Raw genomic sequence first — 144,179 nt, 5'->3', positions numbered from 1 at the left:
GAGTCTCCAAAGAGCCCGTAAGACTGGGAGGATCTCGAAGCAAAGCCCAGAAGCAGCTGTGCAAATTCTTGCCACTGTTGGCTGCTCCTGTTGGCTGTGCTCTGGGGAGTGCAGAGACTGTGCTGGCAGTTGTTTTGTGCATCTGATTTCAGTGTTTGTGCATATAGCTGTCATTAATAGCAGCTTGTCGCTTTATTTTATGGAGTGTCTAGTTGCAGCAAAATGGCAGCCTTTGCTGTGATGTAGGAGAGGTGATGTAGGAGAGGATTTAACAGAACATTGTAAAGGTTGAGGGCATCCCCACTGCTCTCCAGAGGTTTGCAACAAGCCACTGTTCAGTACTAGAATATAATCAGACAATGCTCAACCACACACCTGTGAGGTTTTAGCAAAGTTTGTTCTTTTGTCTTAGAAAATAATTATTCTGAGTACCCCTGTTTTCCATGGCCCACGTCTTCACCCTGCTGCCTGGGAGGGATCCCCTGGACATGGGACAGGGTTGTAGGGGCCTCATCGCTGCTCCCTGCAATGGGGCAGCCTCTTCCGTCTGGTGTTCTCTGCCCCACAGCGGCTGAGGGCTTTGTTGTTTGGAGAGAGGATCACAAGAAGCCAGGACAATTTAGGGACATGATGCCATCAAGACCAGGCTTTGAGGGAAGAGGTGTGGACATGATTGGTTTATGGGGGGAAAAGCTGGGGACCTGACTCTGATCCCATCCCTTCCACACCCAGGCACAGGCAGGTGTGTTGCCTGCTGATAACCGCAACCACTCCTCTCTGCGCTGCTCATCCCTCTCACCACCCAGGAACAGCAGCAATGGGCAAAGAGGTAAACCGTGTCCCTTGCCTATTGCTGGAGATAGATAAAAAAAAATTTACTCAGAATTTTCTTTCTTTATGATTTTCAATGTGTTATATGAAAGTGATGTGAATAAGGCTATTCTTTACTGATAATTCTGAGCTTTCAGTACAGAAAAATATATAATCTCCGGTCAAATATGGAAAATAAAGTCAACATTTTATCTGCAGCCCTCTGCAATTTTAGCTGAGGGAAGATAACGTGCTGTAATTTTGAATCATGGACTGAAAACTTGTTCACCACAAAGTATCATCGCTGTGCTCAATTTTTCCACATTCACATTTGTGCTGACACAGCTCCAATGAAATGTTAATCTTGTCTAATCACTATCACAGAGCAGTTAGGAGTCCTGTGGGTTTTTTGAGTGTATATATTCAGTACACCAATATAGCTGCATCAGTGGAAAGCCCCAGCAAATGTATTTCTTGATTGGTGTAATTCAGCAGGCTCTTGTTAGGGGTCGTAATTAACTACCACCCAGCACACAGACCAAAGGGTTTGTGAGGCTGCTGCTAGACTGGAGATAAATCATTTGGTTGGGAAAAGCAGAACTACAGTGGAGAAAAGGTGATATGGTGTGTAACCGAAATATTACTAGAAAAAATGTTCTAGAGCTCATATAATAGCTTACTAGACAAAGTCCTGTAGGCAGACAATGGAATGTATGTGCCAAAATCAATTAGGACCTTATGAAAATTTAATCAAAGTTTATGGTAAATAATTCCACCCTAGATAAAGCTACATTTCATTAATTTTTTATTGTTACTCATTTAAATTGAAGTGATTACTGCACAGAGCAGAAACTTTGTTGTCATAAATTAATCTAAGCACAGTCTGGGGATCAGTTTGGGGTAAGCTTTTTGCTTTGTGTTAGGATTCCTGGTCCTGCTCCAAGAAGCAGTTTAGCATTTTAACGAATCCCTTCTAGTCTAATGTGTGTATTGCCCTCAGAGCAGGGACTGGACCTCAGGTCTCTCCCTGTAAAAGCAAGTGCCAAATCCTCAGCTAAAATATTAGATTTTGGATTAGCAAATCCCTTGTTCCTCTCTGAAGTGCAGAATAAGTTTAGCTGAAGGACTGGAGGGTCACCTCTGCCCTGGCTAGCCCATACCACGGCAGCTCGGGCACTCTTCATGCCAAGGATGGGGAAGGCTGCAGAGTCTTCCACATAAGCCCTTTTTTATGCATCTGTGACTGTTCTTTCTTCCTCAGACACCTGTGTGAAAACCTGAACGTATCCAGGTATGTTTTCTGCATAAATAGAGCAAAACTTACGAGGGACTCAGGTTTCCAGATGGCAGAGTCCATACAAGTTACTTAAGCTTTTTTGAAACCAAGAAGACGTGTTGTGTTTGTATGAACAAGATAGTCATTGCATTGCTCATATCTGCCTATTTGTATGCTGGCTGTGGACTGACATGCCTAAATTTATGTTTACCTGAAAGAATTCAAAGACCTGACATGCGTGCACGTGGCATGTGTGCCATGTGTATCTGTGCTTAGTCTCCAATATTTGCTTTGGCCGAAAGAGTATTGGTTTTAACACCCAGGTGAGGGTTGGAGGTCCTGGGAATTAATTCTAGAAAGCATTCAGGGAAGTCAGAATGCATGAACTGTGCAGCATTTTGTGACAGAAAGGGTTAATGAAATTCTTGCCAGTGTAAAGAAGAAAGTAATGATTAAGGGTGCAAAGGTGGCTTTTACCTTTATGTACAAAATTGGCTAGACTAGGCCTAGGGTAATGTGCAGTCCTGGTGTACTGATATTAAAAGAATCATGAAAAGTTGCTGAGAGTGCAAAAATACCCTAAAAAATGTGGAGATTGGAGGAAATATAATTCCTTGGGAGATGTAAAGGGCACCATCACTTTAGCTTAACAAAGAAAAGATCAAGGTAACCTCAAGAGGAAAATTAACTGGAAATGGAAGTGCTCCTTAATTCACTTCATAATTATGGACAAAGGCATAACAAGAAATGATGGTTCAAAGCAAAGCTAGACAAATTTAAATGACAAATAAGGTGCAAATATGTTTTAGGGAGGTTATAAACTATTGAAGCAAGCTACTGAAGAAAATGGTTGGTTCTGCATCTCCTGATGTATCCAAATGCCTTTCTGAAGTTTGCTTAGGTCAAACACAAATGATCAGACTCAGCACAGAGATAATTGGATGAAATTAAGCGGTCAATGTTGTGGCTGTTTCTAGTGATGAGGCTCTAGATTTTATCTTTTTATTAGATATAGATGATGTCATTTTACTTTTTAAGTGTAAAGTTTATCAGTATTCTTGCAAAGCTTTCACTGGGTCTGTAAACATAATCAGTCAATTGGGTAGTGATATGGCAGTAAGCGGTTTGATTAGAAATGTAAAATATCAGAATATCCGTGTGATTAATGAAGCAGCTGAGACACAAGTGATTTCACATTAGTGGGGCAGGTGTTTGGTCTAAGAGAGCAAGTGGAATGTTGTTGCAGAGAGAGTAAAATCAATGACATTGCTGGAGCTCCTCCCAGTACAAAGAGCTGCAGGAACATACTCCCATTCCCAAAGGGCGAAGAGCAAATAAAACACCTACTTACAAAAAATAAATAAACAAGTGCTAAACTTAATGCAGTATGAATGAATATTCCAACAAATATCAATGCCTCAGTTGTCTAGGCAGCTAACCAATTATATTTATGTTTATAAAAATGACTACAAAAATCTGAGAAATCTTCAGATTTCACACTGATCTCCCTCCTTCCAGCCACATCATGTACTTGGGACTTGTTAACCTGGACAGGGACAGCCAGAACAGCCCCACAGCAACTGTTCAGTGCTAAATGTCTGAACTAGGGGACCCATCTCTGCTTCCAGATGCCCAAGTTAGGGGGGCATCCTGTCCTTGCCCATGTTAAAGCAAGCCCTGGACAACTGACCACCAGGGAACACATTTGAGTTTCCCCAAAACCTATTATTTGTGCAACCCAAGCTGCCCTACAAGAAGCACAGCACGCCAGCAAAATCGTCCAAAGCCAAGATCCATCCTTTCACCCAGGGACCAGAGGAAAGAAAAAGCATGGGATGGGACTGGCCACCTGCTGCCCAGCCACCTCCAGGAGCAGGAAATGAAGATCCGTGTTAATCTTAAGTAGAGTTGACAACGTGTCTTCAATGAGAGCTTTTGATCCACTGCTCCTTTGGGAGTGAACTAAATTGTATCATCAAAGGCAGCTATAATTCTGCATGCAGGGGTTTGGGCTACTCCATTCAGAAGTAAATTCAGATGAACTTTCCTGGGAATTTAAATAGATGAACCCCTATTCATATCTGTGGGAACAGAACTAGCCTATTTCAGATCTTCTTATATGCACTGACTGGGTGATATCCAATACTCTCTTACTACCTTCAGACATTGCCTCACTGCTATTTATGGCACGTTGATATCATATCGCACCATGGGGATGCCACCCTACCTATTGCCACATTTGCAACATAAAATATCAGGTAGGGGAATTAATATGCAGGAAGTCCAGGCAATGGACTCCCATTGGCATATAGCACATATTTGTCCTTCTGCCAGTGAAAACCTTTGCACAGGAATTTGACTTCCCCTGGGCTGATGATGAATGGCTCTGTGAATTTGGTTTGGTCCCATCCCTTCCTCAGTGCTGATAAAGGTGAAGAGAAGCAAAGGAAGGAAACTAAAACCTTTCTCATCAAGGGATTTGGTTAACCACATCCATCTGGAACATTTTTATTATCAGGGATAATAACAAGAAAAACAGATGAACTGCACAGGAAGATATTAGCAAATTTCTTCGTTTCCATTCCCCTTAGAGAAAGCCCTTTCTGCCCATCCATCTTATATTTATATTTCACATCCCCTTTTCCCCTTCTTTTCTGAATTTCTCCAGGTAACACAACTTAGTTGTCTCCTCTCCTGTTCCCCAAAGTTGTTAATGTTTGATGAATAATCTCCGTTTCTCTCCTTCAAACCAACCTGAGAATGCCCCTCCTTGCCATGAGTCCTCTCCAGCAACACCCCTCCTGACCTGTATTTTCAGTCCCTTCTTGGCATCCCATGGAGGAGTTATTACCCCCATATCTAAGAGGAACATTTCTCACAGTCTCTTTTCATTATTTTGAGAAAGGTCAGGCTGCCTCCCAGCACCAACTCCTTCAGCAGCATCTCAGCATCCCAGAGCTCCTTTCACTTCCCTGCATAGTGAACCAGGGGTCCAACAGCTCTGGAAAATGAGGATCTGACCTGCTTGTTGCTTTCTTGAGTCTCGAAGGTGAAGTCAGCACTTAGGTTTGTCTTTGGTATCCCAGGTGAGGGTCTCAGTGAGCTGAAAGTCTTCAAAAAAGGGGACATTTGTTCTGGTGACACCACCCTTTTGGGGGATGAGGGTTTACCCTCAGTCCTGCTGAGTTTCCTCTACACGTTGTGGTTCCTGAATGTACAGATTTCCTGGAACTGGAACTATATCAGGGAAAATCTAGAAGAAGGCATTGAAGAAATGTCCTTGTTTGTATCAGACCTGCATTCCCATGGTGTCCCATCCTGTACCAGAACAGGGACATACTCGCTACAATCCCATTGGGCTCCATCTTGTTCTCAGCTATTCCAGCTTCTGAGTTCCTTCCCAACAGTGCAGCAATACAGCTACTTTTTGGGAGTGTGGTTTGAATGGTTAAAGCAGCCAAATGGACATCCAGGACTATGCCTCACACTCCTGCCTCTCTCTGCTGTGTCCCTGCTTCTCCCTTTCCATCTGCTGTTAGGCAGGGGAAGGCAGTGCCCCCTGAGAATTTCCTAATATTTGCAGAATGCTTTGGGAACCCTGAATGAGAGGATCCCTAAATACAGGCACAGGCTAATGTCAAGCCAAAGAGGATGAACTGAAACAATCAAAGCCTGGAAATGGCTTGCTTGGACCTTTGCTTCCCTTCTGAAAGTTCAGGAATACTACAGCATCACAAAGCACTTCTGGGGCACTGTGAGGGAGCAAACCTGAAGCCTCAGAGATATGATACTGGCAAAAAAAAAAAGTCTTTTTTTTTTCTTTTTTCTTTTAGGTACAAGCAGATGAAAGGGACTCTCTGACTGCAAATAGGTGCAAACCGTGGTTTCTGGATCTGTGTCCAATGTTGAAGTAGCAGCGGGATGCTAAAGCTTCGGCAAATATTCCTGCAGTATTATTGCACCAATAATTGCCCTTTTCACCTACGTGAGGCCTGGCAAAACTTGCTTTCTGCTAAAATCACCATGTGGTATGCAAATGTATTTATGTGCTGCGCTTGTATTGTCACAGGCTTACTAGGTTTAGTCCTGCAATGATTGATGGGCCTGTTTGTAGAAGGACATTGAAGACACGGGCAGTTGATCTGCCAGTAGAAAACAAGGAAAATCTGATTAAGCAAGTAAAATAAATGCATTGTGTCTGCAAAGGAGCTCTGTTGGCACATTGGCTCTGCAGAGCCCTCTGGCAGCTCCCAGGCTGACTTGGTTTGACTGTCCAACAGTGGGGCCAAATGAGTATGTGGTACTTGGCCCACAGCTCTGGTCTCTTCTACTCTGCAAACTTGAGGTCCTACAGCTCCCAAAGTTGGCAGACCCAATGCAGTTTGCAGCTCAGCCACTCTCTGCTTTGCTACTTTGCCATGCAGGACAGGCTCTCGAGCCATGGCTGCACTGATGGGAAGGCCATCAGGTCAAACCAGCCTTCCTAAGAGGAATTTCACAGAGTAGAATCATAGAATGTCCTGAGTTGGAAGGGACCCACAAGGATCATTTAGTCCAACTCCTGTCCCTGCATAGGACAACCCCAAAATTCACACCATGTGTCTGAGGGCATTGTCCAAATGCTTCTTGAACATTGTCAGGCTTGGCGCCATGACTACCTCCCAGGGGAGCCTGTTCCAGTGCTCCACCACCCTCTGGGTGAAGAATGTTTTTCTAATGTCCAACCTAAACCTCCCCTGGCATATCTTCCTGCCGTTCCCTCAGGCTCTATCATTGGTCACCAGGGAGAAGAAATCAGCACCTGCCTGTCCTCTTCCCATTGTGAGGAAGCTGTAGACTGCAATGAGGTCTCCCCTCAGTCTCGTCTTCTCCAGGCTGAACAGACCAAGTGACTTCAGCCGCTCCTCATAAGGCTTCCCCTCTAAACCCTTCACCATCTTTGTGGCTCTCCTCTGGACACTCTCTAGTAGCTTTGTATCCTTTTTGTACTGTGGCACTAAAAACTGCACAGAGTGCTCAAGGTGAGGCCGCACCAGTGCAGAGTAGAGCGGGACAATCACCTCCCTCGACCGGCTAGCAATACCGTGCTTGATGCACCCCAGGACACGGTTGGCCCCCCTGGCTGCCAGGGCACACTGTTGGCTCTCATGTTCAACTTGCCGTCAACCAGAATCCCCAGATCCCTCTCCGTGGGGCTGCTCTCCAGCCTCTCCTTCCCCAGTCTGTGTGTACATCCAGGGCTGCCATGTCCTAGGTGCAAAATCCGGCACTTGCCCTTATTAAACTTCATACGGTTGGTGATTGCCCAGCTCTCTAATTTGTCTAGATCTCTCTGCAGGGCCTCTCTGCCCTCGAGAGTGTCAAGAGCTCCTCCCAATTTTGTGTCATCGGCAAACTTAGATGGTAATCCTTCAAGTCCTGCATCCAAGTTATTTATGAAGACATTAAAGAGAAAGGCTTCATCAGAAGCACTGGGGGTCCTTATGCAAGCAGCTTTTGCTAACAATGCTGTTTGTCCTCCTGGGAGATGGAGGCCTTCTCCTCATAGCCCTATAGAAACATACAGCAAAGTGTAAATTTTACAAGCAACTGAAAAACAATTCTTATAATGGCAAGTGTCTGGCAGCTTTATCAACAACTGCTCCTGCACTCCCAGCAGTGCATGCACATAGCCTGCCATGTTAGGGACACTACAGCGGTATGTGAATTAGGAAGAGAATTTCCCAGGAGCATTCAATCATGTAGGTATGCAGCATACAGAAGAGGGAGTTATATTATTTATGGGTATGAACATGCGTCTCAATGTGTAGAATAGCTGGGTTGAGTACAGCATATACACAGCATTCACTGAGAATGAGAGCTGTTGATATCCTTCCAAAATCTGAGCTAGATTTTGGCAAAAACTACGGATCCAGTGGGACACCAGTATGAATCGTGGGTTTCTTTCAGCTTCTGGAAGATGTGGATGGGTTTTTTTAGACTACAGTTTAAAAATTCCCTGAAATGGATTCAACACACTTCAAAAGTCTCAAGTCAGTGTAGCAGGGATCACTGAAGCTTTCCCAGGCTCTGTCAGTATTAGCAATATGAGGACTTCAAGGGGATTTCTCCTGCAACATTTCTAGATAAATCTGGAAATTCCCACATAGTAGCATGATGTCCAGAACAAGCATAGGCTGGGATGGGAATGAGCTTCATAAGAGGTAGCCATTGCTAGACTTTAGAAAGAAAACTGGTTTACCTATTGTATGAAATTAATAATGTCAAGTTTAGACCTCTTCTTCCTATATCTTGGTTATGCAGATTATCTATAATTTGTGACAATGGTCTAGATCTCCAACTGAGCAGTCTTCATTGACTTTATTAGGAAGACTGGATGAGGAAGGTTACTTGTGCAAGGGGCTGGGGGATCTAGCAGATAGGAATGGACGAGGTGGCTGCAAATGACTCTTAGCGGAAAGGACCAGGAAACAAATAGGAATCAGTAGCTTGGATGTTGGACTCCATGACGTATGAGAGTGAGTGGAGCCATGTGCAAAGGTAAGGATCTGGGCTGGAAAATAAGTCAGTTACTGGAGTTGGCAAATGAAAAAAGCATGTCTGCAAGTCAAGGTAAGAAAAGGGAGGAATAAGCTTCTTTCAACAAAACTCTTATTTCGAGAGGTATGATGATGGGACAGACAGGCAGTGAAAATATCTCAATACCAATTAGGTTGAATGTCAATTGGAAAAGACTTGTTGAGCGCATTAAAGACTGCTAATTTTTGTAAAGTTTCGGTAGGAAAACTAGACAGGAGGTGGACAGTAATTAATGTAAATTGCAAGGAAAAGCCCAGGAAATCAAATATTAACAGCCTCCACAATGAAACAAAATGAGTTAATCATAATTATCATTATTACAATGTGTATCAGGGGGATTAATAATTGCTAGTTAATTGTCATCAGTGCCATCCTAACTTTCTCCTAGTGCATTTGCATGTTTTCTGCCTCTTATTTGGTCTCATTATTTTAAAGAGATGCTGTCAACTTGAAACCCGAGCTTTTTAAAAAAATAAATTAAAAGCTGTTGCTCTTCCTCTTCTGCCAATTATGACTTTGCAGTTATGTACTGCTATTTTTAAAATGTTTTTTCTTCCTCATGCACAAAAGCTGCAAAAGGAAAAAAAAACAAAACAACCTGCTGTGGAACAGTGATAATCATTAAAAAATATGCCACCAAAGATTTGAAGTAAACAAACTGGAAGAATCTATTTCTTTCTGGTCTCTTCCAGGACTCAAAATCTAGACACCCCAAATGAATACGGTACCCAATCAGAGCTGTTTCTTATCAGTGGCGAATAGACCCTGGATAAATGCAGGGATAGCTGTAGCAGATGCCTTGAGTTGAACTGAAAGTGAGAATTGAACCTTCCTTAAGATTATGTTATGATTCTAGGGAATGATGCTACCAGAGAGCTTTGAACCATTGTTATTTCTCATTTTAGAGATGGGCCCGTTAAGTACAAGTTGTACGTAATTTGACTGATGCTTAACAATATCAGTCTGTTATTTGTGTGTTATCCTTTACACCTGGTCAGTTTTCATTATTTATATTGCTATAATGTCCTTTTTATATGTGTACTTTATTACTTTCTGGAGACAAAATAAACTTTTTTAAAGCTTTGTTCAATTTTCTAAGACCATTCTGCAGTGGAGGGATAGTTGCAGGTAAGCCCACACTCCAAGTTGTCCAAGGTTAAAAAAAAAACAAACAAACAAATTCAACCTGTATACTGCATTAAATGTTTATAAATGCCGTCAAAAGTATTATAAGACTTGAGGTTAGAGGTCGTATCTTTTTATTAAATGAGCTGCTAGGCTTGGAAAAATTATATTGGTCCATCTAATAAAAGATATTTATTTTACCCATATAGTAGTTTTTATTACAAAGCTGTGGGTAGCTGCCAGTGCCATCAGGCCTGAAATGAGCACCGACATGGTGATACCAGGATGCTCAACCCATCTGTCTATGTCTGTTTGTCCCCCTCACCAGTGAGGGGAAGCACCCACCCTGCTCCCACCCTGGCTGCAGCCTGATCCTCACAGCATGGTCAGGACAGCGGGTTTGGGTGGTTGTACTGCTCCAGCCACCATCAGCAAACACGGGGCTGCCCAGCGCATCCCTCAGACAGACCCTGTCATGGGATTTGCTCACCTCAACATCCATTTCCTGGTTCTTGGCCCTCCTTTTTGCTGCTTGTATCTCCCTTCCCAGACCCCAGCCTAACCCCAGTTACAAAACCTGCTTCTGAAGCCCTTTCCTCCATTGGTGCCAGTTCTGCCACATCCATAGCCAAACTTGGTATTTTTGACTCATTTATCTGGGTAGTCTTGGCCTTGCATGGCATCTTTAATGAAAGTGGTTTTTGATGGTGTTTGACCTGGGATTAAGGATTTCCTTGGTGTTGTATATTAACAGGGCTACAGGGGCTCCTCATGTCTGGGTCTGCTCCTCCCATGACAGTTAGCACAGAGGAGTGGTGTTGGAGCATGAGGGGCAGAAACAAGAAAGGCATAACAGAGGAAAGAAAAAAAACAAACTCTGCAGGATGGTTTGGAAAGTGGGAGAGCAGGTGAAGATGCTGGCAGCTTTTGAGAAATCAGCAGTCCCACATACAAAACTGGAGCTGGAAGATGTTGGGTGGAGCGGCTGGCTTGTTCCATACCAGGCCATCTACCCTCTGCTTGCCTGGATCATTCAGCATGAACACATGCAGGCTATGGCCCAGGGACCCTCAGGGGCAGTGCAGCCCTTTCATCTGGTGTGCCACGCTTCCCATGGCCAATGTCTGTCAGGGGCTGTGGGAGGACACAGCCCTCTATGCCACACTTCGGGTGCTGGGGTGAGTGAGAAGACTTAGAAGCCACCCATATTCTAATAGCCAAAAGGCCAGGGGCACCACAACTATATACACATGAAGGGTTAGCTATGAGCAGAGCTTCCTTCCTTCAAGAGTTTCTTTGCTACCCCTCCATGATCAAGATCTCCCTCTCCCTTGGTGATAAACTGACTTACTCCCCAGACACTGATGATTTCTCGAGTCCTGCTCACACCCATCCTCCTGAATGGCTGTGTCCTGAGCCAAACTTTGCAACCTGTACATGGATGCCTGGGCTGGTTCCCTGGAGGAGGGATGTGAGCAGGATGTAACAAGAGACACTGGTAAGTGTCCCTCAGTCTGGGCTCATCCCCAGTGACTTCTACGGACCTGTAGCAGCTCTAGGTTCACCCTGCAGGAAAAGAAAGCTCTAACAACAGCAGATGTCCCACAGCACAGTTGTGCCTTCTCTCTCTTCGCCTGACCTGCAGACCTGCATAAAGCCCTGCCTCAGAAGTAGGCTTTTGTGTCAGACTAGAGCCATGCTCTCACCAGCTGCTCTGCCCTTGGCTGCTTTTGAGGCAATGCAAAGAGCAGTGAAGGGTCCAGGAGCAACCTGCTGGTTTAGTCCACCCCAGAGACAAGGTCAGTCATGAGTTAATCTAAATGTGGATATAATGCACTAACAGGAGAAGAAACATCATCTCTGTTCAGATGCACCAAGAACACTTGACAGGACCCATGGGAAGTATCCTGGTCTTTCCTCTGGGAGACTTAAAAAGAAGGTCAAATGTCCTGAAGCTTTCGTGGCTTCTACCACAGCTGCAGCTTGTATTTCAAGTGATTGGGTAGGTGCTGCCCTTGGGACTACAAGATGTCTGTGAGCATTGCAGGAGCAATAGGTCCTGCAAACCATGGAGGCAGTAGATTCATTATAGTATGCCTGCAATCTGTAAAGCATCTGAGAGAGTAAATATATATTTTTTTTTTCTTAAAAGCCACTTCCTTCACTGATTATGAAGATCTATAATAATAAAAAACACCACCAACAAGCCCAGGGATCACAGAGATGTACTAAAGAGGTACATCTCTGAGATCAGGTATGGTAGAAATCATCTACAGTTTAAGTAAGAGTGTACATGTAGAGGGAGAAAGTAGGCAGAGGTTATGTATACGCAAACACATCATGTTTATACTCTGCCTTCTGAATAGGAGTGTCCTGAACTTCAGTACGTGCCAGACCTGTGGCTCTGTGAAAATCCTCTTTGTCACTGAGTTTCATAGCACTGAGGCTCTCTTGGAAGGACCCCAGGCTGCCTCATCAGCCCAAACTGGCCCCATGGTGCAGCTGCAAAGGGACTGGGACACCTGGAAGGAATTACGCAAAGCACAGAGCACAGGATCAAACAAAACAGGACTACATCTGCGCTGCAGAGAGCTTAAAGATTTCCCCTGGCTGTACCAGCTGGTCACCCTAACCCTGGTCTGAAACAGCATGGAAGGTCTGCAGCCCTGTGCTGAGCCCAGCCCTCAGGCTACTCTCAAGCCTGCAGCAGCCATTTGGAGAGGAGCAGTGTACCCATCTCACCCCCAGTTCCCGGCTCCAGCTGAAGCCTCTGGGCCTCTGATTCACTGGTGTCTTATAAATAACACCCCGAGTCTCAAGGGCTTTTGCATTTCTGAAGCCCTCCTATTCAAGAAGGATGCTCTTCATCTCCTCTGCAACTGGGAAGAGCAGATGGCTGTCCTCTAGGTCATGACGGACTGTCATTTCCACTTACATGCCATGGGAGAATGACTGTTGGCTAGTGAGCACCGGGCTGCAGAGCTGCAGAGAGTGCTGCTCCAGTGTCTTTTAGTTTTGTTAAGCAGCTGCTATAATTGTGTTTTTGGAGGAATTAAACATTTACATGAGTTTGTTTTGTAAACTGAGAGCTTCAAAAGCGACAGAGTTTGATTCAGCTGTGAGAGTAGCCTCAAGGGCTGGCTGTTTATCGGAGCTGCTCTCAGAGGTGTCATGTCAAACCCTGCTTCCAGGGTCACACCAGGCAGCATGGGAGCCTGCCACACACCCACCATGGGAAACGCTGACATGACTAAACCTCCCGGCTGTCTGAGGAGCTATGATCTGTTCACAACATTTTCTCCTGATTACTGCTTCATTCATTTGCACTTGCAGACTTCCTTGAAATTCCTATAGAAGAGGGGATTGCATTAAGAAGGGGTAAAACCTTTCAGAGAAATTAGGGATTTTCTTAGTTTTCCAAATGAGAACATTTCCTGCGTTTTCAAAATGTTTTCCAGTTTTATCCGGGTTTTTGAGTTCTGGACACCGTTAAAAAATGAAATGCCAAAAACCTATAACAGCAGCATTTTTGTCTACTGTTCCTACCCCATCCAACAGTGGCAATCCAAGAGAAGTAGGAGCCAGGGGAGAGCTTGTTCTCACAAGCTTTCTAATGTTGTGAAGCCCCGAGTTATGCAAAATGAACTGAGAATATTGAGCAGTTTTATGAGCTCGCACATTGAACCTTTTAGTTTTATCCATTGCTGTCTTCAAAAATGGCTTGCTTGGTCTAAGTCTGCATTGTGTTTCTGCTCCCCGAAATGACCAGCTCCCTGAAATGACCGGCTTCCATTGCCAGCTGAACACTATTCACATCAATGTAGAACATGTGAATTTAATTTCAGCATCTATCAGCTTTCAAAAACAGGGACACTTGGGAAACATGTTTTTAATTAAAATAATAACTTAGCAGTTTCTCCAGCTTTCCCAGGGATATCTTGCTTCTGGAGGACTCACCATCCCTGTTCTCTGCATTCTGTAACCAGGCTCTGTCTAAAAAGGATTAGACATGCATGAAAAGCAGAGCCTGTAGCCTTTCTGCATGGTCAAACCAGCATCACAACATGTTGGCTATAGGAAACATGGGACAGGAAGGGACTTTTGGACTCATCGGGCTCTGTCCCTTGATATTACAGGCAACCACATTATATGATCCCCTTCTTAAAAATACCGAATTGTGTCTTAAAAGTAACTTCATTTTTGGCTCACAATGTTCCTGTTGAAAAGCTGCTGCCAGGACATCATTCTTATGGGTGGAAACAGTTTAATTTTCTGCTGAAGTCTATTCATGGCTATACTAATTTGTTCTTCTGCTAGCACTGCCCTGCAGCTTTTCTCTTGGTGGACGTCTACCCCCTGATGTTACATATAAATCAAAACTGTTTCTCTTCTCAGTCTTTACTTTCCTGGGTTAAAAAAGCCAAATTCTTCCTGTCATCTCTTGTATGATCATCTCTCCATTCCCCACTTCTCCTAGGTGTGTAACCTGGACTTGGTCCAGGCTGAATTTACCTTTCTTGAGCATGAAAACCAATATACACATAGAAAACAAAGTGCATATGGCTTTTACACTGCTGTAACTATTTGTCATTTGTAATTATACTATATTATCCCTCTGGACAACGTTTTAGCACTACTACAAAGGTGATCTTCTTGTACAGGAATAGCATCTGTTACACTGACACACTATGTACATGGTGAGGAGTCTAAAACTGCTACATGCCTGGTTTTACCTTTATTTCTTTGCTGTCAGAGTCTGCTGTAGAGAGGCTGTGCACCAGGTTCATGTGTCCAGGTTTTCTAAATCTTCTTCAAAAGCAAAAAGGGGTTCAAGCATCTGGGGGGTCTTACCTACTGGGCCCTTGGGGAAAAGCACATTTATCTGGAGAGAGGTGTTGAAGATAGGCAGTATGATTTCTTCTGAGGAAGGAATTGGCTGAGGATGAAGCCTGGAGACTGGTGTAAATGACGTGCTTAACTGTGGAAGAGCATGGCCAGATGTATTCCACCTGCGGGGATGCAAAACAGAGCAGTCTGAGCAGGCAAGATTGAATTTGCTCTCTTCTGTGGTCTGCCTTTATATTTTTAAGACTGTGATATGTAACTCAGTATGTAACTCATTTTTTCAGTATGTATTTTCCTGGCCAACCTAAAACTATGGAGGAAGTTTTATTTCTGATGTAGGCAGGGAGGCTGAATATTGCCACTGCAGGCAGCTCTAAAGAGATATTTTGGGTTCACACTTGCTGTATGCTCAGATAATATGGAAAGAGAATAGTAATATTTTACACGTAACTGAGATACCCCTTTCTCATCACTGCTGTCTACATCAAACCATTGCTGCCTATACTGTCCTGCTTCTCTGTTTCTGGTGGCCTTCCGAATTATAATCTGCTGTGTTCATTAACAGTCCATTAAAATCGATGGACCATTAAGCCTGCCTGGTAAATCTGGCAACAGTCAACAGATTGAATTCGAAGTCCGGCCAAACATATTAGAAACAATTTCTTGCTGACCACAGCCACTCAGATTAAGACTTGTGTCTGAAAATGAAATACTGTAATCTCTCTGGCTGTCAGCTAGCCTGCTGTTATTTGTGCTAAGGCTTCCCCTGCTGTGAAGATAGCTATATCTACAGTGATTATTTATTCAGCACCATATTATGTTTAGCTATTAATCATATGGTGACATACTCTTTTTCATTGGGTTAACTAGAAGAGAACACCTTGTGTATAAAGCACAACCTTCCATTCATCTTTTCTTTTCCAACTTGAATTGTCTGGTCTTGATACAATAAAATTAAGTTTTAGAGTTTTAAACAATTTCCTCATACCAAGGTCTCTTCTGACGGAAAAGGCAAATGCAAAGAAAATTTCCTACTGTTTACTATGTATACCCCATACAACCCTGAATACACTTACACCTGTACCCCTGTTCATGGGATTAGTTCTGCTGACATGAGTAGGACTGTTCCCAGGGGTTAAGTTATGCACCTTCAGAAGCGTTTGTAAGATCTCAGCCACAGAAAATCACTACTGTGTAATTTTCACATTTTATTAATGGCACTTTACTCTTCTTATGAACTAAGCTTCCTGGGTGTAAGAATTTCTTACATCTTTAAATGCAATTCAAGCTGTCTAAAAGTAAAGCATCCAGTTCAAGTGTGTTGACTAGGGTTTCCAGAAGTCAGAGAAGAGAGAGAAACCTGTCTAAGTGGCAAACCATTCTGGGGTTTAGAGCAAAAGCTCCTTCTGGAAATGCTAGATGGCTTAGTCTAGGCACCTAGCATTTTGAGGATGAAAGCAAGTGGAAGGAATTCCCTCCTGTCTCACAGATGAATATTATTTCAGAAAATAACAGCCTGCTACACAAGACAAAATAATAACACTGTAGAGGGCTTGTTTCATTTTTATAGGACAAACTAACTCTTCAGTAGATTTTTTTTCCATTTTACATGAGCCTATTTTTGGTTCCCTCAGTGCTGGAGAAAACTGACTGGATAGGGATAGGGTCATAATGCTTTTTCAATTTTAACCCAGAGCTACTTATTCTCCTAAAAAAAAGAAAAATTATCTCAAACTGATTGTTAGGCATTTCACTGAAAAGTATGTATGGGATAGAATGGAGATAAAAATGAATAAGTAGCAGCATAGTAGAACCACATAATAGCTTATAGCATGACTAGAAGCAATATTTGATCATTTCCGAAAAGCTATTTCTTAAATTAATCACACAGGCTTTTGGGTACAAAATCTTGTTGCTGTTTGGCAAAGATATAGGTATAGCCTAATTTTATTACTGAGATCTTACCTAAAGTAATTAAAATAGACTATAAAATCCACTATCTGAACTCATATTCAGTTAGATGGGAGCAAACAGATGAAGTTGATATAGTCATTTTTTCCAAGCAATTTGCAGGCTGGAACTAAGTAATACAAAAATGATTACAGGAAATATACTGTAGTATTAACCTCTAGCTTAGATTTGTTCAGGAGGCTAATAAGTTATTATTAGCTTCAGGTAAGTTAACCGCTGTTGTAATTTTTATAGTGACACAAATATAGCCCTTTTCCAATTTAATCATCTTCATTCCAATCTTTTATCCACACCCACCAGTGGATCTCAGTTGAGCAACATGCATTTTGCATCTAACAATAGCAACTTAATAAAGCACTTATTACCATGCAGCTGCCGGCTGTTGTTCAAAGCCTGAACCCTGAGGTATGGCGAAGGTCTTCATCTCTCTTTGGCTTCCGCAGGATGTATAGATGTTCCGTTATATGGCTGATCGATGTGTAAAAGGGATGGTATTTCACTTGCAGTGCTTTAGCATCCTGACCAGTCCTGTAATGTCAATCAAATTTCTGTCATTTGGGTTTGTGAGGGTTTGTGCATGGAGCCACATATATTTCAATATGTTCTCCAGGAATTCCAACATAATTTGTTCCAGAAGAAATTGAATTATTTTATTTGATTTTTTTTTTTTCTTCCTAGAAGAGCTGCACTTGACATTTGCATTTTGTTTTTTCAGTGTGAAGTTGTAAATTAGTCCCAGATGCCTTGCAGTTTGGGCATGGAGACTCATGAACTTCTGTAAATCTTTTGATGTTCTGTCTGTGATTAAAAGACTATAATAAATCTACCCACAAAGAAGATGTTAAAAAGCTGAAGCTGCAACAGCTTCTGAAGAACAGCCTAATCTTCTCTCTAAAAATATGGGCTTGCATCAAACAGGTAAACATTTCTTTGCTATAATTTCCCAGATTATCAGATTTTACACAGGGAGCTCTACATGGTGATATACTAAACACCCTCATCTTCTCTCACAACACCCAATGGAGACAGAAAAGAAAATGCTTTTTCACATAAGCTGGAATTAATTGCTGTACCATAATGTTGTGGTCAAAACTGAGCAAACTCTCAAGCACTGTTGAATGGGTATCAGACATACCTGGATATAATGATGACTAATGATAATTTGGGAAATTATTTTTAACCCCATGTCTAGCTTTAGAGGCCTAAATAAGGTCTTCCTTATTATCTTCTTCTGAAACAACTTCAAAACACCACCTTCAGAAAAGGCCAGAGGACAACCTAGGGAACTACAAGCCAGTCAGATTCTCTTTGGTTCCTGGAAAGGTCATGAAGCAAGTCCTCTCAGAGCACATTTCTGGGTGCAGGAAGGAGAAGAAAGTGACTGGTAGCAGTCAGCATGGATTTACCAAGGGTCAGTCATGCCTGGCCAACCTGATTGCTATGATAAATTGCTGATGATAAAATGACCACGTTTCAGGATGAGAGGAGAGCAGGAGATGTCATTTTCATTGAGTTTAGCGAAGCATTCAAGGTTCTTTCCCATCGTATTCTAGTATCCAAGATGGGATGCTATGGTAGGGATAGGAAAAAGTCAAGTGGTTTATAATCTGGATGGCTGGTGGGGTTTAGAGTGTAATGGGTAATAATTCCTCTTTACATGGAGATTGGCAACAAGGGGAACACCATAGCAGTCTGTCCTGGGACCTGTCCCAGGGACCTGTTTAAAATCTTTACCAGTGGGTGGGAGGAGGCAACAGAATGTTTGGTCATCAGGTTTGCAATGACATCAAATTGAGCCACCACTTGATATGTTCAAGGGCAGGGCTGCCATCCCAAGAGACCTGGAGTCATGGGTTGACAGGGACATCATGAAATTCAGCAATGACAAATGCAAAGTCCTTCGCCTGGATGGAAGGACCCTTTGCAACAACACAGGCTCAAGATTGCCCAAGGAGCTGATCTGTGGGAAAGGCCCTGGAGGCCCTGGTGGGCAGTGAGCAGAACACGGGCCAACAGAACACGGGCCAGCAGCAAGTCCCAGCAACAACAATGGCCAGCGGCAGCCTGGGCTGTATGAACAGGGACAGAAACAGAGATCAAGGGAAGTAATTTTCCCCCTCTATTCACATCTAGACCACATCTAGATACTGCATCCAGTTTTGTCCTCCTCCAATAAAAAAAAAGACATTGATAAATGACTGAGTTCAAGTGAGGACCCCAAGATGATGGGGAACCTGGGCTTGTTCAGCCTGGAGCAGAGACAGCTTTGGGGGCACCTATCAGCAGCCCCTAGTGCCTATGGGGAGGTCCCTGAGGAGATGGAGATGGGCTTTTCGCAGTTGTGCAGGGAGGGAGGGTGAGAAACAAAAAGGAGAAGCTGAAACAGGAGAGGTTCAGCCTGGATATAAGGAGAAACTTTTTCCCCATGAGGACAGTCAGGCAGATGTGCAGGTTGTACAGTCTTTGGAGGTTTTCAGGCCCCCACCGGATGAAGCCCTGAGCAGCGTGGTCTGACCTCAGAGCTGAGCCTGCTGTGAGCAGGAGGTTGGAGCAGAGAGGTCCATTCCAGTCTGATCTATCTTGTGGTCCTGTGACTTCATACTGGTCTTCTTTTGAGACAGAGCATTGGCCAATGTAGCCCTTGAACTGGTCTGTCAGTCTTTTCAGGCAAACCATCCTGCCATTGCCATGACCATGATCTTGGGATGTGGATAACCTTTGACTGTTTTTTTTCTGTGGCTCCACTTTTTTCAGGCTATGTAAGGCCAAAGCCCAAACAGAAACATTGTCAGATGAAGGACAGAAGGGCCATTGGGGAAAATGAACAACCCCGAAGCCACTCAGGTGTGCTGCCAGGAACAGGCTGAGGTGGCAAGAGGAATACCTGTCCCCCATGGCCGGGAAAATGTCCCCTGTGCGTGTGCTGTTTGTGTTATTTAATGTTTTCATTCTTTTTGTGAATGCAAAATGTCACATACTCCATTTTCAAGGACCTTTTCTTATTATGATGGCTCAAACCCTTGCTAAAGTCAAAAGGCCCACAGCACACTCAGGGGCTTAGGAGGATAAAGGCAGACTACAGCTTTTTTTTTTTTTTTTTTAACCCACATACATACTGTGACGGTGTGCTGTTCAAGGCAGTTCACAGTGTGCTGCCTACCCTGGCCTCTGCTTGCTCTAACTTTAGTTAGTACCTCTTATTTCAATTAGGCAGAAGATTGGTGACCATCCATGCTCCTTTTCCTTCACTGTTCTCTCTTTTCTATACATATGTCTCCCTGCAGCACCAGCCTCTCAGAAAATAAGCGATATGTGTGAATTTATCCCAGTTCTGCCTCACTGTGTTATCACGTTGACATTGGGATAGTTGTGCTGGAGTGATGCTGGGCTGACTTTGCCAGCAGGCTGGCAGTGAAATGCAATGTGGCCGTGTCACACCTGAGCAGATCAATCGGGTCATTCACGTGCACAAAATCTGCTGAACTGAATTGAAAACCTTAGGGATACGAAGATACTTGCTTAGGTAAATATTTGCCAGTTACGGTCTTAAGTCAAGAAGTAAAGGCAGGAAGCCTCAGGGCACAACTTAATACATTTAAGACATGCAGATTCTGAAAGTGTCCTGGCTCTTTGGGAGCTTTGTTCTGATTCACCACCTTGTGTTTTTTACTTCATGTAAGAAGTGACAGCAATTTTGCACATTCATTTGGTAAAGAAATCTTTTTTCCAGTGACTTTTATTTCACTTGTTTGCTGGACTTTTTTTCTTCTGAGTGTCATATAATTTCCGACCAAATTTATTTTCTGTTCGTATCTAGTTCTTTCCATCTTTCTGAAGAGGATTTGTCCCCTACTCAGAGCCTTTTTATCATTTTGTTTGCTCATAGTTGGAATCTCTCAAATTTCTTCTGGTTTATCAGTATCCTCCTGTAGTCAAGTGCCTAGAAGTGCACACAGCTATCCAGCTGCAATATTTCTTAAAGACATATAAAAAAGAATAATTACTTCTCTGGCCTTATAAATGATACCCCATAGTATAATATGCCGAAAGACTTTGTCTTCTGCAGCAGAAATCACAGTGCATGTTCATATTTAGCATGTTTAATTTGTTATCTACTATCAACTCTAAAATTAATAAGTTATTAGTAACTTTGCAGCTCCCTGAACCCTCTGGGACTTTTCCCTTTAGATATAAGCATCGGCCTCATTAATGCCATTATAATTTATTCATCACTCTCTAATGTTCTGTTAAACTCCTCTCTACTTTCAAAGTTAGAATTAAATATGTGTATGAACCATGTTCATTTCTGACTGAGTAGAGGCCCTCCAGGAACTGATGAATTCAACATTTAGCTGATGAATGACAGTCAGTCCCTTGCAGCAAGCTTGGTTATCAGGTTATGAATTTTGGAAGGTGGAAGTTATTGGCTGTTTTTCTTTTTCTTTAGCGTGATCTTTCACCACTGGTGTCAAAGGGTGTTGTGCATTTGGTGTCAGTGAACTGATACCAGGAATTTGTGTCATCTTTTAGTTTCGCAAATGAACCTTATTCACAGTATAGCAGGAGATGCAGTAGGTCCCATGTTGTTTGGAGTCATTAAATCTGCTCTGGCTCGTAATATAACAGACATGTTATTGTTCATCCACAACTTCTTAGGCTGGATGGGAAATGTCCATTGACTCTCCAGCTCCTCTATTAAGCCAAAGATAAGAGGACATTGTAATTCGTTTAGGGCTAAAATCTACCCAAGTAATAAAGTCTTAGATTGTTTTGATTTTATTAGGAATTACTTCTTCGTGCAATTTGGAAATAGACCCTTAGCTACCACATGCTGAAGTCGGTGGTTCTGGCCTTCAACAGTCGGGGAAAAGCAGCAGAAACCCTGTAGAAGTACATCTGACTGCAGCTTGGATTTCATGGCCAAACTTCACAGGGACCAGTTAATTCTCCTTTTGCCCTTGTGTCTAGAGTCCACATTTATCAGGGACCTCCAATGGTGAGGAGGTGTTGGGAGGGATGAGATATGAGCCTGGCCAGCATCCCTCTATGATCTGCCTCCAGTTGCTGCAGAGAGAGCTGCCACAACATCGAGGGCTGTCAGCACATGCTGCTGAGGGGCAATGGCAGGTTGCAGTGCCCCTGAGGAGCGAATTTCCCCTCCGAACATAAGGACATGCCTCCCTGTGGTGAGAGGGGACTGTAAAGATGAGAGGTCTGACATCTCTAGGGATGTAATTTCTGAAGTGCTGAAAGAAAGCAATTGTCAGCAATTTTCTGGGAGAGGAACAGCATGCGAGTTATTGATTGATTCTTATTCTCAGGTAATCTGAGTGCAAACTTTCTGTGAGGAAAGGCCAAAGTGTCAAATACATATTTCACCATTTTTGAGAACGTCTACATCAAACTGGCAACAGGCAGAACTAGAGTCCCCTCACTTCGTGTAATATATGCTTCCAAAGTTCAATAGCATTTTCATATAATGAAAGTGTTTTCTTCAATCATTATTCATATCTTCTGTTAGAGCTGGAGTTGGGAAAATAATGAAAATATTATTCATAGAATGTATTACTCCCCAAATTCCATGAATCTCATTGAATAAATTATTCAACTATTATTATCTCCCTCTTCTCCCTCACACCTCCTCCCTGTCCCCAGGGATTTTCAGATGGTTACCCGTAAGGAGGAACAGGCACAGCTGCAGATGTTGGCCCAAGGTGGAGATGCTGCGGCTGTCTTGTATGACCCAGGTGGATGACATGAACGTGCAACACATGGTGTGCGTGGCTCCTCCATTTCGTTTTATGTATGGGATCCCAAAAGGTATTTCTGTACAGAAGCCCAAAATGACATCAGATGCCTAGGCATAGACAACTGAATCACATCCTGAATAACAGTTAAATAAATACATTTTCTTCAGAGGCAGATCGTGTCTGAGGTGGCCCTGCTTGTTGCTCCCCAGAGATGGACAGGGCAGCAGCAGCTTCTGCTTGGTGTCTGCAGCTGAGTTGTGCTTTTGTTGCTTCTGGGAAAGCAACAGGCCAGAGAGGGGCAGTGCTCTTCCAAATTTGGTGTGGCAGTATTGGAAGCTTGTGCTCTCTAATAACTGGTATTTATTCAGATAATTTTATAAGCCCAGGACTTAATTTTAGACTATTTGCAGTTATTGGTATTAAAGCTGAATTCTTCATCCCCTCCAATGAAGGAAGGTTTGGGACAGGGCTGCACTGTGCAGTCCCAGGTGGAAGCATCCTGGAGTTACGGGCTTCACAGGTTTGCAACCAGGAAGGTACCCGCAACATTGTATGCCCTGTCCGTACTTGCTGAAGTGTGGGAAAAGGCCTGAGAGCCACGTGTACCTTATGGGGTAGAGTATGGGATATGATCAGGAAGGCACTGACGTGGAACTCCTAGTGCCAATCTACCACAGGCCAGCTCTATGGGCAGGTCCTGGCACTGCTCCTCCTCTTTGTCTGGCCTGTCTAAGCGTCAGGAGCTTTGGGTAGATGCTTCTTCATAGCATCTTGTACAAGGTGACATACTGACAGTTGCACTGAGTCCTGCTCCCTCTCCCAGCTCAAAAGGAAGGCAATACAGGAGAAAAGATTCATTTTCCCTAAGCCTGTATGTCTACAGGGCAGGTGACTGCAACCCAGACTCCTTTTGGAGCTCAGTGGGGTTCTTACCCGATGAGAGAAATTGGAGAGCACAGGGCCTCGTTTTACCCTTTCTGAAAGGTATGAACAGGACAAATTGCATCCCTGTGGCTGCTGTTTCTCTCTATTGGCTGTATGGAGACCAGAACAGACACAGACACCCACTCCTGTGTTGTGGATATCAACCATTGATCCCATAAAACCCACAGGTGTATGGCCTCAGTGGTCCCAACGCCACACTGAGTCCTGTGTGCCCATGGGAGTATCCCCACACTACAGGGGACCGGGGAGCTACAGGAGAGCCTGTAGCATCTCTCATGAGGAATTAACTCGATTTAGTCAAGGCTACTGCTGACCTACCCTGCAGGCTTTGCTGTTTGCAAATGAATCTTTTTACATATTTGTCACAGTCATTACCACTGAGATGGAACTGTCTTAGCAGAAAAAGTCCTTATTGCTCAGCTAATAGTTTCTGTGTTTCCCCCTCTGTCTGAAGTGTGTGATAGATGACAGCTGCCCAAGAGCCTTCTCTATCTCCACGTAATCATCACTAGGTTCAAGTGTCTGTTCAACACTGCAGGCATCAGGCTTACAGAAGCTAAGCCACATTTGTGGACAGGAGTACCAACCTGCAGGAGTTACATGTTGCCTTTATTGCTCCCTCTGATCATTTTCAATTTACTTTTCAAAGTCTGTCTATAACAAGTGAAGTTCACCTCATCACAGCTCTCTGTAGCCTGATCCGCTCCCCTGCCCCTCGCCGGGTGAGCACGGCATCCTCCTACGCCATTTCCCTCGGCGTGGTGAGAAGTGAGCATAACTGCTACTCACCCCAAGGCACTGGGTGATTTATCTGAGGGGAAAATATTGCTGAGGCCATTTTCACCATCCAACTTGTAAAAATGTTTTTTTTCCGAAGGCTTAGTTATTCGTTATCCAACTGTCACAAACTTTTCCATTATGCCCTTCTGCATGTGGCTGCTCTTAGGCTTTTGTCTGTCTGTCTCTCTTCCTTCCTCAACTCTTGGTTTGCGTGGGATGCTTCGGATACTCCTGTCTTTTCTAATGCCAAGCACTGGTTCAGGTCAGTGGGGGGCTGGGGGAAGCAGTGTTTGCATTCACAGATGCATAGATATGTATTTTACTTGTAGTCTTATAAATGTTAGCTTGTAATCTGCATGTAAGTGCTTTGCAGAAATAAAGCTGTAGGACAAAAGCAAGGTGAAGTGTGAGTTATGAGGCTGTGGAGATGGTGCAGCAACCCAGGTCCTCTGCAATGTGGTGTAGCCCTGCTGTTTTGCCCTGACCGGAGATTTGTCCCAAGGAAAAAGTGAAGCCAGTCCTTCACGACATGCAAACCAAAGCACAGACTTTGCCTTTCAAGCTGTGATAGACTAAAATGAAATGAGCAGAAAACACTTGATAGACACAAATTCCTTTGAGTTTTGCCCCCCAGACACTGCAAGTCTTCAAAGAGCTGTTGGTGGCTGCTCTGCTGTTTAGCTGTCCATGCCCTTGCTGTCAGAGCAGTGCATGAGGACCCTCTGGCCAGCAGTACCTTGTTTGCCAGCTGCACAGTGGTCCTAGCCCAAGGACTCTGGGAACCTGCAGAAACCAGAGGGAAATGTGTTTCTCACCTCCATTTTCAGTGACTGCTCACTTCATAGCAATCCTTGCAGCTGCTTGCAGAAAGTGGACAGGAGGAACAGTGCCAGCTCATGCAGTGGGCTCTTCAGTCGTGTCCTGTCAGCACAGGGCAGAGTTTACTGAAACGCTTCTCTCAGGCACAGCATGGGCAGAATTGTACATCACATTCACTCATTTCATCCAAAGAAAGGGGACAATTTGTCTGGCGACACCTTCGGTAATGAATATCTGCAAAGGGGGCTGCAAGCACAACCCCTGGAATGGCACCCATCTTTGTATCTTATTGAAGCTTTGCATGCTTCAATGCATTCCTGCAAGCTTCCTTCATGCTCTGACTAAATTCTACCATGAAGCCAGTTTGAGCACATTACAGGTGTCTCTTCCTTCATGAGAAGGGAATTATGGTTGCAATCTTGTCTAGAGGGCTGCATATGGGTCTAAGAAGGAGATAAAATCCCCTGGCTGACCTAAATGGATCACCATCTGGATCATGGGTGTGAATGCAAAGCATGTGTCTTCTCACCCACATCTCCCACCACAGGGTGAGGAGCAGAGCCCACCTGGACCAAGGGAGCTGCAATGGTCCATATTTGCCTTCTCTAGAGCACAGCAGGGTGCACACGGTGAAAGAAATGTTTCCCCCAGCATGGCTGTCTGTCCTGCCCTGGTGCAGATTGAAAGCATATTGCAAGCTGTGGGTCTGAGACACAAATTTCCGCATGCGTGCAAGAGCTGCGGGGTCCACGCCACGCTCCTCCAAGGGGATTCCCAGAGCAGTTCCTGGGAGGGAGCTGCGGGCGTGTGGTTGGTCCCAGCCAGCCCCAGTGAGCCCTGATGGCTCTTTCCCTCTCGCAGCCTCACCCCAACTCACATAACATCCCCCCAGCCTGGGATCTGTCCTCACACTGCTCGTGGATCCCCTGAGGCTCAAGGAGCTCAGCGCTGCTGCCCCTCCCAACTCCTGCGTGAGAGCTGGGGCAGCACTGGGGCAGCTTGTACCCTTGCTGTTTTCTGTAAGAGCTCCTCTATCCACTGTCACAGGGAAAAACTGCTCAGCTCATGTGGTTTAAATCAAATCAGGATCAAAGCAATTTTTAGATTTTTTAATGACATATAATTAACTGGCAATCAGAGGACCGTACAGGCAGGATCAATATCAGTAATATGACAGACAAACCACAGCACTAGATGCCTATGAAATGTTAATAAACACTTACAAATTTCAAATAACCTTCATAACTAATCCCCTAAAGCTCTAATCCCACATTGTGCATAGTTACTCCTCAGAGGCCATGTGCGCCACCAGCACTGACCCCTCTCCTGGCAATGGGGGCACCCCTGCTCTCACACATCCCCTGTGAGATGTGGGTGCTCCCTACGCACACACCAGTGACAAAGGCCCCCCAGGCTCACACACAGGCACCCCAGGTGTGGGTCCCCACTGCAGCACCCCGTGCTGTCACCCCACCAGCTGGATGCCAGCTCCTCGTGGTGTCCAATGGGGTGGCTGCTCTGCCCAGCCTCAGCAGAGGCTGGGATGCTGGAGGTACTTCTGGCAGCATCACACTTTTGACTGCTGCTGTTCCCACCCCAAGGTCTCTCCCTGCTGTTACAAATTTTTATGCTTCACTCATAAGCCTTCTTAAGCTGACTCCTTTGTTTAGAAGTGTCTCTCTAATTCCCTGGTCACTGTTCAATCCAGCTAATTGCTGCTGTCTTCTTTAACATGCTCCGTTTGGGGCAATTGAAGGTACTTCGGGGTATTCTGCTCCCATGTTGCATGCACTCACCTTTCTATCTTAGCAGCTGTTTTTAACCAGGCCATTCTGCCAAGACTGGGCTTTGTGAGCAACCCCACAATTTTGCCAAGGGGGGAGCCGCGTGGGTTCGCCCGCACCACCCATTGCAGTGAAACCCTGCAGCCTGTCCTACCTTGTCCATCGGGCCACTAGTCCCTGTGCCACAAAACTCTTGTGTTTTGCCTGTTCACTGACTGCTGACCTCTACTCTCTTTGCTGTGCAAAAGGGGCTGTGTGACCTCCTGGGGTCCTACCTGACACCTCTGTCTCTTCCCCTTCCTCCATCTCTTTTCCCTGGCATAGAGACCTACCTTCTCTCTCTGCCTTCTTCCTCCTCCCCAGACCTGAACCACCCATCATCCCTTCCTTGCCCACAGCCGCGTGTGCCATCCTTTCTGGGTCTTTAGACCCTGGTCCTGCTTCTTCTCTTCCTCTTTGGGGAAGGATTCAGTCATAACCATATAAACGCCTCTTGGGCAGGGCTGAGCTAAGTATGTCCCTCTCCTGGAAGATGCCCAAAAATACTTTCCCCCTCCAGATTTACAGTCTTCCAGATTTCACAGAAAGCAAGGTAGAGTTCTGTCCATTTTTGCCCAGAACGTCCTCTTTGAAGTTGTGGAAGAAATTGGAAACACTGTTGAAAAAGTATTCTGTCATAATCAGGCAGAGACCAGAGACTTATGGCTGGAAAAACACCATCAAGATTTGGCAAGCTCAGTCAGTTCCTATGGTTTCTCTTCTCTTGGACTCCCCCCCTCCCTTTAGCTCCAGTTCCTTCACACTGTGCTGATTTTCAGAGGGTGATTTTGTAGTGCATGCATGTGTGTGTATGTTGTGTGTTTGTGCATGTGTGCATCTGTTTGCTTTTCTGCAATGACTGCTGTACATGCAGTATTAAAGAAGCCAGGACTACCATTCAGTTATATACTGCTAGGCATTTGACTGCAAACACATATGTGGTCTGCATTTCTCATCAATACTTTTTATTATGTTTTCTTAGCCTTATTTCCAACTGCGTGTCTTAATATACTTTGTTCTTTTCCTGTTTTTTTTTAAGCAAATCCCCAAAAGCAAATGATAAGGATGAAAATGAGTTAGGAAGCAACAGTAAACTGAAAATATTAATAGTCCTCAGCTTGGCATTTATAAGAGATGAGGATTATTTTTTGAAGTGGTACCCAGTGAATAGTCAAAACAGTTTCTTAATTAACAGTGTTAGGAGAATATGCTGGGTATTGCCATGTGGTTTGATTTGTATAAACGGGTCATGGAATGGTTTTTCTGTAGGTCTCTGCAGCAAAAGGCATTTGCTGCACAGCCTGCTGCTCCTCCCCCAGTTTCAAATCAAGCAGAAGACAATTCAAAAGACAGGTTTTGGGCTTATCCTATTTTTGGATTATATCCTACAGTTTCACACAATTTGTATTTAAAGGGGACAGATATCTCCTGTTTGCATAAGTGAACACTAACGTACATGGCCTTCTGCAGCAGACGTGTGACTAACTCCCATGTGCATCACGACTGACGCGGTAGGCAGACCAGCACTGGAGACTGCTGCCGCTGCCTGTTATTATCAGTTGCACTGGGTAAGTTTTGTGAAGCATGTTCACATTGCAGCGGAGCCATCCACCTACCTCTCCCTCCCTTTTCATTTCCATCTGTTTTATTGTTCTGTCTGAAAAACCTCTGGCCTTTACCCCAGCCCCACTCCTGGAAGACATCCGTTGCCCAGGGATGGTCTGGCAGCAGCGCAGCAGAGGCTGAGCACCATGGCTGGCACAGGCAGGCATCAGTTCACAGGTGGTGAAGGTGCCATGGTGTCAACCCATCCTCGGTGGCTGTACCTGCCCGCATGGGTCCCCTCTGCCTGCCACGGTCCCGCTGGGCACAGCCTCACACTTCACTGCCACAGCACCAAGGAGAAATAGTAAGCAGCAGGAAAACAGCCCAACTCACCCCACACCCTCCTGTGCACGGAGCCTACAGCCCCTTTACCTCCCCTTTCCTCCTCCTTTATAAAGGAAGGTCTCCTTCAGCTATCAGGATAGTCTGAGTGCCATTCCCCTCCTGGAGTAAAGCCCATTATTTCATACAGTCAGGGACAGCTTGGGCAAGAAAGAACATTTCAGTTGTTAATTGTTTATCCTTTTTGCCACTGCAGCAGGAAAATCCTATCAAAAGGAAGTTAATTATTTAAATGCCTCCTCCATTTGAATTGCTCATTCAGAGCTGTTTCTTACATCTTAGTCACCCTGAGGCTTTTTCTGCTTCGAGCAAACCTGTCATGGGTTTATATTATTTACCAAATAGTGTTGCTGCTGACCACAAATTTACTAAAGATCTACTGGAGACAAAGCAGCCACTGTATTACAATACAATTTTAGTCTGCACTGACTTAAAAAATGTTGTATTGTGCTGAAGATAATCGCACAAAGGGCAATTATAGAAGCTGGAGAGGATCAAACACAGTAGTAGGGATATAAAAGGAAACCTGCATTCTTTATAAGCTACTCCCCATGCATGTGAATGCTTCCCTTTTATCTTTCTTTTTACAGATGTTTCAAATTACATAGTAATTACAAATTCAAAAGGATTTTTTTCACACAAAACCATCTGATCTTAGCCACTATCCTGCATAACACTGGAGCAGCTTTCCAAGTCTTGCAGTTAAAAGTTATCCATCACCGCAAACACAGGATGAGTTTGTACAAGATACGGTGTAGTTCTTTCAGGGCTCAGGTCTTGACCCACAGCCTTCTGCAGGGGTCAGAATAGATGATCACAGTGGCTCCTTCTGGTTTTATTGTCTATGAAAAGATATAAATAATATCTTGGGCAGAATTTTGATTGATCTGAATATTACTGAAGTATCATTATAATCTAAATCAGTAGTCAACTGACTAAGAGTGCAGTGGTCAGGATAATTATGTAAGTTACTTATCATTTATAGCTGCCCTAGAAGATTTGTCCTACTACCGAAGATAAAAATCAGTGCTACTGATTATGGCGCAACTTTGGGAGGTGCAAAACAGTGGATCGGTGCCCAAGGAGTGTATGTGGTGGCAGCTGCAAAAACGCTGCATGAGGAAAGGTGATTAATAGGCACAGGGAGAGCCTTCAGTTTAGATCTGAATCAATTCTGCCCAAAACCTGCAGGTGAGTAGGCAAGTCTGTGGAGCACACAGGACTGCATTTCCTTGTAAAACTTGCATATGGAGGCTTCCAGGGGTGCATGCCTACGCATTGTTGAAATTTGGTTCAACAGGCAGATAAGAGCAGAGAGGCAGTGACAGATACCATTTCCTTGCGAGCCTCTTCAAGGAGAACTCTGTTACAAAGATAGTCAAGGGACTCAGTCCAAATCATCTTGAAATGAGAGTTTTTCCATTTGCTTCGTCCTGTGCACTGAGAGGCACTGAAAGGGAGGAGGGCTGCCCATGTGCCCTGGTCCGAAGCAAGCTCACGCAGGCAAGCAGTGCTAGTGGAGAGAGAGGGAAGAGGAATGTAGTAGGTGAGGTTTAAGACCCTCTAAGTCATCCTACTAAATTCATCCCTGTGTACTGTGTTTATAGTTAAATTCTTCCAAAACCAGCTGTTCTGAAAAATGCTCCCATGTATTTTCTTTGCAGCTTCTACGAGACTGTTACTTGTTGTTTGTGTGAGGAGTTATAGGAAGTATTTGCTCGCTATTATGCTGCTACTTATCAGAATATTTCCCAGAATTGTTTTATACTATATCAAATAAAAGTCATCATAACAAAATGCCAATCTTGCACCTTGCAATTTTTACCTTGGTTGTTTGTCAGCAAGGTCAGCATATAACCAGAGCCTCTTCAAGCTCATATCAACTCCTGTTCTTGAGACTCACTTCCATGGCCTTTGAGATGCCTAAAAACTTGAATTTGTCTCTTGTTTTTTGTTTGGTTGTTTTTTTGGTTTTTTTTTTAGCATTCTCAATCAGGTTCAAGGATCAGCTTTTTGCAGTATCATATTCCATGAAATAGGAATGGCCAAGAAGTTTCTGTTCAAGAAGTCTCTCCGTCTGTCTATCTGTACAAGCACATTTATATGTCATATGTGCCAATCTATAGACTTCTTAGAAAATATCATGATCAGAAAATAATGTTGCAAGAGAGAGAACCTGTTGTTTATCATACCTGTACACAGGCAAATTAATCACCTAAACAAAAGAAAAATTTGAATGACATGCTAGCATTAATTTCACAAATAGGTGTCTCATGATCCATTTTGAATGATGTTTTTGTGCTTCTGATCACATGAAAAATGGATGTCCTTTAAGTCTTCTATCATAAAGGACAATATCTCTTGAAAGATCATTGGGGATTATACAGAACATGATAATATGCCCACAGCAAACATGGTGTACAGCAGACATGAATACAGGATGAAGAGCCTTCCCTGTGTTCAGCTCCCCTTGTACATCCTCACGGGGAAGGCCCACCACCTGCTGTGACCCACGGCATCGTTGCAAGCACCAGAAATATCTTCTGTTTGGCTGATGAAATCTTCTCTTTCTCAATTCCCTGAAATAAAGTGTGTGAAAGAAAAAAAGAGGAGAAAGATAAAGGGAAAACCCAAACTTTCCATTTCCATTTGTCTTCTAGTGATGTATGTTGCCTTGTTTCTAATATTTCTTCCATTGCTAGGAAGTGGCTCTTACTGCTTGGCTACTTCCTAGGAGTAATGATCAAACCAGCAGACACTCTTGTACAAGAGAAAGATTTGGTGTCTTCACTCACTATGTTCCTCTGAATATATACTCCTACGTATCAAAGCCTTCTGGGCAGAACTGAGTTTGAAGATATAAAAGTCTTTCATTGTATTAATACCATCAGTCATTAATTAGGAAGATATTTTTCTGTTTAAAGAAAGGGATCAGAATACATGGCATAAGCTTTTGCCAGCTTATGGTCTTCATGGAGGGTTTTTCAGTGTGATTTAGTTTACAAGGTCTCTGGGGTTCTTTCACGAATTATTTATATTTATGTTGTAAACAATAAGTTGTATAAATGTCTCTTTTGCTGTTATGCCACAGAAATCTTGACAATGAGCAGGCAGCCATGCACCAAGACCCCTTCCTGACAGCCTGATATTGCTTTTTCAGTCTCCCATGTGTTGCCTCTTAATTTATACATCGGTTGTTATTTGTTTGAGACAGAGGCTTTTTGTACTTGCTTTTATACAGTACCTAACACAATGAGGTGATGGTCACATTGGAGAAAGATGCACTATACCATGCTCCAATTGGAAAAATGGGCAGGAAAATTAATTGGTACAGTTTTGCTGGGATTTCATCTGTCTGACTTCCTAATGACTCACTTCATTAGGAAATGAGGCACTACGAATACACACATGCATGTGAACCCTTGGATTAATAGAGGATGGGTTGGCAGCAAGGTATGTATCAAGGATGCTCACTGGCTCTGGATCATAGCAGCTGAGCCTGATTTATTATGACTAAGCAGGGTGCCAAGAGATGATTCTGACATACAGGGAGCTGGGGACATACAGAAGAGTGAAGAAATAATATAATGCATCTCAAGGTATGTTGTGTGTGAACATATTTGTGGGTTGTCTGGTGTGCATTCTGGTTGCAGTAATGTATTTCTATATACATATATACATATACATTACTCAGGGTAGAACTGGACACTTAAAAGATTAATCTAAATGTGTTTTAAAAGAAAGCATCAGCAGAATCAACAGGGAAAGCATTTGGTTCCTCTCTCCCTCTCTGTACCACAGAAGAGTGATCTGTACACAACTGGCATAGCCTTTGCTCCCCTTGATGCCAGACTAGCAGCAGAGGAACACCAGGGCTGTGTTTCTGGAGACCACCAAAGGCCAGTTTGTGTTTAGCAGTACTTATCATTGGTTCTCAGTCGTGCTTTGAAGGCCCAGGCTTTCCGGGTAGAGACTGGGATCATGGAGACATGAGCACCCAGCTTCACAGCTATGGCTCAATCAGGCTTTGAATGGAAATGTTAGGGCACAAGATATGGCCCAAAACCCAGCAGTGCCTGAGACACAATAATGTTTTTTTCTGTGTTAGCCTCTAGCTGGAAAGCAAGGCATGAGAATTGTCTTTGTGTTAGGAGAGACTTTTAAAAGATCACTTGGTTGACCAGTGGTTGACCACTGTCAGCGGTTGACAGTGGTTGACCAGTCTTCAGCCCTTCCTGGTGGGCTTGCTTATATGGCGAGGCTCTTGGACTCCACTTCTTTTGAAAACGAGAGCCCTCAGCTAACTCAGGGCATACATTAACAGTTCAGCTGATATGTCTGTTCTGTGTTGCGTCCTGTTCTGTGTTCTCTGCCCTGTGCTAAGAAAGAAATACATTGGTCAAGTGTCTCTGACACTGCAAAAGTAAGCTGGGAAAAAGTCATGAAAATACCAGAAATTTCTCCTTTTCTCTGCCACCTTGTCCTGAAGTCAATGCAGGGGTGTTCACAAACTGCATCCTTTGCTTTGTGATGTCTGACGCAGCCATTAATCATAGCTCAAATGGAAAAGAAAAAAAAAAACAAACAACAGCCCAAAACACAAAGATCCACAGGATTTTTCTCCTGTGCTTTCTTATACCCCACCAGCATGCTATGCCGTTCTGCCGTCTGCCCTGTAGATTGTGTCCACATGCGCCACTGTGCCCATGCCAGGGCAAGTGTACATCACCAGTGGTGGCACTGAAAAAGGAGGAATTAGTGCACACCTGCAACATATTCCGAGTTAGACAGGTAAGCTCTGAACACAATAAAATAGTGGTGAAAGATGTTGATCAGTTATTTAGTGGCAATGTGACTTACATGCCAAATCCATCTGGTGATTAGCATCACCCTTCCTCTCAGGAAGGAAGGCTCCAGTGTATTTTTCAGACTTGATTAATAATTTATTTGGCATCTGGAAGTCACAGCAAAACAGCTCATATGGAAAGGGAGGATGTAAATTGTCTGCCTCTCCCAGGCACTACCAGGTTATTATTCACAGCTAAAATACTATTTGTAAAATATTTGTGTATTTAATATTTTAAAGAGCAGCTCTGGCACTTGGGTTGATTTCAGGATTCTCAAGGCAGAGGGGGCTGTGTTTGTGCTACAGATACTGTCATCTGGAAGATGTGCTCTTATCGCCAACTGAACCAGCCAAAAGAGGATTTTAGTATGCGAGGGAGCAGGCACCAGAATAAGGGGAGATTAATGTGAGCTTAGTGCCTTTTGAATGAAGGTTGACATACATGGAAGACAAGGGGAACCTTTCCAAGCTGGGACTCCGGTCACACACAGAGGGCACACTCTGCCTACCCTAAACAGGGCGTTGCTGGAGCTCAGGTCAGAGCGTCAAGAAAGTTGCTTACAGATTTGACAGCTGTACAGGTGATATGTTATTGTCTTTCTGCAGGTATCACTCAGTGATGACCTCAATCAGGTTGTGACAGCTTCCCCAATCATCTTCTAGGAATTCATCTGCTAGAATAACACAGTATTTTAACCTACTTCTACTGCCATGCCACTTACTCACTGTATGATATCTGCAGTATTTCTTCTCAGAGTTGTAATTCTATTTACCGACCACAGATTCTCATGAGTTGCTAATAGCTCTCATTGTCTTATCAAGAGGTTTTTAATAGAAGAGGCCACTTAATCAACTGAAAAGAGAAAGAAAACCGCTAAATGCTGTGTCATATTCAATCTACAATTTTTCTTTTTTTGAATTTTTTTTTTTCCTTTTTAAGAGATTGAAGTTGCAGTAGCTGGAAAGGGGTAGCTGCTGTGCTCATTGTTGGCTTTCACAGCCACGACATTCAAAGAGTGCCCAAGTTTATATACCTAAATCCACAACTTGACCTATAACAGTAACAGAAACCAAATATTCTTTTCTGTTTATTTAATCCTGGCATGTGGACCATACTTTTGTTATTATTGTTTACCACTTCCGGGGGCAGCATCCATTGGGTCCAATCCAGACCAGCTTTCCCCTGCGTTACACTCTGCACATACGTAGTCCAAGATATTGAAGAACAATTTGGCTGGAGTGGGAGGATGGACTAGATGACCTCCCAAGTTCCCTGTGAAGACTTGGTGTGCAAGGGTGGTGGCTGGGGACAGTGCTGACCTGAACAGCAGCGTGTCCAGATGCATGGCTATGTTGTGTGAAAAAGTGTACCTTGCAGTGGCAATCTTAAGGATGTGAACCACAGATGCCTAAACAAGCATCTGGATCCTAGGCAGTATCCCAGAAACAAAGATGACAAAGATGGGAAAGGAAGCAGATAGGAGATGAGCAGATAGGAGATGAGCAGATAGGAGATGAGTAGTGAGTTTGTGGCAGAGCCAAGACTTACCAAGCAGTCTGGTTGCTATTAATTTACCCATGCTGCCTCTCCTGGATAGTTTGATGGCCTGAATGAAATTGTCAGTGAGTAAAGCAGTGTGAGCAGGCACAGTGTGCTGTGATTAGGAAGGGCACTGCTGGGGACAGGAGCATCAGAGCAGCCAAGCAGAAGTTTTCTGTGTATTTCCTCTGTCTTTTCTCCTGAGAGGTACTTGCCTTTTATTCCCAGCTCCTTCACTTCCAGTTCTGTTGTTGCAGCTTACTCCTCTAAAACATAAAATGCAGTTGCTTTCAGTGCGATGGAGGCAAAGGGAGCTAATTTTCCTCCTGCTACTGGGCGGATAAAAATGCCACAGCACTGATTCTGCATTGCAGGGAGGGGACAACCTAGCTCTTAATAATCAAAAAAAATCATACAGTTATTGAAATATTTGGGATCACTGGCTATCAAAATTTTTTTGACAAATTCTCGCCATACAGAATATAAATGCCCCATAAAAAAATTACTGCTTGTTAACATTTGGCTACGTTTAGAAGTCAATTGTCAGTAGCTCAATCAAACCAGTGTTAGAGTGATTTAACCCTGAATACAACAGAATGTACTGCCCTTTGGCTATTCCACCCTGCTTTAAGAAAAAAAAATAATCCAAAGGTTTTTCCTAATAAATCAGAGATGATGTGGGCTTGTCCATCCCTTGCTGTAACTGTTTAGAAGCATGAATTAGAGCTGTTGTGTTCCGGAAGGGGGAATGTGGTTTGAGCAGAGGCTCCCAGAGCCATTTCACTTTGGTACATCTGAGAGGTGCTGGGCGAATATGTCTTCCTTGCTGTGGAGGAAGCAAGCAGGGCTTGGTAGCAGACCCAGGACAGTTTGGTGGCATATGCATTCTCTGTTACTCCTAGGGTGCAACTGGGAATCCCAGTCAATGGCCAGGATTTGGTGTCACTGACTCAAAGGGGTCCCATGTGCTGCCTAGGGTCAGCTCATCTCCTTGTCACATTCTCACAGACGGCCTCAAGCTGCGCCAGGGGAGGTTTAGGTTAGACATTAGGAAAAACTTCTTCACCGAAAGGGTGGTCAAGCATTGGAACAGGCTGCCCAGGGAAGTGGTTGAGTCTCCATCCCTGGAGGTATTTAAAGAACGGATAGACGTGGTGCTCAAGGACATGGTATAGATGGACTTGGCAGTGTTAGGTTAACGGTTGGATTCGATGATCTTAAGGGTCTTTTCCAACCTTGACGATTCTATGATTCTATGATTCTATGATTCTTGGAGTGCCATCACCTATTTTTGTTGTCCCCTCCTTAGTAAGAATATCTGGGCTGGAAATAGAGGCTTCCTGCACCTTGTCCCTCTCCAGTGCACTGGCTGGGCACAGATGTGATTTAATCTCATGAAATCTGCAGTATCTGAGGGAAAAAAAGAATTAACCTCGAAGAACGGGTAACCTGCAAGGGTGCACAAATGCATTCAAGAGCTGCACACAGCACTCACCCGGCAGCATCTGGATGGTCAGTGGGGAAACCAGGTGGAATTTGTTTAGCTTAACACTGAAAGCACAAGGTTGAAAAACTGCAGCCTGTCCCTGTTCTTTTAAAGATCCAAATTCCTTTTTTTGGTGGCAGGAGAGCAAGAACTTAGGAAAGAAGAACAAGATTTATGTATTTAACCCCTTCAGCCTGGTGAAGGGATGAGCTATACTTCAAAGCAGTCTTTCAGAAGCTGAGAGCACAGCAGCGATTGACAGCATATTAATCCCCAATAAACATTTTCCAGGATGAATGGCACAGTTCAGAAGATATGAAGAGGGACAACACCCTGCAAAGCACTGAGAAGCAAGCAAGTAAGCAGGTGCAGCAGAAAATGCAATGATAGTAAAGCCAGCTTTGAAAAGAGCAGAGACCTTACAAGCCAGGGTTACTTTAGCCTGCAGTAAGGGAAGATTAATAATGAACATAGATTGCTCAAATGAATCATATCATAATGAATGCCCTGAATGTCTTGTGATGGATGGCTAGACAGCATTTAGTGCCACTAACACTGGTGATTGAACTGGAATACAAAGCAGGTAGGAAGGGGGTTTGGGTCAGAGAAGGGCACGGGCAGTGTCTGTCAGTAGGAGGGCAAAACTCACCTCCTGGGGAACACCTGTATCCTCCAGCATGTGATACAGAGGGAAAAAAAAACATTGAAAAGGGAACAGCCGTTGCTCGGACAAGGACAGCAATATCAGGCAGTGCAGAGACTGATGGATATGTTCAGGAGCAATCTTTATCACCTGGAGCTTCAGCATGGATAGCTGCAGAATTACATTGCATTAGGAGCTTGCATGAAACTGGTTTTCTGCCCTGTGGTCTGCTCAACCCGAACAGCATTTTGAATTTGCAGTTTGGGTAGAAGCCTGAGCATTTCCTACCGATTCACTGTAGACAGACATAAGGCTATTAATAGGTGCTCTGTATATAATATGTTTTTCCTAACACAGCAGTGGCTCTTCAATTTACTGGCAAAGGTAGCAGAATTTTCTAACTGGCACCTGATAAATGCCATGTCTGCCTCCCTGGGACACCCGCCAGTAAATAAATTCAGTGCAAGCTATTGAAACATTGCTAGGTGGTGAACAAATGTTGTGCGGGGTTGGCTGGCTGTACCAGAGGAGCCACAGAGTTTCAGAGACTGCACCCCACTACATGTCACTACCAGCCCCACCAGGGCTGGTTGTGTTCTTCTCTCACGTCTGTCTTCACCAGGCCATGAAAAGTGTAGCTGACCCACTGGAAAAAAGTCAGAGCCTGTGAAACTGGTAAGAGCTACACAAAAAGAAGAAGAAGAAAAAAAAAAGACCATAGCAAATTGTTTCCTGCACTGATGACAGGCACAAGCGGGGGGCGGGGGGGGGGGGGGGGAGGAGGAACCAAAAAAACCCCACCAAACCACAAACAGAAAACCAAACAAAAAGAAGGAGGCTCTCATTACCTCCCTTGCTGGGTAGAAGCGAAACTAATTAAAAAAGCAGCAGGAGAAGGGGCGTGCCACAAAATCTGCAAAAGCATGGCCCATTTCTTCTTTTTTTGCCAAAATTTTTATACATTTTCAAGTCCTGCCCATCAGAAGGTGTAGGTGACAAACTCAAATAAGTTGCTAGACCCTATCTTCTCTTCCAGAACCAATGTTTCCCCAGCTGTGAAGCAAGAAATGGAGACATTCCCAGCTGCACCATGACTGCTCTTCCCCTTCTGACTGCACTGTAGCCCGTTGGCAACTGTAGCCATTGCTAATGGGGAAAGCAGTTTGAAAAGGGAGGAGAGTGCAGCACCAGTCTTTGGATGCCATTCCAGTAGCAATACAGAAAATGAAGCCAAACTCACAAAGTTGGTCAGCTCACCATGGACCACCAGTGACTGGTACCTGTGTCAGCACACCACAGGGGCAGAGGGAGAGAGGGCACAGGAAAGGAAGGAAGGACGGAAGGAAGGAAGGAAGGAAGGAAGGAAGGAAGGAAGGAAGGAAGGAAGGAAGGAAGGGAGGAAAGGGAGGGAGGAAGGGAGGGAGGAGAGGAGGAAAGAAAAGAGGGAAGAAGTAATGTATTACTGTACTAAAGACATGGGAACACTTATACAGTGTCACAGATACACCAGTAAGCAGCATGATTATAAGCAACCTATTCTTCTAACAGGCTCTATGATTAACAGCAAAAATTTACCAGTTAAATGTAACTGCCAAGCATCAATTCCTCTGTTAAAAACTGTCCAGGAAGTGTATGACCAAAGTCTCACTGTGGTCCTGTAATATGTATGAAGTACACACAGCCCTTCAAATGTATTCTTAGTCTGATGCAGCCTTTCCTTCCCCAGGCATTGACTTTTTGTCATGTCTGCTATATTGAAGGTATGAAACAAAATAGCAGATGGAAATAAAAGAAAAAGCCTGAAAACTTTAAAACTTTGCTCTGAAAAGCAACTCTACCAGACTATGCACTCCTATAGTAAGCAGATCTGCCTCTGCGTCAGTCAGATCCTCTCGAGTGATGAAAACAAGCTCTCACTTGCAGAAGAGCTGACACAGCCCAGAAAATTATTTACATAATGCAGAAGGAGAAGAATTTATTCATTACGTTTCTGCTGTGATTAAGACTGTAATATGAGCTGACTGCTCACATATTCTCCCCCAAATAATCAAGGTCTGAGCCTGCACTCTCAGCTCAGGGAAGGGGCCGTGATGCCTTGCTGCCCTGCACGGTACCACTGTCGTGCATCCTCCAGCTGCAGGGCCAGGCCAGTGCATCCAAAACCTAGCATCAAGAGAGGGAGAAAAGGCACAATAAATACCTGTGATTTGGGCTTGGATGTTGTAAACGTGGGCAAAGCAGTAAACACTGTGAGCATCTGGCCTGGTCCACACAGTCTGGCCATTCTGAGCCCTGTGTATAGTTAAAGAGCACCTTTTATTCCATATACGTCAGGGCTATGCACAGGAGCTGCTTTCCAGGTAGCACTCCAGGCCACTATCAGCAGCAAACAAGCCCATTTGCCTCAGAGGAATAGACAGCAGTGCTGGGAGGGACAAGCATGCAGCAAACTGTCTCACCCAGATCATAAGTCTTTATTCATCTTCAGCTCTGCTTGACAGAGCTGGTGGGTTTCACATCTTTAAAAAGCCCTTTGCTTCAGTTACCTTTTATCACTCTGGATATGTTTACAGGTTTCCTTGCTCCTGTGCACACTTAAATTGAATTTATTCCTGTGCTTCCTCCCTTCTTTCCTTCCACTCCTCCCCACACCTTCCCCTTCAGCAAGCTCGTCCTGAGGAGACACTCACTTTGGGGAAAAACCCTTGTCTGATTTTATGAGGATGTTTGTACATATACACAGTCCCTGCAAGTCTCGGTGTGTCAGTATGTTCTACATGTCCTATTTTATTGATTTTTGAAGCTAAGAGCTGGGTTTCCACATCCTCTTTTGGGATCCTAATATGGAGTCTGAATTTCAAGGTTGTAAAGCTCTCTATAGATCTCACTGAGATCTAAAATAAAGCCTCCAGGAGCACGGTCTGAGAGCAGAGGTGTAACAGATGAGATTTTACCTCAGACTCATTTCTAGGTTTGAATTGTTTAACTGTAGCTGCAAAACACTGCAGTAGGGCCTCTGTGAGCCTCCCAGCTATAAAAAAAGAGATGATGCCTTTTAGTGTTGCTATAGAGCCAGAGTGGCATTTTAGGATTTAAAGAGATATGTGATATCACAGACATTTTCTGTCTGCCCTAGCAAAAGATGTGGGCAACGGGGCGCTGGAGCCCATTGCCAGGGATGGGAAGGGTTAGGGGCACAAGGCTCAGGAACATGCTGATGCCCCGTTGCTGGCCTCGGGGTTTGACTACAACTATTTGGCAGCACTTTATACCAAGTAAGGATGAAAACCCCAAGGTTCAGGAGCCGTGAGAGTTCTATCCCATGGAGAAAGGTTGTGTAGGGTTGCTGAACATGGACACGAGTCCTGGCTCAATGAAGTGCTGCCTAGCTTTCAATATCAGAGGAGAGACCCTATTTCAGCTGTGGGAGAGCTGCCTAACAAGTAATTGTCTGGGAAGAGAGTCTCTGCAAGAACTTTGGGTAGTCAGACAGAAAGGAAAGAGGGAATACAAGAGCTGAGAAAGGTCACCAAGTATGATAACCAGTGCTTTTTGACACATAGGATTTGCATGTCCCAGAAACTAACAATGTCTAATGAGGCAATCCAAAGGTTGAACAGGGGACTGAAGGTCTCATTGCACTATTAATTACCAGTCACTGGGGTAGATTCTTTCAGCTCCACTAAAAACATAACTGTCCTTTATTTCATACTGCAATGAGGCTGAGCTTAATACTCTTGTTGCTGAATTATTTTATTTGGCTTTGTTGCTTTTACATTGTCAAGACTTTGTTTCTGTTCAGCAGCATGTACTCCTCACCTTAGAATCACAGAATCATAGAATCATAGAATCGTCCAGGTTGGAAAAGACCCTTAAGATCATCGAGTCCAACTGTTAACCTAGCACTGCCAAGTCCACCACTAAACCATGTCCTCAAGCACCACGTCTACCCTTCTTTTCAATACCTTCAGGGATGGAGACTCAACCACTTCCCTGGGCAGCCTGTTCCCATGCCTGACTACTCTTTTGGTGAAGAAGTTTTTCCTAATATCCAACCTAAACATCCCCTGGCGCAGCTTGAGGCCATTTCCTCTCGTCCTATCACTTGTTACTAGGGAGAAGAGACCGACCCCCACCTGGCTGCAACCTCCTTTCAGGCAGTTGTAGAGAGCAATAAAGTCTCCCCTCAGCTTCCTCTTTTCCAGACTAAACAACCCCAGTTCCCTCAGCCACTCCTCAGAAGACCTGTGCTCTAGACCCTTCACCAGCTTCGTTGCCCTTCTCTGGACACGCTCCAGCACCTCAATGTCCTTCTTGGAGTGAGGGGCCCAAAACTGAACACAGTACTCAAGGCGCAGCCTCACCAGTGCCGAGTACAGGGGCACTATCACCTCCCTGGTCCTGCTGGCCACAGTATTCCTGATACAAGCCAGGATGCTCTTGGCCTTCTTGGCCACCTGAGCACACTGCTGGCTCCTGTTCAGGCGGCTGTCAACCAACACCCCCAGGTCCTTTTCTGCCAGGCAGCTCTCCAGCCACTCCTCCCCCAGCCTGTAGCGTTGCATGGGGTTGTTGTGACTGAAGTGCAGGACCCAGCACTGAGCCTTGTTGAACCTCATACAGTTGGCACCGGCCCAGTGATCCAGCCTGTCCAGGTCCCTCTGTAGAGCCTTCCTACCCTCCAGCAGATCGACACTTCCACCCAACTTGGTGTCATCTGCAAACTTACTGAGGGGGCACTCAATCCCCTCATCTAGATCATCAATGAAGATATTGAACAGGACCGGCCCCAACACTGAGCCCTGGGGAACGCCACTCGCAACCGGCCACCAACTGGATTTGACTCCATTCACCACCACTCTCTGGGCTCGGCCATCCAGCCAGTTTTTAACCCAGCGCAGAGTGCACTTATCCAAGCCATGAGCAGCCAGTTTCTCCAGGAGAATGCTGTGGGAGACAGTGTCAAAGGCCTTACTAAAGTCCAAGTAGACAACATAGCCTTTCCCTCATCCACTAAGCGGGTCACCTTGTCACAGAAGGAGACCAGGTTAGTCAAGCAGGACGTCCCTTTCATAAACCCATGCTGGCTGAGCCTGATCCCCCAGTTGTCCCACACATGCCACGTAATGGCACTCAAGATGATCTGCAAACCTTGTTGCATGCTGTGTTAATCATGCTTTTATGATGTATTTTTAGATCCTTCCTACAGTTTGCAGAGATCTGTGGGGCTTTTTTAGCCCAGAATATCAATAAAGATTACTGCCAAAGCTCATGGAAGAGGTACTGCATCTACTTATTCTGATCGTCCCTTGAAAAAATTAAATTGTTGCAATGTAAGTGCAGAGCAGGGTTCAAGGTCCACTGCATATGAAAATGGAATTGATTACTCCCAATGAACAGAGGCTTGCAGCTCTTAAGAACATTATACGATAAATATGTTGGCACATACTATGCATTTGGCATGTTAAGTAGTTTACTGAACTACTCCCTGCAGCATATTTTAATGAAATGTTGACAGTTTGGCATCTTATTGGATAACTGCATTCAGTGGCATTGGTCACAAATGACAGATGTTAAAGAAGGCATATGAAGTGCTCCATAAGATAGCAGGTCCTCCACAACTTTCTGCTCTGTGTTGCTACACTCTAGGAATTTATCATAGCTAGCAATGAGAAATCAATAGTGAGCACATGGCTTTTCCCCAGGTCAGCATCTAGAAACTTCGGTCTCTAAGCTCCCACAAAAAATTGCATGCACAGTACTTTCCCTAAAGAACTTGGCCTTATCTGCTCATGTTAGATGAGGTGTGAGAAAGAGCAACTTGCTGATGGAGGGGCTCTGCCTCTTGCTTGGTTCCTGCTTTGCTGGCTGGTGCAGAGTGTAATGCGGCTGAAGATGGAGGGAGCAGGGGAGCTGCAAGTGCCATTCCTGACTCCAGCAGTCTCTGAGACATGGACAACACTGGCACAGAGCCTGGGACTGGCCCTACCTCTCCACTGCTTTTCTGTCTCTTTTTTTCCGTGCCTGAGGAGAGGGTTTATTCATGACAACAAGATAAAAAAATCTTTAATCACAGATAGGGGTTTTTAGCTTAAATAGTTCCACAGTGGAAGTAATCAAACTTTACAGACAGTTCTTCCTATCTTATATCCCCACCTGCTCCTAATCCTACCATTACCTGAGGTCTCTTGCTAGAATAATGTTTTTCTTACATTCACTACTTCAAGACTATAAACAAATAAACTGATAGCACCTCACCTCTCCCGGATAGCAACTCCCTTTGAACAGGGAAAGGCTGGAGTCGTGGCCTTGATTCTTTATATTGTTGGTGCCACCCAGTGTTGAAAGGCTGGAAGTGGTACTGGAAAAGCACATGCTTGAGAAGTCGCAGGTGATGGATATCTGTGGTGCATATTCTGCAGCCATAACTGCATTGCCAGACCTGTTGTGACCATGCACTGTCCAAAGACCGAAGTGCAGGGAAGAACCAGGAGATGAGGGGTTTTTTTTGAATTTCAGATGCTAACTGAGATCAGTTGGCATGAAAATGCATATGGGTGGCCATCTAGGTATTTAGTATCTACAGGAACTGGAGATCTCTCAAGTTATTCTCCTCTCAGTGTGAAACTTTATGCATTGATATGCCTGGCTGGAGCACATCCACTACACACAGAAACATAGTGACATGTGATGAATTCACACGTGCACCTGGTCCCCTGTCTTAGGTGAATGTCTCCATGTTGAGGATGCCTCGTCATAGAAGCCCCCTGTCCCTGCCACCAGGCACAGTCCTTAACTGAGCACTGTGGCCTCTCTCCCTAGGTCTTCCCATTTCCACAAAGCTGATGGGCTCATCACACTGTGACCTACTGTGTACAGCAATGAGGAAGAGGTTGTCCTGTCATGCTGCCAGTGTGAGAGATGCAGGCAACATGGTGAGAAAGGAAGGAAGGAACTGGGCACCTCAGTGATACCTGTGAGGTATTAAGAGTCCATACATGGCCAAAAAAATAATGGTTACATCCCATTCCCAAAAACTGATGTGCCTTTCAGATATGCTAAAATATTTTAAAAGCATGTGGTGTCTTTCTACACACTCTTTAGTGACCACCTTTCCCATGCATCAGCCAGACGTGCTTTAAGTGGGAGTCTTTTCCAGCCTATTTCCACCCACATCTTCATCAAAAGGCTCATCCTTTCTCTGATGTTTTCCTAGGTGTGAGGAGAGTAATTGTGGGGGACACCAGTTGGTGTTCCCACGTGTGTTGAATGGATTTTAGGACCCATATTGACAGGAAAGGCTGAAAGTTCAAAAGCCCACAGGAAATAGGCTCAGGACTTCTGGTATATAAGTCATGCCCATTTTGATGACTTATCCTTAAATCCAGCCTGGCCTAACTCTGTGAATACTTCCATCACCTGCAGTGCATGCACTGTTACAGATTTTTCTTAGTTCTTTCATATTACTTCCTCAGTTCTGACAGATGGAGCCATCCACTGCATTCACCTGTCCAGGCAGAAGCTCCCTCTTCTCCACCTGAACATTCTGCTGCACTTCCAGGTCTTCTGGATAGATTATCCATTTGTCACTAACTTTGCTAAATAGTTTGCACCCTTAGCTCCACCTTTGGCCTCTTCCTTTTGATCAAGAAGCCATAACTTTCCTTACAACCCACAAAATCATCCCAGTAGGTTTCTTCTCCATTTTTCAGAAGTTGTGTACTTGGACTGTCCTTGCTTGGATCTCACTGTTTGAACTGTGATCCTAAATCAGCTTCTTCCACAGACGCCCTGACTTCGACTTTCTCTGATGGAACTAGGCACCTCCAGTAGGCTATGGTTCTTCCTCTGAGGTGATCTTCTCTTTTCCTGATTAGCACTAAGAGGCAGAGGAAACTTTTCCCTTGAGGGTTTCTTGGCTCCTGGTCCCAGCCATTTAGGGGATGGTATTATCTACCTCTTTAAGAATGATTTTATGGATCAGTCATCCCAGATGCTATCTTACCCCACTGTGGTTAATTATGTAGTTTCAGCCAAGAGGAGTAACATGGTACCTCCATGCACACCATGCAGAGCTTTGCATCATTAGTGTTTATTGATATGAGACAGATAAGAGATGTGTGTCAGTGCACATACATATGTTTCAGAGTATCATGGTCACTGAGTCACTAGAAGAAAGTTTATTCGTTCTTGAGCAGTCAGTTGATTGATAACTTCTTGCCTAAAAAAAAGACGTCCGACCTAAGAGAGGAACATGAGCACCTCTAAGCTTAGTACTGCCCACTCCCCAGATCCCAAATCTAACTATTCCTCACCTTCCTTTTCCCTTGTTCCATATGGGTCTCTGCACTTCCAGTGGCCATCACCTGCTCTTGAACACCAGGCACTGTGGAAGACCATGCCATAGAACAGTGTTTGACTGGCCTATTGCCCTGTAACAGCCCAGACCTCACCTTCACTCAGCTCTTGTCAAAGGATTCACGCTCATAAGGGACAGCTGTCCCAAGTTACCTGCAGAGGTGAAAAACCATGTTGTGGCTTCTGGATCATCGTGACTGGTTTATCCTTGGATTGCCAGGGCAACATAAGGTCTCCCCCATTCATTCACACTTTTTAGTCACACTTTGGCCATAGATTCCCACTCTGTCCAGTCAGCTGAGATCTCTCTCCTAGGCCTCTGCAGAATAATCCCAGAAACAAGCATTGCTGGAGGAAGACATGGTTTTGTCCTGTGTCCACTCTGCTCTTTGAGAGATATTGTTACATAGTGGTGACGGAAGTTAGAGTGGCTCTTTTACTATGTTTTACAATATATTTTTCCCTGTTTTTTATACTGCTTTTGACACAAGCCTGTCTCAGCAGTAACTCGATGCACTGCCAGCTGGCAGTCTTACAGCACGTATAAGCCTAGATTTGTAATCACAAACCCTGGACAAATGGACAGCCATGGCTTACAAGGGATGGTTTTGACTAAAATGCCTTACATGCAGTTCGTTAATGCATGGACAGTGGCATAAGCTCTCAGCTGCGGAAAGTCCTTTTCCAGTCCTGTTGCCCAGAAGGACGCCAGCAGCAGTACAAAGCAGCACTAAATCAATCAGCCAGCCAGTCTATAAGTGCATTGCATAACCGGGTAAATAAACAAGTACCAGAAACAATAAAACACTGTAGCTATTTTCACCTTGTCAGGCCGAGCCATTCCAGACAATCAATAGGGGGTATAGGAAAGGTCACCGACTACCTGAATAAATCTCATCAAAAAACAGCGGCTAAACAGCCACAGCTCCCTCTGAGAAGAGAAGGGCATGGCCTTTAACAGAATAAACCCAAGATTACAAAGTAGCAGTGAACAAATATTAAAGCATAAACACTACAGAAACGTTGTGGAAAAGTAGGATATTCAAGCCATTGATCTTTTTTCTCGGTTTCTTACAGCTGCAGAGGTCTCTATTCCCTTTTGACACATGGAAGAGGAGTTTTAGAAGAAAACTCTTGGTGAGCTAACCTGATGGATGTGCTTGTAAAATAATAGCTTTACATATATTTTGACATTCTGGAGAGTTTTTTAGTTGAAAAAAAAAATTGAATACATTTAGAGTCTAAAGATATTGCATAGACTAGCATATTTTTACGTAGGTCAAGTGCTGGTTTTAAGCCATTTCAGAACAGATTTTGAAGTCACCAAAGTCACCTTCACTGAAGCAAATCCCTCAAGAATCTAGTACTACTGAAGTCAGTCTCCTGCCCAGTGCTTAAGAAAAGTTTGGCTGAACACTTATCCCCTACCCAGAGATGGTGATGCTGGCCACACAGTCACACACCTTAGTAGATGCACTTGGGAAAGCTAACGTTAATAATAATGCTAAGGAAGCTACTACTTTCCAGCCTGTGTTGGTTGAAAAGGTACAAGCTTCAGCTGTGAACCATTCATTGCTGATCTTAACCTACACAGTTATCATCTGCTGCTTCAGGCCTATCCAAAGCACTGAATACTTATTTCCCTGATATGTGTTATGGTACAACCACAGTCCAGTAAGTTTACAGCTTTATGGAAAGCTTTGTGTCATTGCGGCTCTGCATGGGCCACACCAGAGCCTACAACATAGCAGCAGATGCTGCTATATGATCATTTACATCTTCCAAGCATCCTCCAGCAGAGTCCACAATTCTGCTTGGGTGTTTGGCAGTAGCCACCAGCTCTGTGTTCATCTGTGTTGCTAAAAGCTAAAGTGATTGTACATTAGACTCAGAGGTTTGTTGACAGTTACAGACAGGGATTCCAGTTTCTTTTTGTCCATAGTTGTGCAGGCACCAGGTCAGCCATCAGCTCTGCCCACTCAGTGTGCTGAGCCAACAGTAGACTGGTATCTCTGAGTACTTGGAATAAAACAATTATCACAGCTGCTTCATCTGTCTCTGTTGACATCAGCAACAAACAATTACTCTCACAGGGCAAAGCCTTGGTGAAAATCTAGAGGGGAAAGGAAAACCATACTACCCAAGCTAGGTGTCTGGGTGTCATGGTTTAACCCCAGCCAGCAACTAAGCACCACACAGCCACTTGCTCACTCCCTTCTGGGCAGATGAGGGAGAGAACTGGAAGGGTCCCTCACGCATAACACCACAACTCCAAACATTCCCCCTCTTCCTTCTTCTTCCCCCAGCTTTTTATTGCTGAGCACAATGCCATATGGTATGGAATAACCCTTTGGTCAGTTGGGGTCAGCTGTCCCAGCTGTGTCCCCTCCTGACTCCTTTTGCACCCCTAGCCCACTTGCTGTTGGAGCAGTGTGAGAAGCAGAAAGAGCCTTGATGCTGTGTAAGCAGTATTCAGCAATAACTAAAACATCCCTGTGTTACCAACACCATTTTCATCACAAGTCCAAAATATAGCCCTATACAAGCTACTATGAAGGAATTTAGTTCTATCCCAGCCAAAAACAGCACACCAGGAGTGCTCAGTACTTTTTTAGTTACCTCATTAAGCATCTGGGTTTTAGTAAAAAGCTTATGGTAACAACAGCCAAAGCCTCCATAGCTGTGAAAACAGGAGCTAGTGAGAGTAAATTTGGCCAAACACCTGACTTTTATTTAGGTACCTAAATGGGATCCCCCCCTTCCCTTTATTAGCAACAGTATATAAGTAAACAAGTAATTAAGAGTAAATTACAGGAGTATGTCTGCAATGCACCCAAAGATAACTTGTACTAAGTGAAAAATAATCTTTACAGGGACAAATTAATTGCAGTGATCAGATATCCCAGGCACAAAAGGGGGATGGACTGCACTGTAGTGGTTGCTTTGATAAAGATGTTCTTGCCCTGCTGTGCTGTGACTGCACATCAGACCGAGGCACAGACAGAAGAGGTGTTTTCAGCAATGCTCACTGATGTGCTGATGGTATTTGAATAAGGTGCCTGTACAAACTCTTCATATGAGGAAAGCCTCGGTCCTTATTGAGTAGCTCCTAAGCTGCTTGCTGTCCTTTGTCAGCAAGCGCTCACTTGTTCTTGGCAACCTGCAGGAGGCAGACAGCACTATTTATACCTGTGCAGGCTAATGCCTCCCTGCAGAAAAACTCCCTGAGCCTTTGGGCTAACAAAATGTTCCAGTTGCCCTGTCTGAAACCATTGGGGGAAAATCACTAAAGGGGATGCCCCATTATATACTCAGTAGCACTAGAGGCCCGTGGACCCTGGGTAGGTCAGGATCAGGAGCATCTTATTCCTCTCAGAAGGGCACTGTGGGCTGGGAGGCTGCCATAGCAGGGTAAGTCATGTCACCTGCCCAGTCGTGGTAGAAGTGATACTATTTGGCGAGTAAGCAATTTGCTGGGTGGGGGAATCTCTGTTAACATATAGAAAATGCAACATCAGGCAACAGTCAGATTTGTTATTTGTATGTGAGCATGACTACAGACAAGGTGAGCAGGTCCTGAGCTACCTATGAACCAGCTTTGTAGCTCCGATTTACACCATCTGGAAGGATCTGAGCTGGGCAGCAGCAGCACTAACCATTTGCTCTCTTCTTCAGGGAAAAGTGGTGCCAGGAATGTAGATTTGGGCAGTTACTTATGATTAAACATGGAGAAATATTAACTGTGCTGTAAATCCCAATGACAGAAGGAAAATGTGCCCAAGTATAATATCATAAACATAGCCTGTGTGCCCTCAAAGTGACCTCTCTTTGAAAAGGTATTGCTTTATGCCACCAGAAAACAATCATCACATGGAGACTACACTGAAAATGCCCTAAGGGAAGGAGAAGGTACATTGGTCAATGGTACATGCAGAGATAGAATAATTCAGATCATAATAGAGGAGAAAAAGAGTTTCACTGTTCTTCTGATCTATTCTTAATATGCCAAAATGATTTAACAGAGACTGTAGTTACATGAAGGAGTTAAGAGCTTATTTCTCTTTCTTAAGAAAGATTACTAATGGCATGCAGCCAGGGGAGCATGACACACTACGAAAATAACCTTTGCTATAATACTTGGGAGATCAGAGCTACAGTTTGAACCCTGCCCATTGAAAACAAGATTAAAGGTCATTGCTTATTATACCTGCATGGTAAGAAAACACAAGAACTTGTGTTGATATTCACAGGGCTAAAAAATGATTTGCAGAATTAGAACTTGAGACTTCTGTAAGTTTTATGGCAGTGAGGAAAAATCTACATGGCTATAGACCAAACATAGCTCTTGGGTCTCTGTATGTGCAAACAAATAAGTTGGACCCACAATTTGTCAGATTAATCCCTAAATTTGGCATATGAATTTTGCTGGTTTCTTTCTGAATATTTTGCAAAACTTTAGATAGTGTTGTAAAGCACAATGTCAGTGAAGAATTAGGAGAGAAAATACTGACAATTAAATAAGCTTCAGAACAAGCTATGAAAATTGCATAGCACAGCCTGCACAAGATCTTTCAGAAACAGCACCTAAGTCTCTCTGTTTGAGCTCTTGTAGTGCTTGAGAGGTGCCTTAGTGCACACGAATGTATGCACTACTGCATTACTTGCATGTGCTGCCAGTGTTTTCAAAGCGAGGTGCCACAAACCAGATACAGGGATATTTAGGTCCATCCTCTAACCTTACCCAAAGGAGGCAAGAAGCTCTAGAATTAAAATGTGTCCCCCCTGCCTACCACGTGACTCTCACACAACCTAGTGGTACAGCTGTGCTGGGGGGCAATTGCAAACTTGTAATTTCCTCTTGCAGATGAAGCCCCTGGGACGATTTACAGAGCAAACAACTGCAGCTGCTTTGGCTTGCTTTCAGCATTTTGAATCAGACTGTGTCATTGTTTAGCACACATCCATTTTGTGCAGCACCAGGAGTACAGTGTCTGATGGCCTGAGGCAGAATTTCTAATTTGTCCAAATAACATACAGCATAAGCTCCATATGATAATTAATCAGCAGTCATTAAAGCAGGAGATACCTATGATGTCTCTGATGTTTATTAAAGCCTTTTCATAGCATTTTAATCACAGTATTGCCATGGCAGGATTTCCTTTTATTTAAAACAAATGTTATACCGTGCAAAATGTTTTAGGGTGTTTTTTTTTTCCAGATTCCAGAGAGTAATTCCTAATATGATTCTTTCTCTCTCTTAATGGTTTAGTAAAATGATTGTAAAAGCAGCACCGTGATTAAAATAGTCCCTAGATCAGGAGCCTCATACATCTCAGATGCAAATGTCTGGGTTTGCTTAAGCTTTGGTACAGACATTAGGCAGCATTACTACACCAGAACATTCACTCCCTAGAAAATGCAACAGGACTAAGGCTCTTTGAAATAAGAAGAGATAAAGTGAAATAAGATGAGATAAAGTAAAATAAGAAAAGAAAAGCAGAGGGGGTGAGGGGAGAAGGAACAAAATCAACAATCTCAGGGAGAAAAAAAGGAACATCAGATTTTCCAGAAGTGCAGACTCGTGATTTAAAGCACAATGATTTTGAAGTCTACGCTTATATCAAATCAAGAAGGATTTGATTTTTTTATGAGGAAAACGAAGGGTTATCCTGCTGCATGTTTCAACATCTTGAACACCAGTTTCAAAAGCTCATTTTCAAGAGGCATCTGGGGATTTGGGACCAGATCCTCAATGATATTTAGGTATGAAACTTTCACTGACATCACCAACAGTGAAGGGAAAGGGAAGGAAGCTGAGCAGTTGGCTGTAGTGACTCCTCAACCCTCTCAAAGACTGGTGGGAATAAGAGGTGCCCGAGAATTGTGTTTTCTAGACCCAGCTCCCGACTGGAGCAGACAGGGAATATTTAAGACGTCTGTGGTGCGTGGGGCAAGAGCTGGGCTGTTCAAGAGAGCAGAGAGTAAACTTTACAGGATGATTAGACAAGGTATTTTGTGTTATTTCTGTCCTGTCATGTTAGCTTTCTAACATGGCACGGCAAAGTAAGATGCTAATTGCAGTGGCAAGCTAAGGGGAAGATTTGGAAACGTATCAAAACATACATATATACTTTCTACACATACATTTTCACCTTTACACATTCATTTTTTTCAAGCCTTTCCTGATGTAGTTTTTCTTTCTGCACTACAGTATCTGAATTTTACAGGTTAACCATGTCTCTCACATATATCGTACCAGCTTCAGCACTTTTTGACATTATAGCAGCATTACTTTACAGCTTAAAGCTTGCACTTCGCTGCTACCCGAAACCAATCCTCCTAAGTAAGCCCAAGCATTGTAACTTTACAGAAATGCCATGTCTTCAGGGGGGATATTTTTCTAACAAGCAAAATTTCACCTTTTCTTGGTAAAGAACTAGCTGCTGCTGCATATATCATCCTATCTGCAATTCATTCATTTACATTGAATGATATGGGCCTCTCAAGCATCTAGTTTCTTCTACTTGTACTTCTGCAGAGCTGAAAATCTTTTAAGGGCTGACACCTACCAAGACCCCATTTCAAGGAACTGTGCTATTTCAGTCAGCTAATCTGTATCTGTTGCCACACAAATCATTCCCCCCAGTATTGCCTTTGTTGGTAAGATAAAGTGGCAGCTCCTAACAAGATCAGGAGATATCAAACTATATAATCTCTTTTAGCTCAAGGGGCTCAGACTTTTTGTAAGTACTTACTTTAGCCCATCACCAGGACTAAATAACTTTGCTACTTGAAAACCCCAGCAGAACTCTTCCTACCTGACCCTTGCCACATACACACACACAAAAGGATTACTCAGGCAAGAATAAGTTAAGTAAATAAAAACAACATAAAAATGACAGGTCATTCAGCTAATGTGTTCATAGGCTACCATACATGCTACTTGGAATAGTGATATGGATTTTAACACGATAACTTGGAATATTTCCCTATTCTTAAAATTTGGTACAGTGATGAAATAACGTTAATGTGATAAGGCATATGTCAATTTAAAGATAACAGAGACAATACTCTCCTAGACAGTGTAGTTTATGTTACAGAACCAGTCTTTATCTTTGCTTTTTGATAAGGAAACGGGCAAAATAGATCCTGTAGTATCTGCTGCTCTGTTTGTAGAATCCCTTGGTACAAGGAGCTTGTTTAAAATGATGTATTGTAATGCTGATTTCTGTGGTTCTCGGCAGGATTTAGGGCTTTGAACACTGAAAACTCTATAGAGGAATTTTACTTTTCCAGTGTCTTCTTTTGATGAGCTGGTTGGTTGGCTCCTTTGGGGAAAAAAGAAAAAAAAAAAAAAAAGAAGGAAAAAAAGGAGACTTAAAATACAAGCTTCAGAAAAATGTAAACCAAGCAAGAGCTTCAATAGAGTAACACAGACATATGTTCAAAAATAACATTATAATGCTCTGGTTTTTCTTCAAGCTCAGTGCTCTTCCTTTCTCACCCTTGCAGCTGTATAAAGTAGCAAATATGGAAAAAAAATCAATACTGGCAGTATTCCAACTCTGTTTCTTATAAGCTGTTTTCAGCAACAGACTGGCAGCTCCTGTGTGCTTTTCCTAAAGAGCCTAGAAATGCCTTTTTTCGGAGTTCGGCTGGCAGGTACAGCAGATCCCATTCTGGCAGAAGGTATCAGAAGCGGTGATTGTTCTGCCAGAGGGCACCTGTGAGTCCTGGGACCAGGAGCGGGTCTTGGCAGCCAGCTCAGTGCGTGCATTTCACCACCTGTGGGCCTGGGGCTGGACACCGGCCACCCCACGCCAGGATACGAAGCTCAGAAGTGCAGAGGACCCCCCCAGGCTGGAGGCGAAACCTGAGGAGCACAGCATGGAGACCAACCGTCCCGTCCGAGCTGTTGGCACTCTGGGGCGAAGCATGAGCCAAGCTCAGGGCCGTGGCAGTTTGCCTATTCAGCGGGGCTGGATAAGGGTGCAATGGGGAAGACGCTGGCCAGCAACTGTTTGACAGCTCAACATCTCTGTTATCGTGCAAGGGGAGCAAGTGTTGGACGATCAATGCTTGCCCATGGGTTGCAGTCCCCTTGGCCCTGTTAACACATCTCTCCTTGGTTCATTGATATGTCCGTCTGTCCCTAGTCATCTGAGACAGCAGTCTTATTGCTATGCTGAGCTTTCATCCCATTGCTCTTCCTCCTGCTCCGAACATGCTTTCTATGGGTAGGGTGCTTCTCCTGGACAGACAAGGTCCAGCTACTGTTACACTCCCTGAATTTACAAATGCCTCATATTTAATTCACCTGCTATTCTCTCTCAGGTATTGACATAGTTTCTCTTATTTCTTTCTGAGTCATGGAAGAGGGAATGAAGTAAACCTTGTACTGCAATGACTAGGGCATGGACTGTGGGTGGCAAGGCAAGGTCTGGACAAACATTGTATCTTCTGTCTTTTTAGCAGGAGGCAAAGTTGAATTTTCCGAATTCACAGAGTTGTAGTTTCATATGACCAAACACAATACTATAAAGGTCTAATTTCAATAGGCACCTGGGTCCCCTGTGGAGCATCCCAGGCACCGTGTCATCCACTGTGGGTGAGGACCAGCTGGGTCACTGTCCTGGTTTCAGCTGGGATAGAGTTAATTTTCTTCTTGGTAGCCGGTATGGGGCTGTGTTTTGGGTTTAGGATGAGAACAATGTCGATGATTGATACACTGATGCTCTGGCTCTTACTAAGTAGTGCTAAGCTGTTGCTAAATAGGTGCTAAGTGGCGCTCACACTGGTCAAGGACTTTTCAGCTTCCCCTGCTCTGCCGGGTGCACAAGAAGCTGGGAGGGGGCACAGCCAGAGGGGTGCTGACTCAGGCTGGCCAAAGGGCTATTCCATACCATATGACGTCATGCTCAGTATATAAGCCGGAGGAAGAAGGAGGAAGGGGGGGGACATTCGGCGTGATGGCGTTTGTCTTCCCAAGTAACCGTTATGCGTGATGAGCCCTGCTTTCCTGGGGATGGCTGAACACCTGCCTGCCGATGGGAAGTAGTGAACGAATTCCTTGCTTTGCTTTGCTTTGCTTGTGTGCATGGTTTTTGCTTTGCCTATTTAACTGTTCTAGTTTATTTTACTTTAATTATTAAACTGTTCTTATCTCAACCCACGAGTTTTCTCCCTTTTGCCCTTCTGATTCTCTCCCCCATTCCACCGGTGGGGAGTGAGCGAGCGGCTGCATGGTGCTTAGTTGCTGGCTGGGGTTAAACCACGACAGTCACCCGCTGAGCCTGTCCAGGGTTGTCAGTCAGGACCTCGAGGGATGTGCAGGGGAGATTGCAGATCAGGCCTCCCCTCAGCAGCCTGAGGATCGCCCCTGAGCAGACCCAGGGCCTGCTGCCCTCCTGATGGCAGCCTTGCTGCTGGCCTTGGGCATGTTCTTCAGCTGGCACTGCTCCACTGTGCTGGGCAGTGGGGCAGTGAGCTCTGGCTTTCTGCCCCATGTGCAAGGACAGATGGCTGGGATCTAGAGCATCCATTGGTCCAGGGAGAGGCTGAGGGACCCTGGGCCATGAGGCGATCTATGGGACTAAGACACATCAAGGATATCTGGGGACTTGTGTAGAAGGACCACATGGGACAAGTGGGAGGGACCTTATGATCCTCGGAACAGCCAGAGCTGGAGGGAGGTGAAGGGGAGAAAGCCCCCAGGACCCTGGAGACACAAGGGCTGAGACACCACAAGGATCCCTGGGGCACAGAGGGATATGCATGTGTGGTGGGAGAATAGCTGTAGGGTAAGGATCCTCGGGGCCATGGGGAGGATCTGTGGGGCAGAGACACCAGTGGGATCACTGGGAAACCCAAGGGACTGTGGAAGGGGGGTGGGATCTGTAGAGCTGATGCACCCCAAGATCCCTGGGGCAGGGGGAGACCCACTGGGCTGAGGCACCCCCACATGACATCTGTGCCAGGGAAGCCCCGGGCTGCCCCACAGCATGGCAGGGCAGCCACACACCCCGTGGGGGGCCCCCACACCCCTCTGAGCCCTGGCTTTTTTTATTGCTAAGAAATTTCCTCTTCCGCCCTGTGATGGGAAACAAGCAGCGCTCTGCTGCCTTTTGATAATTTCTTTCACTTTCCACTGATTTCTGAGAAAAGGCAGCCAGCAGATCTGGGCGGGTATAAGAGGCAGTGACAGCCCAGTCTGGTGGAGAGATGCACCCGAGGCGTCCACAGGACAAGGTAGGGGCTGGGGCAGGGTCCTGCCTGCGGGTTTTGCTCGGGCCTTTGCAGACTTCAAAGCCAAGGGAAGCGGGAGGCTTTGGGGGGATGTTTCTGTGGGTGCTTCCCCCTCGCAGGATCTCCAGGGAGCCCCACGTCTCTCCCAGACATCCCTGTGTCTCGCCTAGGCATCCAGCGGGGTTGAGGGAGCCTCCACGTCTGGGTGAGGGCAAGGGAAGACCGTCCCTGCCTCCATTTCCCCCACCCCAGGTCATGACCAGGTCCGAACAGGGTGCCCATTGTCCCCGTGCACCTGAAGCGGAGGCAGGAGAGTTTACAGGGCTGTTCAAAATGTGCTGCTCTCACCCCTTCCTGCATCGCAGGAAAAATATTGGCAGGAAAGGGGAAAAAATAATTGCCTTTTGAATTGTCTTCTAGTTTCACTGTTTCAGAGAAAAAACATAACTGCAATGGGAAAGGAATTGCGCAGTTTTTAAGCTTTTAGAGACCAAGCTGCGGAGAGAGAGAGACGAGCAATGTACAATATGGCTGAGAGCGGTATCAGGAAGGAGGAAGGGAGGACACCAGAAAAAGGGTTAAACAATGCACAGAGAGAGATTCAAGGACAGAATCTTAGCTCTTTTTCTTTCACTTTCACAAAGCAGAGCTGGACTGAGTTAAACTCCATTCATCTGGAAAGTCCCAGTCCATAGAAGTACTTCAAAATGTTCCCTTGAGGTCGCATTTCCAGGAGAGGATGTAAAAAACACCTGATTTTTTCCATGCTCCTAAGTATTCTCAGAGGTGTTGGCAAACCCTTACATGGCTTGAAGAGGGGTTTGAAACCAGTGGGGTTGTAATGACTAAATGAGATTCTTTTCCTCATTGCAGGGGGGAGGTAAAAAGACCAGACCTGGGCTTCTCAGGTTGATCTTTGTGATCTTTTAACCTTTCCTTTAGATCTTTAGCTTTGAAGCTGCAAGTCTCCTCGCGGAAGTTTTCTCCTTGGCTGCCCAGGTTTGAGCTACCACAATGGAGAGTGCAGAGAGCAACACAGAGGGTGAAAGCAGAGAGAAACCGCATCCTGTGCCTCCATCTGTCCAGGAAGGCAGCAGCAACCTGCTACATGAGAAAAGAGGTAATAGGAAATGTTGTGGGTGCAGGCAATGTAAACAGCCACCAACCCATTCCTCATGTCTCTAATCTAGCAACTTTCTCCTTTATACAGCAAGGGATAGTAAATAGTGAAACTAACTAAAAAAGGGTACTTGCCTATTGAAGACTTTCAGCTCCTGTAATTGAGGGTGCTTTGTCCTGTGTTTAAAATATCTGATTGTTATTTATAAGGAAATGTATATAAATGTATATAAAGGTGACCTCCCATCAGTGCTACCAGAAAAGAAAGGCTGCTTCACTTGTTAAAAAAAAAAAAAAAAGAAAAAAGAAAAAGATGGCGAGCTCTGTCCAGTCTCCCTAGGCCCAAAGAAAAGCTGTCTGCAAGGAGCAGCACATCACATTTGTGTGACAGCCAGTCTCTTGCCTCCTACACCAGGGATTTAATCAGGGAGTCTGCAGAACTAGAAGCAGAAGATACCACAACTTGCGCTAAAGGCCCTGTAATAAACTTTGTCCGCAGTGGGGACACACACCCTGCCTTTCCATTTGTATGCTAGTCCCAAAAAATGGGGAGGAGCAGTGCTGATGTGCACATTTTTACGGCACTGTCAGCAGGCTGGATGGCTGGCTGGCCAGCTGGCCGGCCTTCATGTCACAGGCACGATCTGCTCTTACCACACGATTTTGACACAGGTAAGTTTGTTCCTGGGTGGTTTTCCTTGGAAAGTGCAGAATGTGGCAGAATTTCAGCAGCAGGAATCAGAGCTTCCTGACTTCATAAAACTTGGTGCAAGCCCTGCCCCAGATCAGTCCTTCTTGGCTTCTTTTCCATGTGCTTCTCTTTTATCCTTTTCAATGACATTTTCTTTCCCTGCACTATTGTTAACTTGTCTCTACTAAATCTAAATAACTGGCTCAGATTAGATATGCCAGCTTTTATCTAGCTCAGATGAGTCCACCCACTAGGGTGGAAATCTGGGCTCTGTGACTGACTGCTGGCCCAGCTCAGACCTTTCAGCAGATTTTAATTGGAAAAAGGGAGCATTTTAAAAGCAAATGGTGCTCCTTCATTATTAGGAGCAAAGTGAGAGGGCTTAGCATCATTGTAGCAGATATGGTAAAGACAGACACTGTACTCAATACATGCATTTTCTTGCACCAGGAATGAAATCTGCAGCACCGAAAAACAACGAGCAGCAACCTCTCTGCACAGACCATCCGACAGATACTGTGCTTGCATCCCAGGTATAAGCTCTAGGACCAAACATTGGGGTGGGAACCCTGTTTCTCTAGGTCCAGGGTGGTCAAGTTACATGATTTCTGAGCATCACTTAGCCAGGATTTGGAGCTGCAGGGGAATCCAGGGGCCCATCCTGTAAGACCTGAGCTTCACCCTATTTCATGTCCCACAAAAAAGCTGGCAAAATGAGTGGATGGTTGCAGGGTATCTTAACCACAGCTGGCTAGAAAGGGGCTTATGGCAGGGGAAAGTAGTTGGGAATTATACAACCACATTCATTAGATCCCCAGCACTGGAATTCATAGTCCTTCCCTGTGAAACCTGCTCCCCCATTATCTTCTCTGAAGAGTGTATCCTGATTTCTGAAATATTCCTAAAGGGAAGCTGTGATACCAGTTCATCCCTGGGACGGGTGACAAGTGACCCCTCAACTACATATGACAGCAGCTTCTGGGACATTCTGCCCACCAATTCAGGTACAGTGTGAGTGAGGAATATCTTGATGAAGTCTGCTTCATCATGGTTAGGAAAACCCAGGCAAAAAGGTCAGTATTCAATTTTGAGGAGTAGACAGGCATTTCTACTCTTTCCTGGATATTACCTTGCTGCTGCTTCCCTCACTCCCTGTGTTGCAGCATCATTAATTCACTTCCTAGCTCCCACGAAGTGAGCCTGTGAGACAAAAGATGGGGCCAGCCCTGGGATTTGTCGTTTTGAGGGAGCAGCCCTAAAAAGTGGCCTGGTTCAGACCCCTCCTGGATGATCTTTGCCCTACCCAGTTCTCTGACAAGTTAGTCTGCAGCTCCCTGCAATCAGTGTCATGGGCCCCAAGGCTTCCCGCGTGCCTCTCTGCTGGCCAGCTGGTGGCTTTGGATCACAGATGGGAGGGCAGGCACAGTGATGGGATCAGGTGGAAACCTTGATCTCACTTTGTGCTCAGCTCCAAATACTGCAGAGGAAGAGAAACTCCAGGCACACACGACAAGTGCAGAACTCTTGGGAGATCACTGTGCTGGGCAGGAATCATCCCCCAAGTCCAGAGATGACACCTCTGCCAGAGCTAATGAGGTGAGAGTTTTTAATTTATTATCACTGATGTCAAAGGAACATACTTAAGCCAAAGAACTTGTGACAGAAGTCACACAGAGAGAAAATAAGGCTATACCTAGGGCACTTCGCTATTATTCGTGATTGAAACCCTTAAACTTAGATATTTAATGCTAAAGAAGAGATTTGCCTCTTCCTGTCTCACTCAAAAGGCCCCATTAAGAAGCCTGAGTATGGTTCTTGCTTGCTTTTCCAAGCTGGTGATCCCAAAGGGATGCTGTGCCCCAGCGCTGGGCTCTGGGAATGTTTTTGGGCTGTAAGAGGCAGAAATAAAAGGGTGGCTCTGACAATACCACAGAGCAGCTTGTACTCTGAAGAGATTTCCATGTGACCATGTCCACTGAATGTCCAGTTGGTTTATGTCTTCAGAATAGTTCTGGAAACTTTTTCTTTGACTTCGCCTTCTTCATCACCATCAGCACAGCAAATAAAATCAGGTGTCTTGCTTCTTTTTCTTCATCCACATAAAACAAATAAAAATGTAAAATTTGAGGTCTGACCTGTTTCGTTCCCATGGAAAAAATCCATTGTGAGAAAACAGTTTGGAGAAAGCCAATTACTGCCAAAAGACCATTTGATTTTGTTCACATAAAAAGTAAAATCTTTACTTGAAAATTCAAGATTTCCCACTGAATTTGTCTTCCTTCTGCTGCTGATCAACCCCACTGTCAAACTATAAAAGTTCTGGTCTAACAGACTGTATTGATGTATTACAGTCTACGAGCAGGGTAAAAACTCTGAGTGCAAGTAAGCCTTCAAATTTCAGAACCTCTTGTGAACATTTGGGCATTACTGGATTGGGCTAAAATATTCTAAGAGCCCAGGATTTCTGTGCTGCCAGTGTTCCTGCTTTGAGAGAAACGATATTAGGCCGTACATTGTTTATGTCTTTTTCTTGCCTGCTCCTGTAGGAGTTATTTCCTGTCCTGGCCACAGCCATGCTTTGTTTTCACATGGTCTCAAATCTTGGAGTTCCTCCAAAAGCCCTTTGGCACTGATGGAGACCTGGACTGATGCAGCACACAGGAGCGAAACTCTAATTATGGCCATTAGTACACATATTCTTCTCCTTTCTATGGCCCAGCAGCCCCACCCCAAGGAGGAGACCCACGCCCAACAAGTCCCAGCATACCAACAGCAGTCTGCTGTGTCAGTGGAGAGGGACCGTTATTTGAGTGCTGCTTCCAATCAAGTGGGGCTATCAGAAACCCAGGACTCCCAGCGTTCAAGGAAGCCAGAACGCCTTCTGAGTGGGAATCACACTGTAACTGTCAAAGAGCAAACTCAGCCATGGCTGAACTCCTCGGGGGGCCCTGAGGACAATGGAAGAGGGCTGTATTTTCCACCCCTATAACATGCAGGATAGCATTGGTCTTTTGGGTATGGGAGGTCACTAGCATGGAGTTTGCAAGGTGGCACTCTGAGGTCACTTGCAGTTATGCTGAGATGCAGCTCTGCTCTTTGCACTCATAATTTGCTGTGTGCAAAGCAGAAGCCATGAATAGAAATATTGGAAGAAAGGCTGAATGGCTTCTTCAGCTCTCCACCCTCCCTGGCCCTGTGCCTCTGGTGTTGTTTGGGCTTTGGGGTTTGAATCATTGCTGGGGGTCTCTTTTTCTTTAACTTTAAAATTTTATTTTCCAAGAAAAACATCCTGAGTCACCAGAGGAGAGAGGAACCAGTGGAGCAAAGCAACTGTAACAGAAGAGGTAACTAACGAGTGTATTTTAGCATTCCCATCTCTGCTCTGATGCAAATCTGATGCTGGCTATTGTGAAGAGCAGGCCTGAGTGTGCAGAGTCTGGCTGGGAGTCGGAGGCTCCTGGCGATGCCACATGTAAATTGTTTGAATGTCTAGAGGTACTTGGCTTGTTACCATGAACTGCCCATGGAGGAGAAAGACCATTGGTAAGAGAGGTCTCAAAACTGATTGCTCATGTAATTGTACATTCTGTCCTTCCACCCATTGCCCCCACCCATAACTCCACCAATGTGGGGTGTGCTAACTATTGTCCTTAGGCCCATTCACTGCCCCCACCCTTGCCCCCAGCAGCACAGATTCCTTCATGTCCCTGTCCCCAGGGAAGCTGTACCAAACATTGGTGGATCTTGACAAGACAGGTAAAAGGTCACCCAACAAGTGGGCTGGGATTATTGGTTCAAAGACCTAGAGGACCATACCCAAGCTGTGAGGATTTTAAATTCAAGAACTTCTCTCCCATTCCCAGCATGCAACTGTCTTCTAGTTTTTCTTGGCTTGGTGTATCTTCTGCTGATGTTAACCCAAACATTCTCCTCACTTGCAGGTGACCGTGAAAGCAAAGAAAACCTAGGACCCAATAGCAGGTTTGTTGATGTGGAAATCTGTGCTGTGGGATTTCCCATCAGACCTCAAGGAGACTGAGATCTGGGAGCTTGCTGGGAAAAAGCTGTCTTTGCGAGGATCTGTAGCTTTAGTACCATCAGGCTACTTTACCCTTAAACTTCTTCCCCCACCAGCAGATGGAGATGGAGACAGGTAGAGGCCTTCCAGGGCAGGAGTTGCTCTCTTTGCAATGTGCATTGGTCTACAGCATGTTGTCTATATCTGAGTTATTCACACAGTGGCTTGATACTTGCATGCAGGCAGCTGGGACCACTGTAAATGCTTTATGGTAATCAGGTTATTTGTACAGGACTGGAAGAAATGATTCAGAAGATACTCTTCAAGCTCCTGTAGCCGGAGGCTGGGAGAAATGCATGTAAGTGTCTGAACGGTGCCCTGAAGTCCTGATGTGGATCAGGTGAAGATGGCAACAGAGTGGTGGAAGGGGGCTTGATGTCGACCTTAGAGTATTTCTTTCCCTTCCAATAGCTACCTGGAGAATCCATACCTGTCCAATGAAAGACTTCGAACAGAAGAAACAATGACCCTAGAGTTTGTTGCTGTAATGTCAAAAAAATCCAGGTTTTCTGAAGAGTCATCCAAGATCTGTGTTGCTTTTTACAAGCAACCTGGACAATACCAGGAATTTGCTGTTCTGAAAAAAAGGTAAAAGTGATACCTAAATGTATGTTGATGTCACATTTTCAGAAAGCATATAGGTCACCCCAACTTTAGGGTGCCAGCCTGGGCTTCAGCTCCAGACAAAGACACCTAAATTTAGATGTCTTTAGAAGTGAGTTACAGTGTTAAGTCTAATTTCTGTAGGTCCTGTGTCAGATCTGCCAGATCTGCATGGAGGTCTAAAACATTACGGAGCTTCTCAAATGTCACCATGTGCCTTGCATGAGAGAAGATGGAGTGAATTGAGTCACCTCAGTTCTGGTACAGTTGCAGCACTCAGCAGGAATATCTCTAGATGTATTTCCTGTTATTTTTACAAGGCAGCTGCAACTTTGGCTAGGACCAGGGTTGTTCACATCAAGACTTCTTACAGTTATTTTTATTTCTCTCCTGTCTGATAAACCTTCAAGCTCAGGTCAGATTATCAAGTTTTTGTCTGCCATTATAAAGGCCAGAGGCATTTTGTCAAACTTTGGATTTTGAATGTGAATGTTGGTTGCTCATTCTTGCTGCATGAACTGATCTGTATAGCCAAAGTCCATCTGGAGTTGAATCTGATGGGAGTTCCTTATGGTATAGTAACTAATTAATATTATTCTTTATTCTGTTCCAGAAAAAAGCTGATCGTGGGCCATGCAATGATCCCCATTTCTGACCTGCAGAGAGGACCAATTTTTTATAAATATGCTATCCTTAATGTCCTCTCAACCGACTCTGAAACGAGATTATATGATTTAGAGCATATTTATGGAATGGACTCCAAGAATATAGAGAGTCAATTACATCGAGTCATAAACATTCCCAAGGAAGAGATCAAAGCAGATGGTAAGTGGTGTACTTTCTTCAAAGGTAGGACTGGGGTGAAGTATGACCAACAAACCCTTGCAAGCAACAGAAGAATATAAGCTCTCTCTTGTTTTGCTTCACAGTGGGGCAGCACTTGCTTCCTACAACAGAAGCATTGTTATTGTGGGGATTTTTGACACATAGGCTTATGGGCTATTTATTTAACACAAACAGATTCTTTATATAACACAAACTATTCTGGAAGAAGTGTTGAAGTTATTTTGCTTTTTCCCAGAATAAACTCAGACCTTTCATTTTTGGGCAAGGAAGAGTGTGTAATGAAGCCTTGAATCACCTTTGCATCTACCATCAGGCTTTCAGTTGCCATTCCAGAAGGGTGCAAGCGAGCTGGAGGTCCAGTGTCAGATCTGCTGCCCTGTATAGATGTTTTGAATATGCCAGGATGACTCAAAAAAGTAGTAGACACCTATTGTTGGGGTAATTGAATCAGCCATGGGCTATGGACACCAGGCCCATCTAAAGTGCGGGTGAGATATCTAGGGCTGAATTTAAATATGCATGGTGAGTTTTGTGCATTAGTGGCTTAGTTATAGCTCAGATGGGCTTGGCATTCATATAAAGCAATTGGTATCATTAGCTCTGGGCCAGTTTAAGACTCATCCTTTATAGGTTTGAAGGTTCATTCACAAACCTCAATTCCTCCCCAGAAACATGGACCATTTTTGAAAATATGAAGTGCTATTTTCCTGGAAAAAAAAAAAAATACTTGCCTTCCTTCAAATTCTGGTCTTCAACAACAATGCCCCAAAAGTCAGTCAACTGTGGTATCATAGAACACCTTGCAGATGAATTTTGCCGGCCCGTCAAGCTCCAGCAGGGCTTTAAGAATATAGAAAAGAAATTGAAGATCTACACAGAGACCTTCAAAATCTATCTCGGCGATGCTGCAAAAGGCGAACTCTACTCTCCAACTAATCTTACTGAGCAAGTGGTAAGTATATACCAAGCCAAAGTAGTAAGCAGTTTCCAGGTAGACAGACCCCTGAAGAGAAATTTCTGCAGCTACCTCTAATTCCACAGAGGGTTCTGAACCACAGCCAGAGAACATGAAAAGGCTGGACCTTATTTTCATTGCTTTTTCCAGTTTCTGAGTTGGACCCAAAGCCTGATGAGGTCAAAAGAGATTTTCTATTGGAATCAGACCCAGATGGTGTCATTTGTAGAACTAGCTTTGAGGCTGGGTCATGGAAAGACTACCCTGGTTTTGAGAATCCTGCATGGAAAAAAAGAATTTTGCATGCAGTTATGTTCTGGCTTCAATGCCTCATGTTAAAGTCTAAACTTAGATTCCCATTTGACTTATTTCTCAGGGATATGAACCACAGGTAGGATGCAGTTTAAGGCTGCGGACACCTAAAATAAAATTGGCACACTGAAAAATAACTTTATTTTCCAGCTACTCAAGTAAAATTGTCTTATCTATCTTGGTGAAATTCCCCTTCCTTATTCTCATTGTCCAGTTGCGTGATAACATGATAAAGTTCATGGACAAGATCATTGGACACCTGGAGACAGAGGAGCATAAAGATGATGGGCTGCTTTTTGCTTTACACACCTCACATTGTTATAACATCTCACTAAGCAAACAGGTCATTGAAAAGGCTGAAAAACTCATCCAGGACATCGGCCCATTTCAAGGCAAATTCAAGCATCTGAGAGGAAAGAGGTAATTAAAAGTGTCATCCTACTTTCTTGAGTTACAGATCCTTCTGTAGTCATTCAGTTCATTCAGCCATTTTCTCTATGGAGCAATTATGTGAATACAGAGGTAGAATGTGTTCCCCCAACACACTTTCCCCTTCGCTTCAATGCTTCCTAGCTGTATTTCCGCCACTGGCTGCCATAACCTGTGCAGCCTGTCCACTCTGCCAGGTCCCTGATGGAAGGAGAGCCATAGGCCCTATTTTTGGCAGGGATTGGTTTGAGATTCAGGCCCTTACATTTGTGCACATCTATAGGTGTCTGGGCTTCTGTTATAATCTTTGGAGATCCAAGACTCAGCTGGGCATCAGTGTCATTTTAGATGCCATGTGTTATATCACCAAGCCTCCTAATGACAATTTGACAGGATTACTGTCTCCCAGAAGTTCTGGTTTATATCTGAAAACCCTGCAGGTCTGTCTTGGATGTCCCAGACATCTCAAATAGAATTAGACACTTTGCGTAGACAGCTGAATTGAGCCCTACAAAAATGGATATATTACACCACAAAGTCAGATTACGGTATTCTGTCATGCTCTTTTGATATAACCTATAGCATTTGAGTTATTTTTCTTTTTATTTTCCTTTGTGACATAAAACTTACAGAGGGAGACTGTTTTGGGAAAGCTGGGGTGGAATTCATTTGTTGTACATGAATGTCTGCTGATAAGGTCTCTAGAACGAAGCTCTCGCTCTCTCTCACACACCTTCGTGAATCTACATGTTGGCAAGATGAATGCCATTGGGTTGAGGGGAAAGCACACAGCTCCCACTGCCATCCTAGGAGGTGGTTGTGGGAGCTCTGACCACTGATGGAGATTTTTGGTGGTTCTCTTTCTTTTCAGCAATTACATTTCATCTGTGAAAGAAATTTGCTTAAGTAATAAAGGCAACACCTTGTGGATTTGGCTGATTCCATTGCTGTATGCAATCACAGAGAAGATGGAGGACCGCTTTTTTCGACAAACCATTCCCTTACAACATTTATTGGAGCTGAGAAATGATGAAGAGAAGCAGAGGTAAGTTTGAAAGGGAGAGAGTATCAAGGCTGGGTCAGGGAAATAAGTTGTAGTACTGTTACAACAGGATCCACCTAGCTAGAGAGCAGCTCTGTGGAAAGAGACCTGGGGGTCCTGGTGGACAGGAAGCTCAATATGAGTGAACAGTGTGCTGCTGCGGCCAAGGAGGCCAATAGGATGCTGGGTTGCATCAAAAAGGGCATCACCAGCAGAGATAAAGAGGTCATTATCCCACTCTACTCAGCGCTTGTCAGGCCACACCTGGAATACTGTGTACAGTTCTGGTCCCTGTTATACAAAAAAGATGTGGACAGGCTGGAGGGGGTCCAGAGAAGGGCCACCAAGATGATCAAGGGTCTGGGAAGCCTGCCGTATGAGGATAGGCTGAGAGAGCTGGGTTTGCTCAGCCTTGAGAAAAGGAGGCTTAGAGGTGATCTCATCACCATGTACCAGTACTTAAAGGGGAGCTACAAAGAAGATGGAGACTGCCTTTTTACAAGGAGTCACATGGTGAGGACAAGGGGTAATGGGTACAAGTTACTCCCAGGGAGATTCCAATCGGACACGAGAGGTAAATTTTTCACAATGAGAACAGTCAATCATTGGAATAATCTCCCCAGGGAAGTGGTTGACTCTGCTACACTGGACACGTTTCAGACTCAGCTGGACATGGTGCTGGGGCATCTTGTCTAGATTGTGCTAGAAAGGTTGGACCAGATGATCCTTTAGGTCCCTTCCAACCTGGTATTCTATGATTCTATGATTCTATGTTAGAGTAATTTTTCATTGCTTTTGCTTGTGGACTTTCAACCACCAGAAACTCCGTGTTTCTTCCCTGGGATGCAAGTCATTGCCTTTCTCATACACCCTACTTCTGCTCTGGCCTCTTAACTAGGAGAAGAGGAGGGTGTTTGAAGGCGAATTGGAGGAAGGGGAAGACTGAGCTGAGGACTGTGCAGTCTCATTCAGACAGCCTGTTGGGAGTGGCCTTAGGGAGAGAAGTACCCCTAGGTCCTCATTTGGGCGTTCTTTCACAGGGAGAAAGGTGGACTCATTCCAAAATATCCTATCTGCAGGCAAACTGGACAGGGAGCAAAGGCACGTATGTGCACTCACACAAGAGTGTTCCAGGACTGAAAGTCTCAAACACAGCATTTCTTCTTTAAAAGCCTCAAAAAGAAGTGTTACTGTGTAAATTCACTTGCTATAAAATCCCAGATATCCCATTCAGTGTCCAGCCACCTCTTCTTTAAGTCCAGTGCCACGTTTGCCAGCCACAGGAGCATATATGATGGCACAAAGTTCCTCCTGATGCTCCAAAGTGCATCTGTTGTTGACGGTTCATTTTCACAGGAAAGTCCTTGCAATGATAAAGATTCACAAGTCATTCATTGAAAGCTGCTCTCCACTGGCAATGACAGTCTTGGAGATGTTGGCACTGAAGAATTTCACCAAGGCCTCCCTACTCCAAATCAAGCTTCCACCTCAGCTCCTCCTGGATACTGTGTACCAACGCATCGTTAACGTCGTCTGTAAACCATCCCAAGTGCACGTAAGGCAATCAGACCATACACACAGTAATAGATCAACTTCTTGTTAGTGTTTCTTTCTTATGTTATGGAAAGTTGTGCAATTTTGTACAGGTGAGCCAGAAAGTCTCCCTGGCTCCTGAAGAAATTTTCAACAAATCCAAAGGGGTGGAGTCATAGGAACCTGGAGTGAGAGCTCAATACCCATGTTTTGAGAGAAGTGGCAAAAGAGAAAGGGCAAGGGGATCTTATTGGGGCTTTGGCCTTCTTGGAAAATGACTAGCAAATGCTGTATTGAGTGAAGTTTAATCAGAATCTTTAAGCAATTTTTATATCCTGTCCCCAAAAGCAGTACCCAAAATGAACATCGTGGGGATCAAGCAATTGGAACTTTGTTTAAAGCTGGAAAGGATGAAAGAAGGAAGTTAAAGTTCTAACTTGCATTTTTGGGGGAGAGATTATTTTTAAATCAAAATTGGACTTGTTTGTGGGAACCTACTTTCTGTCATTCTCACTTATGCTTTAACTAGACTGTTGTAATATCCTCTGAGGCCCTGGAGAGGAATTCCACTTAAGATCTACTTCTTGGTGCTTATTATAGGGTTTGCCCCCAACAAACTCTGATTTGTACTTGAAAAAAGCTGAGCAAAGCCCTCCCACACCATCCTCTGAACTCTAAACTTCTTGGAGACAGCTGGCTTCTGTGGGATTTGAAGTGATTGTTTTAATAGGAGCTAGGTCTGCCTGTCCATCTGGAAGAGCCGGGTTTTTTTGTTTTTTAATCAAACATTGGCAGAAAAAAATTCTCTGAAGGTTTTACACTTACCAGTTTTCATAGGAGACTGCCTCAGCTCTCAGAATGGATGTGTTTTCACAGTTGTTTTTTACTCTCTATTCAGGAAGAGGATTTGACTGGAGTTTTGAACAACATTGCTGAAAGGATGGCATTCTGGTTCAAGGACTTGTAAGTGCTAACCTTCTGAGAGGAGAAATACTAGGACAGCTCTGTGGAGGACGTGGGAAGGAATAGCTAGACTTGTGGTTGAGCAGAACAAGGGAGGTTGTAGTAATTTTCATTGTTAGTTGTATGTCATAATCTTTTAAACCACTCTGGGGCTGAGGAGTACCATGTGGGAAGGAGGTCCACAGGGGCATCTGTCCTGTCAGACAGTCTGCCTCCATCTCATGTTGTCGGATTCAGCTCCAAATTCAGACACATAAGTGGCTCTGGTCATCTGAGACTGCACAGCATTGTCCAGCAAATGAAGGACAAGCTCAAGGTTGTGTTGACTGTTTTTTAAATGCTATTGTTAGAATTAGCAGAAGAGGTGTATAGTGCTTTTCTATGTCCACAGGTGCCTGCCAGGGGAAACAGAGCAGCTGACGAAGCCCACGAATAAGGAGGATGTCTTGCCATGTCTGAATTCAACATATGCTTTGCTTTCATTTTCCTTAAATCATTGGCATGCAGTGCCACTTAGCTTGATAATGTCACTGCTACGGATACTTGACATGTTTGCTGCAAAATCACATGAGTTGCAAGCAAATCAGGTAAAAACAACACCCATAGCTTTCAGGAAGACATACACCCATGTCTTTTAGCTGAGAAGGGCCAGGAGTTCAGGCTTGCTTCATTCAAATGTGGCCAACTACAGGAGTGACAGCAGAGCATGTGGCTACCTTTCTCAGTTACATATTCTAACCTTGTCAGAATTTGTGCTGGGGCAGATGAGAAGGGTTTGCATGGACAGAGAGGTGCAAACAAAGCCGGTAGCATCTCAGAGTGTGCCAGCCATTTCTCTTCTTGGAGGCCCTTGATAGTTGTGAGAAGGACTTAATTTTCACTCTGTACACAGCAGTTAAGCATCAAAAGCCAGAGGGAAAATCTGTCTCTCCTTGCCAATTCTCTCTTTTTTTTATTTCCCAAGGAATATCAGCAGTTTATCTCAAAAAGGTTCAATGAGTTTGCAGGTTACATCAAGAAGTGGCTGGAAAAATCCTTGCCTAGGCCACCCATGGAAAACAGACAGTTCCTGGAAAACATCCATGTGAGTAGCAAGAACCCACACAAGGGATGACCACCCACTCTGGAAAGTGTGTCTGTACCTTGAGGTCCAGTTGACCAGCTTTGCTTTTCTGCCACAGGTGTGGCACGAGCTATTCTTGTTTGAGATCCTCTGTGTGGAATGGACCCAGAAATGGCAAAGCCTGATACACAGCATAGTTGAAAGGTGGCTGGAGAAAGTAAGTTACGGTTACTTAACTCCAAGGAAGGGGGTGATGCTCAGACTTCTCCTGACCCCAGGATCCTCTGTTTTGTCCCAGTCAGTGTCTAGATGATGGGAGATGAAGCAGCCCGCTCATTGCTGGTGTAGAGGGGCATAGAGGGCATCTCTCCCCACCGTGAGAACCCAATGATATTTGACAAGGCCCCAGAAAGCAACTGCAGCTTAAGCATTTCCTTCCTGCAGGTAGATGGCAGAAAACTTCTGGACTTCTACTTGGAATTCATGAAGGAGGACAAGCGTTGGAATACAAATCTAGAGAGCTGCTTTACAGATTGTGTGATTCAAAGGATTAAACACTTTGAGAAAAGCGAGGTACAGAGTTCCTGTCTAAATGCCACCATCCCTTCTTGCACAGCTGGGAGTTTCTACCTCCTGCCACACCGAGCGGACCCACTTTGCTAGCTATGCTTATTTGGCCTGTGGTGGGTTAATGGAGTGGAAGAGGAATTTTCTGTAAAGGTACAGGTTTTGCAAAGCTTATTTACAACTAAGAGGAGACATTTCTTGTCCTTACAGGAACCCATGTTAGGAACAATGGTTTCCAAAGTCCTCAAGACAGACAGGTCAACTGTCGGGAAAGTGCTTTCTGCTGTTGTTGAGAAAATGTTCTCAGACAAGATGAGCATGTTGGAAAAACATGTTGACAGCACAGGCCCAGTTCTCAGAGAGGTGCTCAGCTCTTCTGTGGTCTGTGATCTCCTCTTCACTGTCAGTGAGTTTCCCACAGAGTGGTTTTTTTAAAATTCTTGTTTTGGACGTGAGCTTTGATGGGCTGTAAAAGCCAAGCAACATCTGATGCACATATCACTAAAATCCCACACCAAACAAAATTCAGCCATGGAGCTGAGTGAAGTTTGCTATCAACACCTTTCTTTTGCTGGAAGGGAATACGAGGTTTCACCAGCTCTGTTCAAAGATCTGCCAAGTTTGTTGCCAACACAAAATGGAAGACACAAAATATTCACATATCCTGGAAAAATTATGTTTCATTTCAGAAACTAAGAAGCATCTCAATTTCTTTTTCCAGTTGAAACAGTGTTTTGTTGCACATTCATGGGAGTTGTTTCATTTTTTAAATGAATGATATTAAAAAAAATTACTCTCTGAAAATGAAAAAAAATAACAGAAATTCTAGTTGTGAAGCACCCTAGAGGTTTGTCTCCTGCATGAAGGATGAGTATAACAAAAGCTAGGCCAGGGTCCTCAAAAGATACATTTTGGTTTTCATGTACCTGAAACAACTGAGAAATGCTATTTTACATTGACTGAGAACAAAGCAACATTTTTCCCATATGCTGGTGTTGGCCTCTTAATTGGAAAACAACCAAATCTGTGCAGTCCACAAAGGTGGCTGTAACAGATCCCCTTGCTATTCATGGCTTGGAGGCAGGGAGCTGTGAAGCTGCTAACTCTTCCTGAGGATATATGTTAAAAAGAAATCCAGTGGGGAAACTGCTTCTGTTGAAAGCACTGCTCTATCACTAGATTTCATCTATTTTACAGAAAAATCAGAGCACAAGCTTCAAAATCAGATTAATGAAAAAGCAAAAATCCTGCTTTCCCAGTTTTCCAATTTTTTCTGCTTTTTGAGGCGTCAAGTTTTCTCAGGAGACATCACCTGCAACATACTGTCCATCATCTTGCAGTATCAAGTGCCATTTCAGAATATACTGTGCGTCTGCGGTAAGCTCACAGTTTCCAAATTTATTTCCCAAAACAGTAGTTCCATGTGGTGTGTTTTCCTATGCAATGCAGCAAATAGAAAATATATCTATTGGAAAGGTATCTAAAATACAAAGAAAACAAAAAAATCCTCTGCAAAAGAACAAACACAAAAGTAAAAAATATAAAAGTTGAATACAGGCGATATTTTTAAGTCCTGTTAACACTATGAAGGACAGAACACAATATTCTTCTGTACAATGGATAGCAACTAAAATATTGCAGTGTTCTTAGGATTTATTTATAGAATTTTAATTGTGTTGTTAGAATCATAGAATGGTTTGTGTTGGAAGGGACCTTTAGAGGTCATCTAGTCCAACCCCCCTGCAATGAGCAGGGACATCTTCAACTAGATCAGGTTGCTCAAAGCCCAGTCCAACCTGACCTTGAATGTTTCCAGGGATGGGGCATCTGCCACCTCTCTGGGCAACCCATTCCAGTGTTTCACCACCCTCATCGTAAAAAATTTCTTCCTTATATCTTGTCTGAATCTACGCTCTTTTAGTTTAAAACCTTTACCCCTTGTCCTATCGCAACAGGCCCTACTAAAAAGTCTGTCCCTGTCTTTCTTACAAGTCTCCTTTAAGTATTGAAAGGCTGCAATAAGGTCTCCTTGCAGCCTTCTCTTCTCCAGGCTGAACAACCCCAACTCTCTCAGCCTTTCTTCATAGGAGAGGTGTTCCATCCCTCTGATCATTTTTGTGGCCCTCCTCTAGACCCGCTCCAAGTCCATGTCTTTCTTGTATTGAGGACCCCAGAGCTGGACGCAGTACTCCAGGTTGGATCTCACCTGAGCGGAGTAGAGAGGCAGAATCACCTCCCTCGACCTGCTGGCCGTACTTCTTTTGATGCAGCCCAGGATACGGTTGGCTTTCTGGGATGCAAGCACACGCTGCCAACTAACATCCAGTTTTTCATCCACCAGTACCCCCAGGTCTTTCTCCACAGGGCTGCTTTCAATCCCTTCATCCCCCAGCCTGCATTGATATCAGGGGTTGCCCCAACCCAGGTGCAGGACCTTGCACTTGGCCTTGTTGAACCTCATGAAGTTCACATGGGCCCACTTCTCAAGCTTGTCCAGGTCCCTCTGAATGGCATCACGTCCCTCAGGCATGTCAACCACACCTAGTCAGCTTAGCTTAGTGTAGCATTTTTAGTTTTCCTGTTGCTATTTATGCTGGTTACACAATAATCTTCACGGTCACAGGCCAGTTTCAAAATCTGCCTAAATTTTACAAAAACCTGGAAGAAATTTCTTCCAAATTCTTCTGCAATAATGAACTTCATCCATGTGTGTCAGAGTGTTTTAGACTTTGGCAGTGATCACATCAGAATGGCTCTGGATCTCTGCTTCTTTTAGATCAAGTGACACAGCCCTTGTGCAAAATCAAGTATGCTTTTTTTAATGGCAATTGTTGTTTCCAGTAGCTCTTCTCTCTCTCTGCAAGTGATTTTCTCAAAAATCCTTTATATCTGAGGTCTGGGTATGAGGGGCTTTTGTTTTTCTTTCCTCAGATTCCTCTGTCTCCAGCTGTATAGCAAGAGTGCTGGAAGTCAGAAGGGAGGAATATGAGCAATTGGAAAAGCAGAAGAAGCAGAGATACTCATTTTTGCATCTATGCAGCAGCATAGAGCATGTGATAAGAGGTACCATCCCATTCTATTTGAGAGGGTGGGATTGCCTATGTCATTCTTGAATGGGGAGCTGTCTCCTAAAATAAAGAGCTGGTAGCAAATCCTCCAGGAAACGGTGCTGCATGACTGTGTAGTGGCAAGCAGTAACTGGGAGAAGAGACTAAGCAGGCAGCTCTTTAAGAAAAAAAAGGAATGGGGAAAGTCTGGTAGGAGTTTATATATGGAAGGAGTTCAGAATAGTGGGAAGATCTGTTTCATGGGGGAAGATTAAACAGTGCCAGCTATTTCATTTTTCTAAGAGATACACAAGGTTGGATTACCTACTTTGACAAATGTTTGTAGGGGGAAAGTGCATTTCAGACAGGAAAAACAATTTCAGACAAGATCTGGGACCTGTAAAGAGAAGGGCAGAGCTAGCAAAAGGGAGCAGAAATGTATATTGGTTGGGAAGACTCACCCAGTGAGCTCTTCAGGCTGGACAGTGGAACATACACGTCCCAGCACTGAAGTTCTCGGATTGAGTGCAAGAATCAATAGAAGTGATTCTCCTGTTGGGGTGGGCCAAATGGTGGGGTAAGTCTCCTCAACCTCTACTTCAGGGCCAAGTTGTTTTCTAACAGTACAGACACTGCCACAGTTTCAAGGCCATGGTTTGAAGGCTCCCTTCCTCATTATGGAACAATTGATTTTGCCTACCATTTGTTTTAGTGTTGGTCTTGGATTCAGTTTTTCCCCAAGAACTTTGCCAAAACCAACCAAACACACACACACACGCCCCTCTTTGGTGTTGCAGTCAGGTTCAGAATATTTCCATGCTTAGAGGGTAAGTGTCTTTCTAGCTGGAGAAACTCACTAATTTTTTTGTTTCCACCTTGTTTAGTGGATGTAAGGACTGTGAAGAAAAGCATCGACAAAAGAGGAATTTTTAAGGATCAGACGTCTGTAAGCAAATTTTCTGTGAATGGCGAGAAGAAAATTCCTGAATTGCACCTCCTTGCTAAATACACTGACATGCTGGAAAAAATTTATATCTTAGAGGAAAGCAATTATTTTCAGAGACTGTGGAAGCAAAAAGCAGAGCAAATCAAACCCACAATCCCTGAAGGGAAAATTCTCTTGATAGAAGATGTGCAAGAAAACATTTATAAGCCAGCCATTGCTGACTTTCAGAGTACGTATCTGGCCCTCAAAGACTTTTCCATCACCCTTGGAACTGTGCAGAGCCATTTTGAGAAGCAGTTAGCAAATGAGAGTCAACTCACAAAGGAGTTTAAAATGATGGAGATGAGTGAAGGGAAAGGGAATGGAAAAGCTGCCTGGATAGATGCTGCAGTGGAGAAGATTAAAAACTACCTGACCCTGTCTACAGTGGTGAAGACTGCCAAGATGATTGATGAACTGCGGAAGACACTTGATCTTAACGGAAATTTTCAGATTCTCAATGACCTAACAAAATATGTATGTAGAGCACACGTGGATATCTGGTTTATACTGAGTGCTCTTGTGGCTTTTGTGTTGGCAGGTCTGAATGGGGAACCTCTGCTTTTGTGTGTCTTAACTTTTAACTAAATCATACTGGACACAGTGGATGGAATTTTTCTTCTGGAATATAAATTTCACTGTTGTAGCAGTTTCTCTTTTAGCCTGGCACCTTTATAGTGGAGTAAGTGGAGTCAGGAATGGGATTCAGCTCATCCTTAACCAGACTCCTCGTTGTCCGCAAATGAGCTCCCAGTGCCATTAGAGATGCCCAAGGGCATCTGAGGCCCTTGTGTGAGGCTGATGGATGCAGGCATCTGTGTTTGTCAGCAACCAAATTCTGCATCAAGTGATTTGGAATAGACAGGGAAGTATTATCTTCCCCAGCCTCCATGGAAAGTTTCTGGCAGAACCAAGACTTAAAAACTCCAGGATTTAAATAACAGATCCCAACCTAGTATTCTCTACCAACTCCAGCAACTCTTAATTTGGCTTCCACATGTTCTTTTTTGCAGATCTCCAAGCCTCGTTGCTCCAATCCTGTATAAGCTAAAATGTTACATTGTCATAACCATTCTATTATGGTTGCAATGATGGGGCAGCGCGTTGGTAACTCCCAAGGAGCAGCTGGATGTTCTGTAACTTATTGTACTTTGGATAGCTTTCCATGTTTTGAACGGGTTTCCCCAGAAATTTAAAATTGGAGCAGATGTTGTAAATTTTGTGGAAAGGTCCTTTTAGTGATCAGGACTTCAATGCAGATGCCAGATAAGTTTTATATCATAACTCTGTGCCTCTGCTGCAGGGTCTTGTACTGAAATAACCAGACTGGGTTTACGAAATAGATCAGATGAGAGGAATAGAAGTCTCTGGGAAGCTTGCCCTTTGGAAAAGACCCTGAATGGCTGATGAAACTTTGATGTGTGGGGCGGAGGCAGAGCTTACCTTTCCTCTTCTCTTACCAAGGGACACACATCAGTATGTCTTGGGGTTTTTTTTCAGGAAGAGCTGGAATTCAGGAATAAGAGACTTGATTATATGACTGAGGACTTAATGAAGGTGAAAAATAGTTTGAGCAACCTTCCAGAAGAGATGCTGGACTTTTTGAGGGAACTTCTTGAATGCACAAGGACAGGCTTTGTCTCCTGGATCAAAACCATAATAACAGGTGAGTTGTACTGGGATGTAATAGTCATCAGACAAGAGAGGCAATAGAAGGGGATCAGTTAGTCCCTACTTGTCACAACAGCCAGAGACATTGTATGCATCAACTATGTGAACTCCTCAACTATGTGTTTCATTTTTTGATTTTTTTATTTGGTTTTGTTTTGGTTTTTTTTTTTCAGACAAAACAGAAATACCTGTATTTGTAGAGCTGGCATCAATTTCCGCAGGTGAAAATGACATAGATATTGACAAAGTGAGGTTCTTCCGTGATGCCATGGCTGCTTCAGCACCCATTATATATGATCTGAGACCCACATCTGGATTTGAACAGTTCTCTGCAGCCCTGTCATTAATCAGCGAAGCCACTGCAAAAGACAAGAATCTGCCCAAGAAGTTGGTGAGTCTATAAATCCCATGTTCCAAAATTACTTGGACTTGTACTAGAAGAATGAATTGCCAAAGTGTGGTGTCATGCCCTAGGGGAGTCAAGACATCCAAGTGGGCATAGTGGATATGACGTAAGACCTATGAGAAATCCATGGTGTCTGGGGCTGAAGTCCAGTTGGGTCACTTTAAATAAACCTCACATGCCTATGTGAGGGCAAATGGAGGAGACCCATTAGTTGTCACATGCAGAAGAAAGTGAATCAAATGCTCTAGGAAAGTCTAGTCTAGCACTGTCTTGCATAGTCCTCTCCACAGAAACAATAACATCCTACTCAGGGTACAATTTAATTGACACCCTTCCTCCAAATTGCCATAGACTGGCAGAGAACAGCAGCTTCACAAAATACTTATTCACTGGCTTTGGCTTTCAGAAAGCTGATAAGATAGATGCAGATTTGGGTGCAACAGCTGTGCTTTGTCTCTTCAGGCACAGCAAGCACAAGAAACCCCACTCTTACCAAAATTGTTCTTACAGAGCTGCCAACTGATTATTAGGTTTCATTCTGTCATGTTGTTTTTTTTCTTTAACAGAAAGATTCTTGTGATAACAGAGAGTGGATACAGATGGTTCATGACTCTCATGGCTCCATAGAGCATTCCTCAATCTCTCAAGCCAGAGTCATCAACAGTAGAGGGATTTTTATCATCTCAGCACCTCAAAAATTCAAGGTAACCATTCTCCATGCTTCAAAGAGTGATTTCCAGGGGATTGTTTCTGCACAAAGAAATTAACATTCTTGAAATCCATTTCCAAGGAGTATGTCAGATAGCCAATAGATCTTTAGTCAGATTTGAAAGGAGCACAACCTCATGTCACATTTTCTATTAAGCCTTGGTCATTTTCAAGGCAAAACAGGGGGGGATTTGTCCCCAGGGAGGCAAGGAAGCAATATTTTAATACAAAAAAGAACTCATCTGATCACTAAGAAAGTAAAAAAAGGAAAGGGAAACATTTAAAATGAGAACTGCCACTCCATTGTTCAAGGAGAGTGGTGCTTGCAGCATACCCTGAAAGAGTGAGCCCTGCACAATAGAAGAGGGAAGGAATGATCTGCATCTTAAGACATGGGAAAACTTGATGTTTGGCTGTGATATGCATGGATGTACTACTACTGTTCTTGAAGGCCCATTGCACAAGGATAGGGAATTGCGCAGAGAAGAGGCAGAGCAGGGCTGATCCTTTTACCTGCTTTCCAGGCTGCCCTTGAGGACTGTGTTTCAGTGCTACTGCCGAAGGATACCACGGAGGAAGCATCTCAGACAGATCAGAAGGATAAAGAATACAGCCTGGCTCAGCTCACAGAGCTCCAGAACAAGCTTATGTTGATCACCACAAAAGCTGAGCAAGGCAGAGAGGAGGCAAACCGCTTCCTGGAGGTAAGCCACAGTGTAACACCAGTCTGTGCTTGGAAAAGTGTCTGTAAGGCTTGGGTTTTTTTGCTAGAATTCTTTCATGGACACTCATCCTTGACCTTCAGCTCTGACTTTTCAGGAACAGAGGTAGCAGACTCCCAGATCTCATGTGTAAGGCAAATTACAAATACAGCCATTCCCTTGTAAGGTGATCGTGGAGTGTGTAGAAGTCTGACTCTCTGAGGTCTTGGCCTCACCTGCATGTTAATGATGTGGATATCTCCACCCAAGCAAGCCATCTAAGCTCCTGCTGCGGTGAATGAAGAGGAAAATCCAGGGGTGTGATAGAGGTCACCCCAATGTGGGCACTCACCCCAAGCCAGATGCTTCACATACCAAAAATGCCCTTTCCTTATTTCCTATACAAGTTGTTTATTCAGAAGGTGTTTGAAGTGAGGCGTTCTCTTACGCACCTGAGGAACCACTTCAACTTCTTGCTGTCTGATCAATTGCAGGGAGTGCAGTGCTTCAGTCAGAGATGAAGGAACCTCACAAGGGCCAAATATCTCAAAGGTGGTGATTCTGAGGGTGGGATACAGCTCATCATAATCTTTAGGGGTGGGATTTGCTTGCTACCTGAGACAATGGAGCTGTCCTCCCTCTACAGACCTTCTTGCCCCAGTAGACATGTACTAGTTACCATGGAACCTGTATTTTTGAAAAGTAGTAGAAGTCTTCCAGGAAAATGTGCACTTCTAGACCATGTCCTTGGCCAAGGAATGTATCCTGAGAAGCAGCTGTACGTAAAAATTGAGCCAAAGCCATTTTTTTTGTTTGTTTAACAGGTTTATAGATCTTTGGAAGAAAATGTAATGTGAGAAGTATTCAGTAGTTGTTGAAAACACATGATAATCCATTTCCTTATTTTGTCTGTGGCATGTTACAGATCCTGGAAAAAGTTCAAATGATTGGAAAGTTGTACCTGCAGCTTCTCAATGTTGGTAATATCCTCTTCATAGACTGGAAGGCTGACATCTACTGCAATCCCCAACACAAAGTAAAAGTTTACACAGAATTTGGAATTGCTGGCATCCTTGTTCAGAGCACCAGACCCGTTCTGGAGGAGCTGGATGGCCTTTGCAAAGCATTGGAGCACTGCCTGGTAGAGTGGAAGAAATATCTGGAGACTCAACGGGACACCTACTATCATCTCAACCTGTTCACTGCACACCAGCTCTTCTATTTATGTAGCCAACTGGCCAAAGCCCACAATAGTGTAATAGAGCCACAGATTCTTAATATGCTTTCTGTCATAAAGCATGACATTAAAGCAGAAGATATTAGAAAAGCCCTGGAGCAAGCCCTCATGACTCCACTTGACTCTGTCAACACATCAGCAGGAGACAAGGAGTCTGTTACCTGGCATGACTATGTCATTCGTTTTCCCCAGCTCATCAAAAGCCTGGCTGAATCTGGCTACGATACGTCAGTGGCAAAGGCAGCCCTGCAGAGCTGCCTTCCAAACTCTGACATTACAGAGCAGAAGCTCATGAATTTTGCCTTTGAACAAGGCGATGACAAGGAAGAGGTTGAAAATCTGAGCAAATTATATGATGAGCAGCGAGAAGCCTTTCTGCAGAAGTCAACTAAGTTTAAAAAGAAAAACAGAGGTGTTGACCAGGCAACTTTTAGCACCCTTGCAGAAGATGAACTGGCCACCTCCTTTGAGAGTTTGCCATCCATCTATGACAAAGTGAATATGCTCTGGGATGCTTATTGTAAGAAATTCACTGGCCTTGTGTCAGACAAATACATCAGCCTGGATGTCTTCGGTGAAACACTGAAGCAATTAGCAGCTCTTGAAACCACATGTATCAAGAGAAGTTTACCAGTAGGCCTTGAAGCCAGGAAACCTTCTCTAATCATGTGTAAAGAAGAGGAAATGTTACTCTACATGCTCTCCATTTACAAATACACTGAGACAGCACCTCTCCCAACGTATGATGAGGTCCTGGTGTGCACACCAGACACAGAGGAGGAAGAAGTGGAGCTGATTGTTAGGAGAGCTCTTTCGTCTGATTCTCAAAACCAGAAAATCTACTGCTTGCTGGGTGCTGAGAAATTAGTGTACAAAGTTTCCAAACAACTGGAGTCCCACTTCTTCCGCTTGCTGCAATCTTCTACAGTCCCTGACTACAGGTTCATTATCTTTTGCAATGCCAAAGTTCACAATTCTTATGTTATCACAGCCTTCGACACCTACAAAGTTACTATCCCATGCTACTCTAAGACAGAAATCCAGGCATACCTGAGCACGCATCTCAAAGTGCCTTGCGGGACAGCCCCTGTTGCTCAGGCCTTCGAAGAGCCCTATCAGCAGAACATGAAGTTCGTATTTTCAAATCAAGCAGGAATGGGTAGGTGTTAGTAGTCCTACTGTGAGTCACGTCTCAAACCAGGAGGCCTTGAGAGGAACATGGTGTGCAATGGAGAGCCCTCCACGCTCCTCACATGTGTTTAGTTTTGGTTAGTGAATTACAAGAGGGATTTTAGGCCACCTGGAAAGAGTCCAAAGGGGAATGACAATGCAGTCTAGAAAACATGAGCTTTGAGGGAGTTACAGTTGTCCAGTCTGAAGAGAAACAAATAATGGTGTGAGACTCTGGGAAAGAACAAGAAACAAGACTCTCTCTATAGGATAAACTAGATCATAGGGATGGGAGTCAGCTGCCTAAATAAGGCCAGGTGTCTTCTGAAAGACCATACACTAGCCCAACTGGCCTCCACCTGCCATTCCAGAATGGAACAAGTGTTCCGTAGGCCCTTTGCAAGCCTCAGCAGGATGTCTTGTGCTTCATACCATTTCTGAAACCTTTAAAGACATGTCTCTTTGGACAGTAAGCTTTTCTGACATTTTGTAGGGCACATCTGAGGTAAGTTGATCAGGATCCAGGCCTTCTGTCTATGTTTGTATTGGTAACCTCAATGGGGCTGGAGTTGGGGCATGAGTTCCATCTTGCAATGAGCCATACTGCTAAAATTGTGAGCACAGACTTGGAGGTTGTCCCTCATGTGACTGCCATCTGGTCCCAGGTATTGTTCTGAAGAGGCTGTTGAGACATGGCCACTCAGTTTGGAGGGAGTTCAGATGTCTGGAGGAAGACTGTCCCATGCCTGTGAAAGGGCAGACTGATTCTGACGATGAATCCTGGCCATCTCTTCTGTTCCTTAGGGAAGTCTCTCTACGTGGAAAATACCGTCCGAAAGATCCGTGCCCAGCTGGGTGATTTACCAGTGGTTCACAAAACCATTAGGCTGATGGAGTCAGAGATTGATTTCCAGTTCCTTCTGGAGGACCTACTCTCTCTTGAGGAATACCCGACTGAAACTCAGCCCACCGTCTTCCATATTGATGTGTCACCAGTGGTGAGAGTCTTTGGTGGTGGAATATGGAGTGTCCAAGACCTCACAGGTTTTTTTAGAGGAGGGTATTTGCACAGCCTCTTGTTCTGGCTTATTCTCATCTACAGTAGTAGCAGCAGGTGCTTCAAAGTTAAAGTGAACAAGTTCTGGGTACAGTTTGGAAGCTCAGGTGGCTGCATTTGCCTTGTTCCATGCCCACAGGTGGGGAAGCTGTGTAAAATGGGTCCCATTTCATAAAAGCAATCTTTCCTCATACAGTGGTATCAATCAGAGTGTAGGGCACTGGAGGATGGCTGAATTCAGACCAAGTGATCAGACATAGAAGCCCCCATAGTAGGGAAGGCACACCGCTGGACCTGTTGTTTGCAAACAGAGAAGGATTTGTGGATGATGTGATAGCTGGAGGCTGTCTTGGGCACAGTGATCACAAAATGATAGAGGTTTTGATTCTTGGAGAAGTAAGGAGGAGGTTCAGCAGAACTGCTACCTTGGACTTTCGGAGGGCAGACTTTGGCCTGCTCAGGAGCCTGGTTGATAGAGTCCCTTGGGAAGCAGTCCTGAAGGGCAGAGGAGTCCAGGAAGGCTGGACATTCTTCAAGAAGGAAATCTTAAAGGCACAGGAGCAGGCCATCCCCATGTGCCGAAAGACGAGCTGGCGGGGAAGACCGGCCTGGCTGAACAGAGAGCTTTGGCTGGAACTCAGGAAAAAAATGAGGGTTTATGACCTTTGGAAGAAGGGTCAGGCCACTCAGGAGGACTACAAGGATGTTGTGAGGTTATGCAGGGAGAAAATTAGAAGGGCCAAAGTCCAACTAGAGCTTAATCTGGCTACTGCTGTAAAAGACAATAAAAAATGTTTCTATAAATACATTAGCCACAAAAGGAGGGCTAAGGAGACTCTCCATCCTTTATTGGATGTGGGGGTAAACATAGTGGCAAAGGATAAGGAAAAGGCTGAGGTACTCAATGCCTTCTTTGCCTCAGTCTTTAATAGTCAGACCAGTTGTTCTTGGGGTACCCAGCCCCCTGTGCTGGAAAACAGGGACAGAGAGCAGAATGAAGCCCCCATAATCCAAGGGGAAATGGTTAGTGACCTGCTACACCACTTAGACACACACAAATCTCTGGGGCTGGATGGGATCCACCCAAGGGCACTGAGGGGCCTGGTGGAAGTGCTCACCAAGCCACTTTCCATCATCTATCAGCAGTCCTGGCTAACGGGGGATCTAACGATTTTCCAACCTAAACAATTTTATGATTCTATGATTCTATACTCAAGGAGAAGAAGGGGTGGATTCTCCATCTCACATCCAATCTGGTACCTCTCTGGAAGGGGCTTTATTTAAACAAAAGGTAGTGGGCTTAGGGCAGAAGGTGAATCCAGATGACCTAGTCCTACCTCAGAAGGCTGTAGAGCACCAAGTATCAGATCATATTAACAGTTACAGCTGTTTCAGTGTGGACTGGAATAGCAATCCTGCACAAGAATGGGAGAGAGGCTGTAGCTTGGCTTCAGGTACTAGTACCTGCCATGGGTAGTGGAGTAAGTGTGTTTTGACAGACATTTCCTTCACTAATTTTCAAATGTTTCTTCCCTGTCAGGTGTCAACAGGTCTTTACCGGCTGCTGATTGAGCTATGCATCCTAAGACACATCCAGAGTCCCAATGGCTTGGTCTGGAAGTGCAAATCCTCTCATCTTTACTTGATTGAGTGCCTGGCAAAAGGGAAAGGTGTTAGCAGAACAAGGAAACAAGAGGTATTGCTTTGGGGATGGTGTGCTCAGGTCAGAGGAGTAGTAAGGGAGGATGGTAACATAACTAGGTCTGCACCTGCAGTAAATCTGCTAAAATCCAAAGTCTCTTTTAAAGGTATGTGTAATTTAGGGTCTGTCTCTCCAGTGGAGTGATGTCTCATCTACATAGCAACAAGCAGTCCCAGCATGTGTCCACTCTGGAAAGGAAATGTAAGGTGCTGTGCGGGGTTTGGGGTTGTGCGGGGTTTGGGGTTTTTTTCCAGTTCATTCCTGGTATAACATAGACATCTCACATATTAAAAAAGTAATAAAAGTCTCCCATATGAGAAATGAGGGAGGACACTCTAAAAGAGGAAATTAGGGATGTGACGGAGAATTAGAACATCCTGAGTGGCCTGGAGAGGGTGAATGGGGAGCAAGCATGCACCATCTCTTCCAAAACAAGAACCAGGAGCATCACACAATGTTAACAAGATCAGCTTAGAACAAATGAAAAGGGGGTGATTCTTCACGGTATAGGTCATAAACCTGTGAGGGTCCTTGCCAAAGGGGGCTGTGTGTGCCTCCTTTGACAGGTTGACACAGGTGCAAGGCGAGTCTGGCCAAGTATTTGGAAGGGAAAGCCATTGTGGCTTTCTAATTAGAGAAAGCAAATGAAGATGGAGAGTAACCTGTGCTGAAACCTGTCTGTTTGGCAGATCGTTTGGTGGGTGGAAATAATCATGCTTGCTCTATTCTAGCTTTTAATTGGACATCCACTCAGTACCAGGACCTTACAGGTTATGGGCATGTCAGTACATATCCATCTAGGAGCATGTAGGCAGGCTTGGACAAATTTGATCTACATGTGATTTTTCCCAGCTTCTTGACCTATTTGTGTGCAGAAAAAAAAAACCTCTTGAACTGTAGGCAAATGCAGAAGGTTGGGCAACTGTCCTCATTGTAATCTGTGCACTCCTTATTGACTTCCTTTTAGATGTCCAGTGAAACAGAAGAAAAGTTCCTGGATCTTTTTCCTGCAGTGAAATGTGTATCACCTACGCGGGTACTTGAATTGCTGGAACACTCCAGCTCTGGTTGTATTTCTGAAATGAAAGAGGAACAGTTTGATCGAGACAAGTTAAAGAGTGAAGCTTTCCAGAGGTCTTACCAGTATCTCAGAAGATATAAGAGGCAGGAAAACCTTGACCGTTTCGTTTTCATCCCTGAGAGGACTGAAGGGACAGAGAAAGAGTGCCTGAAGCTCTTACTGGAGTTCTGTGGGAGACGCAACCCTTCCTGGACCGAGCTTAGCAATTTCACTCATTTCCTAAACTTCCAGCTAAGCAAATGTGAGAAATCGGTTTTCTGTAGCCCAGCAGTTGGAAAGGATTTCCAGGGGTTTAAAACATTTGTGGTAAAGTTCATGATCATCATGTCCAAGGACTTTGCTGTGCCCTCTCTTGACATCTCTGATGAAAGTGTGCCAAGTGCAGAAAATGATGATGAGGAAAACAGCATTATGAGACAGTACCAGCTAAGACGAAAGTGGGAACAAGAGTCCCACCCCTATATAGTCTTCCATGCAGACAATGAATCCATGGAGTTCTTGGGTTTTCACATCAGTAATAACTTGGATGCTATTGATGCCCATTCTCAAGTTGTTTTGGAAAGGAATGTTATCAAAGATAAATTATACCAGACTTTGAAAGCCCAGCAAGTTCCTTTCAATAAGAAGTTTGAAGACTTGCCCAGAAAAATGCAGCTGGAGGTGCTCTGCAGAGTTTTTGGTGTGAGCTACACCCAAGATCCAGATGAATCATATCAGCTGACACTGGACAACACCATGAAGATGCTTGCCATTCACCTGCGGTTCCAGTGTGGGATCCCTGTAATCATCATGGGCGAAACAGGTTGTGGGAAGACAAAGCTTGTGCAGTTCATGTGCAGTCTGCAAAGAGCAGGCAGGGACATTCAGAACATGGTGGTGGTACGCGTCCATGGTGGCACTACTTCCAAGAACATCCACAAGAAAGTTAGGCAGGCAATTGAGCTGGCACACATCAATGAAGAAAGGCACAAAGTGGACACTGTACTCTTTTTTGATGAAGCCAACACATCAGAAGCTATCTTTGCAATTAAAGAGGTGCTGTGTGATCACAGTATAAATGGAGAGAAGATTCCCACTGACCGTTTAAAAGTAGTAACTGCTTGCAACCCTTACAAAAGGCATACCAAGGAAACCATAGAGAAACTGGAAAAAGCTGGCTTGGGGTACCGAGTCCGAAGTGAAGACACACTGGAGAAACTGGGCTACATTCCTTTGCGGCAGCTAGTGTATCGGGTCAAGCCCCTTCCACCTAGTTTACTGCCTCTTGTCTGGGATTTTGGAGAGCTGAATGAAAAGACACAGAGCCTGTACATCAGAGAGATTGTAAAGTCCACTATGAAGAACAAGATTGCCATTGGAAATTTGGACATCTTTACTAGTGTCATTTCAGCCTCCCAAAAGTTCCTCAGGCAGAAGAAAGATGAATGCAGAGTTGCCAGTCTTCGAGATATAGAGCGCTGCATGAGCATTGTGCTCTGGTTTTATAGATTAAGAGACCTGCTATTTCCTCAGATTGATGCGAAGAAGTGCAAAAAAGAACAGGAGCCAGTCTTAAATGATGCACAAAGGGCCTTGGTCCTTTCAGTGGGAGTTTGCTATTATGTATCTCTGGAGAGCCGCAAAGATTACCTGGAGGAGGTTGCAAAATGTTTTTCTGTCCCTACATCCCTTCTGCAGCAAGAGATTGAGCTTTGCCAAGAGGTATTTCTTGATAACCTCTCTGTTCCCAAGGCAACAGCCCGCAATGATGCTTTGAGGGAAAACATCTTCATGATAGTTGTATGCATGGACCTACGAGTTCCACTTTTTCTGGTTGGGAAGCCAGGAAGCTCAAAATCCCTGTCTAAAACCATTGCTGTGGATGCCATGGAGGGCAGGCGGTCCAAAAGCCAGTTGTTCAAAAGATGCAAAGAGATCCAGTTGGTGTCTTTTCAGTGCAGTCCCCATTCAAAGCCAGAAGGGATCATCTCCACTTTCCAACAATGTGCACAGTTCCAGAAGGGGAAGAATCTGGATGAGTTTGCATCCGTGGTCCTTCTGGATGAGATCGGCCTCGCAGAAGACTCACCAGAGATGCCACTGAAGACACTGCACCCTCTTCTTGAAGATGGATGTGTTGATGACGAAAACCCAGAATCTTATAAAAAAGTTGGCTTTGTGGGCATTTCAAACTGGGCCCTAGACCCTGCCAAAATGAACAGGGGTCTTCTTGTATTTCGGACTGACCCTAGCAAAGAAGAGCTAGTTAAAACTGCAAACGGCATCTGTGCTGCACAGCCTCACCTTGAAAGCATTATGTATTTGTTCCCTTTGCTGGCAGAATTCTACTGCAAGGTGCTAAAAACACAAAAAATTGAGTTCTTTGGGCTCCGTGATTTCTACAGTTTGATCAAAATGATACTGTCCTACAGCCAGGACAAGAAGTACATCTCTCAAGAGGAGATCATTATAAAGGTGATTCAAAGAAACTTTGGAGGCTCCAGTGATATCAATCCTGTCGAGCTCTTCCGAAACTACATCAGTGAGGTGCATCTTCCCCCTGACTTGGAAACCAGCCACACACTTCGTTTGCTGAAGGAAAATATGAGCAAACAGCAGGCAGGACTCATGTCTCGATACCTCCTGCTGCTGACAACCAACCACGCAGCTTTCCACATCATCCAGATGACACAGCTTATAGATATTGAGAACTGTGAAATCATATTTGGCTCTGGTTTTCCACAGGACCAAGATTATTCCCAGGTATGCCGGTCTGTCAGCAGAGTGAAGATCTGCATGGAGACAGGCAGGCCTGTTGTTCTTTTAAATATACACAACCTTTATGAGAGCCTTTATGATGCACTTAACCAGTGCTTCGTTAGCCTGGGAGGAAATTACTATGTGGACCTGGGTCTTGGCACTCACAAAGTGAAGAGCCGTGTGAAGGATGATTTCAGACTCATTGTGATAGAGGAGAAGAATGTAGTCTACACCCAGTTCCCCACCCCGCTGCTGAACCGGCTGGAGAAGCACTGCTTGGACATGAACACCGTTCTGAACTGGCAGCAGCAACAGCTGAAGCAGGACCTGCAGACCTGGGCCAGGCAGTTTGTCTCCATTGACAGCAGCATGTTCTCCAATGTTTGGTCCACCAAGCCCAGCCCCAAGGAACAGGATGTCTTCATTGGTTTCAGCAATGACACATCTGCAGCTGTTGCTTTGGCGAGCACTCAGAGCAGGTCCTGGGGAGACCTTGAGCCCTATGAAGAGCCAGTGCTCTCTATTGCCAAAAGGAAACTTGTTCAGTGTGCCACCCCTGACTCCATCCTGCGCCTTAAATACTCCCTTCTGGATGATGCTGAGCAGATCCAAGACTTGTACTTCCACAAGCAGAAGCACAACAGCCTTGTTAGTGTCTTGGGAGAGACAGTTAGCCAGCAACCAAGGAAGGAGAGGACTGCTGGGCTCTGCCTGCAGGTATGTGTGCTTCACTGTAAAGCAGTAAGAGTGGTCTTTATTTTCCAGATGAGGGAGGTTGCCACACAACCTCCATTAAGCCACTGGATAAGTTCCACATGTCCTCTTTACCTCCTGTCCCATCAGATGTATCACACGTGCCTGGCTTCTGCCTTGTGGTTCTCTGCAGTCAGGGTGGGCTCTGCTCCTCCTCTTGACCTGGATGTAGTGGATCTGCTAACAGACAGGAAGTGGGTGCCAGCTCTTAACTCTGAAGGCTATGGATTTTCAAGGCTAAGATACTCAGGGCATCATTCATTGCCTGCAAACAAGTGACAAGCACCACTGGTGATGCTGTGGGGATCCAACCAAGCCTCCAGCAGGACTTCAGGTGGTTCTGGCAATTCTGCAGGTCCTGGATCATGCCCACTGTCCCCTGACATCTATTTTCAGGAGCTGTCCATGCCAAAGAAAGCATACTGATCAGTTCTCCAGTGCCCATCACAGAAGCTCAGGAGCTTGTGTTGCATAGAGACACCAAAAAAGGTAGCAGCTGAATCCCCAGACAGGATCTACAGTACGGAGAGCCCACAACATTGTGAGGGAGTCAGCCCAATAGAGTCACATGTGAGGACCATCGTGCTAGGCCCATAACATTGCATGGAAAGGCTCTTTCAGCCCTCAAGGTTCCAAATGCTCATGTACATCTCCCAGCAGGATTCTTTTGGAGTCACTGCCTCACAGCATCTGAGTCATTCCTAAGGATGTAGCTTCTAGCATGAGGAATCAGGGGGTTTCTGGTTGTTAACAATGCTCCCACCCTTCTTCCCTGTAAGCAGGGCACATTTCTGAGTCTTGCCTTTAGGAAGCACTTGAAAGGGTCCATAAGCAGATCAGTTCAATTTTCCCACCCATTAGGGATGGTAATACAACAACTACATAATATTTCCCCGGAATTTATTTCCCTTTCACTGCAGGTTTCTACACATGCAAGACTTCTAAATGAGAGAGATTTAGAAGAAATAAGGAAGACACTTAACCTTCAAAATGAAATCCACTGCCTCTTCCTAAGCCAGTTTGACACTGAATACGCTTTCCGCCAGGAACTCAGGTGAGGAGAAATTTCCTTCTCACATTTGTTTGGTAATTTTATAAATAGGGGTTTTGGGAAAAGGGGGCAAAGGGGAGCAGGGAGAGTGGAGAACAAAGGTGGTTTTATGAATAGAGCAATAACAGACCATTTCATTATCTGCAGGAATTTTTTTGCACAATCATCAGAAGAGAAATTGCTCCTCATCCAGTTTCACTTTGATGAGCCACAGAGCAGCAAAAGGCTTCTAGCTTGTGCCAAGTAAACATCCTTCCTTCTTTCTTCTTTCTTTCTGTATTTCTTTAGTCAGGTGCAAAGGTAAGGGAAGATGCAGTGGCCAAATAGCCATGGGGTATACCGTTGGTTTTAGTGACCTGTTCACTGGAGTCATTGCAGATGTTCTCATATCTTTATGTGTATATCTGTGTGTGTGCGTTCATGCTTATGTTCTGTAGCTTAAATTTCCAAGCATGTGTTTGTTAAGACATTAAGATAAAACATGCCTACCATCTCAGCTTTCGTGTGTCTAGAAGAGCATCTTCTTCATTCTGCACCAGTGAGGGCTTAGGTCATTGACATTGACATTATATGATGTTGGTCTTAAGCCCTTGAAGTACATTAGTGACATCCTCCCCCAACCAGACACATCCTCTTTCAATACGATCCTTCTTACCCCCTTTCTCACTCTCCTATATTTCCCGTTCGTACCCTTTCTTCGCCATCTCAGTGAACATGCATGTTGTCTCCTGAAATGCTTTGTTCTGGGTGGATTTGTGCTTTTCTAGAGAGGGACTTGAACTTTTCTGGTCCTACTTCTAGGAAAGCTATGCTGGCTTTTGGCCTGTTTCCCCACAAGTCCTGGATTGGTCTGTGTTGTGGCTTTTGTTGTCTAATTTGTCTGTATGTTTGTGGCAGATATTGCTAATGTTATTCCCATGATTGCCAGAAAGAACATGACTGTGCAGAGACCCATATGTACAGCAAAACAAATTCAGATTAAAATAAAGATTTAGTGTTCAGCAGGGAGGGAAATTTGTCATGGAAGAGCTTGCTGAGGCATGTGACTAAGTCATTGCTTGGAGAGGGTGTAGGGGAGATATATGGGCATGAGTCTTGAAGTAGCCAACACCATCTTGGCTCTTGGCCTTGCCAGAGCAGGGCTGGGCTGAGCTGACCTTCTCTATTCCCTTTCCACCACTGAAGCACAGCCTCACCTCGAGCTGCTGGTCTTTCCAAAAGCTCTGCCTGAGCCCTGGAAAGGCAAGGCGTGGCTTTGGGAGACTCCCTGCCCAGCTGACAGAGAGAATGGACTTTTTAGCCTCTCTGTCCTGTTTCTAGGTACTGTATCATAGATGAGAGAAGGAAATCAACAAGCACAGGCCGATCACATGTTGTGCTGGCCACTCAAGTGCCGCGAGTTCTGGGAGGCTGCAGCTACCTGGCATTTGACAGTGGTAAGGTTGAAATTGATCTTTTGGATCAGGGAGACAGTGGGAGGGAAAGGGAAGGTTGTGCAAGGGCAAGAAGAAGGATCCAGGGAACTAGAGACCAGATAGCCTCACATTGATCCCTGGAAAGATGATGCAGCAAATATTCCTAGAAACTTTTTCCAAACACACGAAAAGCAGTAAGTCAACATGGATTTATGAATGGGAAATCAAGTCTGACCAACCTCATAGCCTTCTATGATCAGATGGCTGGCTTGGTGGATGAGGAGAGAATGGTGGATGGTGTTTATCTTGACTTTAGCAAGGCTTTTGACACTGTCTCCCTTAACATCCTCACTGACAAACTAATGAAGTATGGACTAGATAAATGGACTGTGAGTTGGACTGACAAATCCCTGAACTGCTGCACTTAGGAGGTTTTACTCAACAGCACAAAGTCCAGCTGGAGGCCAGTCACTAGCGGTTTTATCTCAAGGATCAATACTGGGGTGAGTGCCATTTAACATCTTCATTAATGACCTGGATGATGGGACAGAGTGTACCTTCAGTAAGTTTGCTGATAATACAAAACTGGGAGGAGTGGCCGATACACCAGAGGCTAATGCTGCCATCCAAAGGGACCTGGACAGGCTGGACAAATGGGCTGACAGGAACCTCATGAAGTTCAACAGAGGGAAGTGCAAAGTCCTGCATCCATTGAGGAATAACCCCAGGCTGGGTGCTGACCAGTTGGAAAGCATTTCCACAGAGAAGGACCTCGTGGTCCTGGTGGACATCAAGTTTAACATGAGCTAGCAACGTGTCCTTGTGGCAAAGAAGGCCAACATAACCTTCATTAGGCAGAGCACTGCCAGCAGGTCAAGGAAGGTAATCCTTCCACTCTACTCAGCAGTGGAGAGGCCACACCTGGACTACTGTGTCCATTTCTGTGCTTCCCAGTATAAAAGACACATGGACATGCTGGAGCAAGCCCAGTGAAGGGCCATAGAGATGATTAAGAGACTGGAGCATCTTTCATATGAGGAGAGGCTGAGAGAGCTGAGACAGTTCAACCTGGAGAAGAGCAGGCTCGTGGGATCTTATCACTGTGTATACATACATGATGGGAGGGTGTAAAGAAGATGGAGCCAGACACTTCAGTGGTGTCCCATGACAGGACAAGAGGCAATAGGCACAAACTGAAATACAAGAAATGCCATTCAAACATAAGAAAAAACTTCTTTATGTTGAAGGTGGTCAGACACCTTTGGGTTATAGGATCATTTTCTTCCCTGGTTAATGGATGAGAATGACAGGGCATTTGTGCCCATTAGCACTGGGAAGATGGAGGGAGGGAACAGAATGATATAAGAGAAGTGCATCCTCCCTCAGAGCAGGAATAAACAGGAGGTGGTAAATCTTCCATTTCTCAATATCTTATTATCCAGGCTGCTGGGAGGTCAGGGCAGCCAAATTTATTGATTTTTCTGGATGGGTGTGGTGCATCAAGGAGAACAGGTCAACTGTTCACAGCAGTTATGTCCAGTACTACTATTTCTGTCATGCTTACTGCTTCCCCAGGTGAATGGATGTCAATCCACTTGGATGATCTGATGCCCCCAGACAACTTTACAGCCAATCTAGGCCAGCTCGCCAAAATGACTATTGCTGAGATTTTCATGACGACTTTCCAGGGGCATCTCCTAAGAGGTAATCAGCCACTTGCTTTTCACCTGCTACCTGCGCAGCTCTGTCCCTTCCTCTGTGTCCCATTTACTCCATCTACAGCTTTAAGTACAGCTAGATCAAGTGGTCCTTGGAGGTACTGGATCTGAGTCTCGGCAAGACTTACTGTACCTTCTGTTTCTGAAGTACTCACAACACTGCATTTTTTTCCTCCTGGTCTGCAAGGTGTGATTGTAGGGTAGCAGGCTACCTAAGGTAGTTCTTCAGTTACAGTAGCAAATTGGCTGTACTGCTGTGGCATTCAGCATACAATAGACACATACTTATTTATTCTGATTCCCAGCAAGTATTTCTGCCCACTTTGCCCAAATAAAAATGCTAAATATTCCAGATCTGGAGAGTTCAAAGCCGACTCAATACATTGTTTTCAGGATGTATGGAGAAAGGGAGGCAGGAGCAGTTGGGAAGGGACTCCACTTCCTGTCCTGACACACCTGCATTTCCTATGGGGTGCTAACCAAAACTGATATCTGGTTACTGGGCAATTGTCCCCAGAGGGGACAAAGCCCCGGTTGAAATTTCTTAGATTGACAGCTTTGCAACCCTTTGTTGATTGCTGAGAGACTCCAGATGCTTCCTTTCGATAGAGGTATCTATTTTTCAGGTTTCTACATTTTTTACAAAGGAGTCTTATGAGTGATTGTGATTTCAGGTCTTCCAGAGGAATCTGCTGCTCTTGAAGATCCAGCCAAGTCCAGTCTTTTTCCAGAAGAAAATGTATGATTTATTTCTTTTCTCTTATTCCAGCTGCCTGACATTACACAGGAACTGGTTTAGGAAACAATAGATTTCATAGGCGTTTAGGGATCCAGTTATGCTGGTCCCTGGTTCGGATAGTACATTTGCCACAGGAAAAAGTAGTTGCAGGTCTTTGTGAGTCACACAGTGAGGGGGAAGTGGTCCCCACCCTATGACAGACCAGGACAAGGTCAGAGTAGGCACATTTAAGCCTTTTGTGAACTTTGACAAAGCATGAAATCTCTTTCCCCATTTCTCCATCCCTTGCCGGGGCTTTTAGCACTTCTCTGCAATGTTGGGATCGATTTACTAGGTATGGGATGGTGAAGCAGACTTACAACCTGGGAGTCCACTGTGTCAAGTTAAGTAGGAATTGACAGAGCAAATGCAATGGAGTGTTAGGCAATATACTGACCTCCAATCTTTTCCATTTGCAGCTCCTCAGCATGGACTCTATGATCAAACAGAGCATCCAGAAAGCTGTGATCCAGCTGGAAGACAAGACAGACAACAGTCGGCGTGCCACTGAAAGAATCATGATCATTCACAACTTGCTTTTCCAGGATCATAATAGAACCACAAGTGAGTACAAACCAAGGCCCAGAGTGGGTTGGGTTTTTTTTTATTTACGCTGCAACTTGCACATTGCAAACCATGAAACAGCGGGAATTAAATGAGTGGTTTAATGATCTGTCTTCGTGCCCGTCTAGGCCAGCATGGGGGGAGGTGCCATAGGAGAGAGGACTAGGTGTGCTCAGGGCCTCTTCTACTCTCCATGCACTCCATGTTGTCTGTTCTCAGAGTCTGTACTGAAACATCCAGCTTTTTGCATGACCTTTGATGGAGACCTTGGTAGAAAAATCTGAGGCAGAGGTCACTTTATACCTCCATGACTATTTTGGAGCCCAAAGCCACCCAGCTGATTTCTACATAGAATTGATACAAATTATTTGTGCGGGTGATGTCGTGTCTTGATAGAAAACTGTGACTTCAGCAAAATGGAAAGGTCTCGTTTCATCAGAAACCAAGCACCAAAATCCTTGCAGGTGCATTTGGAAATTATTCTTTCCTGCATGTGGAAAGACTTTGTCTCTGTGGTACATGACTTGCTCTTCTTTGAGCAATAGGTTCCTGTCAGGTGCCTAGGATGTTTGTTAATGACTGAAAAAGAAAAAAAAGACCATGTTGCCACTTCAAAGATGTGGTGGGTCTGTGAAGTCCTTGTGGTCATATGGCAAAACCAGAACTTATTCTGTACAAAATTTTGACTATGAAAAAATACCCCTCAGGAAAAGATGTCTTCTTGTGATTGATAGTGACATCTTCATTCCTCAGTACAATGCAGGATGAATTTTGCTTGTGGTTATATAAGTACTGAAATGGAAACAATCCCATCAATTTTATTTTCTATTGATACCAGCATCATACTGATAAGAACAGGATGTCAACCCTTCTGCAGCACTGTGACTATTCTTGTGACATACAATACTAAACATTTCTCCATATCAATATGAATATCAGAGTATTTATACACCAAAGAACCTAATAATTCACACAATTATTTTTAAAAGACTGAGACAGAAAGAAGTCAATTTTCTTTCCTCCATCAAAAATGGCTTGTCTTTACTAAATGTTACCCCCCAAATCAACTCACTAGAAATAAAGAGGACAGGGAAGAGACTAGGGTAGAATATAAAGCCCCTGGATTTCATTGTGGAGGAAAACCAAGAACTTTTTCATAGAGGTCACTTTCTATGACTGGCTCTACTTTGACTGAAAACTTTGCATGGAAACTCCTTTTATTCAAATGTTTTAATAAACATTGTTTTATAATTAGTTTCTAGTCATTTTATGAGTGTGCTGAAAAGGAGAATTTGCCATCTCCTACAAGAACGTGAGAAAAAAAGCCTTGAGCCAAGGGAGTGGGTTTTCCGCAGAGCGATCTCCAGTGAGTTCATCCTTGAAGACACTTCATTCAGGTACTTTTATCTGTGCAGCCCTTTCCAAATTTCTAACAAACAAACAGGTCTGTTTCTGATAGCATTAAAAGAACTGTGGTGTGTGAAGCACAATACTTAATGGGGCTCAGATATGACAACAGGAGGGCTATTTCTGTCTGGTGTACAGAAGTAGATGCGAGTTTCTGATGAATAGGGGATTGGTCAGGTACAAGGAAGACACTTGATAGGCCGTGTTATCGCTTCTAGGCATGCGCTCTGGATGTATTTAGAAGACGTTGTGGCCAATGTGTTTGCTCAAATTCTTGCGGTGGTGGATGCAAACAACAACCTGGATCATCTCTTTCCACTGTCTCCACTCTCAGAACTGTGGCTTCAGATGTTCAAAGAAGAATCATTCTTGAGAATTAAATATACCAACAAGTAAGAAACTTGGTGGAAGAATACAGTATGTACACTAGGAGACTAAAAACCTGCTTTCATAATGCAACTTTCTGCAGAAGGAAATGGTAAAACAATAAGTCTGAAGTTAAGATAAGATCACACACCTCATAACTTATCCATGATAAGTCCTTTGTGTCATGACATTGGAATCAGAACCTTCCTGTTCTCTTAAACCTTCAGCAACTCAGGAATATTAGCAAGGAACTCCAGTTCCTTGGAATGGTGATTAACACAGGGTAAAGTCAGAAACAATAGGTCCAGAATTTAGAAACTTGAATTTGAGTTCCTAAGGTCAAAAAAGATCAGTCCCCTCCCCAGCACAAAATGCATTTAGTGTCCAGCTATCACATTTTAATTGATCAGTCAGTCAGCTTACTCTGAACAGCAGCTGTGGTCAGAGACAAGACAGATGTTGTCTGACTCAATTGCCTTTCCCCTGCTGCAGTCTTTTTTAGCCTTCAGCTCCCACTGGCAGGAACTTTTTCTGCTGCTGCCTTGTTTTCACTGTTGCTGAGGTTTTTTACAAAATATCTTTCTGTGCTTTGTAACCTTTTAAGCAGAACATATACCAGTGGCAGTCAGAAATTTCTCTGTGATGCTTCAGTTCAGTACACATAGAGCATATTACATGATTGCTTCATTCTGTGCTGTTTAAGGAATCAAGATGCTAAGATTTCCGTGTTGTCAATGACTGAAGACCCCAACACATCTGTGTTTTGCCAGTTCCCATTCAGTTGGGTTTTGAAGGCCTACATGGAGGAATTATGGGAGAGAGTCTATAATATGAAAGGTAACATCAGACTTTTCAAGCAGGTATTGTTCTTTAACCCAGGGAAGCTTATCTCCAAAGTTTCCCACAATAGCCAAGGTTGTGGTAGAAGCAACCATAGCAGTTCTGTTCCCCATGCAACCATAATGACCTAGAAAGTGTGTTATGCATTCCTGTTTTCCTGTCAACTTCTATTTTCTGATTACCTGACATCTCTGTCCTTTCCTCTAGGTCATCCAAAAGTGCCTATGAAGGAACCAGCCAAATTGTTCCAAGCGCTGATCAAAAATGTGTTGATGCTAGATGGCACTAATCCAGGGATGATGCAATGTTACACCAATGACTTTCTAAGGATGACTTTTCCTGGGCAAGATCTTTCTATCTATGAGGTAAATGGGGTTTGGTGGAGTACAAGCTTTAAATGGCACAGGGCTACAGATATTTATGGTTCCAAGAACTGGAAAAAAAAAATAGCTTCTCATGTTCTACACACTTCCCAACAACTGTTGGTGCTCAGAAAAGTTTTTTTGATGGAGAAGCTTGACTAGACTGCTTCAGCAATGCAGAATGCCATCCTCAGTCCCCTCTGTTTGGAGCAGAAGTAACACCTTTTGTTTTATTTGCAGATTCTGTCAAAAGCTCTCCTAATCAATGCGAAACAGCTCTGCTCTTCTGTGGGGCAGGAGGAAATAAGCTTTTCCCCCATTTGGCTTCATATGGAATATTTCTACCTACGAGAGGAGTATCAACTCTTTGTTGACTTGGTAAAAAGTGATGAGACTGTAACAAGTGAGCTGCAAAAACTGTATGAAAAGGACCCGCCAGAAATGGTGAGCAAAAGGGAACAGCTGGTGTTTCACAGAGCAAAGTGGCACAGCCTGTTTCTAACAATGGCCACTAGCAAATACCCAGTGCAAGTGTGTAAGAAAAGAGTCAAGACTTCAGGGGATCTTTCCTTGAAAATATTTTCCAGTTTCCAGTAAGTCTTAGGGAGTTTCTCAGCTAGTGGTCACATCAAGCTCATTCCCCACCAAAGGACCTGTCTTTCATCCTCCTCTAACTATTTTTTAATTCCATTTATTGGTCTTCAAAACTTCTATAATTTAATCTGCACTGTGTAGAAAATATTACACATCCTGTCGCTTGTGTTATTCTGGGTATATGACATTCATCCCTTCTTAGACACTCAGACCTTATAGGTGATGGTCATAGTTAAATTTTGTTCTGAGACAGTGGAGAGTGACTCACAACTGAGGGGAGAGGTGCAGTTCAGTTGCCCACAAGTAGGCATCTACTGACATTTCAGATGCTGTTTGGCCTCCAGCTCCTTCTACAGTAGGACATGAGTCTCCTGTAGGTCCTGTGCCCTATCTGCCAGCTCCGTATAGATGTCTCAGACATCCAAAGGCATTTCAGCTGACAGCAGAGACCTACAATAGGGCAACTGGTTCCCACCTAAATATCTAAGTCTTTCCAAAGAACAAGTCTTTCAACAATCTTAAACATATTTCTGTGAAATGGAAGAACTGTTATTTGGAGATACCTATTTCTCCCTCCTGAACATCAAGGGGACTGAAGTCAATAAGCTTAGAAGCTTAGATCTGAAAGTTTTCCTGTGGAGGGAAACCAGTGCTCTGGTTCAAGTATTCAAACAGTATTCAAGACACAAGTGCAACACAGAGTTACACTGTGGTACAATTATGGTTTCTGTACTGTTCTCACTTCCCCACCTAATAAATTCCTACTATGGTATTTGTTGCTGTGTGCACCAAGCTAGGGTTTTCAGAGAATTTCCCAGAACATTTTTTTCACCAAGGTGCAATGGGGCTAGATCAGCTATAAAAGCTATTTTTTTCTTCTCTCTTTTTAAATATAATTTCAGTTTATCACTCTTGACACCTTGAACATTCTCCTGAAGAAGGTGCAGCCCACAAATAATCTTCTGTCATTTGAGGCCTGTACAGAATGGCTTAGAAGGGTCAAGTCCATTAAGCCCTGGATGGAGTGGATCAGTACGGACAACTACCAGATTCATCTTTACCAGAAGAAAAGGGAACTCCTGAGGAGCGTGTTGTAAGTCCTACATTTCTAAGCAGCCTTATCTTCGTCTCTCAAGTAACAGGTCCTCTTTCAGATAAGCCAAAATTTTTTCCTTCAAATTGTTGGCATGTGTTCACCAAAAGATTCTGCCAGCTCTCACCAAAAGATGTGAAAACTAAAATGCTTGAAGCTTAAAAATACAGTCTGTGGAGAAAGATTGCTCATAGCCTACCCTTTTTCCCTGGAGTTCCTAATCCAGTTTTTCAAAATTGAAAGACTTCAGGCAAATACATGGGGCCTTATCTCTCCTCTTCTATGAGCTAGGTGTCTACACTGTGAGCTTAATGCATCCTTTCCTTGGGAAGCCATAGCAATTAGCCTGACAACGTTGATCCGTGAAACTGTTGGCTCCGTCCTAATCCTTTGCTCATTCTGTTGTCTGATTATCACAAAAGCATTGGCAAAAATCACTGCAAAAGGCTGTATTAAGAACTACGCACCCATCATTTCTTGACAATAAGACCTGTTTTCCTGAACATCTGACTGCATGCTTGATCATGCCCAGGATGCTTGCTGTAGTAGAGTAGGTGTCTCCATAGACAAAACCCAGTAACGATTTAATAACTCAGTTTGGTGTGGGGACACTCCAACAAGCGAGGTAGACAGGACCATGCCATTTCTCTTCTTGCTTAGTCTAGTCCTCCAAAGCTAGCCCAGGAGGTCTTGTGTCCTCAAATCATCTCGCGATACCTGGGACCTGTCATAGACGTCTTGGTTGGAAGGGACCTCAGAGGTCTGTAGGCCAGTCTCCCACTTAAAATTGCACCATTGCCAACAGTAGAGTAGGTTACACATGGCTTTCTCTGGCAAGTCTTGAAGCCTTGTTCAACATCCATGTGTGTGTGTTTTCCAGACACAAGTGGACCTGCACCAACATTGTCTACATGTTCTTCGACCACCTGCTGCACAATGAGACACAGATAGATGAGAAGCTTCTGAGACTTCTTGTGAAGCAGTTCATCTTCATCTGGAATGTACGTGCTCAGTGTAGTGCTTGCCTGGTTGATTTATAGCCTTGGAGACCAGCAGAGTTTGGAAGAAGCCTTATCTTCCAGGGATTCCTCTGATCCCAGCTTGAGGGAGGGCATAGAAATGGGATGAGGGTGGGAAAAGGGTGGAAACACCATCCAGTGCAAAAAACACTGAGATTTCAGAATCATCATGAAAGCACCCCAAAATCAGAATTTTATTTAAAGGAAGGTTTTCTTGAAAGCTTAAGACATATTTCAGGCCAATTATCCCTGGTATTACACGAAGAAAGATACTTGGTGGGTCTGTTTGGTTTTAGTGTTTTATTACATAATTTTGTGGTGCTGACATCCCATATTGTTCCTCTTTCATATGCCAAGAAGATATTTCCGTTGAGCTTTCACCACCCTTTCTTTCCTATAGCGCCTGACTGAAACGCAAAATTTTGAGCCAGCAGAAACTCTTGAGTTGGTGACAAAAGTGCTCAAGAAATGTAACCAAAGTGCTGACACTGTGTACCTTGTGTAAGTCCAAGCCAAAAAAAAAAAAAAAGCTTTTCTGGGGACATTTTACACCAAAACTGATTTTTGTAAGGGGCGGGGTAAGATTGCTACTAGTCAATGGGCATGAATCTCCTCAGGCCAAAGGATTCCTCCTGGAGACGCCTAATGCCAGGGCATGTAATGCCCAACCTCAGGAGGCCAGGGAGCAAAGTCTTTCCCATGCAGTGTTGTGCCTGGTTGGTGACAGGACAACCCTGGAATTGAATGTGGTGTAATTGATGTAGGTACTCACAGGCCTAGTGAGACTGTCAATTCACCCAGCCATGCTTAGCATGACAGGCTGCATCTCCTAGATGGGATGGTCATTGGTGGAGCCATCCACTTATTATACTAGCAGATGTTGCCCTTATTCTCTGCTCACCAGTAAGGCTAGTCAGAAATGACCATCCAGTTTTGATGCCTACGGCAAATATTGGGCATGAGAATACCATGTCCACCCTCAAGTCTGGCACCAGTGTAAAATCAGCCCTGAGTTGTGTCTTCCTTTGGTGGCAACTTTCAGGAAGGGTGTGAAGGACTGCAAGAGCTGTCTACTGGAGATCACTGACCCAGCACAGCTGCCCTGTGGCCACATTTTCTGCTCACAGTGCATCCGTGAGTGGAGAAGCAAGCAGTGTAAGATCTGCAAGGACAAATTCCCAGAGGATTACACACCCACAGCTACAGCGGCCACAAGGTATCCTGTAACTACCAAAACAACTAGTTTTGTTGTTTCAGTCTCTATCACTTTGTATAAGATACTGGAATAGTTACTAGAGCAGAGGCTACACAAATGTCATTAACATGGGACCTCCATGGAAATGTCAGTATTTACCATGTGTAGCAAACCCCTGGTGGTGAAAGGATTCACGTGAAGTGACCTGCGGTCACTTCCAGTCCTTTTGCTTCTGTCTCAACAGGCAGTCTATCCAGGCATACATACTACATGAGAATCCATTTTTCTTTGTTCTCTAGCTATCTTGAGTGGAGATAGGGGAGAGAGAGAGTACAGGAGAATAAGAAAGTTTGTCCTCAGTTTTCAAGAAAAAATGCTGCAGTGGGTTTTCTGGGGGTTCATTCCCCTCTCTATTTAAAAAGAGTATTTATTCTCCACAGTCTAGGTGTACCTGGTCACATTCAGAGAGGCAGAAAAGAGAAGCTGTTTCTTTGCTTTGTTGCATTTTTGATGGTAGGTCTTGATTTTATTCCTCCCTACAGGGAAGCTGTTGCATGTCACAACAAATTCAGGAGGAAATGTAACTCATTCTTTGTGGAGTTTGTCACCACCTCTGTCTTGGGAGACAGAGGCACACCATCCCCAGAAGTCATCACCCAACTGATCCAGTTTGTGGCCTGCAAGCCATCCAGCCCTGAGCATCAGGCAGCAAAAAGAGGTAAAAGCCTGACTTCACTGGGACCCTCACCTGATCTTGTACTGAAGAAAAATAATGAATGTCATCCTTCATTTTTAGTTTGCAAGCCAAAAAGTGAGCTGTCACCCTTTGAAGAGTGCATGGACACCAGTTCAACAATCAAGTCCTCCCTCTTGAAACTGCTTCTGCAACATGGGTTAGCATGAGGTAGCTCCCAGCCTGATCACTGAGCCACATGGGCTACATGGATGCTCACATCCTATGTCTTTTTTTGTCATAGGTTCAACAACATAAAGGTTCACCTGGAAAAATACCTTTCTGAGATGGAGGAAAAGATAACGTTCAACAAAAGGAACTGGAACCATTTCTACTTCATGGTGGTGCATTGTCTGGAGGTAAGTGCAAATATCCTTGAGATGTTCCTGGAATCCATACTCAAACTAACAATCATTTCCTGTCCTGCCCTTTGCAGATCACACTCTTCCTCTCTTTCCCCCCACTGGCTCCTGAGGCCACCTGGAACAGGCTGCTGACCTCCCTTGGTCATGTGCCTAAGCATAGTCTGGAAGAACCCAGGCCTGAGTTAATAAGGTTCAATGTACGGTCTGAATTGTGGACCTGGAGCTCCTGGAGTCCAGGGGTGTCCATGGCCTGATTTGCAAGCCACGAGAGCCTCCCTTGAGCACAGCTGATACTCTGAGCAGAACAAGCACATCTGTTCAACATGTGATTCTCCACCAAGTGAATCAACAAGGGAGGCAGTCCTCTCCTGCCAGAGATGCAGAGTTGGGGCTACCCTCAAAGATGATGAAAAATAGCCCACCTGCAATGCAGATCATTGCTGGGGCCTTGAGATTCACAGAGTACAGCATCACAGCAGAAATGAGCTCTGCACCTGGTGAAAAGGCTTAGGAAAGAAGAAGGGACTACCCAGAACCTATGGCAGCTTTGGACTCTTAACTTTCCTTCTCTCTCTTTTTCTCTTGAACAGGATTTTATGTATCCTTCTTCCCAAGATGATGTCAACCAGTTTGCCGAAAGCTGCCTCTCTACTGCAGACTTTTCTGCTTTCTGCTCAGGCAAGGCCTCAAAAATTGACACCCTCCAGTTCATAGCGCGTCTCAGGTTCTCCATCAGCCACGTGGCCACTGTGCTTGGTAGACAGGTGCTCTGCGGTGAGTCGTTCTGCTAGCAGCAGAGAGCATGAGATTTGTGTTTTCTCATAAGCAGGTTTAGAACAAGCCAAACATTTTCTAGTACAGGAGGTTTCTTCGGGGGGAGGGAAAAAAGAGAAAAAAAGACAAAGTTTTGTCTAAATTTAAGGGATTTAACAGATGAATTTTCAAGACGTGTTTCAGGATCAGGACGGCTAATTCATTTCTTTTAAATCTAGATAATTTTTTAACCCTCTTGTTCTGATACTATAAAACTATTTTTTTGCAATGTTGAAACTGAATGGGGTTAGAGTTGCTAAATTTTGTATATAAACTGGCTGCATCCAAAGATGTGTATGTTGCACACAAAATGTATGTTACCTAGAACTTGCTCTGAAACTATTTTCATTTTCTGGGTTATTTTCTCTGTATTGAAACATCTCATTTTTGTTCAGAGTTAAAAGAACCTTATCTGAATATTGGCATTTCTCCTGAATAAATAGTTCACCTGACTTAAGGGGTAGTGTGCAGGAGTGTATCACGGTAATCATTTAGGTGTCTACAGGTAGGTGCACGTGCTGGGACTCTGTTCTCCCATTAGTCTGTTGAGAATGATAAGCAGAGTCAATGGAGTACACAGTGAACATGTGTGAGTCTCTTGGTTTAGAAGAGGATGTATTGCACGTTAAACTCTGTTGACTCACTTCCTTACATCTTTTTCAGCTTTGAAGCGTGTCCAAGTAAAGTCTGAGTAAAGAGACTGCCACAATCTTACCTCAACCCATATAATAAACAGAGATATATGAGACCCTTTATAAGGCCGAGATGTAAAATAGGCCAGAGGATTCCCACTTCTCTCAGCTACTTAGAACGGAGCCATGAGATTGCTCTTTACCTTCTGGACGGCCTTTGAGTGCTCTCCTCTCTGACCTAAGATAGATGCTAGAGAAGATTACCCGACCAAGATCCTATAAGGGCCAAAAATGGGAAAACAGTAGGCCATTCAGTCCACATATTCACTGCCTAGTATTCTACTTCCCTGCATGCTGTAGGTATTAAGAAGCCCAGGATACTATGGTTGCAGGCCATATTTCTACTCTTGGGGAAAAAGTGTTGTTGCAATCTAAGCAGGTGGTGTGCTTGCAAAAAAGATCTATGATATATGACTGCATGGAAGTGAGCCTAATGAGAAATCTCACTGGTAGCTGCAGATTCAAACATACTGTCTCCTGGTGGGAACAAGCAAGAAGAGCAAGACCTGGTGAATGCAATGAAGAAGCTGGTGGCAACTGCACAGACACCGTGGCCTCAAATATTCCTCATTAGAAATCTCTGTAACAACTATGGGTTCATCCCAATGCAGAAGATCCTTCAAGCAGAAAAATGGATTTTACCCAGAGGGGTTGAAATTTCACAGGTGAGTGTCTTCCAAAAGCTCATCTACAGGTCACTGAAGTTGTGCCACCCAAGCACACAGATGCACACAGGCTTTTCTTTGCAGCCAGCTCTGAGCATGTACAGCTGGCTATCTTGAGCCCTGCTTGGTGAAATACATCTTGTATTGTAGCCTGTGTGCCTTATCAGAGCTGAAGGGATAGGAATCAGCCAACTTAAGTAATGAAAAAATTCTTCTTGGGGGCTTTCTTCTAGTCTGGGGAGAGATATAAGCTCTTCTAGAGAACGATTCATCCCTCCTTAGCATGTTTGTTACCTGCTTATCATGTGACTTGCACCATTACCTGCTTAGCACGTGACTGTTCCCCTGGAGGCACCTATTCATCTATTTGGAAGACTGCAGAAATGAAACAATTGCACAGTAAAATTCAAGCACAACAGATTTCAGACCCCATATCTCTACAGTACCCCAAGCTTGCCCCCATGATACAAATCTTAAAATATGCAAAAAAAGTTTGTAATACCCACAACACAAAAATAACATGAGCATTTGTGAGGGGTCCATCTGAATGCTTCAGTGGGCTTGAAATAGCCTTCTACATGCTGGTGGTATCTCCATTATGATAACATAACTTACATCTGTATTTCACAGCATATGGGTGCCTGGTCAAATATAACACTGATGATTTCAGTGCTGAACAGAGCAGAAAATCAAATAAAAAGGAAAGATCCCCAGGAAGTCCAGAGGCTGATGGTGAGTATTCATTGTGTCTCCTACAGAAGATTTCTATGGGGTGTTTGTAGAAAGCTATAGGAATTTTGTCCTGAGTTGGAGAGAAAAGGATCATCACATTTATATAAAACACTCTTTTAAAGCCTACCAGTGGGCACCTCATCAAGAGGTACCTTATGGGTCTCCTAAGATTCCATCTGGTTTGTTCAATTTCTTTTCTAGCCTGTCATAAAACAAATGGAAAACATCCTCCAAACACCTTTGTTCCCAGAAGACCCTCTGGAAAACAAGATGAAGATGATTGTGGATGCTCTGTGCAGACACAAAAATAAGGTCTTGATGGAGGTGGTGTTTCACACTGCATTTACTCTGGCCCTATCCCAAAGTCCCCTCACTCAACTTTTCAGAAATATCTGCTTTGAGCCTCATGTGGTGAAGGTAAGTCAAGATGTAGGGATACAGATACTTCCCTTTATGATAACACTGTCAGGGATGGGATCTGCTTTTACACAACCAGCTCTGTCAGCTTACAGCCAGATTTGGTTTGAGTCAGTTTGCAGCTTTCTGTGTTGTTGCAAACACCATATGGAGCTTTCTAGTTTTTCTGCTCCCTTCCGGATGGTCCACTGAGAGCAAACTGAGACTGTCCATCATGATCTGTATTGAAAGTGTGGGACGCAGCCTGCTGGAGATGCCCATCTCTCTCCAGTGAGTCTAAGGGAGCCTGGGGGCCTACCAAATATTACTTGTTGACTGAGCTTATATGACTCAAATCCTAGCCCAAACTTCTTCATTCTGACCACAGATATGCCAGCTGTCAGGTAAAGATAAACTTTTTACTAGACTACACCCTCCTTTGCATCTAATGGTGCATAAATTGTTCCTGTTATTTGAGGAGTGCAGAAAGCAATTGAGATGTGCATTGCCCATCTCTTGGCTGTGAAGACAATGGCAGTGTCCAGATATTGCTCCTTCCCTCTGAATCCTCAGTTTGGTAGGCAGATACCAAAGAAGTGACGAAGACGTTAACTTGGGCATCGCTGTTCTTGTAAGACCAGCCATCCCCACTGTATCCGCAGTTGATATGATGCTATCATGTCCCTTGTTCTTAGTCAAGCTTTTTCATGTACCCATTTGCACCTAATGTGTTTATCTCCAGAACTGTTATTTCTCCAGTAGATGAGAAGCAAACTAGGAAAATGGTTACATGATTCCTCAAATCCTTCTTTACACCTGTATTTCCTTTCTAAGGGGTCCTACCTTCCCACCATGCCTGAAGACCTGCTATTTGATCAGAAGAACTGGAAAATCGGTCAAAATGATACACCCTGGAGTAAGTGCTGGGGAAGCTTTAATTCAATTCAGCCCAGATGCTCCTATATGGATGGCAGGCACGGGGAACTTACTAGAAACATGTCCTGAGACAGCCTGGCAAGGGGATGGAGGGAAAGGAGGAGTAGGTGGATGGAGGAAAGGGTGGCTTTCTTTAAAGATACCTCTGTGCTTCTGTTGAGTATTTTACAGATCTCCTTTTGGCCGCAGCAACTCCAGGTCCATTTATGGCAAACTCTGTGAGAATCATGTTGTAAGACCAGGTCCCAGTAGATGGGAAGAAGGTCTTACTTCGGAAGGACCCGGGCTGTTGCTTTCCCAGTGAATTTCTGGCTGTGCTTACATCACAGAGGATTTTGTAATTGGGAGACAATTGACTGATTAATCTAATTCCCTTTCATACACAGCTTGTCAGTGTGGATCATACTGGATCGTCACCAACGTAAGTGTCTTTTGGCTTTTTGTGATGCTGAGGGTCTTCTGTCTGCTGTTAGGTTTTCTGCCCTATGTCTTAGGCTGCTGTCATTTCTTTACCTACAGTGCGGGCGTCCCTGGGAAGTCAAACAATGCCTATGTGGTGCCAAAGTTGGAGGAATTAATCACAAACCTGAGAGAGGGTTCGTGAGGATGGAAATGTAAGTTGATGCTCCCTCCCCTCCAGCCCAAGAGAGATAAACAGGGCTGTGGCCACTTGACCCTCTTTCCATTCTCTGGGCACAGGGGAAGCACTGTAGCTGGGCAAAGCAAGGTCTTTGTGACCCAGGGTCCAGCCGCAAGAGGAAATCTTGGAAATACCTACTGAGGGGAACAGAGAGGAAAGAAAGCATGAGTGGTATGAAACAGCTGGAAAGGGCATTTATTCAGCAGCAGTTCTTCCCTTCCAGAAGTCTCATTTCACTCCAAGTTCACACTTGTTCTGACCCAGTGATGGCCAAGCCTCTGTCAATGTTAACTTATGAGAAGAGCCCAGTCATTGAGAGTGTAAACTGAATTCCATTTCCTTATCACAGCACAGAGGATAAAACAGGAAAAGGATACATCCTTGGGAGCCCTTCAATACGGAGAAGTGAATTGGAGAGGGACCTGTCGCCTGCCTCTGTCTCTCTTGCAAGAGCTCTGCTGCATTCATCCATGCTGCTGGGGATCTATACAGATAAACAGGTGTGACAGCCCCTGCTTCTCTTCTCTCCCTTACCTCCTGTCTGTCTGTCCACCTCACTTAACCTGCAGCTTCCACATGATGAATAGCTTCTGCCCTACTTTGGGAGGAAGCTTTCTTGAGATCTAATTTAAGAAACCAACCTGTCTTCCAGGCAATTCTGAGTCTGATGACAGAGAAGCCAAATGATATGGAAAAGTTCTTCTGGGACCACCTTGAAAAAGATATTGAATGCCTGGCAGGGGCACTTAGCAGAAACACGGAGGATGCCACAGTGACTGTCCATCTGTTTCTCCAGCACTTGAGCAACAGTACAACAGGTAAAGGTACATTCCACACATTGGGAGGGTACCAGCAGGCTTACATTAGGTTGGTTTTCACACAGTCTCTGGAACTTGGTGGCTGTCATCCCATGACTGCAGCTGTTCTGCAGAGACTCCAGTGTCTACCGGGAGAGGGTCCTTATTTTGCTTTGCATTTCCTGCAGGACAAAACATGGCCTTGAACATTTTGCCCAGGCAAGAAGATCGAAGGCAGTGGGAAACCTGCTTTAAAACCCTGACTCAGCCGTTCTTCCAGGTACGCAAGGGACTGGTTGCTGTGTTTCCATGTATCCCATATACAAACTACTGCTTTGCTAGGGATCAAGTGCAGAGCCCACATGGGCTCTGGTGAATACCCAGACACATCCAATGAGCTGGGATATTACCACATGCAATAAATAGGTTTATTGCCTCTTTTTTAAGAATGTCCTGACCTCTTTTTTAAGATGCTTTTTACATGCTGATTCAAATCCCCTTTAGGAAAAAAATGGCTCTATGCATTGGAGGGCAAGAAAATTCCCTGTTGGTTTCTTCTTGGGCAATTTTCTTCTTGTCCCAGCTTCATTCTTCAACAGGAAGATTTTACTGTCTCTTCCTTTTCTTCAGAGCCACCATTGTCTTCCCTTGTAAGTCCTTGGGAGGACTTGTAAGTCCTCCCAAACCCTTTTGTAACAATAGGCAGTTCCTAACAACCTTTCAAATTCCACAGACCTTGGAGCAGAGCCTTACTTCTGTCAAGCAGCAGAGGACGAGAGATCCTCAGGGCTCCAACCTGCTCCTACAAATAGCCTATGGCCAGATGACTCCTTTCAAAGACCAGCCAAACCTTGGACTGACTGGCCTGTCCTACATGTGGAGATTTGAACAGAAGATGTCCATCCAGACCCTGATGCATCTACTTCAGCAAGAACACAGAGAAGGTGGAGGAAACCGCTACCCTGTTCTTCTGGAGCTCATGTCTAAGGTTTGCTGTAGAAACATTCCTCCTCCTTCAAAGCAGACAGGCATCATGTGGATTCACCATTGTTGGTGTCAGTGGGGCACTAAGTTGACTCATTTCCCAGTACAGTGCCCTTCTCCTGAGTACCACACAATGCCAGACACAATCCTGGTGCCTCAGATAAGTGCGTGGATAGCAAAGTCAGGCTGAATTTTCCCTTCCAGCTCCAAAACATCCAGCATGTCCAACACCTGCCTGACGTTTTCAGTCTACAGAAAGTCCTGATCCACTTCTTCCAGAACAGCCATGAAGGGGAAACATATTCAGTACAACAGTTCCTAGACCAACATGAACTTTCAGGTATGACATGGACCTATTCTGGTCTCAGTAAACTCACCTCTACTACTCCTCAACACCCACATGCTCTGCTCTGATGTTATAGCAGCACCTGTGATTTCTGTTGCAAGCTGTGAGGGAGCAGCAAACACAAGACTGCTCCATGAGGGAAGATGAGCCAGAAGCTGAGGGTGACCACAGCACAGACCAGGCAGCGACCAGTATCAGGACAAGGCCAGGGCAGTGATAGAGCCAGATTCTGTCGACAGTTCAGTGATCGTAACACAAGGCAAGGTAATAAGTCCAGGAGGAGTCTAGGAATTCCAGTCAATAAGTTACAAGAGCAGAAAACGGGGCTGCTTACAACTCAGTCACTGACCTGCACTTACACATGTCTCGTGGGCCCATGGGGAAGGGGTGAGGTGGCGTCCCCAGGTCATGCTGCTAAGGGCTATTAAGGCCTATTAGTGCCCTCAGGGCCCTGACATAAGCTCACAGTGGCGACTCTCAGTCATCTCCATCTTCATAGTCATCTTTAGGGTTTGAGGCAGAAGGTAGAGATCTCTGAGACATTGGAATGATCTCTGAAACATTGGAATGGGTCTTGGGCAGATTGCCTCCCACCCTCAGAGTCAGTATAGCCAGCAGGACTTGAGAAACTTGTAGAGACTTTTCCTGCTGTTTCACCCATGAATGGGCAACATACACGAGACAGGTTTTTAAGACTGTAAACAGGTGTATTAGCATGGTGCATGTGAGCTGGGATTTGGTACCCCTTAATGCCAGATATGATATAATATGGGCTGGAAAAAAATTAGCTCTGGTTAAGCTTGGAGCCACAGCTGTGAAAGTGAACCAAGGCCCAGCCTAACACAGTTTACTGAGCAGTTGCACACCATAAGCTATATCTTTCAAGGAAACAAAAATAAATCTTTTTCAATTGCTTTCTCTTGGGAGCATGCATTGACACTCCTGTTCTTCTTCCCTCTCTGTGCCTGAAGAGGACCAGCATTCAGCTTTCTGCCGAGCTATAGGGACCATCCAGAAAGTCTGGAGCAATATCAGAATGCAACCACTCTGCTCAGGTATTTTGGCTTCCCAGGTATTGTTACTTCCTTTTCCTAAGCCATTGATGAAGGCTGGAACCCGTGCCAGTTGCTGAGCTTGCTTTGTTTTGACCCTCTAGCTGAAAACAAATTAAAAACCCTTCAAAAAATACAAAACCTAACATAAAAAAATCCAAAAAAATTTTAACAAAAGTTAGCCTGAGTTTCCCCCTTGGGAGAATTCTTCCTATCACCACATGAGGCAGAAGAGAAAACCTCCATTTTGTTACAGATGTCAGAGTCGCCCTGGACCCATTGCCAAAGGACATCAATGCCAACACTGCTCTCCTGAAACTCCTCCCAACTCCGCTTTCTATTGGTTACCTTGTGACAAGGCTCCTCATACAGCTCCAGAACAGTTGTGTGGACATAGCTACACAGATCACAAAGGAAAAGCAACGGTACTTTTCAAAGCATCCCTCTGGAGCAAATCAGGACTTGTCTAGAGCTGCATGTGTCACTGACTGCAAAGTCGGATGAGGTAAGAAGCAAGCGGCTATCCTTAACAGCAAAAGGTAACTTCTTCTGTTGCAGGATCATCTCTGCAGAAGAAGTGAAACCATCTTCAGTGCTGAAGATAACTGAGAATGATCTGATCACTGCGACGCTGGCCAACTCCCAGTATGTGATAGAGGAAGACGGCACCAAGACAACCCATTTTGACTTCGAGGCACTGCAGCGGCAAGTGATTCAACGTTTTATCAGTGGGAAACCTATCATCAAAGTTCAGGTGAGCTTAGCATGATGTACTTTCAGCACAAGCCAAGTTGCAGTGCTTCAGGCCAGAACAGGATGTAAGATTTTATTTCCAGCACCCAGTACTCACCTCTCCAGAGCTGGAGCAAACACACATGAAGGTTCTTGTACATTTGGCAGCCCACCACTCTGCATCTATCTGCATTCCTTGGATTGTAACAGTTGTGTGGTCAAAAACCACACTGTGCTCAGCAAACCTTGGTGTTGTGAAAGGCAATGTGAGCTTTTCTGTTCAAAGCCTGAAGGGGAGGTTGGCCTGGATTTTCTTATAACCAAGGAGGAGTCAAACACCATCCAAAAAGACTCAAGAGAGTTGAGTTCCTCGGTATAATATAGGTCTGGAGTCTAATGTGGGTCTCTGAACCATGTTGGAGAAGCTGGTCTTCTTCTGTGGTATTCATCTTCACTTACTCACATTAGCCTTTGGTTTTCCTCCAGAAGCTCTCAGGGGACCAGATCTGCAAATGCTTTATTCACATCTGAAAAGGCAGGCCAGAGATACATACCTCAAAAATTAAGTCTTGCAGGACAGCAATTAATTTAGGTACCTAAGTCCCTTCAGCCACTTTAAAACTTCCCATAACCCTCAGGTGGTTATGTAAACTTCTCCTGGGGCACTCCTATGACTTCTGGTTGCCCCAGCTATTTCCTGTGTCAGAGGAGGGGCCTACTGGGTGTTTAGATTTACAATGTGAAAATCTGGCCAGGAGGGAGTGGGAAAAAGAGGTTCAAGGGCATTATAACATGGCTGTCACGTAGTGATTTAGGTCGACATGCTCATCCAGTAGTAGAATAGGATAAGCAGAGAAACTGACACACAGTCACAGAGAAACTGAAAGAGTTTGGCTGGAGGGACCTCTAGATGTTTCTGGTCCAACCATTTTCTCCAAGTAAGGCTAACTTCAAAGCAAGAGCAGATTGCTCAGGGTGTGGTACAGTTGAATTTTGGAAATCTCCAAGGATAGAGATTCACCACCTCTCTGCCCCTCTGTTCTGATGTTTTAGCACCCTCACTGTGAAAATGTTTTCTGAACACTTAAGTAGGATGTCCCTGATTGCCCCTTGTCCTTATTGTCTTCACTGTGATCCCCCTTTTAGTAGTGGAAAAGCACCTAGATTCTCCCCATAGGGTTCTCTTTTACAGGGTGAACAGTCCCCTGCATGCTGTTCTGCAGCCCCTCAAGCATCTTGTTGGTCTCTGCTGGACTCACTTCAATTTGTCAGTGTCTCTTGTATTGAGAAACCCCCAACTGGACACAGTACACAAATGTAATCTCATAAATGCTGAATAGATGGAAAGAATCACTTCCCTCATCCTGCTGGCTACGCTTCTGCTGATATAGCCTGGTGTGCACATGGCCTTTTTCACCATAAGAGCACACTGCTGACTCTTGTTCAACCTGTCCACCAGGACTGTCCACCAGGACACACAGGCCTTTTATACAAAGCTGCTCCAGAGCTGGTCTGCTCTCAGCCTATGCTGTTGCATATGATTTTCCATCCATGATGCAGGATTTTGCATTTGCCTTTGTTGAACTTCATGAGGTTCCTATTCGCCCATTTCACCAGCATGTTGAGATCCCTCTGAATGGCAGCCATGCCCATCAGCTCCTTTCCCCAATTTGGTATCATCATACACAACCTTGCTGAGATGTCATGTCAGTTGTTGCTGAAGTATCTTAACGACATCAGCCAGCTCCCTCAGCACCACTGGATGCATTCCATCTGGTCCCATGGACCTGTGTATATCCAGTTATACTGGGTCTGGATGAGATGGAGTTAATTTTCATCATAGCAGCTCATATGGTGCTGTGTTTTAGATCTGTGACCAAAACAGTGCTGATAACATACTAATGTTTCAGCTATTGCGGAACAGTGTTTGCACAGCATCAAAGGCCTTTTCCATTTCTCATTCTGCTCTCCCACGAGTGAATAGATTGGGGATGTGCAAGAGGTTGGTAGGGGACACAGCTAGGCAGATGATCCAAACTAACCAAAGAGGTACTCCATGGTGTATAATGTCATGCTCAGCAATAAAACGGGGAAGAGGGGCTTTTAGGGAGGTTAGCCATCTTTTGCTCAGGAAGTGGCTGAGCATTGGTCTACCTGTGGGAGGTGGTGAGTAATTGCCTTTGCATCACTTGTTTTGTTTTCTCACTTTTATTCTTCCTTTCCTCTTTCACCATCTCACTGCAGGTAAGGAGGGGAGGGAAGTGAGTGAGCAGCTCTGTGGTGCTTAGCTCCCACAACAGCAACTTATCTCAGTAGTCCCTAATTTGGTCCTCTTTTTTTGTGACATGCCTTAAACTTTGTCAGTAAACACAGAGGACTGAAAGCAGACCTTTACAGTAAAAAGTGAGGCAAAGAAGGCATCAAAGTGTCTCAATGAGTACCTCTTCCATGTCCTTTGTCAGAAGGTCCCCTTCCCTGTTGAGCAGTGGGCCCAGTTTTTATCTGGTCTTCCTTTTGCTACTGATGTATTGATGTAGAAGCCTTTCTTGTTGGCCTTCACATCCCTCAACAGTTTCAACTCCAGATGAGCTTTGTCTCTTCTAACTCCATCCTTGCATGCCCAAGCAATGTCTCTATATTCCAGTTGGGTAGCCCCTTCCTGCTTCCGCCTCCCCTATACCTCCTACACTAGGCTGTCATTGCCGCCAGCCCTGCAGCCAAGACATGGGTAGCTGTGTCCTACTGCATGGTCATGGGTTTCCCATTTGGCCTCTGCCAAGTGATACTTTGTGTCTTCATAGCCACTCCTTTGCTTTCCAGACGGCTCCATCCTTTGAACTGAACAGGAGGAAGACCCTGCAGTACACAAAAACAAAAGTGAGAGAACAGCTGCAACAGGTATGGAAAGAACTTACCATCCTTTTTTTCCATCCGAGCTTTCTTCTGCCTTTTAATGCTTATTAATAAGCCATCCCAGGGGACAGAGAGCTCAACAAAGAATACAGAACCTGCAGGGTGTGTAAAAAGGTCCAAGTCCAAATCAAGCAGATGGCTGGAGCCTCACAAGGAGATGGCTCTAAAGTGAATCTAGGCAACTCACTCAGATGGACTCATCTGTACAAGTGTCGAAACCAAGGGGATATGGTGACCACAGCACACCATGCACTGGCATGGTGGATCAGCACAGGTGGCACCTGTAGGAACCGTATTGTTCCTGCTTGTAACTAGACTGGGGAACCCATGTTCTTGTAGTCTGTGTCTTTCCCATGTAAACCCTAGACAGCAGCAAGGTATCTCTAACTCTCTCTCTGATAAGAGAGCAGAACTGGTGCCAAAGGTTATACAGTCATTTCGCTGTACAGACACACTTGCAGGACCCAGACCTCGTGTCAGAGTCACAGTCTGGCTATATTTCTCCTATTGATAGGAATCACTAAGTGTGAACCAGCTGAAATGGATCATGGAAGAAGTCCGATCAGTGAATGCTATTTCCCAAACGCTTGCCACCTTGAAAGTGGCTGCTGAGTTCCTGGCCGTGACTGGTGGGGACCCAGAGCGCCAGTTGTCTGACTATGTAAAAAATGAGCTGAAGATGGATGCAAGTGTAGAACAATTCAGAGACATGCCGGTAAGCAAGGTGCTTTGCTTGTACTGAATGGGAAATTGGCTGAACATTTCCACCCCTCATACCCTCCCCTAAGGATTAAGACATCACCTTTTAAGTCACACACCTTTTTGCGAGCGAACCCATTGCAACTCAGTTGTGGCCTTTCTGAAGAGCAGGAACTGGCTGACTGATTGCCATCTGATTTCTCCTCCTCCAGGTGGTATCAAACACTCAGCTGAAGCACATCCTGTCTCTGTGGCAGACGTTGTCAGCAAAGAGATCTGTGCTGCTGGTGCAGATGAATCAGGTGAGGGTGACAGTCCAGTTCACAAAACTGTCTACAAGACCTAGGGGAACAGAGAAACTTTTTGACAAAGTTTCTCCCCCCCACAGACACACACATTTTCTGTGGAAAACTTTGGAAATTTTTAGGGAAAAAAAAATGAAAATTTTGTGATCTTACTATCTTGCCATTCAGCAAGAGCCAAGCAATATTCATCGACTTAAGTCACCTAAGATCGTTGGAAAAGGGCCATCCACAAGATTTTGTGCTAGAAGCAGTGGTGCTTTCTGGCATGGGTCACATCAGCAGCTGGTGCTGTGGTCTCTGGTGGCCCTGGCACAAGAGCCAGGAACAAAGAGGGTCCCAGTTCCACCTCTTCCATCAGATGTAGCCCCCAGATGGTCTTTTTGGGGAGTCCCAGGCTGTCCTCTTGCTCATGTTGTTTGTCATTGCAGAATCCATTCTGCCTGGTTTCTAAGCAGTACCATGAGGAGCTGACTGCAGAGAAGGAGAAGGCTCTGACTACTGCACTCGCCACAGTTAACCTCGACTTGTTCCTCATTGAGCTCCATGAGATGATCGTTGTGCTTCTGGATAGCTCTGATCCACAGTGGGGGTAAGAGCAGATTTTTCCTGGTTTGAAGGGTCTTGAAGTCCCTTTTAAGGTGGGCTCTTGAAGCTTGCTGGAGAGAAGGGCCATGCCTTCCAAAAGTGGGAGTTACTGTAGCTGTGATGAGCATCATTGAGTCTTTTTGTGATGCTCAGGTAAAGACAAGTGGGATGAAAATAGAGCAGAAGCCTCAGCACCTTCAATTCATCTGGCATGTCATGGGAAAGCAAGAGAACCACTAAAAATCATAGCATCATGGAGACTTAAGTTGGGAAGGCCCTCTGGATGTCTCTAGTCCACCCCTTTGATTCAAACAGGTCTGACTTCAAAGCTACAGTAGACTATTCAAGGTCTTGCCCAGTTCTGACTGACTCCAAGGATAGTGCCACCACCACTCTGCATTGTCCCAGGGCTGCACCACCCGTGTGGAGAATATTTTTTTCTTTATGTTTAGTCAGGATTTCCACTGTTGCATCTTGTGCTTGTTAATTCTTGTCTTTTCACTGGGCACTCCAAGAGTCTGGCCTCATCTTCTTGACACCCTCCCACTACGTAGTTAAAGATGCATTTAGAGTTCCCCTATACCTTCTCTGCTGAAGGCTGAATAACCCAGTTCTCTACCTTCTCTTCGTATGTCCTGTGCTCCAGATCTCTAATCATACTGGTTGCACTCCACTGAACTCACTCCAAAAGGTCAATGTTTTTCTTATACTGGGAGCACAAAATCGGACATAATCCTCCAGATGTGACTTCACAAATGCAGAAAAATCACTTTCCTTAACCAGCTGGCTACATTCTTGTTAATGCAGTTCAGTATGTGTCTGGCCTTGAGGAAAAAAAAAAGGGGGATCATGTAAGGGAACAAAAAAGGTGCTCCCTATACAGGACCAATTAGAAGCCTCAATGTGAGGATGTGGCCACATCACCTCCCTTTCCCTGTTTCTTGCATGAGAAAGGTCTCAGAAAATGCCACAGTGACAGCATGACAGACCCAATGAAGGAGGGAGCTGGGGATATATCAAGTTGAGTACAGATAGGAAGAGCATGCTGTGTTATACCTGAGATGGGGCAGGCAGTGAAGCTGAGAGACCTCAGGAGGCCACAACCTCTATTTGGGTACTGTTGACAATGTTGAGCAACAGTTGCCCACATTGTTGTCTGATACCACCAGAGACACCCCAGAGAATACTGGCTGGCTTCCAGCTGCAAGGCCATCTCAGCGCGGAGTGTCATTGACTGCCAGCACTGCGGGCCAAAGGTCAGGGCATTTGGAAACCCAGCAGTCCTCCAGACACTTAAAATTATGATCTGTCTCACCCACAGGCTAAAGGAAACTTTCAGATCCTTCCTGGAAGACAGGCAAGATGATGCCTCCATTGCAAACCTGACAGGCACTTTGAGTCCAGACCTGCTACTGAAGGATATTGTTTCCATCTGGAAGACAGCTGTGAGGACCAGCAAACTTCATAGCCTTACTTACATCCAGGAAGACCAGCCTAGCTCTTGCTAAGTTCCCCAGGAATGAACTCACCTGCAGCTTCTCCAACCCAGTTGTCAGTGCCCTGAGTGCCTTAATTGTCCTGACTGACCTCACCCAGCATTTCCACCCATGCACACACTGTCTGCTGGTCCAGGAGCTCCACTTAAGCTCAGCCCTGGGCCTTCTGTCCCTGCCTGAGCTATGTTGTAGGTGCATTGGTGTCCAGCCCTGTGCCCTGACAATCCTGGTTTGCTCACTAGTCATCCTCCATTACCTTGGACCTGTCTCGTCACCTCACCTTGTGATAGGATGAGAGATAGGATGTGAGAACAAAATGCACAAATATTGTTGCTGTGGTATGCAAGCTCTGCACCTGAGATGAGAAACTGCTTTTGCTTAATTAAACTTAGGTAGGCGAGTAAGACTAAAGCAAGGTAATTCTGCCCCAAAAAGCATAAAATGTAAATCAAATGCTACCATACAGTCAGGAGGGAGTCTTGCAATATAAGACATCCTTCATCTAAAGAATTGTATCAGTAATACCATATATTGGTATTATTGGGCCTAAAATGCCCAAGTAACAGCATCAGAAACACTGAATTTGGGTATGAACGTAACAGAGTTGAGACCAATGAGTAATTAAGGATTGTTTACTTGGGAGGAGTCCGAAGGGCAAAAAAGACATGCAAGGGAAGCAAAAATGCGAATTCAGGAAAAGGAAATAAATGGGCAATGAGGTATAAGGTCAGGTGGAGAACAAAGAAGGGCGAGAAGCTTCTGATGGAAGGAGTGCAGATGCCAAAGCTGAGCTGTGGACCCAACACCACCAGGGATGCTGGAGGGAACCCCTCTTGAAGAACATGCTGTTCTCTCCACCAGGTTGGTCCACAAGACCTGGTGTGGGAGAGTGCAGTAAAGATGCATAAACTTATAAGGAAGGATAGACTTTGTACCTTAATACTAACTGCAGGGAAAAAGGCAATAGAATTGCAGCTTAATAAGTGCTTGATTTATAAGATTTCTTTATAGTAATATAATTATGTATCAGTACTAATACTCGTATAAGCAATAGAATTGTCACTCTGTATTACTTGCAGTGATGTAACTGTGAATTATGCTACTAAAAAATGGTGTGTTTATAAGGCAGTTAAGGTGTTACGAGCCTTTTAGAGGTGTGTTTTGCTTAATTAATAAACAACATTACCATCTCAGTCTGCTACCTCTCAAGCCTCCAATCGAAAGGAGAAGAGTTGAACTTGGGGAGCAGCTGCTTTCCACCCTTGGGAAGAACAGGAGACAAGGAGAGGCAATTTAGACACACAGTGGACCTTCCCTCAGGGAAAAAGGGTTTTTAATAGGTCTAGGGAGGCGTAAACCCTTCACACGGGGCTTCTAAGGACCTGTGGCCACACATACCCCACAGTATAGCAGAGAGAGCAGAGATGATAGGAGCTGCTCAGCACAGTTAAAGGATGTGATGGGGAGAGACAATGTCTCCATTTCTGAAAGAGGGAACAGTGCCATGGTGGCCATACCTGCCCCTCTGCTTTTTCCTCCAGCACAAATAAAACTCTCTATGTCCAGGTTTGGAGTGGAGAGTGCATGGGGTGGTGGGTAAGCCAGCATGTTTGGACTGCAGTGCTCCCCAGACTGTGGCCTTGGTATTTGACCAGCCATTTCCCCCTCCACTTGAATGGGAAACTCCTTTTCCATTCCCTCCCCACACAAGGTCTCCCACATTGGCCAGGTTCTCCTTGGTTGAACCTGGGTGAAGACAAAGACTGACCATATCACGTAACGTTGGCCAGACAGCTAGCTGATGGCATCTCCATCCTTGGAGTCATTGAACCTTCAGTCGGCCATGGCCGATGTCAGCCACACTTGGCTGTTAGAGGCCATCAGGGCAACCTGGGATGGGGCTGAGTTCTTCGGCTTCATCCATCCATCCATCCATGGCTTCATGCAGAGCTTCCACAGAGCCCTAAAGTGTCACAGGTATGGCAGGCTGCAGGTCAAGGTGTGCCAGGACAGGCTGACAGGTTGGGAAATGGCTGAGCCTTGGACACCACCTATTTCAAAGCCTTTCTTTGCAGACAGGTTTGAGTTGAGGAGAAGGAGGAAGAAGAGGGAAGGAAGGAAATTTATATCATCTGTCAGAATTCACCCAAGAGGAAACTAAATTCTTCCAGTCTCACCCTAGGCAGACAAGTTTGGTTTTACTAATACATCAAAACTTCCGCTTTTCACTTTGTGACACATTCCCAGCAAAACATAAAGCCATAAATCACAGAGTAGTGGGATGATTGATTTAACTTAATAAAGGCGGATGGTAGGAGGAGAAAGTAAATCATATAGATGGGCCTGATTTGTGGCTACAAAAGTGATGTGGCAGCCTGCATACACAGAAGACAGAACATACAACTTACAGTTCTCTCTGCACCACTGCAACTCAGCCTTGCTATTTACCGCACTCCTATAATCACTGCTGCTCAAACATCCTACTGATACACCCCAATTACTGCCAGTTCCCTTGCTCTGAAGAAACCTTTTTGTTCTATGCAGGAGTGAAAAATCTTAACATTCCTAGTGTTCATCAGTGTAGGTCTCTGCTCGGTGTCTTACAGCTTGCATGGTGGACCACAGCACCCATCCTAAAACTGATGTTGCTGGAATCAGGAAGGAGATGTTGTGGTCTGGGAGACATGGTACCTACCAGCAGCACCCATTTATTCACGAGCTGAGCAGGGGATCACCAGAGTTCCCTGACCTGCGGCTCTTGCACTGTCTCCAGCAGCAGCTGGGGATGTAAACCTCTGCAATCCCAGTCGTCACCTCCTTATCCCCCTGGGGCCAATGGCCTACACCCAAGGCCCCAAAGCCCAGCTCTGATACAACCCTTGTGGCTGTGTGGCTGTGGCTTAGGCTGCTGCGGGCATTGCAGAGCCATCAGAAGGAGCCATGAGACATCTGTAGAGCAGAGCCAGGCAAGGACACAAGGTGACACCACAGGCAGAGATAGGGTGGTTGAGATAGCATCACTACCAGCTCAAGGATTCATCAGGAAAAAAAAACATTGTGGGAAGGTATAAAAAAGAAGCAAACAGGGAGGTGAAATAGGGCAACTCAGCACCATTGAGGATGTGACCAACCCTTCTCCCTCCGAGGTGGTGCCTGTGCAGCCAGCGAAGGCACTGGGGTGCCATATGGGGGTGGTGAGCTCCCTGTGCTCAGCTGGGTAGCTCGTTAAGCCCCAGCTATCCTGTGTGTGTTATCCAAAACAATAGTAGGAGACTCCACAGGACTCCCATACTGTGACAGAACATCAAACCTTATCTACGGTCATACCTAAAACTCAGAAGATAATGTGGTTGATTCCAGCAAGAAATCCAAGCAGACCCAGTAATTCAGTGGGTATCAACAAACCACTTTGCAACATATCAAGTAAAAATTATCTGCAAAGAATGCCAATCCTTCACCTATATGCATTCAGAAGAATGCAACTTGTCCTCTCTCAAATGCATTTGGCTACAGCAATCTGTGATTTTCTCTGCCAGAAGCTGGCTTGCAGTAACCACCTCTCCTGACACCTTCCTGCCCTCCAGAGATGAGTGCAGACCTGCACCTGCCCCATCACCGAGTGCACCTCGGTGCCAGGCAGGCAGGGGTAGCAATGCTCAGGAATTTCCCAGGAGTCAGTGACTTCTGCCTGGAATTTGCCATAACTGTGTTAATATATTAAGTCCTAAAAGGCTTGCAAACCCTTTTTTTTCCTTCAGAGCTGTATGTGTCCTGCTTGCAGCACCTCCTTACATGTGCTGAAGGGTGCCCAGAATGACCCCAGGGGGAGGTTCAGATCTCACTGGGGCTCCTGTACTGAGCACCACAACCCAGATACAAACAAGACTGCTCGCAGGGGGAGAGACAGACTCTCCGATCCACAGCAAAGTTTAGGATCTGGGTCATGCAGTATGAGCCCAGCCATGGCAGCTGGTGAACTGCATGGGCAAAAGTGCTCCAGGGGAGGCAGGGAAAGCATTTACAGTCTGCCAGAAGAGCACTAAAGTCAAGACTTATTAAGGCTGCTGGCTATGGGCTTTGTGGAAAGTTGCAGCTACATTGACTAGTCTACTAAAAGTGGTAAAGGGAGGGCTTGCAGACAAATTTGCAGGTCTAGAAAAGGGAAAGATGGATTTAAAAAAAAAGACACTGAATTGCTGAAGGAACTGAGGCAGAAACATGTGTGACTCTGCAGCAGAGAGACTGCCATCCACACCAGTGGCCGAGCAAGCCCAGGAAGGATGCGATGGACTGCTTACAAGAGCTAATACAGCAGAAACTTGAGATCAGGATCCAGGTCGGCAAAGGGCACCTGTGAGGACAACGGCAAAAGACACTCAATGTCATGGATCTGAATGCTTTGTTTTGCCAGAGGACAACCAAGTCTTTGTAAGAGCCGTGCAGCAGCAGGCTGTGGCTGCAGGCCTCCAAGAGGGGTTCCTGTGGGGCAAATATTGGCTCCTGGGCTGGGGAGGGGGCTGGCTAGTCTAATCCTGGGCTGGCTCATGCAGAGTCACCAGGTTACTCAGTCAACACCTGCCCCTCCCCTCTGACTGCTCCTTGGCAAAGCACTGGACCCCCGACACTCCTCATGTCCCCGGTCACTGCTGGGGCACAGCTGCTGATGCAGGGATGCAGGAGCGGGTTTGAGCCAGACCTGAGTCAGAGCCTGGAACAAGCCAGAGCTGTATGATAGCTGCTAGGACCCTGCATGGATACTGCTATAAAGGGGTGGTGGAACTCAGGGGAGCCCCAGGAACAGCCATGAGTGATCACAACCTCACCACAGCGCCGTCCAACCTCATCCCAGTGCCTGCAGCACCAAGGGAAGAAGCTGGGGGAGAACATCAGGGTCTGCTGCAGAGGACTGCGGCGGCATTGGCGCTCTTCCTAACCGTGGTGCTGTTGCTCGGTTTGGAAGAAGAGAAAGCTGAGGAAGGACCAAAGGGTTGTTTTTTTTTTTTAATCAAGAAAGCAAGTACTGAATAAAAGATCAGATTTCATGCAGGAGGGACCAAGACAGCAACCTAACGCTGAGGTTCAAAATTAAACCTGCAGTGATGGATGGATTGGTACCAGCTGCTAGGGCAATTACTGAACCCATAAATCAACAGCATTTGACTCAGCTCTAGCTTAAGAGGAAAGTCATTCAGGAAGAACAATTTTACTGGGTGCAGATAGATAGAAAATGTAAAGAGAAAGAAGAAGAGGGTCTGTGAAACAGTCCGAGCAGTAACATTTGCCACTAATTGTTTGCTCCATAAAAACCAAGGTTAACGGAGAAAAGGCAGTATTACAAAGTTGAGGCAAAGGCCAGTGATTTTGCTGGAGTACTGGAGACAGAGATGGAAGAGGGAATTTCAGCAGGTTACGGAGCTGAGGACTGAAGGAGAAAACATAAATGCTGGGAGAGGGGCACCCTTTAGTGCCTTTTAAGAACAACAACCCAAATTAACTAAACCACAAGAGCTGGAAAAGCAACAAGCAGTAAAGCTTGACGCAGACAGACCTGATTCTGCACAGTAGGGATTCCCACCTTCTCAAAACCTCCAGCTGCTTCTGCCCAGACCCATCCATACTTTACAGCAACCAGCAACTAGAGCGCTGATCACAACAAAGTGAATACACATAGTCTCTAAAAGCTAACAGGTGCAGGAGCCTCAGTTGGCTCAATGCAAGAGCCCCTTGGGGACCCCAGAGAGCCACCAAGCAAAGCAGCCATGACCTATACTGGACATGAAGTAGAAACAGAGATTTTAGGATTGTTTCATACTCAGATGGGGCAGCCGGTGCTTTAGGGATCCTAATGCTTCGGCAGCTTGCCCCGTGTGTGTTATGGAAATGTGGAGGAGTTATTGGAAAACAGCCAAGCTTTAGTTACACCTTCTGTAGATGGTATTTTGATCCATGGACCCTCTTGTGTGGCCATGAGAGCAAATAAAGAGATAGTGCTGCAGGAAACTGGGTTTCAGTTTAGGTGACCAAAGACTCAACTCAACATTGGGAACTTAAAGAGCGGGGCATAATTTTAGCTCAAAAGAGGACAGGTTGCTGATAAGCAACAGGTAAATCTCATTGAAACACACACACACACGACCAGTCATATCAGGATTATGGGCCTTGCAAAGAATATTTAACTTTCCAGAAGTTTTATTCCAACGTTAGCAGGCAAAAGCCGGACACTGACCATGTGCCTCAAGGAGAAGAGATGGTGGCCATGGGGCCAACACACAGTGCTGGGAAAGCTTGAAATGGTAGATAGCAAACCACAGCTAATGCTGCGGAAGCCAGCCTTAACAAGTCAGGGGAAAACACTGGGAAGAGGAAAGGTTTTTGCACCTCTACCAAATATGAGGATCCGAATATGAAAATATCAGGAAGAAAATTTCACATTTAAATCCAGACTCGGACTTAAACAAAAGGAGGGAAGAAAAATGGCTAATACTGTTTACTGATGGATCCAGTTACTGTAAATATGGGGAACCTGAAAGAGGATTTTCAGCTATTTGGATAAGCACAAAAACATGCACAAAAACATACACAAAAGTGAGAGTATGCCTCCATTCAGCTCGAGCAGCTGAAACTTGGCCTGCTAAAGAAATACTATAAAATGAGGACTGGGAGAAACTATTTGCTATTTCCATAGATTTGCCAAGCTATTGCTGTCTGGCTGCCAACATGGGAAAACAAAGGGACATGTTCAGAGATGGCAAGCTAATACTACATGTTGTCCTCTGGGAACAAGTGGCCCAGACCCTGAGGAAAAGATATGGTGATAAACAAGTAATGCATGTGAAGGCCCACCAAAAATCAGACGAAAAGAGGGGACAGAGGGGACAGAGGTAACAAAGTGGATGCACTAGCAAAGGCTGCAGCCCTAAGAGCTGCGGAGTACACAGAGACAGAGAGAGAGAGCTGCTACTCCAAAATGGAATGATATTTCAGGAGTCAAGCAATGATTTTACATAAAGGGACATTCCCAAAGCTCCCACTCAGTAGGCAGAGCGAACTGAACATTAAAGGAAGCCTTGGGAAAGACGTCCAGCAGCACAGGAAAAGACTGGGATGAAAAACTTCCATTCACTGTAATGGTTTATGTTCCGTCCCTGTCATACATGGATCCTCTTCTCACATGGCAATGACTGGCCAAGAAATAAGACACCTCAGTCATAATGCATTGTTAATGAAGTACCAGATGAATCAGCTAAACATATTAAGTATTGGATAGCTATATATTCAAATAAAACAAATTGTAAAAAGAAAAAAAAATCAAAAGACTGCAGCTAGGCTGCAACTTAAAAAAAAAAAGGAAAAAGAAAAAAAGGAAGGGGACTTGGAAAGCCCCAAAACTACAAAGAGTACAATGCTGGAGGGCAGGCTGTGTGCCAGCGGTTCAGTGAAGCCCCACAGGGGCTTTCCAGGAAAGGACAAGATCCAGTTGTAACCGTGGAAATTGTCAGCCCTACAGTATAGCACACAGAAATACCAAAGCAGAGAGCAAACCCATCTTGAAAGATGAGATTTCATCAATTTTAGTTCAAGCTTTGGGAAAATGCACTCAAAAATATAATAAGCCTCTTGCTGGGTTTTGTTGGGTTGTGTTACAGGGTGGTCCACCACAGGATGAGAACTCAAAGGGAAGCAGCCCAACTTACTGATGTTGCTCTTGACTCCTGTAAGTCCTGTCAAGCAAGTGTGTAAGTATGGAAAGAATCTAGAACAGGTGAGTAATAAATAATAAAATACTGTGATTTAATTGGGACAGAAGTAACAATCTCAGCTTGTACAGATAGCTATTAGAGGAAATTTATACCTGTATAGTAACCAGGGCTTATGCAAGGCAATTTACATAATGGTTCAAATGCAAATGGTTAACTGAAAAACTTAATTGGTAACTGATAAACTTAATCCTTAACCAGTTTTAAATCAACACCTCTTTTAGAGGGAAAGAAAGAAAGGTAAGCCACCAATTTTTAATAGTATTGAACACCCTAGCCATTAAAAATTTCTTTTTCTGTCCAAGATGCAACAAAGCATTAAGGAGCAATGTTAAAAGATCTCTGAAGTAAGACTAACTATGCCTAGAAAACATGAGGATTTCAGTAGCTGTCGTTCTGCTGCACTAGAATGTCATCCTGGTGTTACTGCTTGCTTATTTATGCCAAATATAAAGAAAATTTGTTTACTAGTGGAAAAGGATGGAACTGATGGATATCAAGCAAATAAAGAACAAAAGCAATTGAAAGATCACAGAGAAATAGTGCCTTGTTGGCTGGAATATTAGCTAATAAATTAGAATAAGATATTTGCTTTGCTGCATGAATTAACTTGCAATAGGATAACTCACTCTGTGAATGATCAGTTCTGATGCCATCCCCTGTCATTACAAGCTACTGGAGTTCATATAGATTACTGACTTTTGCGTAGATTATAACAAGGTGAGACAAATATATTTTATATATCTACTAGAAAACACACAAATGTGACCATTGCTGTCACTGAAGAGCAAGTATTAAACACCAGTGAAACCCACTTTTATATGTCTGAAATTGTTATGCAGTATAATGCTTTGCGATATGCATACTTTGATTTGCATGTGTTCAAGCTGGAGAGAAAGTTTCACAGCTGATGTCTTCACATTGCCAGCACTAAGGTTACACTGTCAGGTAAAGAAACACTGTCACGTTTTGTAAATACCCCCCCAAACAGCTAACGCTACTTTCAGCACCATCATCCACCATGTCACAGTTCCTCCAGCATCACAGCAGCCACTCATACCGCTGGCTGGCTGCGGAGAGCACAACGTAACAGCGCAGCTCCAGGCCTGGGAGCAGAGCAGCATCATGCCCTGCACGGATGAGGGAGCGGGGCAAGGCTGGCTCCTGCAGACCTGCAAAGACCCTTATCCCAGCTGGTGGCTGCAGCCCATTAGGCAGTAGTGCAAGCAAAGGCTCAGCCTGGTACCAAGCCCTAATACCATGCATGGGGATGGCATCCATGATCAAATGCTATCAGGCCATCGATGATGGGAGCTGCAACCTCTGTCCACAACCCTGTCTGTCACCTCCTCATCCCTGGCCAGGACCAACCGCCTGCACCCGAGGCCCCAAAGCTCAGCTCTGATACAGCCCTTGTGGTTGCACAGCCACAGTTCAGGCTGCCATGGCCGTTGCACAGTTATCAGAAGAAGCCGTGAGACATCCTCAGAGCAGAGCCTGGCAAGGACACAAAGGTGACACTGCAGGCAGAGGTAGGGTGGTTGAGATGGCATCACTACCAGCTCAAAGGCTAGGGGGAAAGCCCCCACATGGGGGGTAAGGTAAGGAGCTGCATATGTCCTGCTCTCAGGCTCTCTTCGCCTGTGCCAAATGCTGCTCGAACAGGGTTGAGCCAGAGGGATAGTAACAGCAGCCACAGAAGTGGCAGCTGGGCTGAGGTCACTCTCATTGAAGCCCAGGTCCCCTGTCCTTCATGGCACAGTAGATCTGGTCTTGAGAGTGTGTTGCTGGGGGAAACCCTTACACCTCAATTCAGCCTTGACTTGCACTGGCCTTTGAATCTGCAAAGAAAAGAAGAGGTTACAGATTTTATTTGAATTGGGAGATAATTCTGGATTTTTTTTTTGAGAATACAGAAGTTTCCAAAAAACGTTCTGTTTCTGCCTCTACACACCATGTTCACTTTGTCTCTGTCCAACATAACCTCTTTTGAACATATAGGGGCATATATCTTGGGCATATACCAAGGTGTGTTATATGTATCCCACTGCAGCATGAAGAAAAGATACTATCCAGTTAGCCGTGGTGTTCATTCACACAATAGTGGCCAGTAACCAACATTTTAGCAGGTTACAACAGCCCTTTCCTGTGTCTGGGAACCATCCACAGGAGTAATTTTAATCTGTCACTTAATGGGAACTGTTCAAAAGCCCCAAGACAATCGCTGGCCATCTCTGCGCTGTTGGTGAGCTGTTCACAGTCACTCTCACCCTGCCAAAGGCTGTCCTGTCTTAAGCCTGGTCTTGTACTTTCCTCTTCAATACGGTGTGTGAGCCTCTTCTTGTATCTAAGTGGGATAAAAAACCACTGTTCCAGGTGCTTTGATCTTTCTTGGCCTCCAGGATTTCAGACCTTCTAGCCATGGTGGATTCATACCCTGGAGATGGTGCCTGAGATGTCGCAGCCCAGGAGGAGCCAACATGGACCTGGCAGGGCACACTCTCGTGCTCTCTACTCCGTGCCCAGAATGACACACAGCTAGAAGGAAATCAAAGCAGTTTGAAGATGGCCATTTCAGGAACTTTGGTAAGGTTTTTCACTCTGCGCAAATTGATTTTTGCAGCAGTAGCTCTAGAGGTCTCAGAGTTCCTCTGTGAGCCCTAGAAGTGCACAGGTAGAGACAGCTCCTGCCTGCAACAGTCTATGGTGTAAGTAGACAAGACAAATTACAGATGACAAGAAGAAAACATGATTATCCAAATTTTGCACAAGGGGAATTGAAGCTATTTAGATAGATGCAGGGCAAAATTTTAAAGGGCATAAGGTAGGATCCAGCACCCAAATTCTACCTGATGGCCACATGCCTGGTCCAGTATGTGCTCTAAAACACTTCCCCTAAATGTCTTGCTCAAGGTCACAAAGAAAATTTGCAACAGCACTAAGTACCTGTCCCTGAGGTCCTGAGACATGGCACTTTAATCACAAGGCCACCCTCCCTTCTGAAAAATGGCCTCTCTGCACCACACTTGCATTCAGCTGAGCACAAATCATTTGTATGCACATTCTCAGAACACTATTAAAAAGGAGAGTGAATACCAAAGCAAAAGCACAGTTTTTGTTTGAGCTAACACTGATGAATACTTCTTTGCAGAATTTGCCAAGCTCTACTATTGATTAAAAATAATTAAATGATAACATTCGTTTCACATTTATTCTGCTACGGTTGCTGGAGTGTTTCTAAGTGGGCAAACTTCCCTGTGATTGTGTCATTTGGTTCTCATAGTGCTGCAGGCTGAACAAGGGTATAAATATGCAAAAGCTGCTCCATTTCACTGTTGCATGGATACAAAGCAGATGGATAGATGAACAAAACTCCTTCTTAGAAAGCAAGTGCCCTTGTCAATACAGACTGCACCCATCTGGCTCAGCACTGCACCCAGCTTGATGAAAAAGAAGATAAACATCATATTTAAACCCGATCCCATTTTTCTCAACACGGTGATAGTATTAAGACCTTGGTGTGCTATTTCTCTTTCTGCAACAGCACACACTGCATCCCACTGGACAATCCCCTCTGGAGCACAGAAAGACACTCTCCAACCACTTGCCTCCCTTTCTAAGAAAACAGGTACAGCCAACCCGTGCGCCATGTCACCACCACGGACCACATCTGCAACTGGGGGCTGGCCAGGACTGCACCATCCAGCCACCTCCTGAAGGTCTAGCGGTCTCTCCCACAAGGTGCTGAAGGCATTGCTGGCCCAGGCATTGACCACCTCTGTTCAGGCAGTGGGACCAGACCTTCCTCTAAATCCCTACTGCCCGAAGCACTCATCCACGAACCGCAGCAGAGAGCAGGACTCAGTGCTCAGACCAGTGCCCTGCTGGCAAGTGACTGGAGGTGGTTTGGGATGTGTCTCCCCACTGCTGAACTGACTCAATGTCTGTGTGAGCAGCAGAACCACTGTGTTCCAGTACCCAGCATTTCCGTCTCAATCCCAGCCACTGGGCTATGTTCTCTGGTGTCTAATAAGGCAGGACCTCCTTGTTTTCTCCCTCCATAAGAAACCAAGATTCTCCAGCTATTTTCACTCAACACATGCTAACATTTTGTATTATTTGATACACCTACCCTCCTGTCCAGCTTGGTTCAAACTGGATCCAAAAGTTACTAGGGGTAGAAGAACAGAGGGAAAGAGCAATGGCATGATCCCATAAACCTCACTTCTTGAGGAAATTAAACCAAGAAACAGTGATTCATAGTCTCGGTGTGGATCCACTGGCTGTGTCTCTTACACCAGTCCCCCCACCATCCCATGTGAAAATAAAACAAAAGCAAACCCAGAAAAATGACCCCGAAAGAAAAACCAAATGCATTCTGAGAAGACAGAAATTCTGCCAGGATGGATGGAGAAGAATTTGTCTGATTACAGACCCTGCTCTAAGGCAGGTCACAGTTCTGAAGAAGTGATGAGGACAAGCATCCTGCAGGAGCTGTGCCAGCAGGAACCAGAGCAGGAGGTGCTCCCATGGCCAGCTCGGCTCCAGGATTCCAGTGCTGTCTCCCCGGGAAGCAGTGGGAACTTAGGGCAGGTATCCAGCTCAGTTTCAGTTCTAAGTACACACTCCATGGTCTGAGTGTCTTCATTGGCATCCCCCATCCCACAGATCTGACCGAGAAGGACTTAATGATGCCTGTTCACAAACCTGTGAAGCCTAAACAAAGGAGTGAGCATAGTTATTTTTCCATCAAGGCCAACTGCCACTTTTGGGGAAAAAAAAAAAATTACCTTTTTGTGCAGTTCTCACTTCCAATGAAAAATGGAAAAAAAAAAGAAAAGCTTCAGCTTTGAATGTTTATTTACTATTTTTCATATCCACTCATTTGGTTTCTTTCCTTGCCTACATGCAAACATGTGAAGTCCTTGTTCCTAACTTGCAGAGCACTTGCTGACGTCTTACAGCCTGGCAGAGCTCCAGGACCCCCAGCTGTGAAAGCCTGTGGTTGACTACACAGATGCTTCTCCTCTTACAAGGAAAAGGAGATCTGCACCTGGGAGCTGGCTTGTCTGAAACCCACTAGCAACAATCAAATCACTCCAAGGCAGGTAATTAATTGTGGCTCATTCCCAAAGGCAGGGCATCATTATCATATTCTAGAGTCCCTGAGTTACAGTTGTCCCTTAATCACCTTTTCTGCGGAAGATGTGGGGAACTTGCGTGGAATAAGCACTTTCTTTCAGTAACTATTGGCTTCAGTTTAAAGCGATGAATGCTCAAATCACTGGTATTGAGCTGTTTATGAACAGACAGAAAGGCGCAAGAGACGTTACAGTAATAAATATTCAGCAGGTGCCTGGAGAATAAGAGTATAAATACTTAAAATTGCTCCGCTTCATGGTTATATTGGAAGGCACGGGGGAGTGCAAATCCTTTTCTTTATATTGCTTCTGAGGGGATTTCTTTTTTTTTTTTTTATTTAGTAATTTTGTTTCTTCTCAAGCTTTCAGTTCAGCAGCACACAGAGGATGCAGGACCGTGGCTTGTGCAGCAACGGGTCCAGCGCCGCCCCGGCGCTGGGAACCAGGTCCCATCTCACGCCAGCCCCTTCCCTGACCCCCTTCTCAGGGGGCTGCTCTGCCCTGGGGGGCACGCAGAGGGATGCTGGGGGGGGACATGTCACCCCAAGGAAAAGCTGACTGCTGGAGACAGGACAGAGCCAGCGGGTCTGAGGGGTCCGGTGTGGTTCTGCCTTGATACTTACTGTGGTCTCACGTCTGGGCACCTGCTGTGCCCCAGATTGCATGAACCTCTGCAAAGCTCGTCTTTTTCTTCCTAAGCATTTACAATGCGGAAACTCCTGAAGGTCAAATGTGCTTTTAGTGAGTAGGGAGTGCCACGGCTGTGAAGTGCTGCAGACAGCTACAGACATGATCTTCCTCTAGGGTTTTCTTTTCCCTCTCTCCGCCCCACATATCTCAGTTATGCAGAATAAGCACAACAATGCCTTTTCCTGATGTGTCTATAAACCTAAGCATATGCAGCTATTCCAAATCATGCCTGTGAAATGGAGGGGAAGCAGTAAAACCCACACCCGCTGCGGGCACGGAGGAGGACAGCGGGACTGAGCAGGGCATCCTGACCTGTGCAACATGGTCCAGGTCTATTGCTGTTCAATCTCATCTGCTTGCACTGATAGCTGTTTGGTCACTGCACTTCAAGAAACCAGGTATAACCCTGAACCCTGCCAGGGGACAAAATAACCAGCAGGATCACTTCTCCAGCAGGGAGGGGAGACAAACAATGTCACTCCCAATTTGTGCTCTCAAGTCCAACTGATTTCAAAAGTTAACTAAGACTTTCCTCTACGTGCTGCTTGTGCTAACAGAAGGCGCTAACTGACCTTCAGTTTTCCTTTGGAAATTGAACTATTACTCACATTAAGTGTTTGTGGAACATGCATTTGCTGTCTTTCTGGAAATCTGTAGATCTTCCTGCTTGTACAGAATAGCACTGCTGCTACGAACTCTGCAGAGCCAGGGAATATCCATTGTGTCCTTCTCCCTCAAATCTAAAATGTTTTATTCCTGCCCTGCATGGGGTCAGTTTTGTGATCAGCAAATAGGTTTCTCTACTTCTTAAAATATAGTTTCGAGAATGCAGTCAATGTACAAAGCCCTAATTTGACAGCCGGACCCTGGAGTGTAGTCTTTCTTTTCTTTTCCAAAGCTGTCAGAAAACATCCTGTAATTCCAAGGTAGGAAGATGACCCCAGTAACATTTGAAATGTACCCATGCTGCAGACGGATGTGTCAGTACTCTAGACAAGTAACTGGTTGGTTTTACCAGGCTAATGCCAGTAATACGATTCCCAAAAGACCATACATCACCAAAGAAGAATTTTGTTGTTTTAAAATGCAGACATAGAGCAAAATTGTAGAATCACAGAATAATTTAGACTGCAACAGACCTCTGCTGGTCATGTAATCCAGTGTCCACTCAAAGCAGAGACAACTTCAAAATAACATTAGGTGGCTCAGGGCTTTCAGAGTTTACTTTTTTCAGTGAGTAATTCTTGTCTTTTCTGTCCTCTGACCCTGAAACTACCACTCCCCATCTCACCTAATGCCTCTGCAGGCACAGGGGCACTGCACGGGCCTCTGGACTTTACCATTCTCCTGCCCTTCTATCTGCAGCATCTGCAGTGGCACATCTCAACCATTTCAGCTTCTCTCCATCTCCCTCTCCTTTTCTCTCTCCATGCTTTCTGGGGACTAGGGAGAGCTTAAAAACCTGAGCAAAATACTGTCTGAGGCTGGGGTGAGTAGGCAGTAGAACTAGGAAGCCACCAGGACAGAAAAAAAAAAAAAAAAAAAAAAAAAAAACCAAAAAAAGCATGACTGGGGAGAATTATTAATATTGCCCCATGCCAGTCTGAGTGATGGATTAAAATCCCCAACCTTTCCCTGAGGATATGGGATACAGGAAGCAGTGAGCCCTGCAGCAGGCTGGGGAACAGTGCTTGTGCTGAGGCCGTTACCTGGGTTTGAGGCCACGAAGCCCCCGGACCGGACCTCAGCATCCCCGGGGGGCCGGACCTCAGCATCCCCGGGGGGCCGGACCGCAGCATCCCCGGGGGACGGACCGCAGCATCCCCGGGGGGCCGGACCGCAGCATCCCCGGGGGCCGGACCGCAGTATTCCCGGGGGCCGGACCGCAGCATCCCCGGGGGGCCGAACCGCAGTATTCCCGGGGGGCCGGACCGCAGCATCCCCCGGGGGCCGGACCGCAGCATCCCCGGGGGGCCGAACCGCAGTATTTCCGGGGGGCCGGACCGCAGCATCCCGGCGGCCGGACCGCAGCATCCCGGGGGCCGGCCCTCCACCACCGGCTGTGAGAAAGGATGCGGTGGGGCCGGAGCTCCTCCGGCAGTCAGTAATACTCACACAGCCCGCTAGACGGTGCCGTCCTAAAAGCTGAAGAAAAAAACCCTGTTAGACGCCAAATCTGCTTTTTCTGCGAGACGCCCTGCGTGCGCCCAGCAGACCCGCCGCTGAGCAGCGGGAGCAAGGCCCGGGGCCGCAGGAGAGCCGCCTTGCCGCCCCTCTGGCCGGAGGTCCCCAGAGATGCCACCCGAGCACCCACCCGTGAGACCTGTCCAGCTGCAGAAATGTCCCTGCTCCCACCCCAGCAGGCCCAGGGGTCCCGGGGTGCCCCCAGCAGCAGTGCTGGCCCTGTGCAACAGCACATGGGTGCAGCTGGGTTTGTGCTTTCTTACAGAGTGCCAAATGCAAGCAAAAAGGAGTAACCCGATGAGTAAACTGCAAAATTTCCAAGGAAGTTCTGTATTTTCTCACCCAGCTGCGCCTGCATACTGTGGCTGCAAGCGTATCCCATGCCTAAGCCGGCAAAGCACAAATCCCTTGGAGGGTGCGGAGCTCAGCCCTGCGTGCAGCCCAGACCTTGTCACAGGGGAAGGCAGCCAGCACCAACAGAGTGAGCAGATAGCCAACCTGTCTGTCTGCTACACACCTCCTGGCACCTGATCCCATCTCTCCTTCAACCTGCAAAATGAAGGGCTCTCCCTCCTCATTCAGGGTCTGGCTCCAGGGCAGGGAAAGGATCTCACCTCGTCCTGGCAGCACCTCAGAGCTGCAAGAACGTGAACCATGGTTATTAACCGCTCCACACCAGGTATGCCCCACTTTGCACCAAACAGACACACCAAGATGTAACACAGCCTTGCCCCAGATGAAGGCCCTCTGCTGCCTTCTCCCTGAGCCAGGCTGTTCGGAGGGGCTGTGTTTCCTGGGATGTAACGCATCTCTTTCTCGATGGCAAGTGGCCGTGCCACTGCCGCGAGGCGTCCCAGAAGATGTGCTGCCCTGGGAAGGCATCACTTAGCCAGGGAGCACCACCTGAGAAGGAAAATGGAAGGGTTAGTCACCCAAATTGCTACTGTCATGAGGCACAGGTAACATGCCTCAGGCAACATTTTGGAACAAAAATGTTCAGAGTGGGGAGGGAGGGATGAAATAAACCAAGAAAAAAGCCCAAAAGAAATGGTTGTTCAGCTGTATTTCTAGACCCTCAGAAGACACGCCATCATCCCTGCCTGCAAAACCTACCAGAGCAGGAATTAGGGAGCTAGCGCACAGCAGCATTTCCTTGGAAATGCTGCAGTTTACTCATCAGGTTATTTCTTTTTGATCGTATTTGGCACTCTAAGAAAATATGTACCATTCACACAAAGCTTAATCAAGTTGCATTAAATTCATATGCTTTTACATGGTGTAAAGGTCTTTTCTTCCATTTTTATAAGTATGCAATTCACAGAAATAACTGCTGTGCTCTATACCACACACCCATCCCAGTTACAGTGACTTACTCTGTGGCCCAAAACTCCTAGGGTTTTGTTTGTTTGTTTCTTAGTTTGTTTTTTAACATGGCACAAGCAAACAGCGGTGGAAACACACTGACCCAATGAGTTAGAACATGAGGTTTTCTCTCCATACCAGATCTTCACATTAGTTTCTAGAGAAAACCCCCTTTTATGGCTTTTCCAGTCCACGTTACAGTGTCACCCCGTGTCTAAGGAGGAACCAGCACAGTCCACAGCTTTTGCTCAGACAAGGCACAGCCACCTAACTAGCACGATCTCCAGAAGGGGCACTGGCAAAGCTGTGTTTCCTGACTTCAGCCAATATGTTCCTCTTGCTTTCCCACTCTTCCCCTCTAATCTTCCTTGGTCTCAGAGCAGCCACAACCAGGATACTCCAAGCTGTTGCATGAACCAACCCTACAAGAAATGGCATTACTGTGGTGAGCACAGGGCACACGGCTCTTGAGGTGGAGGAGGAAGAAAACCTTTTTGCTCAGCCAAGGAGCTATTAGTTCACATCCCCTTAGGCAGAGGATTCAAAGTGAACTAGGGTCTTACACACCCTGAGTTGTGCCATAGCTAATGAGCTCAGAGATCATAAATAGGAGACCACCTCATCATCAGCCCCCGAAACTGCTTTTCAGGGAAAGCATTTGGCAAATTGGGTCATACTCACTAATAGTCTGTCGATGACCAACACTGTAGTGTTGCAAATGAAGCGTTCACCAAAAGCAGTTCAACCAGCACTACTGATAGGTCCGAATGGAAGATCGGGGCCTGAGGCTTTGTCTAAAATCAAAACTTTCTGTAATTTAATGGAATTCAATTAACAAACCAAATTAATTAAACCAGTGCAAATCCCTGAGCAGGCCATCTTAATCTGCTGTGCCTTAAGGCTTGTTTACAGACAGTTTTATGCTGCATTGACCATTCCTGTATAGTGTCTTTATATCTGTGTAACTCATCTGAGGAGAGACCTCATTATATCACACCAGGGGATGCCCTGATTTAGCCAGAGTGATTTCCAAACACAGTTAATGAAAACAACACGAGCATTGTGTGTGTGAATTCAAACAACTACCCATTTGATTTAAGCTAAACTAGGTTTAGACAAAGTTAAGCTGTCCCTACAATATTGTGCTAGTCTTAAATCACTGCGTATGCTTTCACCTTCTCCAGCTGAGAAACAAATGGTCTCATTAGTAAGTGAGACTGTAGGACGGGATGTGCATTAGCTCTAAGCTGCCATGAGCGGGCTCCGAATGCAGCTAACGCATTAGCTTAAGCTGAGTGTCATCAGCACAGTGCGATTACAGCACAAACATATTGAGAACAAGACCAATTCTGCGTGTCTCCTTATTTTAAATCATTCATTCACATGCTCACCTCAAACCACTTGCAGTTCGTTGCTGAAAGGCATTATCATCAAGCAGCAGCATCTTTTATCTTTCCTCCCCTGGGGCATTGCTCCACCATCACCGCTAACAGCTATAAGCCACTCCATCCAGCACAACCAGGTAGGAAGATGAATGCAGAACCATGTCTAATGCACCTGAGAGATCTTGGCATCAAAGCTATGAGATGGTCTTCTTAACTGTTGCATGACTGCAGGCCCCGATGATAGACACCACCCCAGAGAGAGGCCTGCCTACAGTGAAGGGCTGCATAGCTGTGTTGCTTCTGGAGAAATTGGAAGCTACATAAAATCAGTGTCTATAGAACAGTTTGTTGACTTCTGTTGACTTGACTTGAGTACCAGAGATCAGGCCTTTGCTCCTGGCTCTGCCACCACATGCTCTCCATATGGCCCTAATCCGCTCCTGTCACTTGGCTCCTTTGCCTTTTTGTCTCTCCTGTACATGGAAGTCACAGGTGTTTTGGGGCAGGAACCAACACTTCATCCTCGGACATTTTCAAGCCGCAACAGAATGAAGCCCTGAGCAGCCTGGTCTGACCTCAGAGCTGACCTGCTGTGGGCAGGAGGTTGGACCAGAGCCTCCTGAGGTCCCTTGCAGCCTGAGCTATCCTGTGATTCACAGCAAATAGCACTTGGACTCAGTGCAGGATTAGGAGAAAGGGGATGGAGAAAGGCTTCAAAGAACAAATATTTTTGGTTGTAAGATCATCCTTACTAGAAAAATATATTCTGCATTCTTAAATATATGGGAGTCATCAAGCTAAATGGGAAAGTCTACCAGGACATTCACCAAGGTATTTATCTCATGGAGTGCTTTGGGGAGCAATAGTAAATAAGCAACAAATTCTGTCTTCTGGGAGTTCAGGCCAAAACTTTCAATCTTGTCTGTTAGAGTTTAAACTTGTCTGTACAAAGACAGAAAAATGAAACTACAGCTACTTCAGTGAAGTGAAGATTAGGCCATGAAAGTTTGAAGTTAGACCAATATAGATGAAACCGTCATGAAGGTCAGAGGTTACCTCCTGTATACAGCCTGCTCCTTAACACAATCAATTCATTTCCTCTGAAGACTCAGAAGAATAGTATCAGTAACCATAGCAACACTGAAATATAAGTATCATTTTTAGCTTCATGATGTAGACTGCACAAAATAAGAGAACACATTTTGAAAGTTTTCGTCACAACCTACTTTAATTTTTCATGGGTTTATTTTAATAACAAAACACGTATCTGGGGCTTTTTTTAATTGTTCTTAAAATTTTCATTGAGAGATGATTGGTTTGCATTCATTGTAGCTTGCAGTGAGGAAGTCAGTGGAGCCTGAGCTCTTCTGCCTCCCACTGCAGCCCCATCAGGGCTGAGGTAACTTCAGTCCCCTGTCCTCATCTTTTCTGGACCCAAAGCAGAGTTTGTAACCCCTGTTTCAACCTGTGGAAGAGGCCCAAATGGTATTTCTGAGCACTGCACAACCAGCCAGCCCAGAGGGTCTCAAATATCCAAATCAGTGTCTTCCTGCTACTCCTCCTGCAGCTGGAGGACAGTCTGGGTCCATGCATGAGTGACTGTCCTGTGGGCCCAGAGGCATCAGGATGTGGCCAATCAGACCTCAGTGCCAGTGGCCTGTGCACCACGTCCCCATAGTGACTGGGGCACAACTGACCCTGCCCATAACATCACCAACCTGAGAGGGGTCCCCGCAGAGGGATGCCCATCACAGCAACTTCTAAACCCCAGGTACACCAACATATTGGACACTGTCTCTGGGAGATCAATGTGGGCCTTGGGAGACATCAGGGCCCAGGGACCCCTCAGGCAAAGGGGTGGAGGTCACCAGAGGAAGTCACAGCACAGACCTCCGTCTCAAGCAGAGCTGCAGAGGTGATGGTGCTCTACAGCTCCAGGGGCTGTCCTGCAGGGCACTTTCCTGTCCTGAGATACGGAACATATCAATGCATGCTTGTTATTGCGATCCCCAGCCAGGTCAACTTTTAGAATTATTGTATTTACCTTCAGGAACCTAAACAGAAGCAAAATAATTTATCAGCAGTCCTGGCTAACCAGGGAGGTCCCAGTTGACTGGAGGTCAGCAAATGTGATGCTCATCTACGAGAAGGGCCAGAAGGAGGATCCAGGGAACTACAGGCTTGTCAGTCTGACCTCGGTGCCAGGCAAAGTTATGGAGCAGATCATCCTGAGTGCCATCACGCAGCACGTACAGGACAACCAGGGGATCAGGCCCAGTCAGCACGGGTTTATGAAAGGCAGGTGCTGCTTGACTAACCTGGTCTCCTTCTATGACAAGGTGACCCACTCAGTGGATGAGGGAAAGGCTGTGGATGTTGTCTACTTGGACTTTAGTAAAGCCTTTGACGCCATTTCCCACAGCATTCTCCTGGAGAAACTGGCTGCTCATGGCTTGGACAGGCATACTCTTTGCTGGGTAAAAAACTGGCTGGATGGCCGGGCCCAAAGAGTTGTGGTGAATGGAGTTAAATCCAGTTTGTGGCCGGTCACAAGTGGTGTTCCCCAGGGCTCAGTATTGGGGCCAGTTCTGTTTAATATCTTTATCAATGATCTGGATGAGGGGATCGAGTGCCCCCTCAGTAAGTTTGCAGACAACACCCAGTTGGGCAGAGGTGTTGATCTGCTGGAGGGTAGGAAGGCCCTACAGAGGGACCTGGACAGGCTGGATCATTGGGCCAAGGCCAACTGTATGAGATTCAACAAGGCTCAGTGCCGGGTCCCGCGCTTGAGTCACAACAACCCCATGCAACGCTACAGGCTTGGAGAAGAGTGGCGGGAAAGCTGCTTGGCAAAAAAGGACCTGGGGGTGTTGGTTGACAGCCGCCTGAACAGGAGCCAGCAGTGTGCTCAGGTGGCCAAGAAGGCCAAGAGCATCCTGGCTTGTATCAGAAATAGCGTGGCCAGCAGGACTAGGGAAGTGATTGTCCTCCTGTACTCGGCACTGGTGAGGCTGCACCTCAAATACTGTGTTCAGTTTTGGGCCCCTCACTACGAGAAGGACATCGAGGTGCTGGAGCATGTCCAGAGAAGGGCAGTGAAGCTGGTGAAGGATCTGGAGAACAAGTCCTATGAGGAGTGGCTGAGGGAGCTGGGGTTGTTTAGCCTGGAGAAGAGGAGGCTGAGGGGAGACCTTATTGCTCTCTACAGCTACCTGAAAGGAGGCTGTAGCAAGGTCGGGGTTGGTCTCTTCTCCCAAGTAACAAGCAACAGAAAAAGAGAAAACAGCCTCAAGTTGCACCAGGGAAGTTTTAGATTGGATATTAGTAAAAATTTCTTCACTGAAAGGGCTGTCAAGCATTGGAACAGGCTGCCCAGGGAAGTGGTTGAGTCCCCATCCCTGGAGGTATTTAAAATACCTGTAGATGTGGTGCTTGAGGACACGGTTTAGTGGTGGACTTGGTAGTGTTAAGTTTATGGTTGGACTCAATGATTTTCAGAGTCTTTTCCAACCTAAATGATTCTATGATTCCATGATTCTATGAAAAGAGTTTCTTTTTTCAAAATAAAAGCCTCTTTAATCAGTTATTTAGCCAAGTACATTGAAAAAAAAAAAAAAGGAATGAAGTAAAGTTTTTACATGGCAGAGAAGAAACACCAGTCTTCACAGTGCAGAATCACTTTCACTGAAAGACTTGACTGGACCGAAACTGGGAAAGAAGAAACTAAATGAAATCCTGTGTGGTCCTGACGTGCTGCTGCTTTTATGCAACTAAGAGACATTTGTTTCATTTTTCTTATGTCACTCAAGAAGGAAATGCTATTAAATGAAAGTACAGCTATGACCTTCCTCAAAATACTTATCTGATACTTCCCCACCTCCAGCAAGAGATTTAATAACTCCTGCAGAGCATTCAGAAGTCTTTGCAATACCTCTATATCCATCACTTCATTTTTCCCCATCTTCAATGAGTTATTAATCCATGAGGAAATGTGTTCCTTGATCCTTGGCAACTTACTATCTTTGTGTCTTTAGTGATGGATCTTCCTGAAAGCCTTCTGGAAACCCAAGTACATGAGCCAGATTGCCTTAGCTCCCATGCTTACTGGCTCTTAGCTAAGAACTCCACAGAAGATCTGCTGGTCCTTCCCGAGTCCATGTTTATCCATGTATCTGCTGATCCTCCCCATTACTGTAGTTCCCTTCAGTTTGCTGAAGGTGGCCCACGGATCCAGGTGGAAAATCAGAGCCACATTTTTCACCTTCTAGTTCTCTGTCACTGAGGCAATTTTAATCAACAGAGTATCCATAACAACTTATTATTTAGCAACTTCAAAATGCCCTTTAAATTCTTTCACAAACACCAAGCTGCTTCCACTGATTTAAGCACCATGTTGTAAAACTTTCTCTACTAATCTTAGAGTACATGAAGCCCTGACCCTGCCATAAGCAGGAGGTTGCACCAGAGACCTCCTGAGTTCCTTCCCTGTCGGAGCCATCCTGTGATCCTCCAACATTCATGCCCTTAAAGAAACAACAACCTCCTCCACTAAAACCAGCAATGCAAATAATTCATGCTCTTCTTCTGTTATAGACCCATACTCTTTCAGAAATTCTTCAGCAGTTTGAGTGTTTATAGACTCTCTGGTAGGTTTCTTGCTTCATGTGTGTTTAAGCAAGGATATATTCATTTTTATGCCTTAAGCTCTGTGTTTCTTTTTGGCCTGCCTTACCATGATTTTATATTTTGCTTCCCAGACTTAATGTCTATTTCCACTTTTCTTTTTCACTAAGTTCATTTTTTTAAGGATGGCCTTACTTACCCTGCTCTTGAACTACAATAGTTTGATGGTGGCTTTTTTTGGTGGTCTTCCTACAGATGCTATTGAGAGGGATCGTGCATTTGCTCAAGTCTCTGATATTTTCAGACAATTCTTATGTCACCTGTGAACACTTCACTCTTTTGTCTGGTTTTTACAAATATAATCATATTTATATTGGTTTGGTTTTTTTTTTTGTTTTTGTTTTTTTTTTAATGGAACATTGTGGCTTTGACAGTAATATTTTAAAACCAGGCCTGTGCACAGCTCCGGATTCAGTGGAGAGCTGCTGCTCTACCTGCCTTTTCCCTGAATAGCTCCTCTATGGTGCAGTCTACAAATGTATTCCCAGCATCATGTTGCAATCACACTGCAGGTACTTAATTTACATAAAGCAACAGGGTTTTCTGCATTCGTCATCTCTCTAATTTCTATTAGTACATTACAATCATTCTCTCCATCCATCCTGGTCTCAAGTATAGTCTTAATGCTGTGTTTTTGCTATTTAGGTCTGGAGTTTTTATCCATGGCGACTTCGTGCTTTGAATCACGCACTTAACTTATTTATCTGATTTGACTGCATGTCTTCTTTAACATATAGCACCACTGTTAAAGCTGGGCAGCCACTTTTTTTGTTTTTTGCCATATTTTTTCCTAGGTGTTACAATGTCCCAAAGATTATCTTTTTTTTCCTTTCCAGTTCTGAAGTACCTGCTGTGTCAACTTCTGAATTTAAAAGCAAATATACCTTTTCCCTGATTTCAGCTTTCAGACTTCCAGCATTTCAATAGAAGCACAGACACCTTGATGGATTAACTTGTGTGTATGTGTGTGCACGTGCGTCCATGCACCTTGTTTAAATCAGACTTTTTCTTCAGACTGATCTTCAGTGTTTCTCTCCTGGGTTATCAGTCTCTACACTATCACTCAGCTGAAGATGTAGAGTTTTTCATGCCTTCACCCAGGAGGACATGCCTTTCCAGATGCTATACCTCTTTGTTTTCTCACAGATCTTTATTAATCTCCCATACAACTTTTTCAGTTTTGAATGCCACCTTCCATTTCTAACATTTCTAAATGTAGGACCACGTTTCCTAAACAGGATACCTCTCTTTCGAAAGTTTCCAATGAGTGTGAACTCTACATCATTTCTTTTTCCCATTTCCTAAATCACAGCCTAAGACTGATTTTCAGTGTTTCTGTACCATTACACGGCACTGGGAGCATTTCAGCTAAGACAGCCCTGGGGTCCTGGTGCTTATCCTCCCACCTAACAGCTTCCATTTCACCTCCAATGCTTCTACCCCTCCTTCATAACTGGGCTCATGACGCTTGCTGGGTGCAGTGGTGGCAGATCCCGCAGACCTCTAGGGAGACTGGGAAAAGGCAGACCATCGTGCAGGTACTCCCTACAAGTCTCTGTAGAGGTCTACAAGATGTCCCAGTGTTGTGTCCAGCAGGCATCATAAACCCAGTTATCTACATGCTTGACAGCCAAAGTATCTTCCGTTTTAGCTTGCCTCTTCCCATCCACGGGGAGAAATTCCCCATGGCACTCCCAAAGGGAGTATCTATCTCCAGCGCAAGTGGGTACAGAGTCCGCACTGGGTAGAAGGGGTCTACCTGCAGGATAATTTCCCTTTCTGACAGCTTGCTGCCTTTCTGCCATTAAACTGTTTTCTCCTGCATCAGCCTGGGTCTTCTGGCCTAAAAGTGAGATGTTTCTATTATTTGCCTCAAAGTCTTGACGATGAACATTTTTCTTTATTCCCAGTTTTAGTTTTTCATTAAAATAGTTTTCTTTTTTTCCTTAGACTCACTACAGAGGAGTTTGTACTCAACTTAGCCCTTTTTTTCCCAAATAGAAGACTTCTTGCCTCTGATAAACTAGGACCCTCCATAGGGATTTAAATCTGCAGTACAATGAAAGTCAAGCTATATCAATTACGTGCTATCCTATAGAAGACTGTTCACATACCTGAACAAAGAGAATCTGACAAAGCCCTAGAAGTGTTTATCAGATTGGAGAGATTGTATAACAGCGAGAGGCGGTGAACAGTGGGTAGCATTTATACGTGTCCTGTGAATCATACGTTTCCTCAGACTAGGGTTTAACACTGCAAAGTTATCCCAAAATACCGTCTGCTTGTCTTCAGAAGCAGGGAAGGGGCTTTCTTCAAACAGACAGCTACAGACTCTGTTATTTCACCAAAGAAATGACAGGGGAGAGAAGGGAATAAGCACAATCATTGTTAGGCATTGTGAAAATTAGTAGAAAAAACATATCTTGAACGTAACAGGCAGACAGACCCATTCTCTTGTCAAGATGCTGCCTCTGATAACAAGAAAGCTGCAGGAGTGTCTCTGGTGGGTGCTTGCTGACCAGGCACTTGTCACCCCCAGGCGATGTTGGGGCTCGTGTTTGCGTGCCAGCGCGGGACATCGGGCGCAGTGGGAGGCTTTGCACTGACTTCGGCAGAAAAAAAAAGAAAAAAAAAGGCTCCATTATTACAAATAGAAAATTGCTGAAAATTATGTGGGAATGGCAATTACACTCCCACTCACTGTGGTCCAAAGCAGGGAGGAAAGTTGGTTCATTTTTCTCCAGGAACTCCTGTCTGCCATTTTGGGGTGATGTTGAAGCACTGGAGTGGTTTGATCAAAGGTTTTCTATGCTGTCAAACTTGCTAATAATTCATGAAGTGTAAGGGACTGAAACCTGTTACAAAGTATGCTGTAATGGTACATTTTTTAAAGATGTTGACTATATTCTTTCTATCAGCACTTGAGAATAGGCATCTCTCTTACTTGCTTAGCAGCTGTCAGTTTAATGCTTAAAGCACAATTTAATTCGGTGAGTCAATGCATCAGTTCCTGCACATGTGCTTCCAAGGGATGTGCTCATTGCAATGTCTGGCAAACCATTTCTGTGACCTCTTTGTTCACATCACGATGCAAATTTCACAACTAAGCTGAAACTATAGGTCCACTTTAGTGATGCACTCTAAGTAACAGCAGACAAATCCACTAAGTCATCTCTTCATCTCTTAATATTCATGTCTTTTCCACTGAATCTCAGTTGTCCATACTCTGATCTCAGTGTGAAGCATTTGGGATTAATGTCCACATTTTAAAGAGCAGTCACTGATTCTGGTGACCTCAGTATCTGAGGGCCAACTTGAGAAACTGGACCTGAAACTGGATACAGGACCTGATCTGCAGATGGCACAAAGCCTGCTGCTCCAAAAATCAGAAAAAAATATTCTTGATTTTCCTGATGGGAGACTAATCCAAGAGTAGCTATTTCTGACTGACTGTTCCCGCATTGTCACTTTTATTCCAGGATGGGTTAGAGAGCAGTTGGAAAAAGCAGGAAAGCTCAAGAGGAGAAAGAGAGTGGCCTGCTTTTACTTACCAGCCCATAAAGTCTCTCACAATCTCCCAAATCTCATCAACCCTTTCAAGTTCTGTTCAGTCAGGAGACAGCAGAGTCCCTTCATGCCTGAGGGAAAGAACATTGCCACGTCTGCCCTCCCCACCAAGCTATTCTGCACCAAAAACAACCATCAGCCATCACTCAGGTATGCAAGGGAATGGCATATAACAGGAATGCTGCTGCTTTTAGTCTTAGAGGGAATACTGGCCAGCTACAGGCTTTGAAGCAGGCAGCAAGCTGGCCAAGTCCTGAACTGTCTGAGGCTCACCCATAACGAAAGGAGAAAAAAGTCCTCCCACCAAAAACTGAGCTTGGCATCAGAAGGTGAAGTTCCCATCAGCTACTAACAGCAACAGGGAAAGAGACAGATGTTTTGAAAAGAAGCAGTGTCTGATGGAGCTCTCAGACTTACACATCAAAATAAGAAGAAAGCTAAATAATAGGCCATATGTCTTCCCTATTACAGGTCTTTCTGCTAAGAGATACTTTTTGGAGTCATGGGTGGTGGATTTCTTCTTCCTCTCATTGAAGAAAAACTTAAGCCCTGGATATGAGATTAAATCATAAGCAGCCTTAATCAACTTAATATCACAAGTCTGTTCTCTGAACTTGATAATGAAGAGTTTGTGAAGACGAGCCACCTGTTTCTTCAGTTTTGAGATAATCAGATTCTTAACATGGCATTTTGAAAATTGGAATTATTTTTGTTGTTGATCATAAGTGCAAACTTATGTCACTGCAACTGGGATGTGAAGGGGAAATGGGCAGAAGATATTGGAAACATACCTATCAAAAGGGAGACCATTCCCTGCCATCAGTAGAATTTTAGATATTCATTGGAAAGGAGTTGAGAAATAATTCTGCAATAAAAGACTTCTTGGCACCAGACAAAAGGGACAAATATAAAACCAAACCTTGAAATCCCAAATATGTATATTTAAATTCTTACTGGTGTTGCTTGCCAGAGCCAAATTTAATATTCAAGGTCAAAAGAAAACTTGTACAGGATATCTCTACCTAAACCAAGATTGCTCATTAGTCTGATTGACAGAAAAAATAGCATGGGAAGGAAGAAGCGTGCCTTTTTCCTCCTAAACATAAGATCCATACATTTAGCGGTCGATGTTTCTGGAGTTTTAATTCAACTGAATGAAAGGAATTGATTTTTAGGGGTTGGGAGTTGGCACATTTGTCAAACCCAGCAATTTTGGTCAAGGTGTCACAGTGCGTACTTAAAAAATAAGATGTCCCAAATGATTTGTCAGCTTTGAAAGGTACTGGCCAAGATTTGCATTTTAGTATTTGATCATTCCAAAGACTCCTAAAATGCTTTGTAACCATAATGAAATGTAGGGCACAGTTGGTAACAATTGTCCAATTCTTAGTACTTCTGTTATGTTTTCTTATTTAAACCAATGACCCTGGATTTGTAAAGGGAACACAAAGTGGAAAATGAAGGTTCTTGGTGCCATCGAAAAGAAGCTGGAGGCCCATATGACTGAAAAACAACGTCCTTGTAGGATATTCAAACTTAACTCTAAAATCTTTAAAATCAGAGGTGATGATCAAAATACTATCCATTACATAGGATTCATTGGACTGGAAAATAAATGTTAAAATCACACTGAGAAAAAGTTAATACCAGATAGAAGAAAAAAATCTAAGCTTTCTGCATTTGGCAATCTGTTTTCACCGTTAAACAGTCTCCAGAAATGCCAGAGTCCAAACTAGCCTCTCCACTAATACCTTGAAAACTAAGATAATTTTACTTAAAACCTGGAATACAAGATATTGATACAAGTAATGAAGTACAGTTAAGGCAACTGCAGAAAGAGTGGCAGTGAGTGATAATGATTTGTGCAGTGGTACTTGTCAG

General features: G+C 44.7%; 1 protein-coding gene across 1 annotated transcript; it reads left to right on the top strand.

Moving 5' to 3' along the window:
* The first annotated feature begins 55,652 nt into the window (after nt 1–55,652).
* LOC104023110 (E3 ubiquitin-protein ligase rnf213-alpha-like) lies at nt 55,653–116,688 on the top strand. Its single transcript, XM_087757956.1, has 69 exons — nt 55,653–55,791; nt 56,731–56,908; nt 58,049–58,131; nt 58,506–58,602; nt 59,067–59,194; nt 60,879–60,942; nt 61,540–61,579; nt 61,909–61,974; nt 62,088–62,264; nt 62,893–63,104; nt 63,794–64,077; nt 64,607–64,812; nt 65,693–65,866; nt 67,220–67,418; nt 68,295–68,359; nt 68,751–68,946; nt 69,324–69,443; nt 69,541–69,639; nt 69,867–69,995; nt 70,200–70,395; nt 71,187–71,366; nt 72,921–73,052; nt 73,921–74,498; nt 75,522–75,687; nt 75,866–76,083; nt 76,665–76,802; nt 77,331–77,510; nt 78,433–79,903; nt 80,719–80,912; nt 82,512–82,667; nt 83,641–87,210; nt 88,167–88,300; nt 88,445–88,540; nt 89,618–89,733; nt 91,288–91,416; nt 92,105–92,169; nt 92,628–92,772; nt 94,028–94,169; nt 94,398–94,571; nt 95,249–95,382; nt 95,593–95,750; nt 95,988–96,191; nt 97,244–97,434; nt 98,315–98,435; nt 98,854–98,954; nt 99,496–99,669; nt 100,191–100,366; nt 100,445–100,541; nt 100,626–100,740; nt 101,337–101,520; nt 102,705–102,916; nt 103,547–103,648; nt 103,850–104,065; nt 104,879–104,960; nt 105,367–105,401; nt 105,500–105,594; nt 105,970–106,120; nt 106,273–106,438; nt 106,606–106,697; nt 107,151–107,405; nt 107,606–107,741; nt 108,719–108,802; nt 109,056–109,224; nt 109,358–109,553; nt 112,352–112,429; nt 112,959–113,159; nt 113,356–113,445; nt 113,877–114,037; nt 115,355–116,688. The coding sequence occupies exons 2-69, from the start codon at nt 56,803–56,805 to the stop codon at nt 115,539–115,541; spliced, it is 14,988 nt and encodes a 4,995-aa protein (XP_087614082.1). The 5' UTR covers nt 55,653–55,791; nt 56,731–56,802; the 3' UTR covers nt 115,542–116,688.
* Nucleotides 116,689–144,179: the final 27,491 nt, after the last annotated feature.

This window comes from Nipponia nippon, unplaced genomic scaffold, assembly GCF_047370975.1.
Source record: "Nipponia nippon isolate SJK-2023a ecotype South Korea unplaced genomic scaffold, ASM4737097v1 scaffold_2, whole genome shotgun sequence".
NCBI lineage: Eukaryota > Metazoa > Chordata > Aves > Pelecaniformes > Threskiornithidae > Nipponia > Nipponia nippon.
The sequence above is the reverse complement of the archived record's forward strand: the minus strand, read 5'-3'. Positions and strand labels throughout refer to the sequence as shown.

What these genes read in the sequence shown, in the direction of transcription:
- LOC104023110 (XM_087757956.1), top strand. Translation starts at nt 56,803, where the DNA reads ATGGAGAGTGCAGAGAGCAACACAGAGGGTGAAAGCAGAGAGAAACCG. An exon ending in CCTCTGCCAGAGCTAATGAG is followed by an intron (nt 59,195 to 60,878) that starts GTGAGAGTTTTT and finishes TTATTTTCCAAG; the next exon opens with AAAAACATCCTGAGTCACCA. An exon ending in GCTGACACTGTGTACCTTGT is followed by an intron (nt 98,955 to 99,495) that starts GTAAGTCCAAGC and finishes GGCAACTTTCAG; the next exon opens with GAAGGGTGTGAAGGACTGCA.